The 144,179-nt window shown below is 35.9% G+C and overlaps 5 protein-coding genes, 4 long non-coding RNA genes and 1 other non-coding gene across 11 annotated transcripts in view; 3 read left to right on the forward strand and 7 right to left on the reverse strand.

Annotated features, from left to right (window-relative positions):
• LOC127835308 (uncharacterized) overlaps positions 1-343 on the forward strand; it is a 3,419-nt gene extending 3,076 nt beyond the window's left edge. Inside the window, exon 4 of the mRNA XM_052361667.1 lies at positions 1-343. This exon is cut by the window's left edge and continues 629 nt beyond it. The gene's annotated coding sequence lies outside the window, so the exon portion shown is untranslated.
• Positions 344-8,932: 8,589 nt separating this feature from the next.
• LOC127833960 (uncharacterized) lies at positions 8,933-12,844 on the forward strand. Its single transcript, XR_008027698.1, has 5 exons — positions 8,933-9,060; positions 10,465-10,645; positions 11,047-11,171; positions 11,878-12,008; positions 12,707-12,844. It is a non-coding gene; the product is annotated as an uncharacterized LOC127833960 (long non-coding RNA).
• Positions 12,845-13,364: 520 nt separating this feature from the next.
• On the forward strand, positions 13,365-25,381 carry LOC127835541 (serine-rich adhesin for platelets-like). Its single transcript, XM_052361977.1, has 7 exons — positions 13,365-13,397; positions 16,612-16,795; positions 17,116-17,258; positions 17,569-17,740; positions 18,987-19,114; positions 20,661-20,844; positions 25,212-25,381. Exons 1-7 carry the CDS (start codon positions 13,365-13,367, stop codon positions 25,250-25,252), a joined length of 885 nt encoding a protein of 294 aa, XP_052217937.1. The 3' UTR covers positions 25,253-25,381.
• A 23,329-nt stretch (positions 25,382-48,710) lies between these two features.
• On the reverse strand, positions 48,711-54,801 carry LOC127835542 (uncharacterized). The gene is made up of 5 exons (XM_052361978.1): positions 54,749-54,801; positions 54,241-54,362; positions 51,914-52,033; positions 50,916-51,054; positions 48,711-49,249 (listed from the first exon to the last, which is right to left on the reverse strand). Exons 1-5 carry the CDS (start codon positions 54,799-54,801, stop codon positions 48,979-48,981), a joined length of 705 nt encoding a protein of 234 aa, XP_052217938.1. The 3' UTR covers positions 48,711-48,978.
• Positions 54,293-83,719, reverse strand: LOC127834817 (uncharacterized). 2 transcript variants are annotated; one of them, XM_052360876.1, is made up of 8 exons: positions 83,532-83,719; positions 58,324-58,596; positions 57,905-58,016; positions 57,048-57,171; positions 56,500-56,680; positions 55,420-55,521; positions 54,749-54,869; positions 54,293-54,362 (listed from the first exon to the last, which is right to left on the reverse strand). In XM_052360876.1, exons 1-5 carry the CDS (start codon positions 83,578-83,580, stop codon positions 56,543-56,545), a joined length of 696 nt encoding a protein of 231 aa, XP_052216836.1. In that variant the 5' UTR covers positions 83,581-83,719; the 3' UTR covers positions 54,293-54,362; positions 54,749-54,869; positions 55,420-55,521; positions 56,500-56,542. The 2 variants fall into 2 exon arrangements, with proteins under 2 accessions (XP_052216836.1, XP_052216835.1); XM_052360875.1 differs by lacking the exon at positions 83,532-83,719 and adding an exon at positions 70,379-70,574.
• Positions 83,720-88,601: 4,882 nt separating this feature from the next.
• On the reverse strand, positions 88,602-93,125 carry LOC127834818 (uncharacterized). Its single transcript, XR_008028219.1, has 3 exons — positions 93,004-93,125; positions 89,697-89,969; positions 88,602-88,818 (listed from the first exon to the last, which is right to left on the reverse strand). It is a non-coding gene; the product is annotated as an uncharacterized LOC127834818 (long non-coding RNA).
• A 1,071-nt stretch (positions 93,126-94,196) lies between these two features.
• Positions 94,197-95,362, reverse strand: LOC127834692 (uncharacterized). The gene is made up of 2 exons (XR_008028061.1): positions 94,932-95,362; positions 94,197-94,373 (listed from the first exon to the last, which is right to left on the reverse strand). It is a non-coding gene; the product is annotated as an uncharacterized LOC127834692 (long non-coding RNA).
• A 12,670-nt stretch (positions 95,363-108,032) lies between these two features.
• LOC127836225 (17-beta-hydroxysteroid dehydrogenase 14-like) lies at positions 108,033-120,638 on the reverse strand. Its single transcript, XM_052362704.1, has 9 exons — positions 120,484-120,638; positions 116,409-116,447; positions 115,884-115,981; positions 115,185-115,251; positions 114,608-114,699; positions 112,967-113,071; positions 112,348-112,415; positions 111,797-111,893; positions 108,033-108,655 (listed from the first exon to the last, which is right to left on the reverse strand). Exons 1-9 carry the CDS (start codon positions 120,569-120,571, stop codon positions 108,491-108,493), a joined length of 819 nt encoding a protein of 272 aa, XP_052218664.1. The 5' UTR covers positions 120,572-120,638; the 3' UTR covers positions 108,033-108,490.
• Positions 110,193-111,298, reverse strand: LOC127836226 (uncharacterized). The gene is made up of 2 exons (XR_008028670.1): positions 111,166-111,298; positions 110,193-111,009 (listed from the first exon to the last, which is right to left on the reverse strand). It is a non-coding gene; the product is annotated as an uncharacterized LOC127836226 (long non-coding RNA).
• A 20,399-nt stretch (positions 120,639-141,037) lies between the features above and the next one.
• Trnap-agg (transfer RNA proline (anticodon AGG)) lies at positions 141,038-141,109 on the reverse strand. The gene has a single exon. It is a non-coding gene; the product is annotated as a tRNA-Pro (tRNA).
• Positions 141,110-144,179: the final 3,070 nt, after the last annotated feature.

A 144,179-nucleotide genomic window follows, 5' to 3' on the forward strand; every position in this document is an offset into this window, starting at 1 on the left:
GCGTACATTTTGGGGATGAACAAATGCGAATAATACGGTATCGATGCATAAGTTATGCTATTCACACATTTTTGAATGTATGACAAGTATTGATAAACATTTCGTTTGTAATACGTAACGATTTAATATCATACATCGATGACAAGCGACATTTACACGTGTTCGCTTCAACGCTTGTTAATTATGGTAGATCTAATAAGTCACAGGCTTATCAGGGACGACATGTTCCGCCCAAACTGGATTCTCGCTAAGAAGAGACTTTCTTTAAACACAAATACCATAAAAGCGGAGACTGTCGTCCCTGATTTGCATGTTAACATGCATTAAACCCAGTTTTCCCAAAACGCTGCTCTTATTAATCTTTTTATCGCATAATGTTCAAAGTTGTGCCTTTGTTATTATTATTAATGGTTGCTAAATATGTTAATATTTGAATATATAATTTAATATGTTGTATATGTAAATATATTTGTATATATGTAACATAAAATAACATGTAAATATGTTTGAATATGTTATATGTAATACAAAAAGTTGTTGCGATGAATTCATATTTTATTTACGTTTAAAATTAAAATAACACAATCTAATATTAATATAAAATAAACAAAACTGAATTGGTACAAAAGCGTGTTCTTGTTTTTATTCCAAATCGTACGTAACAGCGTCTACGTTGCATGTTATGATCACCTGAAGTCTATCTTTAGTTGTGTAAACTATTTCAAAATATTCAAAGCTGCAGCCTAATAATGGATACTTATACATTTAATTAAAACCATCGATTTAGTCAAGACAAAGTATAAGGGTATGCTGGATTCGCAATATTCGTGTGTGTTTAGGTCTGTTTTACTTCCTGTCCTTGCCCGTCCGTCTTCCTGTCTGTCTGTCTGACCGTCTGTGTGTCCGTAGACAAACAATTTTTCGATTGCCGATTATAACTCCTACACTATTTAAGGTACACCAATAATACATGCATTCACTTAACCTTATATGAAAAAGATGCGCATGTGCAATTCTGCATCAGGCTTCGTTAAAACTTGTTCGAAAATTATGCCCCCTGCCCTTCGAACATTGAATCATTGTAACATGATTATTGTACCCTACTTGCTACATATCGTACGGACGGACGAACACAGACAGGAAGAAAAACATACGCGACTAATTTCCCTTGGTAAGCTGGTTTACCAGTTCTAACTGCACTGATGTCCTACTTGATTTGGATGTATGGGAAGAATTTCCCGAGAACCAACCCCCGGGAGAAAGTTTCGTCCCTACTAAGACGGATTAGCGCAGTTTGTAGAGTGCTTGGCACCAAATATGAGAGTCGCGAGTCGGTTCCTCGGTCCGGTCTTAGGTCACATTACTATTGCGCGGGCTGGTTATTCAAACCTTTCTACGGCCATCCTCCCCATACCTCTTATTGAAATAAGGCATCTATTAGTTTAAAACCATGTTTTTAGCTCGATCGCATAGAAAGTCTTAGGCTTATATGAAACGCTCTTGAGTCCGTTGCCTGGGCCTAGCCAGTACTTGCTGTCTATGGGTGAGAACTTAACAACGCTCAAACAGTGGGGATCAAACCCGTGACCTCCCGATCGCTAGGCGGACACAATAACCTTTGCGACACAGCGATCTTTAAACGCCAAGGCCGTTGCTTCTGGCCAATGTATGTTCAGTTAGAACTGCTAAACCAACAAACCAAGGTAAGTGAGAGTTGGTAAAGTGAGCGCCTTGACGAGAATGCATATCGTGGAAAACAGAGAAATCAGTGAAAAATCTAACAACAAACAAAAAAACAAAACTGTGACACGTTCGGTTTGATGAGCCGTGCTCTGTGAACACGGGGATCAATGCATGTGCGTAAAGTGTTGTCCCAGAACAGCCTGTGCAGTCCGCATAGGCTAATCAGGGACGACATTTCGCTTTCATGATATTTTCGTTTCAAGAAAGTCTCTTCTTAGCAAAAGTCAAAATTTTGCGGAAAGTGTCGTCAATGATAAGCCTATGCGAACAGCACAGGCTAATCTGGGACGGCACTTTACGCACATGCATTAAACCGCTTTTTCACGGAGCACAGTCCATATGTATAATTGTATAAGTGTATAAAGCATATTAACATATTTAATTTAATTCAATTTTATTTTATTTCATTGATCACATAAGTAATTAAAATAGGTAAACACAATTTATGACTGTCTACGTATTTAAACCATCCGTTCACAGCATTGATGAATGGTTGTTTATGTTTAATGTTTACGATGATTTTAATGTCTTGTCGTGTCAATAATAAACATGCATTGATGCTACTTCTTTTGAATGGATCAGAGATTATCATAATAAGTTTAACCATTAATACACTTTCTATTGCAGTTATTGATTTTCACTTTGAGTGTAAGAAGGCTCCACATTGCTTGTATAGAGCATCTATTTGAAAATGAATCAGGTTTTATTCTATGAAATATGAGCGATTTTTAAATGAAAGGTTTAAAGACGTGCGCTAAAAAGTAAACAAGGAGAAATTAACAAGTTTATGGATGATAGAGTGATGTGGGCTTTTCTGATTGATTGATTGATTTTAATTAAATTCTAATATGATTAAAATGCACCGCTGTATAAGTTGTAATAATTTGAACGTTCAACATTAAATAACGTATTAGTAAACAGTTACATTTTATTTCGCAAATACGCATCTACGTTTATTTTTTTAAAATCATCTACGTCTAATGTTTTAAGTCATCGACGTCTAATGTTATAAACTGATTTGCTACATGCGTTGCAATATAGTAGAGAAGTAAACGAGCTTTATACCAAGAAAGATACAGGACTTTTAATTACATAACTTTTATCAATTGATAAACAACGTTTCCATCAAATGGAATTATTTCACGAGCAAAGGAACATTCGATAGAGTAATAAGACTTTAAGGGAACAAATATTATAAGTGGGGAGGGACTTAAAGGATTTGTAAACAAGTTCAAAGAACCTAAACATGCAGGTTTTGGAAAGAAGAAGGTTTTTCGGTAGTGTTTTCATTCTGACGACAATTTTATGTGCATGTAATAAGTATAAATTGTTATTGTGACGTCAAATTTCATCATTATCATCATAAAACACCACCTTAAATCCTTAATAATGACATTAATATAGTAACTGTATCGGTACCACTTCCATCATCTTGACAAACACCGACGACATCATCAGCAAACAAATTTTCTTTAAGAACAACAACAACAGCAACAAAAAGAACTACTTTTACATGAAATATCAAAAACAACAACTACTACTACTACTACTACTGCTTCTTTAATTAGGAATAGCTTGTATTTAATGTAAATTGTTTTTATTTGAATTTAAAAACAAATAACTGTGATGATGATGATGATGATGATGATGATGATGATGATGATGATGATGATGATGATGATGATGATGATGATGATGATGATGATGATGATGATGATGATGATGATGATAATGATGATGATGATGATGATGATGATGATGATGATGATGATGATGATGATGATGATGATGATGATGATGATGATGATGATGATGATGATTATGATGATGATGGTCATCATCATTTTTACTTAAGCTTTCATTAGTATTAATTTATTATATAAATTAAGTTGCTGTTGTTCCTGTAACTAAGTGACTACTTCTGTACTACAACAACTATTGATACAACTTTCATTATTTGTTTATCAAAGCGCTGCGAGGTTTAAAAGTACTAAGTTTTCTCATTCACAGAAGGATGTGGCGACATCGGTACATATAACCCCGGAGCGCACATTGCCAATACCGGAACTGGTATCGGTAGGTCGTTTTAGACATAGTTTCCTCCGTTTTATCGTTATTGTTATATATGCAAAGTGAACTCAATGTAATTGATAACATACACGTAAACGGTCATTGATGCCAAACACGTAAACGGTCATTGATGACAAACACGTAAACGGTCATTGATAACAAACACGTAAACGGTCATTGATAACAAACACGTAAACAGTCAATGATAACCAAAACGTAAACAGTCATTGATAACAAACAAGTAAACGGTCATTGAAAACAAACTCGTAAACGGTCATTGATAGCAAACACGTAAACGGTCGTTGATAACAAACACGTAAACAGTTATTGATAACAAACACATAAACAGTCATTGAAAACAAACACGTAAACGGTCGTTGATAGCAAACACGTAAACGGTCATTGATAGCAAACACGTAAACGGTCATTGATAACAAACACGTAAAGAGTCATTGATAACAAACACGTAAACGGTCATTGATAGCAAACACGTAAACGGTCATTGATAACAAATACGTAAACAGTCATTGATAACAAACACGTGAACAGTCATTTATAGCAAACACGTAAACGGTCGTTGATAACAAACACGTAAACGGTTATTGATAACAAACACGTAAATTAACACATAATTTTTAATCTGAACTCTTTACACGTTTAGGGCTGACATTTTTATTGGGTCTTCCGAGTCGCCTTGCTGCGGAACGCTCAACAACTGGAAATTCTTTGTGACGTCAATTTGGGACGTCACGATGCATCTATGGCGGCCGACATCGACATCAAGTTACGAACTTATTGCGCAACAAACATTTACAGGTAACGGAGATCAGACAAACTTAACTTGATTTTATTTAACAAGTTCCACACTAAAGTACAAGCTAATTCTCGGAAGGTTATTAAAAAAAATCTGCATATCTTTACACTGAAATTAAAGAGGGAATAATGACATTCGGCGTTTCGATTATTTTGTTTTACTTTGATTTTTTGCACGAATAGAACAAGAACACTGTTTTACACCTACGCCTAACAAATGTTTGTTATAAATTAAAACAATCAGTTGCCACAATTTTAGCCACCGATATTCTGATTACATAAACGGCACAGCAAAATATTGAACATAAGACATGTATGTTGAGTGTTTGTCAGAAGAGAACGAAGAACGTTCACATGATTTTATTAATAATTTTCCGTTCCTAATAATGCATTTAAAATGAACAAATTCTCAGCAATAACATAAAAATAAATAAAGAACTTCCACATGATTTACTTTATAGTTTGTCGTTCTTTATTTTGTATTTTAAATGTACCGCCGTCGGACTAAACACTCCTTTGTCGACGGGTACAGTAGAGGTTGAAATCGATGACGTCATAGGGTGGTGTGTGTGACATCACTCCATGTTCATGGCCGTTTTTGATTTAAGATTGTTATATTTATATACAATATATAAAACAGTTCATATGTGTGTGAATTAATGAACACTATTCACTTCATACACTTCCGGTTCATAGAAAACATTGTATCCGATGGTCTGCCCTTCCGCGAATGTTAGTGCTGCAATCGCGGTAAAAAGTGAATAGTGTTACCAGTTGACTGTCTTTTGGCCCTATTCCACCACGAAAACAAGCCCAAGATTCGCTACGATTTATCACATTTATTGAATCGGGAAGACTCGTGACAGTCTACGATTCAGTTACGACACTGGTACGATTGAGTTACGACGAATCGTGGGGTTCGGTTGAAGTCTTGCAAATAGGGTCGCGACTTCACTACGATGTGTAAGAATCTTCTGCGACTGTACTACGAACGATGCAGATCGGTCACGACTAAGCTAGGACCTCACCGAACGCACCCATTTATTCGGCGTCAATATCTACTGATATTGATTCTAACACCGCACGCGACTTGTTTTCTATAGACAAAGAAGGAAATCAAGTGTGGGTTATTCTGCAATAAATTGTGGGCGGAGCTGTATGTTTCGAAAATAGTTCCGAATAAATAAAGAAAACACTGCAGTAAAATGAACGTGCTAAATCCCGCTATAAAATAAATGCAATAAATGTAGCATGTATATAAATGTAATGAAACAACAAATTGTATATTTAGTGATAAGTGGCTTGACCACGCCTGCAAAGAATGGTTTTTTTTAAGAAACGTAATTCAGAAAACATTTATAGCATGTCAGCTTTTCAAAAGAATTAATACACGTGTGTTCATTTAGTTTCTATTAGTGTTGTTCTCAATGAAAGTGATGTAATTTGCAAAATATTTATGAATGAAAACGACGTCATATGTTTGTACAATTCAATGACGTCACTAAATAGTGAACTTTGTACTAAGAAGGGCAGAGTATTGAAAAATATACTTCACGTCCAAAAGCTTGAACCAAATCAATCCAAATCGTGTTAGAATATAAATAATATTTTTATATGATGGCTTGTTGTCGAATAACCGACAGAAAGGAGTATAGATTCGTGTTATCAAAGCACTCGTGCTCCGCATTCGTGATTTAATTCCTACGCATCTACTGTATACTCCTTACTGTGGGTTATTCGACAACAAAACATGATAGAAAAATAATAATTCTTAATCATTCTTTACAAAATCGTAACTGTTTCGTAACTAAATCGCGAGAATCTTAGCGGGCTCGCAAATCACTCGGGGTGAACTCTTGAGAGTCTTGACAAAGTCGTAACTGATTCGTAGACAGATCACGTGATCACCGATTTCCCGATTGAGTCACGAATTACCTACGATTCTATCACGACGCCCAAGAACGCACTACGACGCTGTTACAAGTCAACTGCGATTAAATTCTGTCTTGGTCAAATTTTAAACACGTTTAAAATCTGGCCACGATTTTTCCTCACGAGTTGAAGGAATCACTTACGATCAGCCCGCGACTAACTACGAATGAGTTAGGACCTTCGCCGATTGAGCTAAGAATGTCCCCGACCTCAAAATATTGGAAATCGGGACAAATCGTGGGGAATCGGGTCGAAGTGGAATTCCCCTATTTGTTATTGTTACGCAGGTACACATCCCGTGCAGAGCTCATTCCTTCCAGCGTCGCAGCGGGTTCGAGCACCCAGAACCAGGTGCTGGCGGCCCCGGTCGTTGGGACGGAAGTTCCCTGGGCGATGATGCCGGATACTGCCAATACCTACGCCGCCGGAGCGGTTGTGACTGCCAGTAAGTAGCGGTTGTCTATGTATATCGCCAGCGACGGGATTCTCACATATTTACATCGTTTGAAAAAAGGGTACGTCTATCAACATTTGGTTTGATCGTCGCTCACTTTGTCCTTTTTTTAAAGTTCTTTTGGCCATTGATGTGATTTATGTGGTTGTTATGTTTGGTGTGATTGAGTGATTCATATGCTTTTATGTGATTGACGTTATCGATATAATCAATACGATTGCTGCGAGTCTGAGTATGTCTTAAAGAAGAAAAAACATACAAAGAAGAAACCAATGAAACAAAAACAAAACCGAAAATAATTTGTATTATCAGTTAATTGTTATGTTATGAGCTCGCATTTATTTCATTATGCGTATTCAGATGAGGATCCAGTAATCGTGGACGATAGCGTCACAATCAGCGACACTAAGACGTCACAGCCGATATTCACCATTGACGTCACGGATGCGGACTCAACCGATCTCGTGGCGGTTACTTCCGGTTCTACTGTTTTGATGAAAGTGAAAACTTTCGCTCATGTTCACTTTTTAGTCTTATTTTGAGGTCATTACGTGATTATTTCAGAAAAATCCCATTTAATTAATATGTTCATGAATGAGTGAATATATTTATTTTCTATGTCATCACAAGCTGATGTACAAAATTATTGTCTTGTTATTTAATTCTTTTTAACAGTTTATTAACATTTTAAGAGGTTTAAACTTAAGACCTTCGCGGGAATAATACATCCGTCTTTTGATCGTAAAAAATAATGAAAGAATTCACTTGTTGTCTCATTAATAGTTTTTTTTTCTGTTCGAAATAAGTAATAATATTGCATATTTTTCTCTATAAACTACAGGAAAACATATATCACATATTTTTGATTAAATTGAAAGCCAAACATTCAAAATCTAATACAATTTGAAGATTTCATATTATATGTACAAGTATACCTAATTATAGTAGTTTGGCAAATGTGAACGATTATTTACTTAAACAACTTGACAATACTCATATAAATGTATTTATTTAATAAATTGCTCTTAAGTTGTTTAAGTATCAGATATCTTCTACTTAGCATTTTGTTAGCGGTTTAAGAAGTCTATAAATAAAGTGATTCGAAAATTATATAAAACGTTTATCGTTTCTGGTTGAGTTTATGTAATGCAACTACTTAATGAGTGATATTTTCTGAATTAATTGACCTCTACTCTCTAGGCCCCGGTGTTTGTTCCGGTTTCTCTTCTGACCGTTCACCCGACCCCGATCAGTGACGTCACGACAACGGCTAGGTCTCTCTATGCATATGACGTCACGGACACGAACCCAATTACGTGCACAGTCGATAACACCAAGTTTGAAATCAAAACGGTTGGATCAGGTTCGTATTATTTACAAATATAAGAAAAAACTTTTAAAAAGCCTGCACTGGAGTTTCGTTTCGGAAATGCCTATAAACGAAACTTTCCATTAAGGCGGAAAGTGTCGTCCCTAATAAGCCTGTGCGGACTGCACAGGCTGCTATGTGATTATTTTTAATGAACAATAATTACGCTCTATTTTCTCTAAACGAGTCATCTGACCAACAATAAACAAACTCTTTGGATAGTTCATACTGATACATATAGTGAGTTTTATTTTTATTTTCTTTAAACATTTCGGCTGACTATGTTTTCACTGTTTTCATTTTTTGAACTTATTTTTAAAAAATGTACTTTTGCACTTATTTGAATATGTTAAATGAATTATTTATATTTTCTTCATTTTTTTGTTAAATATGTGTTATTTCTTATTATATATATATATATATAATTTTCATATAATTTTCGTTTTTATTACATTACTCTGATTTTATTCAATGATTTATATTTTTAGTTCTTGCAGTATTATTGTCAACTAGTTAAAGTTTGCAATTTATTTTATCTGCAGCCTACGACCTTTGGCTGAAGGCGGAGTCAGCGAGTACGCTGAATCATGACGTCACCGCTGTAGAATCCATGACGATCACGTGCAGTGACGGGACGGACCAAATCACCAGCAGTTACAAGGTGGACATTTCGGACGCGGTACGTGTACATTTAAGCGGCGCTCTGGGAAAACGGGGCTTAATGCAAGTGCGTACAGTGTCGTCTGAGATTAGCCTCTGCAGTCCGCTTGTACGGCATTTTACTTTTTAAGCCCCATTACTACTCAAAATCAACGAAAATTTCGTACAATATTTCGTTAAATAAAGTTGAACAATTAAAAATCAGTGTTCCTAATGGCAATTGCCGAAATTTCAACGCCAGATGTGGTCTGGTAAAATAGATGTTTGTAGACACAAAATGCTCGTTTTTATTATTGTTTTGCATATTTAATTCCATTTTAGTTTCCCGCAACGATATGTATTCATACGACACATTAACACTAACATGGTACCATTTTAGTGTTCGTGTTTCGTATGAATAGATATATTTGCGGGAAATTAAAATTGAATTAATTGTGTCACAAATAAATAAAAACGAGCATTTTTTTATCTACAAAAATATATGTTATCATATGACATCTAGCGTTGAAATTGTGGCTATCGCTAAAAGGAACACTGATTGCTAAGGTGTTAACTTTATTTTACGAAATACTTTATGAAATTGTCTTTGATTTTGAACGTTATAGAGGCTTTAAAGAAATTCTCTTTTTTATCAACAAATCCTGTTAAAGCGGAAAGTGTCGTCCCTGATCAGCCTCTGCAGACTAGACAGATAAATCTGGTGCGACACTTAACGCACATGCATTAAGCCCCGTTTTACCCCAGCGCGGCTCATTTCTTTATCGAATTCACCGGTATTCTCTCCTACATGAGCACCGCAATCGGAAGACCGCATGAACGCAGTGTTTCGGAGTAGCTCGGTCTGTCGGTCCGTTGATGTGTCCGGAAAGCAGCGTCCAATACATCCCCAAGCTATGGACGGTTGCATTTGGTCAATGCAATGACAGATATATGAAATAATTCACATTTGTGGATCGCCAAAGCGTGGCGGGCGAAAGGGGAGGGCGAGGCGGGGCGGGGGGGGGGGGAGGCGTGAGGATTGCGGAACAGGAGACGTTCGATTCCAGACATAGAAGTTGTGTATTTTAGTTCCCGATGTGAAGCAAACGGTATAATGAAGAAAAGCGTTTATTTTAAGAAAATATGGCCTGATATTGCTTGGACAACATTGAAAAAACAAACTTTTTATATATTTGACGATTTTCTAAAGTTGTGACAGTGATTCCAAAAATAAAATAATAATGGATATAACTGAGCGAAAACACTATGGACATAGATATATGCTATATATTTTGTTTGTAAGGGCGTAGACTTAGATATTATAGCCTACATCATGGGATACATTACACAAGTTGTTTTTTACCGCTCTATATAAAAAATAATTCTTAAGATATGGCATATGCTTTACTTTCAAATTGAAAAAAAGAGTAAATCTTCATTAAAGGCCCCCGTTCTAACCAATTTTGCCGGTACTTCCGGTCCGCTGGGTGACCTATCGCCAGTGGGCACTTCCGTACATCAGTTCACCGTTACCGACCAGGATGACGCTTTTTCCTGTTCCATCAACGCGCCGGAGAGTGCAAAGTTTGGCATCACCAAGGTGAATACCGCTACCGGATCTCAACGTAAGTTTGGTGGCGTCATTACGTTAATGTGCAGACGTCGTTACGTTAGTTTGGTGACGGTAATACGTAAGTTTAGTGACGTTATTTTAATGATGATGATGATTGTGATAGTGGTGAATCCATTAATATGGTCATGATGATTGTTATAGTGGTTTTGTTGATGAGGAGTAGGAATATAATTATCAGTATACAGCTGCAGCTGCTGCTTATGATGATGATGTTATAGTGATGATGATGATGATGATGAGTAGGAGGAGGAGGAGGAGGTGGATGTTGATGATGAGGAGGAGAAGGTGGATGAATTTTTGTAAATGCGAGTGTCAAAGAGATGCTAAAATGGTTTAAATATCGGTGACACCTTTTGCTAAGCCATCATGGTTAATTAGGTGCTTTTTTTAAAGGGTTCGACGTCAAGACGATTGCCCTGCTTGATTAAGACTCTGCTACGAGTTAAACGATCACCGTCACGTGCACTGATGCTATCAACACTGTGACGTCATCAAGGACCATCAATATAGCCGATGACGTAAGCATAATAAAAATGAATAACTGAAAAACGATTTAATCATTTGTTAAAACATGTTTTCGAATAAGTTAATCGTTTATCGTTTATTATTTAGTAAATACTGTTTACTGAAGTCGATGTGAACGTTTAGCGTTTAAACTATTGACAAAAAACATGTGTTTTGCACTGTCATAATTTTTCTCAATATACATTCTAGCACTCATTCCGTTGTAATTGGTATTCCACTGTTCGAAAAGTACGTCGGTCGGTCGCAATAGTGATACTTCGATTTTGTCCGGATTCCTCGGTTAGATAGATCTCAACAATCGTGATACATGGACTATTTCCGGAATCGTCCGTAAGATAAATTTATGCAATAAATCGCCTGATGATTCAAAGTTGGTCGGTCGGTCCCTAATCAATTTCTTTTCCCTTCGATATCAAGAGAACGCTTGGACTTACGATCATCAAAATGGGTATGCTGGTTACATATGACGCCCTTAATTTTTAAGGCAAAAACGTCAAATGTAAATGTCACAGAAGCTTGGAAGATGAAATTCGTTCTCTATTAAAAACCTGTAAAGAAATGATTCTATGGTCTGACGTCGCGGTCCTGCATATTTTTAGAACGTCATGTGTTACTCTTCTGTTTTCGCTATTGCTTCAAACAGGTAATGAAGTTTCCAGATTTATAAGAAGATCACAATAAACCTACATATTGCTTTAGAAACCGGTTTTTACCGGACTTCCCGCTACGCTGTCGCCGGCGCGTGCCGACGGATTGCTGACGGGGCGTCACTTCGCACGTTCAGCGTCACGGACGCCAACGACCAGAGTTTCATAACTTGCTCAATTTAGGTAAGTAATTTCTGGGATTACTATATAAAAATCGTTATATTGAATATAATCGTAAAATTCTGGAAATATCAACTATAGATTTTGTATGTAAATTGTATAATTACTATTACTTTTTATACACCCATCAAGTACACAAACAATGAAAAAAAGCCCACGAGCTGTTTGTTTTTTAAGTGTTTTTTTACATGTAAACTTCAACAAAAAGCTTTTGGTATTGAGACTAAACATATAAATACCAGTACAAAAAAGCAAATGGGAAAAGAACTTGACAGTAAGAAAACTTTGAAAAAGCAGTAACTTTAAAGTAAACTTGTTGATATAGTGTTCTTTTGTTGAACTCATGACTGCATAAAAATAAATACCGGTATTTTCACAATTGGCGCAGTAATGTGTGCAAATAAGAAGCTTTCTTATTTATTGTGCATTAAAATCGATTACCAACCGAAACCAATAAACATCCAATTATCCTCTATGTGAGAATGCCGTGGTGTTATAGATATGGTGTCCGCCTAGCGACAGGGCGTTCATATGTGCGATCCCCAATGTGGGAGTTCTCATTATATCCTCCCAAAGACACCAAGTACTGGATCTAACCAGGAATCGGACTCGATAGAGTTTGAATAACCTTTAGATTCTCGATGCATTCGAGCAACAATAAATAGGTGTAAAGGTACAGGTATCGCCTCCTTACGCCACAGGCGCCACAGGACAGCTTCTTCAACGTGGTTCCTGGCACGGCGCCGACATTTGCCATCTGGGTGAAAGCCGGCGTGAAGTTGGACGCGGCGACGTCACCTCTCCTCGTTAACGTTCAGTGCGTTGATGACAGATCGCCGGCGAATATCATTACCGAAACGTTCACGGTTCCCTTACTTGATAAGGTACCATACAAACCATTTTATTTGTCGGAATTAATTTCGTGATTTTTTGTTTTAAAAATGTCTTTTCCTTGGACACGTTAATCTGTTAAGTACTGCGAAGTCCATATTATACGGTCTACTCTTATTTTCGTGGACTTCGTGGGTTCTCAATCACGCAGTTAACTGTTCAAAGAACGTTTACTGCTCCCTTACTTGAGAAGGTACTTCGAAATCATTTTTATCCTATAACCAGATGAAAGAAGATACTATAACAACGATCTTATAAACTTAAGCTTTATACTATCGCTATTTTTAGATCAGATTTGGAATTTTCCAAAAAATGGAGAATACGTTTTTGTCAATTACGGAAAGATAAAATCGTCATAAAATGCGATGTTTTATAATTATTAATGGAAAAGGGGATGAAATAATAGAAATAATAGAATATTATGTGAGTTTTTAATAAAGATCAAGTTTATCATGCTCGGCTCGAACCATGGTAGCGCTCGGCACGCCTCGCGCTAACATGGTTCTAAGCCTCGCGTGATAAACTTGATCTTTATCCAAAACTCACATAATATTCTCTTTATATTTGTGGCCATGATATTTTGTTGCCTAAAAATACATTTTCGTACGCAGGTCAATTTGTGGATTTTCAATTTAGGAAGAAATGTTGAAATTAAGTCGGTCATTTTCCGAAGTTTTTGTGTTAAATTCGTGGATCGGTAAACCCACAAAATCAACGAACATTAACCCATTTATGCCTAACGTCTAGAAAAAAATGCCTTGGCAAACAGCGTTGACCCAGATGAAACGCCGCATGATGCGGCGTCTCATTAGGGTCTGCGCTGTTTGCTTAAATGATTTTTTGTAAGACCTATTCTAAATATAGAAATAAATATACTAGACATCCCTAATTTTGGAAATAAATTGATCCAATTTGGAAGGATGGGAGAGTCCACTACGCATAAATGGGTTAATGTATCACAAATAATAATCATTATTCTTCATTTGTCTCGCAATATTATTGTGCTCACAAAAATATTGTCCATCCGAATCTGTGACATCTTCATCTTCGTTATATTTTGATATTGTTTTTTTAAAAGCCTGATATTTTAGACAAAAAATTAATACATACGTGATTTTAATCATCTGTATTTTCAAGAACATTTTTTTCTCAAAAATTGAAAATTAACATATCCTTTTTTCGGCGTAAGCTGTATTAAGCCAGCTTTTCACCTTAGCCTGACCTTTGTAAGTGTCCAATAAAATTCCAATAAAATTTCCCGCGGCTAGGTACGAATGAATACACTTCATTTATTTCATTGGCTGATTTGAGTATACCACCAGAACATTGGAAACATATCCGCGTCTTTGTAACACGGTTTTACTGTATGAAACAATTTTATCTCGAATGAAAAGGCTTAATAGATAGAACAGTTTTACACTCAATTCTCGACATCAATACAGTTTGTGCGTACACCTTTTATTTTCAGAGTATTACCAGCGCAAGAGCGTTTATACTTAAAAGGCTATGTTCTCATATTTAGTACTTACTTCCTTATTCCTGTCAACATGTAAACATGTAAAAGTATAAAGAGCAATGGAAGCGAGGCCTCACTTTAAAGCATTGCATTTCAACCCGCGAGGTATATCGGGTCAATTCGCGGACATTCAGAGTTTATATACAGGTCATCACCGGAGTTGGCGGCCAGTAAAATAATCGTTATATAATAAAGACGCTATCCGTGAACTAGGTGACCTGGAATTTTCTTTAGACCAGAAATATGTTAAATGAAGATATTCAGCAATATAATTATGGTATGTAAATAATAGATTCTTAATGTGTTTTCAACAATACAATGATAAATATTATTGTTGATAAATTTAACAATAATTATTCGTCCATATTGCTTAATGTACTAAAGTGATATTATGAGCATGTAACAGTTTATAGGTGTCTATCGCAACCGTTGATTATTTTTGATGTTTCTACTTCATATACACTTATATTAATTAATGCATCATCATCATACTAAAACAATATACCAGAAAGAGAAAAATAATGCATTTAAATATCAACCGTACTTTCGTTTGACAACTGATCATGCGTTTACGAGTTGAACCTAAATTTAGTTTCAGTGCAGATTTGTTCATACGACACAAAGACACGAAATTGTTTTACGGATCATTTCAGCTTACAGGACTGGGTGGGTCACGTAAGAATTTCGAATATAAAATATATTTTTATAAACAACTGGTAGCAAGGTGAGTTGCAGATAATTAATCAGTAACCACATTTTAACTAACTATTTTGACCTGTTAATTCTTTTCAACTCAATTCAACAGTGCAAAATGCCCATAATATCACTTTAAGCATTAGCACGATGATAATTGATACTGTTAATAATCGAATCAAATAGCAATGCCCGACAAACCACTAAAACAGGTTTGTTCGAAGAACGCGCCTATAAATACGGATACTTCTCGTGTGGCCGGTTGACTCATATGTTTAAATTTCACTTCCATTCTTCTTTTGGTTTTCTGTTTTGTATCTATAGGTTTATGACCAGCAATATGTTATAATGTAAAATAAACCGCGAAAACTCCCCGTAACATCCCGTACTGCGTGTGATGCAGCTAAGAACTGCACAGAAAAAGACATTCGCTATCCTTGATCTCATTCATTAAACTATTTACGCCGTATATCTTTTTTAAAGACATTTCTTGTTTATAGTAACATAAATACTCAAACTCAACAAATATTTCGCAAAATATTTCGTAAAATAAAGTAAACCCATACGAAATCAGTGTTCCTTATAGCAATAGCGAAATTTTCAACGCTATATATGGTATGGTAACATAGATTTAATGAGATACAAAATGCTCGTTATTACTTTTTTTGCGACAAAAGATTCCACGTTAATTTCACGCCACAATATCCGAATATTTACCAGCGTACTCGATACTGGCTCCGGGCAGCGTCGTAATCATGAGAACTACCACATATTTCGCAATTTAGGATATTGCTCTATGTAACATTAATTTTTTTGTGTTAACTTTATTTTTTCGAAATATTGTAAGAAATATTCGTTGATTTTGAGTGTTGATGGGTTTTGAACATATCCTTGTTTTTTTAAGCAAACGATGTTGCACATTCAAGCTGATTTTGTTCACAGCGGTACTATTGTACACACACATCTTTTCACCTGTTCTGTTAGGTGACACGGTATTTCGTGTATACACATTCAATCTTTTGGAATTTAACATAGAGTTTCTTTCTGACAGAAAAATGTATAGTGAAAATTGCCGGTCGCTTTTCATTTGTCAAATTGACTTCCACAACTGGTCAAGAACTTGAACGTCAAAGACATCGAACACTATAATTGATCAATTGTATACAAGAACAAAAACAATAACAACAACGACAACACCGACAACAACAACAACTACTACAAATACTACTTCTACTATTGATCATCTATTTATTTATATGTCATTCAGTTAACAGTTCAGATTTTGAAAACGAATGCTATACATGTTTTATATTAACCATTGACTTTAGCAATTCATTTTTTAAAGTTGAGCAATTCATTTTAAAATACTCCTCATATTTCATTAACTGTGTTTTTATGTAGAACGCTCAACATCCATCTATATAATCACATATTGCACGGATTTTTCTAATAAAATACAGGTCTTTACTGTAACAAAAAAATCATGGTATTTTATATTTTTTATAGCCTCCGACGTTCGTTACGGGAATTCCCGGTACATCTCCGTCTATTTCCGACTCGACCGTCACCGCGACGTCACTCGGTGTCTTCACCGTTACCGATCCCGACACGACATGCAGAATTACGTCATCGCTGACGTCAGTGTATGAGATCAGACCCGTGACGTCACCGGCTGATCTTCAAAAGCCGGGTATGGCGTCTTTTAATAACGGATTAAGTCTTCTCAATAATAATTCATTTTGTGGAGCACGCTTGATAAAAGCTCGATACAGAAGTCTCAATGGTGTATGCGATTAAGCGCATGCATTCGATCTTACTCCGACTGTAAGTTCGTCGGTCACCAAGTGAAGCGTGTCGAGTGTACATCCGCCGCCCTAACTCCAAAAGTCTAGGTTACGCTTTGTTGTAAAAGTGTGACATCGTGAACAAGATCCTTAAAGACCACACCATTTTAAATAAATTTTAAACAACCAATATATTTTTTTTACCTTTAAACATGTCTTATTCTAGAGTTCCAAGTGTGGGTCAGTGCCGCCGTTACACAAGCGTCTATAGACTTCAATGACCAAGCGGTTCCGTTGCCGTTGACGATCACGTGTACGGATGGAAACACCGCCATCACGGGAACGTTCAACGTCAATATTGTCGACGAGGTTTGTATGGAACTGTTTTAAAAAGCAATGTTGGATGTTTTTATGGGTTCAGTGCATCTGCGTAAAGTGTCATCCCATAAGGATATTCGCCAGTGCAATCCGCATATACTACTCAGGGACGACTCTTTCCGCTTTTGTGGATTTCATTTCGTTGAACGGAAGTCTCTTCTTCGCGAAAATCTTCATTATGTGGAAAAGTGTCGTCCCTGATTAGCCTGTGCAGACTGCATTTTACGCACATGCAGTAACAGGTTGCAGAGTCAACGGGGTTTGCCGGGTTTTACACATTTTTTTCTCTTGGCGACTTTAGCCTCCGGTGATATCAGTACTTCCGGCGATCGGAACGGCTATCAACGACGGTTTGCAGACGGTCGCCACAATCCTCCACACGTTCAGCGTGACAGACAGCGATGACGCCGTAAACTGCTCCGTGAGAGCGCCGCAAAACGCCCGTTTTGAAGTGGTACTCGCCACTAGCCCAGGTTGTCTGTCGTCGAATTTCAATGTTGCAAAAGTGGCTAAACAGAATTGAATTTTACTTTATATGTAAAACACATTTGAAATGAATTATAAGTCAATACCGCATAGTCTCGTGTTACGATTGCAAGTTAAAATCTGGTTTTCTAGAGTAATTTTCTAGTAAGATCTAGATAGGATCCAATTGTCTTAAACTATTCAAGAGCCGTGCTCTGGGAAAACGGAGCTTAATGCATGTGCGTTAATTGTCTTCTCTGATTAGCCTCTGCAGTTCGCATAGATTAATTAGCCACGATACTTTCAGCTTAAATATTTATTTATTTTTAATTCCATAAAAGCCCCGTTTTTGATAGAGGGCTGGTCATATTTCACCAAGCAAGAGTCTAAAGTATACCATTTCACGAGTTTCCTTCTCCCTCCGCTACAGTAAGAATCTCCTTTCCTCCAGTAGTCAGTAAACAAACAAATGCTCATAATTACTTATTTCGGCGAGTTATTTTTTTAACCGACCGACGAATTATGCTTGTTTTCAGCGTTCAATATCCGCGTTAAAGCGGGGGCGACGTTTGCGGCCGCCGATGGACCTCACGTCATCAACGTGGATTGTTCAGACAGCGTCAACACCGTCAATCACACGTTCACAAAGCCAGCCTGTATTAATACGGTAGGCAATTTACTGTTACCTCCAACCCCCACCCCCCACCCCCCCGCAAACAAAGGGTTTATTTACAAGTGAACTGTTACCTATTTCACTGTAGCCGCCGACTTTTGAAATCAACGATAATTCATGAGTTTTCTTGGCATGTAAAAATAACGTCTCTATAAAAAAGGTGGCAAAATACCCGAGCGGTTTACGAAAAACAAGATTTTCGTTTTTTTAGTAGCATAATAATTTTTGCCATTGCTCTTGATGATTCCAATCGGTTTAGAATATCGATACTTATTAAAGGTTTTGTTATAAAATCGGAATATGACCTTTAATACTGATTTTACAGTAATTGCTAATTAACAGAAACGTCGATCAGAGCCACCGTTTTGTTTTCTATAGTCATTTGTTTAGTGATATAAAGTTGCTTGGATTGCCTTGTCAGTATGCAATAATATGCTCTCTTTTCCTACTGAAATATAAGCCAAACGTTTTCAACACAGATTCAAACAGTTCGTTAAATTCGTGATAACTATATATGATGCGTATAATATTCACAAACAATGTCTGTAATGAAAATGAAATAAAACCTCTTTTCTTTTCAGCGTTCAGTATCCGCGTGAAAGCAGGAGTGACGTTGGCTGCAGCTGTCAGTCCGTACGTCATGAACGTTGATTGCACAGATGCCGTAACCGCCGTCAGTTCAACGTTTACCCAGCCAGTCCTTGATAAGGTACGTAATGCTGTTGTGGTATCGAAAACAAAATTGAGTATCCATTGATGTTTGTATAAAATTTAAGAGAATTACATAAGAATTACAAAACTGAAACATATTTGAAAATTGGTTAAACTTTAGTGAAGTTATGCCAATTTTAACATTTAAAATAAATATTGTTTTTTCTCCGCGAAATCTTCAAAAAATACAATACAAATATCTTATATTGCTGAGCATGTTTTTCCAGCTGAAAATATGATAGTCCTTAAACATGTTATGAAGATTTCATGCGCAACACCGTCATGAGGCAATCGCACATTCTCGGCCCTTTCCGTCAAACAACGGATAAGTACCTCGAAGGAGATAGTATGAATACACATTTCGGAAGCGGTATTGCGGTCTACCTACGCGGGCCTACGCGAATCAAAATTACATAGTAAAAACAAACATGGCCGGTTTTGCGAGTTGTTTACATTTCGCAAAGATGAAAATGGGGATTTTCTATGCTCTGAAGCCAGAGCAAGTACAAACTCTACAGGAATTATGGACGCCATCGTTGTTATTGTTTTTGTTGTTGTAACATTGTTAGAATGGTATCACGTGGGCGGACTACTTTCAACCCGTATTTCTACCGAGTCCGATTATGATAATCTGCAAGGGGTACCGAATGCGTCATGAGGGTAGCTATATTTTAAATTAACAGGACCAAGTTGTTCTCAGGCCTCAATAAAATGAAAGTATGATTTATGTTTAGCCACCATATACAGAGCAGGTAATCACGTGATAGTCAAGATGACTACGTCCATGCCAAGACAGTTATTTTTTTGCGTCTTATACCCTTTATTACATTAATTATTTTTTAAATGACGCTCACTATTCAGCCATATCAGTAAAATGTTTTGCGTTTCATATTAAAATTCGCTTTATATCTTGACTTTACTACCCGCCGATTTCCTTAGTGGAGCTGTAATTAGGTCATCCCGCTAAGTTTTATGTTTGAGCCGAGATCTAGGAAAATGTAATTTAATGCATGTGCGTAAAGTTTCGTCACATATAAGCCTTTGCCGTCCGCACATGCTAATCGGGCACTACATTTTCGGCCCAAACTGGAATTTTGCTCAGAAGAGACGGCATTTTTAAAGAAGATTACAATAAAGGCGGAAAGTGTCATCCTTGATTAATCTTGTACGACACTCTACGCACATGCGTTAAGTGGATTTTCCCAGAGCGTGATTCATGTGTTGAATTTAGGGTTTTATGCTTTCCAGTGGTTTATAGAGAAATATCAGTCAATTAAAAATGACAATGCACTGTTTAAAACAGTGAAAGTAACAGTGAAATAACATTATTGTTTATATGTCGTGATGCCATTATTTTAGAGTAATTCTCCAGGTTAAATACCAAAAAAGTCATTTGTAAGCATAAAATAAAATTCAATTGCTTTGCTGGAAAAGCGATTTAAATTCACTCGTGATCATAGATTTGTTTATGTGATCAAGCCTGAATTAAAATCCATATTCTACCAGATCCACCAAATATCCTCTATTTCTTTTATTCCGAGTAGCCGCCGACATTTGTATCTGGCATTCCTGGGAATTCCCCTGACGTCTCAGACGACAACGTGATTGCGACGTCACTGGGAAAGTTCACAACTACGGACCCTGATACCACGTGTTCTGTGACGTTACCTGTGACAACCGTTTATGAGATCAGAAAAGTGGCGTCACCGACCGATCCCCAGAAACCGGGTAACAATTTAGAAAAAAATAAATGGGCCGCGCTCTGTGAGAAAGGGGTTTAATGCATGTGCGGAAAGTTTCATCCCATATTAGCCTGTGCAGTATGTATCAGAAACGACACTTATCGCTTTTATGATATTTTTCGTTTAAAAAAAGTCTCTTCTTAGCAAAAAATCCAGTTTAGGCGGAAAGTGTTTGCCGGATTAGCCTATGCAGACTGCACAGGCTTATCTGGGAAGAAACTTTGCGCACATTAAACCCCATTTTCACAGAGCGGTTCGCTTAATGTTTTTTTAAGGGAGGCGCCGTAACAAACATACCACATAAGTAAACATACCACATAAGTACACATACCACATAAGTAAACATAACACATATGTAAACATAAAGCATAAGTTAACATAACACATAACTAAACATAACACATAAGTAAACATGACACATAGGTAAACATAGCACATACGAGCTTCGTTCTTGGAAAACGGGGCTTAATGCATCTGCGTAAAAGGTCGTCTCAGATAAGCCTGTGCATTCCGCGTACGCTCAGACGACATTTTCCGCTTTGAAATATTATTGCGTAAAGGCTGAAATTTAGAACCATAGTTTTACAGACTTTGAAGTGTGGATCAGTAACGCCGTTACCCAGGCGTCTATCGACTTCAATGACCCGCCTGTTTCCCTTACGTTAACAATCAAGTGGAACAACAGGAACGTTCTTAATGACATCACGGGGACGTTTAACGTCAACATTGTCGACTCAGTAAGTTGCATTCACGTTATTATAGGGTATGGGAATCCTGATGAATTGCTTGGAAAGCACTAAACTATTTGTATAAATTTAAAAACTCTTTGAAAAACGACCAGCCCTGATGGTTTAAAATGCACTTTCAAAAACTGCTGTACATCGTTATATATGTTTACTTAAACAGTGACACTTCGACTCGATTGTTTTTCACTTGAACCCATGCACGCAATTGCGCGTAAGCCTGCCGGCACACCTTTTATGTTGTTTGCTTTGGAGTTTAACAACGTTGTGTTTGAAAAAATGAGCCTCGCTCTGAGAAGACCGGGTTAAATGCATGGGATTTTCAAAGTGTCATTCCATATTAGCATAGGCGGAAAGTGTCGTTCCTGATTGCTTGGGAAGCTCCGGCTTTCCCAATGTTTGTTTCATATATTGGGCATGTGGTCTTTGAATATTAATAACAATTATTGACTTGACGTGTAATTTTGTCTCGCTTAAAATTCAGCGAAAACCCGTGTCGAATGGCAACTAGTAACAGAAAATATTCCAACGTGATGACGTAATATCCTGTGAAATGATTATATTATTTGACTTCAGCCGCCGGTTTTCACCGCACTGCCTGCGACCGGAACTAACATTTTCGACGGTCTTAAGCACGCCACCGAGACCCTTCACACGTTCAGCGTCACCGATAGCGACGACGCCGTTAACTGCTCTGCAAGAGTGCCGGAAAACGCCCTTTTTGAAGTGATTGCCGGTGTCGCATCAAGTAATAAACTGGAGAAAATAATAAAAAATTAAGCCTCGTTCTTGGGAAACTGGTTTTAATGCATATGCGCTGAATGTCGTTCCTGAAAACTGTGTTTAATGCATATGTGCTGAATGTCGTCCCTGAAAACTGTGTTTAATGCATATGCGCTGAATGTCGTCCCTGAGCGGACCCAGACCAACAAAGGAACGACACTTTTCGCTTTTATAGGTTGTTTTTGTTTTTATGAAGTCGATTCTACACGAAAATCCAGCTTAAGCGGAAAATGTCGTCCCTGATTAGCCTGTGTCGACTGCACATGATAATCTGGACGACACTACGCAGGTGCATTAAGCCTAGTTTTCAACGAACGAGGCTCATGAAGTTTAAGTTTAATATGATACAAATGTTTCATTGGCTAAGTCAGTTCACGTCGAGGCGCCATTTTCTACTGTATGATATCACAGTAGCGTTTTTAATCATATCGTTATGTTGATATTAAAGTTGCCTGATATGATTTTTATATCCGGTTAGTTACTAGTAGGCGTTGTTTTATAATCAATAATATAATACTAGGGATCAACTTTTTAGTCATCTGTTTCAATAAAAAGGTAAAAACGATTCAAATTTAACAAAAAACAACAACAATTTGATACTAAGATGTAATATATTTTAAGCACAAATGCCATGAAAAAAAACGTACCACACAAATGTAAAGCGAAAGTGCTAATGACGTTATGAATACATATATATTCTACCTAAAAAATCAACGTTGTAGCGATTATATTTTATTATCTGTTTAAAATGTGTTCACGGATGTATGATACACAGAAAAATAGGTTATTGTCCTATTGTTTTATAAAATATTATACTTGGCTCGAATATCCAAAGATTATATTATTATTTAAGCCTGATCTGATATATATTGCAATGCAAAAGGGCAGTAAAAAATAATTATCTATACTTCTAGTAAAGATTAGTTCTTGTAGGTAAACGTTAAATGACGTCATAAATGTTAACAAGATGACGTCATCAAATGCATTATACAGTACAGCTAATTGTCCGCTTAGTGCTTTAGGGGTCTTTACTTGGATTTCTGCATCAGCCCTAATAACTAACATTTATTGAGATAATTGCCAAAACAAAAGACTGCCAAATAATCAGAACATTGATGGATTAAGTGAGTTTAAATCAAGATCATCGGTTAAAAAACCCACAAATATGTTTGCTGTTAAATACGTGCAAACGTCGATAAGTCTTCTAAAAACCGAAGAACAAAATAAAATAAAAGCAATCATATGCTTTCTTATAATAAATCTGTTATTCAATGTTTAATTTAAATAGAAGATATTTGTTGGATTCGGTGGATTATCGATTTTAATTCACGAGTGATCATAGAAAATAATATTTTCACGAGTGGCGCAGCCACGAGTGTGCGCCACTCGTGAAAAAAATATTATTTCTATGGTCACAAGTGAAGTAAAATCGATATTCCTCCGAATCCAACAAATTTTCTTTTTATTTTATGCTTTTTTTAAAAGTTTATATACATTGTTAAAGAGTTTAACTAATGAATTTCGCTGGGATAATGACGTCATTTTGTAAAAAAATGACGTCATTTCGCAGTAAACAGTGAAAATTATCGATAGTTTTCACTGTTAATTTTCACTGTTTGAAACAGTGAAATTATAGGTTTAACGCACTGATATTTCTCTATAAACCATCGGAAAGCATAAAATGAATGTTGTTTCTTGTCGATGCAGTAGGATTATTTTACGCAATTTTCTTAGATTAAAACATTTTTAACACTGCGTGTGGACGCGCGCTTGGAAAACGGGGTTAAATGCATATTGTAAAAGTGTCTTCCCAGATTAGCCCGCCATTTTGCCTAAACTTTTGTAACTAAGGTGTCGACCCTGATTAGCTTGTTTGGACTGCACATGCTAATATAGGACGACACTTTACGCACATGCATTAAGCCCCGTTATCCCAGAGCGAGGCTCGTGTCAATATAACACATCGCTTGCACGTTTTCAGGGTTTACAATTAACGTAAAAGCGGGGGTAACGCTAAGAGCAGCGAACGGACCTTACGTCATCAACGTCGACTGCTCAGATGGCGACAATGACGTCACTGCAACGTCACACAACCAGTGATTGATACGGTATGTTGTCTAACATGCGCACATTATCTGGATTAGCCGTAAACCGATCAAACATTCCGGCATATACGCCTTCAATAATAGATGTTCAAGTAAATGTGGTTACACCGAAACCAAACGATACCAAACAGTCATCCCAGCTAATGTAACTTCAATAATAGATATTCAAATGAATGTAGTTATACTAGACCCAAATGATAACAAAACAAAAAATCATATATATAAACTATACATTTGTCACTGAAAACAAATTTAAGGATGAGTAAATCGAAATGGTTTTGTTTCTTTGTCCAGGTTTTTTTCTGCGTGCAACTTTTCTTCTTTTTTTTCTTGCATTTCTCTGCATTTTTTTCAAGAAATGTATATGAGGATTACACGAATATATAACTACAAATGGTACTTTTGTTCATTACATGCTATATTCTAATGTAGTATGTATTGGTACTGTTATGATATATTAATAAATAGTATGAATCCGTGTATGTTTATATGAATTTCTGAATAAAAGGTTTTAAAAAATCATCCCGGCAAATGTTGCCTCAACAATAAATATTCCCGCCTTTGTGGTTATTCCGGAACAAAATGTGAACCGGGAGTCATCGCGGTACAAGAGTCCTCAATAATAGATATTCACATAAATGCGCTTATATTAACCAAACGAAAACCCCAAAAGGACGCCTGGCCGTTAAATTGATTTTTTTATTGTCCTTCTGTTTTGGCAGCCGCCGAGTTTTGTATCCGGGATCCCCGGAAGTTCCCCTAACGTCTCTGACTCCACTGTCACACAGATGTTACTCGGGAAGTTTACAACTACCGACCCGGATACGGCGTGTTCTGTGACGTCACCATCCACCGCCGTGTATGAGATCAGAAATGTGACGTCACCGGTGAATGTTTCTCAACCAGGTGAATAATCATTAGAAACATTAGTGCTCCGTGTTTTGCATGTGAGCTTTTTTCTCTTTTTTTGCACAACTAAAATGATAAGAATAAAGTTTCCTCGTAGCGGAGTATGAAGAATGTCGGTCTGCTCACGAACAATCTCAAATCCCAGATAAACAGATAATCACTTGATAGTAAAAGTTACGACGTTCATAATCCCAGCTATAACAGAGGGGGTAATCACTTGAAAGTAAAAGTGGCGACGTTCATAATCCCAGCTATAACAGAGGGGGTAATCACTTGATAGTAAAAGTGGCGACGTTCATAATCCCAGCTATAACAGAGGGGGTAATCACTTGATAGTAAAAGTGACGACGTTCTTGTCGAGACACTTATTTTTTGCCGCTATGGACTTCGCCATCTTGACTATCACGCGATTTCCCCCCTTTGATAAGAATACGCACATATTTCTATGCAAACTCAGGATTGAGTCGTACTAGCAACTCAAAAAAGCTTTTATGGACACTAATAATTAATAAATAAATAACTAAATAAAATAAAATGAATGAATAAATAATACATTAATTAAGAAAAACACTCTAAGTTGAGTCAGATCATTGGCTTAAGTATGCTCAAGTATATTAAGCTATTATAAATTTACAAAACTCTTGCTTATTGGGAGCCATTTACTATTTACGAAAGTATCGCTGTTGAAAGTTGATAAAGTCTAGTAGTGTTGTTAAGCGGTCACTTCATTGTGCTTTTTTGGGACGTGAGTACGTTACCAAATAGAAGCGCCAAAAAGGTTTCGATAGGGAGAATAAGTGAATTTTTGTCTGACGAAACAACTAGGCATGTGCTTAAAGTATTGTCCTATTTTTTAGATGCATTAATCGCTCCTGTTTAGCCTGTCTAGTCTAAAAGGGCTAATCCGGAACGACGTTTTCCTCTTTAATGGAAGTCAGAATAGTTATATCACTTTAAGGTTGCTAACACTCTGTGCATGAATTGAACATAATACCAGTATTATTTGTTTTTAATATGATACTGTAATTGAAACAATTAAACGCTTCGATCTTTGAAAATCTTCGTTTTTCATAAGCTATTGAAAGTATGTGTGACAAGTGTGATTATTTGTAATTTTTTTTAATGTCTCTTTTTTCGATGAAATACTCTCGTTATGCGCACAAGCAAATGATTTTTTGTGCTGTTTAATTCCTAGAATTTGAAGTCAGGATCTCTAGCACCGTGACTGAAGCTGCCATCGTCTTCAACGACCAGGCCGTGCCGTTGACGTTAACGATACGGTGTACTGACGGCAACCCCGTCAACGTCATCACCTGGACTTTCAACGTCAATATCGTTGATGAGGTACGTCTGTAGGATACCGGAATCGTGGTTGACCTTTAAATGACTTTTTCATTGAAAGTTTGGTTAAATGACGGTTTTCAAAATAATTGTTATAGATTCTAAGAAGAATTTTACTATATGTTTAAAGGAGATATTGTTTCATTTATGGCTATTCATCACGCGTAATTGGAAAAATAATGACAGATTTTGTAACGCTTTTTTTTCTCGAGAATGCGCAAAAACTTATCAAAAAAGCGTTTTTCTTCTCATATTTTCTTCAGCAAGCCTAACAAAGTGGTAACGCATCATCTTTTGCTTCCAGAGGTCTCTTTATTTTATCTCGGGAAAACAAAACACGGTTATAAACCATTTTGCAATTGTAAATGACATTTATTTTAAAATCCATTTCCTCGTAGGACCCAGTTCTAACGTCGTTTTCTTTGACGTCATATTAGTTCCTAGAAGACACTTCCGTCTCCGCTCTGGAGCTAAACTCATTCAGCCTTAAAGATTCTGATGACGTCATATCTGCTTGATGTCATCTGTCAAATCTGAAAATCAACGTCAAAGGTCAAACGTTATAAAAATATAAATATAAATATATAGTAAATAAATAAATAAATAAATAAATAAAAAAATAAGTAATTAAAAGTAAATAAATATAAAGATATAAAGATTCGCAAACAATCGATGAATGTTTTTTATTTGTTTGTTTTTTTCCAGCAATCTTCGTTTGAACACTGCAAAAGAAATTAAACAAGATGGTGTCACTACCCTGCGGGTGTTTTGTTTTTTCAACATTCAGTGTCGGTCTTATTTCGTTAAAGCAGGCATGAAAACGTGATACAATTTATATGAACAATCGCTTGTTTTTTTCCCTTCTTTTAGCGTTTCAGATTTGGTACAAGGGACGCCCGCGAGCGTCCTTGAACTATGACGTCACGCCCGTACATAACATCGGGATTATTTGCGACGACGGTAAAGTCTTTAGCGCGAGATATTATTACGCAGTGGATCTGGAAAACAACGTAAGTAATCCAAGACGAAGAACAGTCCAACTGTATGTCTGTCATGGATTATACTTGGTATACTAACAAAGAGGAAATTACGCCCCTTCCATTTTCCACCATTGGTCAAAGGTAATTTCACTGTAACTTAAAATAAAACAAAGCCTAATAGTGTTTTTATAAATTAAAAAAAGTACGACAGGAATTATCGAGTAAAGAAAACGTCGCGCTATATGCATGTCGGTCAATCTGTATCCAACCATATTCATCTGCCATATTCAACCGTCATGTTAAATGTTCAGTATTACTGTCTCCTCACAAATATCATAATAACACAACAATATTCGAATCTGAAACAATTTATTTTAATCTTGTCAATTTCCCAAAACGTAAAAAGGTCCCTTTAAACCCCGTTTTCTAATCGAACCAGCTCATTTCATTAAAAGTGTCTTGTTCTGAGAAAATCGGGCTTAATCAAGTTAATGCATGTGCGTAAAGTGTCGTCACAGATTGGCCTGTGCAGTCCGCACCGGCTAATCAGGGACGACACTTTCCGCCTTAACTGGATTTTTGAGTAGAAACTGCAGAAAGTAGCCTTTGCGGACTGCACAGGCTAATCTTGGACGACACTTTACGCACATGATTTAAGCCCAGTTTTCGCAGAACAAGACTCAAATAATTAGTGTCAGTTTCTCTTTCAGCCTCCGGTGTTTGTTAACCTTCCTGCGGTTACTTTACGTCAGTAGCGGAGTCAGTGACATCTAAAACATTGCTATATTCTCTCACAGTATCGGACCTAGACGGTATGTGTAACATTGTGATTTTTAATTTCACAAACCATTTGCCTGATGTGAAAATATAGATCTATTAATTGTCGAAATATGCAATATGCTATAAACTCGGGTTTATTTAAGAATTTTAATAATTGCTTGGATAAAACTATTAATATATGTATGATGAAGTCATTGTTTACACGACGCCACAGCTTGTGGTTTAGGGTTTCTCAACCTCCGCTCAGAGATTTGACTGGAACCATCATAGCTGGTTCAAACCCTTGCCTTCATAACCGACCACGTGATGAAAGCCTAGCCACGTGGTACAATAGTTTTACCGTTGTTATATTTACTTTTTTTAATTAAGGCAATTTTTTTTTATTTAACCTAAATTTAAACACTATTTTCAAAATATAAATAAAAATAATATAATTTTTCATAGTATAATATTTAAAAAAAATCCTACCAAATCTTGTAGGATTTTCTTGTTATGTCAGAGATGGCATGTTAGAGCAAGGAACCACAACTCTGCGTGGAGATTAAGTGTTTCTATTCCTCTTTGAGTATACGTATCTTTATTCAATCTTAAAGGGAACTTTTCGCAGTTTTGTAAATTAACAAAATTAAAAAAAATTGTTTCAGATTCGCAAATTTTCGGTTTATTTATGATATTTGTGAGGAAACAGTATTACTGAACATTTGCCATGGTCTAATACAGCCATTAAATGCATCTTTTGACGATTTAAAAACCTAAAAATTATAAAGCGCGAAACGATTGAATAATTTGTTGTTGTCGTTGAAATTTGTGAAACTACGAATATTGCTTATATAACGTATAAAATACGCATGTAATGTATGCTTGGAAGGATAGGTAAGTTTGCTAATACGTTTTTACTTCAGGAATTCGGGGGCCACTGGTTTGAGCCCTGCTGCGTGCTACTTTTTTGTTTAATCCTTTTTTAATTTTTATTTTTGATTTTTTACTGGAGCTTTTAAAATTTCATGTTTACATTTATCAATATAAAGTATTTGATTACAAACTTCAAATGAAAAGGCCCCTTTAACACTACACACATTTGATCAAAATGAGTATCGTATTTTTACATATAATTATTAGTCGCCCGCATGGTCCATTTTGCCCCGCATTAATTTTTAAAGCAGAGTTTTTATTTCTATTCGTTTCATTTTGGTAAACCCTACATACTTTACGACACATACTGTTTATTGTTAATTAAACTGTTATTAATGCAAAATGACACCATCTAATAAGCTGTATGCGCTTGGTAGATGATCAGCAAATACTTACACAATGACTTTTGTTATTTTGCACCTTACGCTCACCTCTAATATCGCAAATTAAATACCACTGTACTTGTATTGCGCTCGATCGCTCACAAGTTTCGGAAGACTATTCCGTCGATCAATTGCTCAATGTATTGTTACTAAACCCAATGCGTTCTATGTTTCTAGCAAAAGTGTGATATTTTTATTTTTTTAATTACACTTTCTTCGGATTGTTTTCGTCAAATTAAGTTGTATCAAAATGTTGTTTATGTGTAAAAAGATAATTGCGTCAATAGAAAATCACACTTTGTCAACAAAACGTAACGCTACGAAGGTGGATTTCTTCTTTTTTTGTACTCAAAGGGTAAAACTATGTCGTTTTAATATAAAAATTACGTCTAAGATCTTCTTTATGTTTATTTCAAGTTCCACCATGTTACTTGAGCGATACTGCGTTTGCCGCGGGCATTCTACCCTTGGAGCAAAGTACTGTGACACCGCAAAATACTCGTACGTGACGTCACCATTTACGTCATTGATTAAATGATTAAATATATATATATATATATATATATATATATATATATATATATATATATATATATATATATATATATATATATATATATATATATATATATATATATATATATATACATAACAAGGTACTCAACTAAAAATGACCCGAAAACATGGTACATGCTTTGAACAGAAATAACTTCATCATTTGTGCAGCGATTTCCAGGAACTTGGTCTTATTCAACGCAGAAATAAATTTCCTTTCTGGAAATGTAAATATCTTGTTATATTTTTACAAATGCTGGGTCGAATTTTAAAAAATAACACGTTACACAACTCGCGAAAAGTTGATTTATCGTTATAATTTGATTATTTTTCATTCAAAATGATGTTTTACTAGCTAATATCATGGCCACACGCTTACCGCCTGTGCTTGTATATTTCTTTTTTGGTAGTAGCTCTATAAACTGACCGATTGACAGCTCGGCCAGTTGCCCAGTTCCAGTGACAATCCCTGTCGTTTTTCTCGGTTGCCGTCAGCGACAGCGACAGCTAGCACTGAAATTAATTATAACGAAAGTCAGGACACGGAAAGCCTTAACGGTACAACATCTTTGGTTTTCATTTTCAATGTACACTGCTGTTTGTATAGTTCTATGCATTCCACTAAGCATACTGTACAGAGAGATGGACCTTACTTTATTTCGGTAACAACATAACTTTTTTTATACTAACGATAAAGTTGGTGATACAGCTGATGTCGATGATGATTATGATGATTGCGATGATAATTGCGATGCTTATGATGATGATAATGGCGACGCCGACTCCGCCGCCGACGCCGAAGCCGCCGACGCAGACCATGATGATGAGGAGGAGGAGGAGCATTTATATTTATATTATTTTTATTATAATATATTATTATATTTTTTATAATTAATAAATTAAAAGACTACTACTACTTCTACTACTACTACTACTGCTACTACTACTACTACTACTTCTACTACTACTACTACTACTACTACTACTACTACTACTACTACTACTACTACTACTACTACTACTACTACTACTACTACTACTACTACTACTACTACTACTACTACTACTACTACTACTACTACTACTACTACTACTACTACTACAGCTACTCCTACTACTACTACTACTACTACTACTACTACTACAACTACTTCTACTACTTCTACTACTACCACTACTACTTCTACTAGGTAAGCACGTTATTCATCTAAGCGCAGAAAAAGCCCTATAATATAACAAGCCCACTTTTTTTGAGCATCAAAAACACTCCACTTAAAATTCTACCTCTACCATTTCGAGCCTAGTACCTATTTCGACTGATAAGTAAATATACGATGAATTATTAAATACATCTTAATAAGAATAATAAATAACATCGATCTAAAATTTACGTTTTTGTATTAAGAAGAATTGCAATAGAAGCGGGAGTTTTTAGGTTTGAAAAAAAGGAGATAGAGCGGCAATCTTATAACCATAAAAACCTTAATTTGCATAAGTGAATAACAACGTAAAATTAGCGATGCAAATTAGCGATGCGATGGTAGGGGTAATATGTTTCAGTTACAAACCAATTAGCTTATTATCCCAATTTCCATATGATTACCTCCACGCCGTAGTATAAGTTTATACAATTTTCATAAACAGTTTTTTTAATGGCAACATGCTTCTGGTGTGTAAGGCACACACAAGTGCGAATCACAATTAATAAATACACATTTGGCATAACTTCCTTCAAGTCATAGTAAGATCACAGTACTTCAACAATAGTATTTATTATGTCTTGTGACTATATGTCTTGACTAGATTAGACAACTTACCATACGTGTGGTTTAATATCGCATTTAAAGAGGTTAAATATAGCGTCTTCACATGGTTTAATATCGCATTTAACTTGATTTAATATTGCGAATTTCAAATACTTCCCTCCATTCTAAAGAAGCTTTTTGTGAAAAGAAGACATGTACGAATGTACGTTATGAGGTGAAAAAGGAACCGCTGCCAGCTTGCTCATGTTTAACAATTAATTTGCGATCAAAAAATAGACTTCAAAGAACAAAGAAATAGCATATCAGGCGAAAAGTGGCCTTTAGATTAGACAATGCAAAACAAACGAAAACTAATTGATTATTTTCACAAATTGGGAGTATAAAGGGAATGGTATTGTTTTCTCTCTACTTGTAAAAGTGTTTTCGTTTTGCATAATGACATGCTATAGTTTAGCATGTTAAACCTAAATATGTTCGTTATTGTTTTACAGAAGCATTGGCCAAGTTTCAATGACTCCATATTGAGGTCAAGGCATGCTTCAAGTGTTTGCATACCATGTATAGTGTGCCGTATATTAAAATCAGTTTGAATTCAACGAACGCTAGGTAAACCATTGAACGCCATTTATTCGAAATCCAAGAAGCACACCGAAGCCAGTATCTATTTGTCTTTGATAAATCACTTTTCCTGAAGTTCTGATGAAATCGTTGACGATGCTAGCTATTATTGTAAATAAGGAATTAATACTGAAAGTTGATATTTGCAATATGATATTAGTATTAAGGCATTTGAATAATGATACTTACATTATTATATTTCTTCATGATATTTGTCTTTTGATATTTGTCATATGATATTTGCAGTATGATATATAAATAATCGTGTTTTCATTGTGCATTTTGCATAAGGATATTTACATTTCAAATAGAAGTTGTTTTGCATAGGATGAGGAACCTTCTATTTATATGAAAAATACAACAGTTCGTATAATTCTGAGCCATGTGAAATCACTTCGTACATCATCATGTACTATACCTTCCTCAGATTATATCGGCAAGTTTTTTCAAAAAAAAGTTCCATCTTTTTTTTTTACAACATTCTTCAATTGACACTTGTCTTGCAGTATTTGTACAATACATAGTTCTGACACTGACATAGAGCGCAGGTTCTAATACTTAATATATATCCATATTTTGCATTCCGAATTTAACAATTTAATTTATTTAAAAAACACTTGTTTTTTTTATTATAAATATGATAGATTTGCGATATTTTCTAAGGTATAAGTGCATTGATCGTTAACACTTTAAAACGCTACACTGTGATCAGACTATATCAACCTGAGTGGTACAGAAAAATATGCATTTGTTTTTGATGTACTTAGAATGAAAATTAGTGTGGGTTATTCTGGGATAAACCATGTGCGGGCCCTGATGTTGTGAAAGTAGTCACACTAAGATCGAACCCTGATAATATATATGTCATTCAGAATATAAAATACATTAAATTATACTGCGACCCAACTCTGTCAAATTATACTTCTCAATAGAAATATGTACGGGAACATCACTTTTAAGAAATACTTTAACTACAAATGATCAACTGAATGTGCTTACCAAGGACATGTTACTAACAACACTATATTTCAAAACATGGGTGAGACGGTAACGACTGAACCACCCCGCAGCTTGAGGACTACACAACTACAGGCTCAAGGTCACCACGGTGATCGCATAATAATCTCCGAGCCAACTGTTTATCATTTGATGACAAGGTGACTTGTGCACGTTATACTACTACAAAGCAACCGGAACAAAGCAACCACTACAAGAAAGTATGTGCATGTTTTACAAGTGACATCAAACGTTAATAATGAATAAATACAGAACAATAATTGCGTTTACTTAAAATAAATATTGGAGATGAAGTGGTCTGTATATCGTCTTAAATAACCAAACAGAACCAAATATGGATCACGCCTGGCAAATGCTTTTGAATATCAAAGAAACGTTGTTTTTTTCTAAATGGATCGATCTTCTAAAAAGTAAATACATAATTTCAATTTTTAACTCATGGTCCCCGTCACACACACTGAGTTTACACGTTCTAGCCCCTTGATTATGTGTATTGAAGAAACTTATTCCAGCATAACAGTTTATTCAGAAATCGAATTTGACGATATGTCTTTACAACTTAAAGTAAAATTCGAGATCTGTTTGATTTTTTTTCCTTTTATCATGCCTCAGTAAGTAGAGATTGTGTTAATTTTATTAAAATGTATTCTCTCTTTTTGCTGTTTAATTGTAATTGGATACTACCGGTTTAATGTTCCATTTGGAACAATTGGTGTTTGTGTCTGTGTTTATGCCTGTTTTGGGACTGTTTGGCGAATTGTCAATTGCAATAAATATTGTTCTATTAGCCAGTACGGACTGCATATGAAATTAACCGAGTTTTTCAAGAACGAAGCTCATATTAACATTGACCTTATAAGATGGGATTAGTCTTCTTCTTTACGACATTGATTATAATAAAATTGGTTTCGCTCTGGGAAAACGGGATTTAATGCACGTGAATAAAGTGTTGTCCCAATAAGGGACTGAGCTTGCCGTCTAACTTGATTTTCGAAAAGAAACTGCTTTCTGTAAACGAAAATTACTATAAAAGTGACAAGTGCCAACACTGATTATCTTGTGCGGTCTAAGCGCCGCTCAAATATATTCAATGTGTTATTCTGCAATTCAACATACATAGCTTAAACAGAGATATGTCAAATGCATCACTCTGTAAATAACTACGCTTAATAACTGGATTAAATAACGGATACTATTCGCCTCGCGTTGACAACATTTAGTAAAATAAATGATAAACCGGTATACTATAGATTTGTATTGTGCGATATAAAGAGTTTTTTCACATTTTTGCAAAATGGCACTTGAAAATTCCCATACTAAAAAAGGATGTATGTATTGAATTCAAATGATCCAATGTTATCGTAATATATATTGCTACGAGATGTTCAAAGTTGCGAATCAGGGGGGGGGGGAATTCATATCAAATTTGATATATTTTCTATTTTATGAATGTATAGACTTGCTTTCAAAATAAGAAATTCTTAAAATGTGTAAACAATTCCCTTTAACGTATATAACCTTTAAATTGTTCATTTAACGAATTCGTTAAATTTGTTAGCGCTCTACACCGTAATGCACTGTTTACATTAAGGTCACGATACACTTATGTTGCGAAATCTTGCATGAAATAAACAATTTTTATTTTTAAATGACCCTGATCCTTTGACAATAACATACAATGTTTCTTGAAATGTTTTATTTCGAAAACGGATGTACTGTGTAGCATGTATGTCAACAACTCTTGTTTAAGGTTGGATGATCAATATAAAAAATAAATAATAGCAAACATTGTAACACAATACACTAAAATTAGTAGTTTGTTAGTGAATATGACAGTGGTTAAGTGAATGAATTATTTATTTATTTATGAATGTTTAGTGGATTTAATATTAAGTGAGTTCAAGGATGGACGGACTGAAAAATGGGTGGATGGATGGATGGATGGATGGATGGATGGATGGATGGATGGATGGATAGATGGGTGACTGAATGAATGAACGAAAGAACGAAAGAAGGAACGAACCTATGAACGAAGCATTGCATGGACTTTAACCACATAATATGTGAACGTATTCTTGTTACATAGTATTGTTACTTACCTGAAGCAATTCAAACATTTTAAGTTCCCATATCTGATTAACACCTGAGGAATACAGTTCACTGTGTACTGAGCTTCATAGCTTATATACCGGAGTCGTGGTCCACAGTAGACTGGCAGATGGATGAAGACTTTAAGACTCAAAACTCTTACGGTGTCGCAAATCGATGGATAGATGGATAGATGTATGATTGACTGAATAAATGAATGAAAGAAATAACGTTTACCAAGCAATAGGTGAACGTAATTTCGTAACCTAGCATTGTTACTTACCTGAGGCAATCCAAACAATGTAAGTTCCCATATCTGATTAACACCTGAGGAATACAGTTCACTGTGTACTGAGCTTCATAGCTTATATACCGGAGTCGTGGTCCACAGTAGACTGGCAGCAGAAAACAACTCGCTGTGAGCTGTGTATTTTTTCCTGTTTAGACTGTCAAATGGGCCACGAATTTAAAATGTGTTTAACCTGTTACACCATATCTCATTACGGAAGCAAAATAAGCGTATGTAAAATAAATAATGTTAATTGTTTTTATACATTTAAATTTTTATAGAAGCATATACTCAATTCCTAAGTTCATGTTTGCTATCTGAACACATTGCTTTATGCAAAGAGGGCCTAAAATAAGTATGTTTTGTTTTATGGAATAAATAGCGCATCTATGTTTTACTACGTATTGAGTGCACCTATGTTTCAGTATGAAGCGCACGTATTTTAATGTAGTAAGCTTTTTAATCCAATGTATCACCCGCCGCCTAAAGGTTTAGTCTTCAATGATTTAATGTGTTTCCATAAACGCATAGAACTGATGTGTACCTAAGCTCGTTGTTTAATCAGATAAGATTATTATCGATGAGTGAATGTGTTCAGATGGGTATCCCACACCTAAAATAAGGCAGGATACTTAATAAACATGTCAACCTTGTTCATGCATAGTTCTTTGCCAGAAGTTCAAGACCCAGGAAGACGGAAAATCTATTTTCCGTCTTCCTGGGTCTTGAACTTCTGGCAAAGAACTATGCATGAACAAGGTTGTTTATTTATGATTGTTTTAGTTATGTCCTGGAAACATTATCAACCCATTTCTTTTGATTTTGCTGTAGACTCACAAGTATTTACAATGTATGTGCACATGGCCACATTGAAATACTCGTCTTACCTTATGCGTGCAAATGTCACCGATGCTTTAGATTTGATATAGGTAAGTGATGCTTCAGTGGTTCGATAGTTTCGTTTTTTAAGTAAAGAACTGCAAAGATCATTTTTGAACTCAAATTTCAAATAGTGTTATTATGCTTGCTGGTCAAGATGATTTAAGGTATTTAAAAATGCGCGTTTTTTTACTGTTTACATATATTCTCTGTATAAAGCGTGTTTTTAGCTCAAGAAACATTTTTGAAATCCGATAACAATGAAACGTTTAGAAAAAATACTGTATAAAAAGCAAGAATAAATCTGTGTCGCGTTGAAAAAAAAAGTATATTTGGACTACAAAAAGCCGTGGTATGATGGAAACCATTGAATAATATTATTGAAACTTTACTATAACATATTTTATATCCACAAGCAGATAATGGCATTGTATAAATAATATACATTTGGGTCATACATACGTAATGTAAAAAGGGTTAGACCTAAAGTTCTATAACATTATCGGGGGATTTCCCTTGGCACAGCATTAACATTTTATGATGGTAACGGATATACATAAATGAAAATGATGTCTTCCACAATAAACAGTTGATAACATAAAAATAAAAATAATTATATTGATTCATTCGGGATATCATGATAATAGTACTATTACTACCGGTAATAAAAGTAGTTACCAATAATAAATAAAAAAATCGTCATAATCATAATAATCATAATGATGTTTATATACGGTAAATGATATTAATAACGATAGTATAAATCCTGTCGACCTAAATGATACATTGTTAACTAAGTCATGAATCACTTGTCGTAATAATATATTTTCGAACTTAGTAAAGAATGAAGGCGTTGTTTTCATTATTAAATTAGGGCTTACCATAAAAGAGCAGCTCACAATTCAATCTAGGGGATGGAATGATCGTATCGCAGTAAAACGATAGGTAGGACTATTAAAAAAGTGATGCTCACCATTTTTTTAACATTATTTCTATCAGTGTGGAATATATTAGGGATTGTCTTCGCATATATTTAATACACAATTATGATACTTGTGAGGAAACAGTAATAATGAACATGTACCGTGCTCTAAAAAAATCAATTATACATGAACGCATCTTTTGGCGATTTAAAAACCTGAAAATTATAGAGCGTTGTAACGCGAGACGATTGAGTAATTTGGAGAGTTATGTTGTTGTCGTTATCTTTTGTGACACTACGAGGATTGTTTATTAAAGTATAAAATACAGCAATCACAGTATGAGCACGGATAGCCGAGAGGTCTAAGCGATAAACTTTTACTACAGTGGACAGTGGTTCGAGCCCACTTTTATTTAAACTCGCACGTGAGTTTATAAACTACTTTCGTTACAACACATGGACCTATCTTCATAGAGTAATGCAATCGGCTATCTTTTAGTTTTCAATAAGCGAGATTTTGTCAGCATTGGTTTGTAAACGTTTCATGAAACGCTTATATGTATTACATTCTCACCAACGGATTTCTTACTAAAAAGTACACTTTAAAGCATGAAATGACAATAAATCCAAATCCTAAACAAGTCTATCTTGACATCTGTGACATCGAAACTTGAATACGGTCCACTTTTTAACTGTACTATGTTTATAAAAAAAATAAAAAGAACAAATAGCTTAGCAAATGTTTACTGCTAGATTTTTAAGGTTCGTTAACTTGTTCCCTTTAATATACTGGTCGCTTCGATCTTATGATGAACTTATGATGTTTGTGACAATAGGAGAACTTAATACCTGAGGACGTCGGCGTAAACGTTTTTTCAAAGAAGCAACCGAATCGTTTTCACAAAATGGTAAGGCGAGCTTGTCGAAGTGAGAATTCTAAATATTTGCCCTGGATTCACCTCAATAAAATCATTTAGGTACAATATCTAAGCTTTGCTTCGAGGCATAATGTTCGAGGCCAACGAGACCTTTGTTTCCTGTGTGATTAAGATGTCAAAGTTTCAGAGATTGAGGTTTCAGTGTTACGTCACAAGCTTCAATCGAAAAAGTGATCGGGTCTGGTGTTCGGTTTCCAATAGGTTGTTTTTAACATCGCCTCGCGCTTATCCGCATTGATAAGTGTCATTGTAGAAATTTACACATTACTCTCTTTCGATTGCTTAAGCAAGTCAAACAAAAATAGTTTTTTTTTTACCTTTTAAGAATATGATTATCAATTTATTAAAGCTGCAGATCAGCAATTCATCGTTGCAGTTAATATTGATTTCTATGTGAGAAACATCGGTATAGAGTTGCGAAGGCATTTCTATGATTGACTTTGAAAGAAAGTGTTAATTTTATCACTTAATGTAAAAAGGTTTTACGCAATTAACGCCTTTTGTATAAAAACATATATATAATCATATATATATATATATATATATATATATATATATATATATATATATATATATATATATATATATATATATATAAACATATTGCATTGAATCAAACAATAATGAAAGTGAACATAATCATGCTTTACTAGTGCGGAACATTATGCAACTATCTTTGTTCGACATGGTTTCAAACTTGGTCAGGCTAAGCTGTAGACCGAGCCTTTATTCTAATATTCATTTTATTCACTCAAGTCGATGAAAACATAGAAAAATGATTCGTTAAAGAAAAACAACGCAAGATAAGTATTTTTAAACTACAGAAAAACCTTGGGTACATAACCACGACGATAAGTAGGAATTGCAAAAATAGTTTTCATCGATATTAATCCAAATGAATGTCTGTATGTGCTTTACACCGTTGGATTTCTGCGAAGATGACTTCTGAACATTATGAGAAGTCATAGAATGCAATATCAATACGTAATGTAGGAGTTTGACGCGTGGTATCCAGTATCAAGGAAAGTTGGAAAAAAAAACGAGACAGCATAAAACCGTTAACATGATAAGAGTATTTAATAAGTCTTGACAAAAAAAGCAAAATCGTACGACTTAGCCCTAACAGAATCAAAACAAATCTTGCGCTCGAAGACATATTGAGAAATGTTAATTAATTTTATTGTTTGTTGAAACGAATAAATGAATTACAAATTATTAAAAAAAATTGCTGTGTATTTTAATAATATAATACTTAAACAAACAAAAAATCCTTCCTGATCTGGAAGGATTTTCTTGTGATGGCAGTTGTTATATCACGTAACCATGGGGAGATAACCGCTGCGTGAAGTTTTGCCACTAATGCGAAATATGCGGTATAGCCGTAAAATAAATGGCTCATGAAAACCGCAATTATGTAAGGGTCATTTCACAGGTGGTTAGCGTGTGGCTATGATATTAATTAGTGGAATTATCATTTTGAATAATAAAAATATATTATAACGACAAATCAACTTTTATGAAAAGAAAATCACTTTCAAATATATATATAACAAGGTATCCAACTCAAAATCACCCGAAAACGGTATGCATCGCTTTGAACAGCAATAACTTCATCAATTGTGCAGCGATTTTTACGATCTCGGTCTTATTCAACGTAGAAATGAATTTCCTTTCTGAAAATGTACATGTCTTGCAGAATTTTACGAATACTGGGTCAGATTTTAAGAAATATCACAATACACAACTCACTTGACATACTTAACATCGATCAGACATAATAAATGAATGAAATATTCACGGAGTAAAGGGCATTTTCCCTGTAATGTTCACAGACCTCGATACCATAATTCAATAAACTTATGAAAAAAATTCTTACCGTGCTTGCCGTTGCAATATACATCAAAACTAACTGTCCAGCGCAGTTTGAAACCTTTGATTACATACATTTCAACTAACCGACATTTTGAACACACGAGTGATTTCATTGGTCCAATGCGAAGGTGTGTCTTTACAACTGACGATTTAATTTATTAATTCGGTCTGATCGGTGTCAATTAGGTTACGCGAGTTGTGTATCGTGTTATTTCTTAAAATTTGACCCAGCTTTTGTAGAAATATTACAAGATATATACATTTCTAGTAAGAAAATTCATTTCTGCGTTGAAGAAGACCACGATCGATAAAATCGCTGCACAATTGATGAAGTTATGAGTGTTCAAAGCGATGCACCCCGTTCTCGGGTGATTTTGAGTTGGATACCTTGTTATATATATATATATTTGATAGTGAAATTTGTTGTGTTTATTTCAGAAAAGTTGATTTTTCTTTATAATATGATTATTTATCATTCAAAATGATGTTTTCATTAATTAATATCATAGCCACACGATAACCACCTGTGGGTCAGCTGGTCAGTTTTGAAGTGTGAGAGTGAAGTTTGATTCCCTTGTTTTTGCGTCATAGTGCTTTGAGAATTTTTTTCTTTTGACAATGTGAATCATAATTGTAAGCAGAATCAAACAAATAAGATGGATTTAGAATAGAGCTTTATAATTTATCACTGAAGCAATATTATTAATAACACGTCTTCGCACCAACCTTTTATATAAAATGTTTCAGTGTATATAAGTGTGTCAATGATTATGTCGGAATGAGTCACTTCGTGTTTCAGTGTGACTTAAGTACCTTGAATCTTTCACGCAGTCATTAAATAAAAAAATGCAACTTGTGCACTTTATGTTTATCTGTTTTAAAACATAGTGTTTAACCGGTAATTATTAACCAACGACTATCATGCTTGATTTGTGAGAAATTGCTTCATAGATTTATAAAGTGTACCGAACAACTTAGAACAACTTAGACGTTTATATTAGTAATAGAACACGCTGAGACGTAAAATGTTTGGTTTCGGTCGCAAGACCTACACTAACAATACCCCGACCATTGTACACTTGATTGAGTTTACCTGATATGGCTTTACTCAAATAACTGTAGTTGTAATTGTGTTTGTACAAGTGGTTTTATTAAGGTTCAAAAACATTGTTCGAACATTACCGATTCGGACTGGGCTTTCATCTAATATTCATTAAATATGTTTTGGCTATTCAACCTTCATATATTTTTATGTTTTTATCATATATATGTTTATGCCATGCTCATACGTGTTTTTCATTGTTAATAGTATACTAGTATATTGTAGATATATGTCCAATATGGTTTAGGTATTCTGAATGTTTGAATTACTCTGTTGTATAATTTGAGTATTCACTCTGTGTGGCCAGGATATTCATCTTTTTTGTTTCATGAACTTTTCCAATACGTTTGTGTGTATGATTCTATATGTTTATACATTATTCTATATGGCTTTATGTGCTTTTAATATTCATCGTTCAGCTCAATACCAGCATTTGCGTTTTTTCCTTACAATTTTTTTTATAATCCTCTAATAAGAGAGACATTCGCAAATTTGTTTTATTCGAAGAATTTGGAGAGCCTTCAACAAAGCTTAATACGAGATTTTACATTCAACCACATATTTTTTAATGATTGTCAACACTTTACCACCTATATCATCATTACATTATTGATACCAAAGTGCATTTTGATATATATATATTATTTGGTTTTTACAAAGAATTATTACAAAACTAATTGTTTAAGGTCAATAATTAATGTAGCCGTTTATAGTAATTCAGACAATGTTGGACAACAACAGACACCCAAAACTAATATTGCATTAACTATTTTACAGAAAATGGCGAGAGAATACCACTTAATTAGATTAAATACTATTTTAATCAAAAGCCTATACCGTATGCCATTTTACGTTTTAATCTGTTACTTGCTTTCTCGAATCATTAATCGGTTATGGAAAATAAATTTATTTTATAGTATAATCGGCAAAAAGTTTCCAGAGTTTCGTTGGACGACTGAACAATAACCTGTTCATAGTTTTTAATCATCTTTAAAAAAAATCGATATATAATATAAATAAAAATACAATTGTCGAATTGATCGTGTTTTATTTTTGTGTATATTTCCCAAAATCCAAAACTTACTGTTGTTCAAGTGTTCGATATCCTTTGAATTTTTACTCAAACATTTCTTTATTTCTGTGATATTAATATTGAATCACCAATTTTGCTATCTCGGCATACGCTCATTGACAATGCGCACAGATTCTTCATATTCTTAATGTTTCTTGTAATCAGGGTATAGTGAGATTCACGTGCAAGTATGTTAACGATATCGAATGTACAGCTACGCAAATGTAAGGGGCCTATATTAAAAACTTAAAATGTTTGGCCGTAAACAAATAACATTTCTAATGATTTACATGGGTCAGCTAGTGTTGAGAACAGACTTAGTCGACTTAAGACCTGGCAAGAACTAATACTTTTGTTTTAACAACGACAAACTATAATGAGCACCCACGTGAGTGTTTGATTCTGCAGTGCTACTTCGTGGTAACCTGGTAGCAAAATTATCTAATGCTTAGTAGAATTGCGTAAGTCAGCGTTTTTGGACAACCATCCACGTTATGCAAATTGTATGTATAAAGTGGACTAAACAGGTTCAGGGGACTTTTCTAGAACAGTCCTGATTTTACAACTATACTTATCTCGCTGCTATACTGCCTACTTTGTACAAGGGACAAAATAGCCTTCGTAGCAGCTCTTATTTCACCTACCGTTAAGTACTTAACCTCTAAGAACACACTCTTTCTGTAGTTAATATTTCTGAATGATATATGCCTTTAATCTGTGCAATCAGGCTTCTGAATGCTGTTGGCGATACCAGTCAGAATGGCTTATCAACTGGTTATCAACCCGCCTATCGGGGTTCCCTTTCGTCGAAGTAACATCATGGATCACTGATAATATGTTTGCTACGAATGTCTTAAAACGTCGAGATTCATTTCTTTTGTATCAGCGAGTCTGTTCAGAAATACCTGCAGTGGACCTTTTAGTTCAATTCATGTTAAACCAACTGATACAAGTCATTGCCAAAACTTCTACAGATAGCTATCATCTTGGTTTCCACATCGATGTAATGGGTGCTAATCTAGACCCATTTCAAAACTGCATTTTAGCTACTGATGGCATCGTATATCTTAACATACAACGCAAGTAAACATTCTAGCCTCCGATTTCCCTGTTAATTATCCGTGGACGACATCTATTTCATCCCCTTGTAGCTTTTGTTGCCATTCATTATGTAAAGCCAGCTTTAAAAAAAGAGTTACAGGGGCCAAAGGTCCAAGTGTGTCATACAATAAACTAGCTACTGATCGTATGCCACAACGAGTGTGGATTTGTCCGGAAGTTCAACATCAAATAAACATATATCTTTGTCAACATATCAGCGCAGCACAAGAGCACAATTAATATTGTTTGTAATTCTAAAGCTCCACCTTAGCGCACTTTTTGCTCTTGCAGATTCCGGCATGTGTCAGAGAATTTTTGATTATTAAGAATCCACTTTGTTAACTGTAACATAACTTTAAAAAGTGTGTCTCGGGGTTCTTAAAGACAACCCGTCTTTTTATTCCGAACGGAGTAAGCGGAAATTTCGTTCTACTGTCCTTACAGTTTCTGACTTAATTGTGATGCGTTCTCTTTAGAATTAATTTTCAAACCATGCCATGGACGGCACAACTCGGCGATCACGTCGCTCCAAACAGATGTAGTATCATATAGTATTCTGTCGGTGGTTTGTCCATGTTACCGCCTGACCATCAAAGAAACTCTAATGCATATTTGCCCTTGTCACTGACCTTTTACTGATGGAATATGACCTCAATGTCGGCAACTAGGGCCACAAAATGCTAAAGGAACTAAGTTAGTACGCTTAACAAACTGTTCACTACATCAGGTCCCTGCAGCAGGCACATTGAGTAATGTTACCCGGTATTTTGCGGCACAGTCAAAACAATCCTTACCTGTCCAGGCTTATTCCGGGCTTATTCAGCCTACATCACGGATGAGAGGAAGATTCCAAACTTTCATGGATGTTCACTTACGATTGAACTAAACAGGCTTTGCATACCCGTTCTCAATATAATTTCCCATGGACTCGCTGTACAGAGCATACATATTAGGGGCATAAAAAAGTTTACGTCTCAATAAATCTAAAAGTTTTACGGTTAATTGTCTATTATAAGACAAATTTACCAGTTCCAAACGAGCTGAGACTAACCTGCCCATTGTACACAGTCAGGAACATCGGTGTTCAAAAGTTTGTCAGCCTTACTTTGTACATTTGACATCTGTTGAAAGTTCACATTGCGTGTAGAGGACGAAGTTTACCCTCTAGGGCCAATAATACTCCAACCAAAAATTAACCGTGTTGCATTCGGCATGCCAATGTTATCTTTCCTCTCTTGCTCTATCCAGAAAGCCTTTGGAGTATCACCCCGAATATGCAACTCTACTAGTGCGGCAACAACCTTTGGACGTTGTATTCCTGCAAATATTCTTACTTACATATCTCCGCTCCAGTTGGAAGAGACCGCATGGATATTGACAAGTGTTTAACAATATATATATAAGCCTCAATACTTTCATGACCATCTAGAAGACTCAGCTTTCAGTTAAGCTGCATGCCAGATATGCGCTGTGTTGACTGATTTACAGCTGAACGAGTGAAATCCGCATAGTGCTCTTAGTGTTTAGTTTTCTTACTTAAATATCGCTACACAACGTCATATCGCTGCCTTCATGTAACAAGGCATATGTTTCCGTCTAACGTGAACAATATTTGACAACTACAGGGACAATGCATAAACTAATTTTAACGACAACTGATTTTGAACAACAATTGCTTACCCTACGCTATCTTCTGAGTATCTTGCAGCAACGACTCTTTCTGTGGAACTTAGCAAAATGCTTTACATTGAGACATTCGTTTCTTCCTCTCAACAACCTCATGTTGCATCTAAATTCATAGACTAGAATTTGTGTTAGGTAACCAGTATACGGTTGCCCCACAATAAACTCAAGATAAGCCCCTTATTAACCATAAGCGCCCTTCGCACACATCGACTCTGTGTGCCCTGCTTTTACTAGCTATTGTTGATAGACCCAAACAATTCCCACGGTTTGACTCGCAAACTCTATACTAATAATGAATGTGTTTTAGTAATTAACAAGATCTTGACCGTACATTTTGCCACTATAGCTCTCTACTGAATAAATGAATGAAGACGCTGGATCGGAACCCTGTTCGATTAGCTTTCTAGCTTTATCAGCCCATTTTACCCGAATGAGCATTGGAAGTATTCTTTCAATGTTCTTAAGATTTTCTTAAGTATGTATTTCCGACGTATAGCCGTCCGATTGAGATTTTGTTATTTGACATTTCTTTTAATCCAGCGACAGGTTCATCAACCCCTGAACAACATTTGTTTTTATTGGGTTGTCATTTAAAAGGCGATCACCATGAGACGTATGTACTAAATGTGGCTTACCATAGCGAGTAGGGAAAAATTATTTAGCCCTTACATACCCTGTTTATTGAGGTGAAAACCACGCAACACACTGTACTGCGTCCAGCGTCGCCCGTACAGAACTGAATGAAATGACCGTTAGCAATGATAAACATAAAGCAACTGATACTACAGGTAAACAGGGTCAACTTTAAGTTTTTTAGTAATAGTATTTACTACTAAAATTGTCACATAAAATGACAAATCAGATACAGCACTTGGTAAATTGATAAAATTTATAAAAGATGTTTCAGATTCGCAAATTTTCGATTTAGTTATGATATTTGTGAGGAAACAGTAATACTGAACATTTACCATGGTCTAATATAGCCATTATATGCATCTTTTGACGATTTTAAAACCTGAAAATTATAAAGTGTTGCAACGCGAAACGATTGAATAATTTGGAGAGTTCTGTTGTTGTCGCTATATTTTGTGAAACTACGATGATTACTTATATATAGTACAAAATACGTCAGAAATTTTATGCGGAAGAATGGTCGAGGGATCTAACTCAGAGACTTTTTACGCCAGGACTTCAGGGGTCAGTGGTTCGAGCCCTGTTGGTTCGAGCCATGTTGAGGGTTACTTTTTTCTGTTTTTAATTTTATTCTTGATTTTTAACTGGAGCTATTTAGAGCAAATGTTTACATGTATCAATAGAAAGCATTTAATGACAAACTTCAAAACATGCCAAAATCTGTGAAAAGGTCATTAATAACCCACGTACTTCTCGAAAAAAGAACCGGACATTCGTGTGTAATATAAAGTGCGTAAAAGGACAAATTGCCCTTGAAATGCAAATATATGGGAACCCAAGACGAAATGAGGAAATAATTGTATACTTGGCATTGAATTTTGACGTTTAAATATACCTGTGATTATAAGCATTTGACATATGCAAAACAAATCGTTTATATAATTATCTGATGTGAATTATTAAAATAGATATTGGCATCAGAATTATAAGATCATCAATGAAAAGCTAAACGAAATGTAGTCATCGGATTATTGTGCTCAATACCTGACCTGATTAAGTTAAGCACCTCTTTCTAATGTTTTCGAAATTTTCACTTCATGTAGTATTTTAGCAATCGATCTCAAAGTATTACCTTTCTCGTGAAGGCAACCATCTGATTATTGTTTACAACCACGTAGAATAGCTTTATATTGGCTCCAAGTTGTTAAAATATCCATTATAAAATCGAGAGGTACGATATTTACCGACACACACTATTTGTACAAGATAATCATATTTTGCTTCCTTTGACATCAATGTATGGCGGTAATCATTAATGTAGCTATATTGTTATTGAGTGAAACCCAATCCCATACAAAGCATACTTTATTTCTTAATCCTTCATGAGACGTCCTCTTAATATATAAATATAACCTAGATCTTAAAAACAGCTATCAAGTCTTTGTGTAAAATACAGTGTCTAATGTATGTTTAAAATTGTGAACCGATAGTGTGATAGCTCGAATAAGCTCTATTTGAACATTAAAACGTGTTTTCATCCTTGGAAATAGTATTATTTAGGTCAATATTTTAGTTATTGACATGAATCTCGAATCTCAATGCAAGATTTATGCGAGTAGGCCTCGTAAAAATAATATTAAGTTGGGCTTTATTTTCTTGAGTAAATTAACGTTTTCTGAGTTGAAAGGGTTAAATATCATGTCATTTCACACTCGAAGTTGATATTTGTGCAGCTGCCTGTGCTTAGGTTTGTAATAGAGGTACTGTGTGCATCTTATATAAATCATAAATCGCATATGTCCTCAAAAGGTCAAATATTAATTATTGATGGTTTCATAATCTGAATGGTTCATAGAAAATGAAAACTTTTCTAGCTATAATGAAGTTACGGAACAACGCTCTATGCATGCGGAATTATACACATTTTCACATTACGCGGACCAATAATTTGGCATTAAAATAACATTCTCAAACATTTGTTAACAAGTGAACTCTTCGTTGTTGATTCAGGGACATAGTTGTTTTCAGTATGACGCTGTCATGTTTCGACAAATAGACAAAAACGCGTGTATCGTTGTTTAACCCCATTGCTTACGCCAAATGCTATGGGCTTGTGTCTTTATTCCTACACAACATGAGCCTTGTTTTATTCTACGACATGTGTTAAGTCGTGACTTAATTTGGTTGTTTTTGTTTGATTACTTACGGGGTTTTTAATACATACTTTTGATACCAGTAAATGAAGACAAAATGAACGATATACAATGCATTCGTAAAAATATGCATAATTATACTTAACATATAACAATTATAAACTAAAATATTATGTGTAGAGCGTTATTAATGATAACCAGAAAAAATACAGTTTTCTAGGCTCATACGTTTTTTGTTTGTATTTATTGTTTTATTATTAAGACTTACATACAAAGATATATACTTTCTACTGAAACTGATTTTGGAGTTCATTTATATTTGCATATATCATTTACATATCATATTTACATATATCATATTAAGAAAAGTGAACATATATAATAGTAAGATGTACTTTACTATAGTATAATACATGAATGGTTTGTATTGATGTAGAAAATTATTCAACTCATAAGAATTGTGACGTTATTAGTGTCCATCTTTAGCACGTGTTCAGTGCAACGCAGAAAACGCCATAAACATAATATTACACAATCCAACAACGAGCATTGGAACGTTGTTTATCACGAAAGCCTTGGTACTGCCAGAAGTAGGGCACGGTTTGCTATATCCAGGGTATTTCGCGCACAATGAAGCTTCATTTCCAGGTTCCCTAGCAACGAGGCGGTACGTGACGTAATCGTCCGTTGTCGCGCGCAGCCAAGTGGCACCCACAAGCGTCATGTTGTGATCGGAAACCAGGCGGTTGATGTCAAACAGATACCTAGAATTGGTTGATAACGATATGTTTACTTGTATGATGATCTCGGCACGTTGCATAATATGAGTATTATTATATTTTATGTATACTCTTTGTTTGGTCAATTACGTTCATACTTGATTTAACATATTATTGAACATGAATATGAACAAAAATATTATAGTCATTTAAAAGTGTTTATTGTGTGTGTTTTTCTGCTAGTGACACTATGCGATGGCTCAGATCTTAAATAAATCAAATAACATATTAGTTCGTATGAAAGGCGTTATACATTTTTCGGAAGAAGTAATATTTTTTCATTGAAATGTCATTTGTTTGGATAAAGGGACCGTCAACCAGATTCATGAAAAAAGAAAAGTTTTAAAATACCGTGTGTGTTTTTTTTCCAATTATTAGTTTGTATTGATTAAAATATCACGACTGGTATATTTAACTACTTAAAAAAAGTTCATATTTACAGTATATTCGGTAAAAAAAAATACGGGAAGAGAAATCAAAAGCACTTTGCGAAAATATGTGACATAACGATATATACATCAATAAATAACGCAAGTGAATATTATATATATATATATATATATATATATATATATATATATATATATATATATATATATATATATATATATATATATATATATATATATATATATATATATATATATATATATATATATATATATATATACAATTCACTACGCATGTACAATTTGCATTCCTGGGTTTACCACGATGATGATCAATCTATACTTGCTTAATTTATAGTAAACTGGTAGTTACCTTGGTACACATACCCAGAAAATTTAAGTACCGAACATATGAAAATATGAAAACTTAACAACTTTTTCAAGTAATGTAAAAACCAGTCGTGATATTTTAATGAATATAAACTAATAATTGTACAAAAATACGGTATTTTAAAACTTTTCTTTTTTTTTCGTCAATCTGATTGATAGTCCCTTTAAAACTTAACGACTATGTTACCCGAATATCAAATCTTTCAAATGTAAACACTACTGAAGCGAATGTAATTATGCTTTCATATTTATTTGAAAAGCCGTGCATTAGTCAATGTCAATATTACTTTTCATGTATTTCAAGCTTTTTAATATTTACTTTTATGGTATATATGTTCAGCATGGCTTGTGCATTCTTACTTATGCTATTTAAATTCTGATAACTTATAGAATGCATTACATAAATTTAAGCATATACTTTTTTGTCAAAACTCCACCATTTTCCACAGTTGATATCCTGAACAAGAATGAACAAGACTATTGCCAAGCAATTAAAGTCCCTTACCGGTGAAACTCCACCATTTTCAGCAATATTTCTAGTTTATTTGTTGCCATAGCAACCAGAATTCTTGACGTAAGGACAAAATGAAATGAAGTATATAATCACCATATTGCCATCTGTCCATGTTTCAAGTTTCATATAAGATTTGAAGATCTTTTAAACTAATCGCAGGATCCAGAAAAGTGTGACAGACTGACCGACACACAGAGCGCAAACCATAAATCCCCTCCGGTTTCACCGGTAAGGGACTAAAAAGTTACACACCAAATGCTCTCAAAATTCTTCAGACGCTTGGAAGTTATGTGTTCCATAATGTTCATTTGAGTGCAACCATTGTTGTTAGAAAAGAAACATCATTAATCGAGCGTACCTTCCGTTACGTGGGTCAGATGAGTACGATGGCATTGCCGTCGCGTTCAATGGGACGACATGTCTGTACAGCATGAAGTAGTAGTAGTGGGGCTTGTTGTCGGATGGCGCAGGCCCCGAATAGTTGAGAACCAACTCCCCTGTGAAAAATGAACAAGGTATTTTTTGTAGCTTTTCGCAACAACTTTTAAAAAGTTTACAACCATACCGTTAACATTAAGTTCCATGACAATTAAATAATTAGTGTGCGATGTTAATTCGTCAAAAACAATTAGGGATGTACAAGTGATTTTAAACTTTTAAATTCCAGCGAAATGTGACCGTCCCCACCAACAGAACAATATAAAAGTAATTCCTTTTTGAAGGAATGTTTCTTATTTATGATATCTATAATAAATAATATATGTGCAGCAAGCATGTTAAGCGTGTAAAAAAGGTTCAAAATGCTTTTGTATATATGCTTTACCTAGAAATAACGTACAGTTGCGATAACCTGTGTGGTTTCCAAAGCATTCATCAGAACGACAATGATCATTTCAATTTTAATTGCAATGCACAGTGATTCCTCAATAACAACCGGGGTTTTTCAAATATCACATGATCTGGTGAATATATTTCCAACTTAAAATAAAATATTCTAGTTTCATTATCCAAAACTTAAAATTGGACCTGCCTTTAACCTTGTTCAGTATGCATTTTACAATAATACTTATGTTGTTGTCTAAAGAAATACCTTCGAGTTCCATTTCAGATTAATGGTGTGTCCCATGTTCGCATAAATTATCTATAAACCGCTGGATTTCAACCGGTTTGAACAACATATGCTTTGCATTTTCTATCCTAAGACGATAACAGAATATTTAACTATGTTTATCTTTTAAACTTCTTTTGTTTTGTATGTCTTGTAATGTAATGAAATGGTAAGCGGTCACTTGCCTTACATAAAAACAAAACGGATTGCAGTACGAGTTTCTCTCTAGACAATGTTTTTAGATTTACCAGTGCTGAAGTTGCCATCCCTGATGTTGATGAAGAGGCCGTGTAACAGGGGCCGTTCCTGGGTACCAACGGCTGGCGATGGAACATCAGGGTCCATGGTCACGATGCTGTGCATCTCACCTTAAACCGTAGACGGGAAGCCCCTTTGGTCGCTAGTATTACATCAGAGAGTAGTCTACAGATGCGTATCAGTTTCACCAGTTTCAACAAATTGTTGCATGTCTGCTACATAAATGTCAAGATTCACGATTCATGCTTTGTACATGTGCGATGTTAAATTCCCCTACAACAAACCCAATCTGTGTTTATTCTCGATGTGAACTGGGTTATCAAAATAATAGGGATATGAGATGCAAACTTATCATGAACTCTGGTATTTTATAACAAAGGGCATGCCCAGTTTGATAAAACGACAGATCCGTGAATTGTTTACTTTACACAAATGTTCCCAGACATTTTAAGCAAATCAACTCAGTGCCGTCGTAAGTTTCGAGCAGTGTAGACGCTCTGACAGAGCCAAAGGGGCAGACACTTGGATATCTTATTTATTAGGAACTGGGGTAAATATAATTTTTATACGTTTTATTACATTATTTGTAAATTTTTGCATTGAAACCCAACTAGCTTCTGAGATATACAACACAATAACATTTATTAAATATCGGGTGAATTAATGTAAATGTTTATTTGTATTTTTGTGTTAATATTGCAGTTATGCATGTGTACTTTTCATGTGTTCATGTGGTGATAGATCATTATTGATTAAGTTATTAAATGCTGGCTGTCTAAATATAGTATCAACAAAACCACGCAATATCACGGTTAGGGATTAGTTTGAATAAATAGATCCCAGTTTCCGGTCGGGTGCGGCAGACGGGCATCACCCAACGGGAAGTTTCCGGGTGGGTGCGGCAGAGGCCATCACCCAATGACGGTTCGACAGATAGCTGCCATTTCTGAGAGAGAGAGAGGCGGTTTCGGCGACAAGGGCCGACCGGGACACGCCAGCAACGAAGGACGTATTGGACACCGCCAGGGTCATCTGTACCAGGGTGGACCGGACATATTGGACGCCGCCATAGGGCCGAGGGTCAGGCGAGTGTCATCTGTGCCAGGGTGGGCAAGACGTATTGGACGCCATCAAAGGGCCAAGGGCTTGGCGTGAGAATTTGATGATTTTTTGTCGGGGCCAGTGTTTATGATTGTTGTTTTATTGGTAAAATTTTATCTCGTAGTCATTAGAATAAACTAATATGCATGCGTTTTTTACGAACATTAGTGGTGTAGTAAATGTAGCACATTTCAAGATATCCAATTCATAAAAATATTTACGAATTCCATCTGTCTCCATCATCATTTCCATTATCAAGGCTCCAACCGATTGTCACTCATAAATCACTTCGTGACAATTTACAAAATCCCAGTGAAGTAGGCTTCAAAATCCCAGTGAAGTAGGCTTCAAAATCCCAGTGAAGAAGGCTTCAAAATCCCAGTGAAGTAGGCTTCAAAATCCCAATGAAGTAGGCTTCAAAATCCCAGTGAAGTAGGCTTCGATGATAAAATCAGTTCAAGTCATGGAACGTTTCCATTCGCATAATTGTTTTATTTATTTTTTTATTTAGACTGTGAACATATTTACACGCAAATACTATGAAAAACATTATATCAATTTGAAGCCCATGTAATACATAATGGATATTTGTAGGATTCGATGGAATATCAATTTTATTTCAGGAGTGATCATAACAAAATAATATTTTCACGAGTGGCGAACTGTTATTTTTCACTGTTTAAAACAGTGAAATATCAATTTTTAATTCACTGATATTTCTCTATACACCACCGGAAAGCATAAACAAATATTTTTGACAATTCTTTTAAATCCTTACACCGCTCAAACTTCATATATTTACTGTATTTGGATGTCAGTCAGTAGACAGTCATCAGTAAGTCACACACGTTCAAACTAAATGTAGTTTTGATATAACTCATAAAGGTTAATCCACTTTGTGTGTTACAGGTAATGACCTAATCTATGGTAGAAACTATGTATACAAACACTATGATTATGAAGGATATAAATTTGGAGAGAATTCAATAGCAACAACTGATGAGTGAAAGTTCGAATAATTGAAGTCAACGTTTTAAATGAAGATGAATTTAAGTACACTGTACCATGATAATTGTTTTAAAGTGTGCGGCTTTAATATTCTATGAGTGTAACAGCTTTTACATAAGAACACAGCCCTATACTACAAAACCACAACCCTTATTACAAAAACACAACCATAAGTAACAAAATCACAACCCTATAATACAAAACCTACCTGTAAAGTTCGATGGAAGGAAACCGGCCTTCTTTATGGAATAAGTGACTATGGCCTCGCTCCTCACATCCGCAGTGTGGTAGATCCGGTTCCCTATAGGGTCCAACTTACGGGCCCCAGCTCTGAAAATGCGGATTGTGTTTGAGACGGTACAATGTACATATCTACGCACACTGTGACGCATGTTGCGCTTTATGCCTACTTAATTTCAAATTAATGACTTTCTAGACGATTTGGTCGACTTGCGTCTAGATTAAATTGTGTTGTAATTTGTGTTATATAATTTTAAAATTATGAATAGTAGTAGAAGTAGGAGTAGTAGTAGTATTTGTTGTTATTATTTTTATTGTTATTTAAACATTAATAATAATAATAATAATTATTATTATTATTATTATTATTATTATTATTATTATTATTATTATTATTATTATTATTATTATAATATGGGTACCAATAAATACCTTGTATGACCATGGGTCTTTGGTGGAACTTATAAAGAACATACCCAAATGTGAATTTGTTACAGCAGACTGAGTAGTTGAGACTGGTAGTCGTCATGGTAACGTCCAACCAGACAGACAACTGAGTCGAGTTGCTGAAGAATGGGCGGGGTACTCGATGCAAAGCTACCGAAATGCGAAACTAAATCCATGAGTAATACAACGATAAAAAGAACATAATTTTGTTTTTAAGGTTTTCTTAGAAAGATGTATGTGCGTTTCAACGACAGACTTACATTTGCATTTATATAAATTGATATGAACAAAATATATCGCACTTGTCATAAATAGTATATGCCATGTAAATAGGTCTGCTCGTAATATATAGAAAAGAACTAAAATGGTAGCTGACTTTTTGAGGGGACCTCTGACTTGTCTGTTAACTCTACAATGTTGGTCTAATTCGGATCAGCGTTACTTATTGTCTTACATTTTTGAAGATTATGCTTTAAATTGTATCTTATGTACAGAGTGCATGACGTGAAACAAAGGATGAAAGAAGAATGCAATGCATTGCATTCTAAAATAGGGCATCAACACACACAGAAAAACAATCAAACGAAGCAAATGAAACTGCGTTAAGCAGGGCGTCTAAATTTCCTCACTGCGGGGAATAATAAATTATATACTTTAACTATGCGAACATGCCTCTAATAAAGTATGGTTACTCGCTGACCTTTTGTTGAGAAATCCGGGCAAAAGAATAATCCAAAACTCTCTGACATGGCGGCTCCATATTCGTCACCCGTGACAACCACCCAGTTCACAGCGACAGGATCTGCGCAAGAATGGAGGCGGATTAACCTTTTGTTTCTGAAGAGTTCGCGCGATCAGTAGATTAATCAAAATATTATGCCGTTCTACTCAATGCCCTACTTTCTGAATTGTTTCTACCTGGTGGAGGATCTATATGTTGTCGTCTCTCATTCTCACCCAAACGCATACACAGTGCAAGGGGAAAATATTGCTGATGATGATAAACTGTTTACATTAACCCCGGTCAGCACTGTTGGACTGATATAAATTTGATGTAAACAGTTAGAAAAGATTATTGTATCTAATGAGCATTCGCTCCAGACAATGCTAAGGGTATAACTGCTAAGGTTCTAAGTCTATGGTGAGGGGAGCTGATAATTCAATAAGTAAAGTGATCATTGAAGACTCGCTTATTTGGATATAGTAAACCAATTATAAAACACCGCGAATAAGATTTTTGCAATGAAGTGTACATTACTGCTGTAAAGAGAAAAATGCTGATTAATCAAAACTGTTTGACAAAAAGTGACTATTATTGATAAATTATTGGAAAAATCATTTTTTCAAGTATAACGACGAGAGTTGAACCTGTTAGAAAATAATAGTCGATACATAGTTGCCTGATTTCTGAGAAAACGCGCATTTTCTTTTCATAGATTATCACCGAATCTACTGTGTAAGCATTTTAGTGAGATTAAGACAATACCAACTGTTTTCCGTAAGCAGTCTTTGCAGTCGTTTCTTGGGACCAATTTACATAAAACAATTGTAAGTAAAACCTTTGCATTTTCAAACATAAATCACAAAGTCGCAATTACCAAACAAAGCAATCGTCAACAAAATATCTGAATGTGAACTTGTGTATCATTTGTTTCAGAAAAAGTTTAAGATCTGAATTCGTCTTCAACATATTTGTTTTGTTTTTAATCAAAGGCTTGATTTGACAGATCCATATTTGACAATTAATGTCCTGATGAAAAAGAAGCACCAAACCGTTTACCTCCCATATTGAGATTTTGCGCGAAGTCGTAAATTGGCCATTTTTAGCTCCAGTTGGGGTTTAAAATTACGTTCTTAAGTTCTGCCGTCACATTCACCGGTTGGGAATGCTTGAAAAGCAGGAATATGTAGGGGTTCTGTAGAATGAAGCTTCTTTTCGGACCGTGGTACTCTTTAACAACCTGAAATATTTAAACGTTTTCGTTGTGTCTGTAATTTAAACGTTTCCCGTGTATTAAAGCAATTTGTGTTGAACTTGTTGCAAAAACGTATATGTATATCTAACACCTAATTGCAGGGATAGATGTCATTCTGATTTTTACTTTAATATTAAAAAGTGAGTTTCGTACAAGCAAAAAATTTCACGTGATAGCAAAATTTTCTCATGAACAATAGCGGAGTTAAAACACACATCGAAAACGTGTAGTTGACCGTTCCTATACACACCAAGGAGTAAAGTGTCACTCCAAAAAATGCGGCTTACTTAACTATCGACACAAATAAACAAAGTATTTGGTTTCATTTCAATGGGTTAAAAGTCCTCCTTACCTGTCCGCTGCTGAGATCATTACCCCTGACGTTAACGTAAAGGCCATGACAGATCATGTATCCGGCGTCATAAACAATCAGCGTGTAGTAATCTGTAGCGTTACTACTCCAGGTTATGTTGGGTCTGCATTAACAAGAGCACGGCGATTAACAACAGGGTCATCATCCGCGAACGGATCGCAAATCGACAAGTAGCCAATGGTTTTCTTCTTGCCGTATGAAGTTGTCGTTCATTTATTGTATTGTACCAAGTTTTGCTATTATTTAGTAAACTAATTTCATTTCATCATTTGCAAACCAAATCATACTCTAACAGGAAAAATTACAAAGGTCTGAGATACAATTACAATTGTCAGTGGCAAGTTCTTTTCCTTCTTTTTTGTTTATTTGTATTCATATAGAATGAAGACAAATATCAAGGTTCATATATTACTTTTTAATGTGTGCGTGTGTTCAAAAAATGTACGTATACAATGCTAATACATAATTGTTCTAAAAAAGTCAGTCGTTTTGACGCTTTTCCTCTCAGAAGCAAAGTGAAAATGGCAAACAGCATAAAACCATTGCTGCTCATCAGTATCTTAAGGTTGGAAATGAAACTTAAAACTTGAATCTAGTACGAAAGGTTTTGAATCAAATTAAACTTTCAAATGGACTACAAATGCGTACCAATATGTAAGTAGCTGGTTAAAAGTTAAGAACGATTTCGATTATTTTACATCTGAGGAGGCGTTTTTAAGGTGCATGTATATATTGCTTGACTTTTATGACTTAATATCGTAAAATGCAGTGAAATTAAAAAAAATCGGTCAACAACGAAATTAATGCTACAGCTAACCAAAATAAAAGGTATTTACGTGTTTCTAACAAACCACGGCGTCTCAACGTCATCTGAAAGTGGGTCGACGTCTATATTAACCCTCTCCTTTCCGTCCCAGGTGAACGTCGTACCGCATCCGGTGTAGTTTCCTGTGGAAAAATTTTTTACTTTCTTTTGCCATTAATGCGGCTTTAAATTCGTAGAGGGCGTATCCTTCATTCTAGGCAATCGATATAAAACTATTAAACTTTGGTAGAACCCTTTATAATTTTATAACTTAACTAATAGCAAAGTGTCACGATATACATGTTAAGGAAACGATGTTCAATTGATGAATGATTGCATGATTGAAAAAAAATTACTGTTGACAGCGTCCTTAAAAGGTTTTATTCTCCTTATTTCAAGCATAATTTTATTTGGTTGTTTTCTTTTACCAAACGGACCCGGCAAACTCACTTCCGATAGATTCGAACCGCACAGAGAGGTACCTGTCCAGGGAATCAATCGCGCTGCTTTGGAAAAACCGGGTTCCAAAACTGTCAGCAGTGTCCGGCCGTAAATTGGTGCACTTTGGGTCATAGCTGGCTCCCTTTAGCGGACACCTTGTAGCGTATTGGCTCCCGAACCAAAATGCGTCGTTGTCCATGAATCGCGTCTTGATCCCAGTAATGCAGTTGAGCAGATTGCTCGTGCGGTTCTGCATGGAGCATGGTGATGCCAGCACCGTTGCTGAAACAGGAAATTCTCATTCGAACGTAAAACGAATATGTCTAAACCTAAAAGCTTGTCTTATATTAACAATCTTTACCTAAGAAACAACACCATTTTACTGAATTCAACGTTCAGATTATGAGTTTATGATACGATTCTCATCAAATTAATAAAAGCATCATTAAGCAGTAGTCACTAAGGACTATACAATTAATTCGGAAATAAAGACATTTTGAAGAAATCCATTTTAAAAATAGACTAGGACTGCTCTGCACATGTGATAAGGTAATTGTAATTTAGACCGGTAATAAAATGCCAGATGGCTTTCGACAGCTTTTCAAAAGTGAGAGTATTAAATAGTTTAATGTATTTCTAAAGTATATCTAAATATCTGTACCAACTGAACAATTTTAGAAACTACTTGTATCGTGTAATGATAACTGCACTGGTGCTTACATAAGGTTATGTAATAATTGGTATACTTATATTTATATGTGTCTTCATACTTGGTATAAACCCGTACGCGTAAAATCAAAACGAGAAATCATAAAATTAAACATCTTAAGAGTTGTTTAAAAATAGCTGTAACCGTTATAGCATCTGAGCTTTGGCGCCTGTTGCGCAAATTTAGTTTATCACTAACTCCAGTCGTTTGAAAGATAATAAGAAGTGAGCTTTCTTACAATACGACACTTTATCTTGTGGGTATGTTGATAGTATTCCAAGACAACCTCCAGAGAGGATAATCACATGACAAACATGATGGCGACGTCCGAACCGAGACAGATAATTTTCGCAGTTTTATGCCCGTTATTACTTTTATTAATTGTTTAAATCTCGCTCACTTTCCAGCCGTACGAACAAGAAAGTGATACGCGTTTATTTCGTATTACTATTCGCTCGTTATCACGACTTAATGCTCACTACGAAATATCTTAGCCACATACCTATAAAATACGGTATTCTCTAGGTCTTTGTCTTAGCGGGAGCTGTAATTTGTGATCCCGCTAGGAAATTTCGCAGCGAAAAAACTTGCCTCTGCGTAGACGTCACAATCTTGTTTGTCACGTGATAACCCATCTGGCCCCCATTCAAGTTTACAAATTGTGTCACAAGCGGTATTGATGTTAGACCAAACGCGTCATTTTACCCATACATTTGAACCATCTGCATTAGTTTAAATTGTTAAATGTCGATGTAAAAAATAAGGACATTTAAAGTAGGTGTTAATATTTTTCAACGAAAATATCAATGCAGGTATAAAAAATTTGGAGAAAACTTTATGGATGTTATAGTAACTTATCGTTTTTAGTTAATCTCGTGCGGACGGAAATACGATCAAAGTGACGAAAAGACAAATCTCGTTAATTCCCGCATCTGTAGATGTATGAGCCATGCAAAATTATATTCGGATCACCTAAGTGAGACCAGTGAACCAACCACTGCGCTATCCGGACGGCTAAATCAACGTCTCAAGACGCTTTTCAGCTATTTATACCACGTGGGTGAAACTAACCAATAAAATTCATTGTGACATTAGCCAAGAAGTTAGAGCATCTGCCTTGGAAAAGCGTCGCATTTGTTTGAGTTTATTCCGCATATAATTTTAAATGGTATTTGAAAAAAACACTTTGATTTCCTAAAATATTTTAAGATACAGAAAAATAGATCTGTGAAAATATCTAAGTAAATAAATTAAAATGCCTTTCCCTTTAAAAAGCTGTCTTTCTTTGTCCTAATGTATATACACCTCGATATATGTGAGGTAGCAGCTTTAAGTGGCCAGCAAATTGAAGTCCTGTAAGTACGTGTTGAAATGTAGTTCGGATAGCTATTATATCTGCTATTTATTTTGAAATTCCCACCTTATTAACTCAGGTATTTGAAGTTTAAATACCCATGGCTATTTAAACACTTCCATAGATCGCTGACCTAGGTCAACATACTGGTTAAATAGCTAGACAAGTTTATCCAAACACGCTGCTGTGAACAAAGGCATGGCGATTGTCATCTACAGTTTGCAATGATAGGATATTTAAATAAAAGCGCTGAAGGCACAGAAGTTGTTCTCTATTGGTTAAACAATATATTTATTTATTTATGTAGTGAACCGAGATGCATTTTGGTTGTGTCTCGTATATCATCATCATCATGTTCGTCGTCGTCTTTGTAGCCCTCCTCATCATCTTCATCATGATCATGATCATCATCATGATGATCATCACCATCATCATCGTAACCATCATCATCGTCGTCGTCGTCGTCGTCATCATCATCACCATCAATATCATCCTCATCACCACCATTATCATCATCATCATCATCATCACCGCCATCATCATCATCATCATCATCATCATCATCAACAACAACAACGACAACAACATCATCATCATAACAATTTACAACATCATAATTAAGTCATTATAAAATCCATCATACTCATATATCCATGGTCACCGGCGAAACTAACATCAGCCCACTCAGAGGCATTTGTGTGACCACCAGATTATCAATACTACAATCACCGGTCAATATACTTTCGATTGCATATGAAAATATCAGGAATAATCATACATGGTTACTAAACTATTATTGCTTTGAAACTTTTGACTTATACTCTCATAAAGATGAATATGTTAATATCGTGTATAATATTCTGCTATTATTGATAATATGATGATAATAATAAATTATGATTTGGATTTTTAGGACGATAACATTGTGATGGTAAAGGCAATCGCGATAATGGCGGTGATAGTAGCATAGTGTTGTTTCTGGTGTTAATGATACAGTAACATGATGGTGATGGTGGTGTTTTTGTTGCTGATTCTCTTGGTCGTGAAAATTGTGATGGATTAAAAGATAAGGACAAGGATTAACAAGGGAGATGATGACTAGAATTATTGTCCACTATTTGGTATTATCAATAACAACAAACATAGAACACGATGCACAATGTTAAATGCCAAAGTCTGGTTGTCAGCTCAGTGCGTTCCAACGGTAACTTATTTTGGAATTAAACAAGTTAATGGCTGGACACCAACGTTATTTTATTCGTGCCGAGCCTTATATGTTACAAAACGATGGGACAGTAACCTGTTTTTCTGTTTATCATAACACATATTTCTAAAAATCTGCAAAACAATCCATTTTTGTATATTTTAAATGTACGGATCCCCGCTGATTTTGCTGATATGGCTTTTACACGGTGACATAAATGTAGCTACGGCGTTCGAACAGACGACACGAAAAATCGCTTATTTTAAACATCGTATAGAGAAAAAAAGATGCTTGCACTACGAATGAGAAGGGTACATCCGCTTTAATTACATACGTCTTGAATTGGAGATCAGGAATGGACTGCAGCGACAAATTTAATCGAAGAACACACTTCACCGAATAGTTTGGAGACGCCATTTTGGAGATGTGTATTGAAATTGACATTTTGATGATGGTGTCAATATTAACATAAGCGTGTTAAATCGTTTGTTAAAACGTTGAGGATTAGCATACAGTTATCGTTTGCCTTGACTTTCTGTGCAACACTTGAGAGTGCAATGACTATATAGATATTTAAGACATATTGTCCAATTGATGACGTCATTTAACTTTGTAGTGCGGGCTGTGGTAATTTAAAAAAAAATAAACGCTTTTGTGATTTATGACTTTAAACTAGAATAAAATATATGCGTTCTTGGTATCAAATTGTTTGTTTTGTTGAACCTGATTAATGTTGATAGAAATTGTTAACTTTATTGCAAATCCCACGTAACTCCAAACATTGACTGATATAAGAACTTCCTGTTGACCATGATATAAAAAAAATATATATCAGGCAACGTTATATCAGGCAGATATCAATGCGGTGGTGTGATAAATTGGCGTATCTGCCTCAGATTACCTTGACCAGATGTATATAGGTACAGGGGCGTAAGAAGCAAGTTGACATTGGGGCGGCGGAGGGGGTGGGTATGGGAGGGGGTATCCCCATCCCGTTGGTGGGGGCATGCGGGGGGCCTCCCCCTGATATTTTTCAAATTTAAGCATCAAATGGCGCATTATGGTGCGTTGTTATGCCTGATACCTGACCTTACACACGTCTATTGCAGACATATTCTGAATGACACAAGTTGTGACAGACAGACGATGGAGATGTGATCTCTAAATGTCGCAGTTTGTACTTTGTGGCAGGCGACAGAACAATAGGGATCATTTTGGTTGAAAGGACATTCTTCGGATTTTTTGTTCAAAATTTCGTTTTTGAAATTAGAAATTTGTTGGTTGGTTTTGGAGTAGACATATTGAAATGACACAAAAAAGTTGTAAAAAAAAAACATAAAATGAGTTTTTTAGAATTATCGATTTACTTGAGTTATTAAATTATTTCAGGTATCTTGGTGTATCTTTAATTTTGTGATAATTAAGGACTATTGGATATCGGAACATTTGTTTCACGTCATACTTTCCTATATATTAATAAAAAGAAGCAAAGGCCTAGATCATACCGACAATTTAAGATTCCCAGGTTTAATTACTCAAGAATAAAGGGGTTATCGTTATAAATGTGACGGATCAATTAACAACATAATTGACATGTACATTAACGCGGGCGGATGATGACAATCAACAATACACGTGTCATAACCGCGAAAGCGTGATTACCTTGCTTCGTGGCAAAGATATTTTCAAATATACGGGTACAGAAATTTAAAACATGAAAAAAGGTCTTTGCCGAAATTTTATTTTTGCCTACCCAGCTCCGACGCCTTTGGGGTAACGATGCGGTGGGATTATTCAATGCCCAACTGCATTTCCCAGATCTATATAGGCAATGATGCAATGTGATAGTCCCTTGTCCTATTGCATTACCAAGATTTAAATAGGTAATGACGCAGTGGGATTGTTCAATGCCCAATTGCAATTCCCATATTTATATAGGTAATGAGGCGGTGGAATAATTCAATGCCCGATTGCATTTCCCAGATTTATATGGGTAATTGCGCAGTGGGATTATTCAATTCCCAATTGCATTGCCAAGATTTATAAAGGTAATGATGCGGTGGGATCGTTCAATGCCAAATTGCATTTCCCAGATTTGAATAGGTAATGCGGCAATGTGATAATTATTTGCCCTATTGCATTGCACAGATTTATATAGGTAATGACGCAGTGGGATTATTCAATTCCCTACTGCATTGCCCAAACTTATATAGGTAAGGTATGCAGTGGGAATATTCAATGCTCAATTGCATTACTCCGATTTATTTTTATAGGTTATGATGCAGTGGGAAAATTCTATGCCCAATTGCATTACCCAGATTTATATAGATAATGATGCAGCGGGATGTTTCAATGCTCGATTGCATCATCCAGATTTTCTACTTTTAGGAAAATGCAAACTTACAAGGATTGTTTGTTGTCCACCAATTCCGGTTACATATATTTGGGTTTTTAAATTTACAACAAAAATATAGGCGCGATGTTTTTTATTTCCTGACTTATTCCGTTAAAGTTTAATTGAATTACTTTTGTTCAGATTTCTGCAGGTGAATACATATTTGCGACACATATATTTATTTCTGAGAGTATGTCCAATACATTTTGGTTCAGAAAAGGTATTTAAGACGTCCTAGGATATTCGAAAGTCTATAGTCCGAGTTGTTTTTTAAATGGCAACCGAGCAATCTGGGGTCCGACAGCCGCGCGTTTACTCCTTCATCATGCATTGTTTTAGTGCAACCAATATGTTAGTATGTATTTCAACGCTGTTAGTGTTTCAAGAGACATTTTTAGTTTGGCCAGATCGATATTCGCCTGACCCTCTGTGACGTAGCGGCTTTAAGCGACAAGAAAATATATACATGTAAGAACGAGTATAACTGTAGATGGGACAATTTCATAAATTAGATTTGCGATATTAAAAAAAATACGCCTCACAATCTATGAAGTTGCAGCTTTAATAAGCTATCAATACATACCGATATGAAGGCGTATACATGTAGTAAGGACAGCTATTGTATTCGCGATTTATTAAGAATTCTCCCACATCAACTCAGGTATTTAAAATGTAAACACCTCAGGCTAGGTACTGTTATATTACATGTATACACCCTCATTGACGGCTGACCTGAATCCAAAGTATTGTCAAATAGATAGTCCATCGTATCAGAACACGCTACTGTATAATTATACGCAGGGATTGGCATATAAAGTATGAAGTAATATGATATTTAAAGCTAAAAATCAAGGAGAAAATGCCACTTAACGCTATCTATAACTTGTTACACACAATATAATTTATTTAGGCCGTGCTCTGTGAAAAAGGGGGGTTAATTGCATGTGCGTTAAGCGTAATCCCAAATAACCCTGTGCAGTCCGCATGCTTTAGACCCATTTTCACAGAGCACGAACCATTAATAAAAATCAAAGCACTGAAGGCACTGAAGTTGTTCGCTGTTGTATAATCTTAGACGCAACTCAATTTTTAAAATTATGTTATAGCTTTTAATATCGCAAGTTTGAAACGAACACATCCCATTCAAATTTATAAAGAGTGTGTCTAAAAGCACAGGTTGAGATGTGTGTTTTTTTCAAATCATTAATAATAAAGACAATTTAAGCTTTATTTTTAGGAAATCGGGGCTTAATGCATATGCAATCATTGTCATCCCAGTACCAGAGCCTGCCTTTAAACGAAAAACACCATAAAATCAGAATGTGTCGTCCTTGATTAGCTTGTGCGCATTGCACAGGCTAATCAGTGTGCACAGGCTGATCTTATTTGACATGATTAAGCCTCGTTTTCCCTGAAAGCAGCCAATATGTACAGATTTAAATGATAAACACTAGACTAGTCAATGTCGTCTTAAAAGCTGGTAAACACTATTGATTAAATACACACACTGCAGTAGTAGAGCAGACGCTATTAGCATTTGTCGTCTGCATAATTTTACTGCAGGTATTGAAGACAGGCAGTGATAGGCGTTCCTAGCGTAGTAGACTTGCAGTTATCGTTCCTAGCGTAGCTCAAGCAGACTGACTTGCAAAACTGCCTCTCTACCTAAGTCGTGAGCTAACGCTCACAACTAAAAATTAAATTTTTACTTTGTAAAGTTTCAAACACACGTTTAACGAAGAGTAATTTTAATATACATGTTGTTTTTTTACATTTTGGTGTCGGTCACGATTACGATAGAAAATTAGTGTACATAATCGCATGTCCTGTATGACAAAACGCGTTTACCACAACAATAAACACAGCACACCACGGCGCAAGTGCATATGAAAAACCATTCCATTTCATGAGTTCATGAAATGCGTTCGCGCTAACAAAAAAAAAACATCCATTTCACGACCTCATAAAATGTAGTAATATATGTTGATGTTTGTGTTCTTCTCTTATACATGTTGTATTACCATAATTATATCAAGCTGCGCGGGATTTTAGTGGGGGTGTTATAAGCAGAAATAGAACTGCTGTTACTCAGTGAAAGAAGTATTGGTTATAGTAGAAGAACACGTGTCAGTGGTTTTGATGGTGGCAAGTGGTTAACTTTGTTATATTATTGTTCATTAGGCACAATTGAAAGTACATTTCTATTCCTCGACATAAGAAATGCATGCAGTGTGCAGCGACATTTCTACCCCCCTACAGGTGCTGTGAACGATTACCGAATCATTCAATAATTATTTGGTTGTTGTTGTTTTTTATTTGAAGAGTTGATGCGGCAACCAATATTTTGCATTAAAAACAGCGGCAGTACATTCTACAAATATGCAACACGATACATTCTCGACAGACACGCATGTACATAATATTCAAACTTATCTCGTTTGCAGCTGTGATTAAATCTGTATCGGATCATCAGTTAATAGGATATAAAAGTTAAATGTGCCCATAGGTTGATTTGAAAATATACATTTTTACAGTATGAAAAAGTGTCGCCACGCCTCAACAGCAATATAGTCATCGATTCATAATTTTGAACAAAAATACCTTCTAAAAAATATGTAAGTATATTTACCGACAGAAGTGGCGACAATGAAAGAAAATATCCACATCTTGAGGCTAATTTTTCCTGCTTTAAAAACGACGTTTTTGGATACTTCCAAATTAACGTCTTTCAAGTCGGACGTTACGCAAATTTCAAATGTTTCACAGTCAATATTTAGAACACCGCCTGACATCACTTTTATTGACCATACTCAGTGACCGATGGACATGAATTTGATATAATATAAATGAATTCCCCACTACCGTTTTTCAATAACCACCTTTTTCGATCAGTCACGGAATTACACTATTTTATACGGTGTTAAACACGACACTAATATGCACGCGTACACTTTGTTTACATATGCAACAACACATTTATAGAATGTAAAATCAACAATAAGAACAGTATAAAATATCATTATTTATTGGAATCTTGATAAAATTGGTGTATTTTACCATCCAAAAATTCTAATATTTTTAAATCAAGCAAATTAAAAGGAAATATTTGACTATTTTTTCAAAACAATTGTTTGTCTGCTACTATGGATTGTACCAGAGACCTAGCATTGCACTAAACGTGATTATAGTTCATTGTACAACAAACACTGATTAACAAAACTGGGTCTTCTCTAATCTGCATCAATACTGAACGAAAATCAAAATGCTATAACTGGTTACTTCAACAAAAAACACTATTTTTAACCAATTAGTAATCTATTTCTAAACCAATTTCAGAAACATATAACAAATAAGGCTTCATAAAGACCCTATAACCACAAGCTGCTAGCTCTATGGCCTCAAAGTCCTTAATAAAAAGATGGACTTATTTGCCCATTATGCTCAAGATCCGTCACAGTTAATGAACATTAATCGTTAACGTCAACCTGATCATATATTATAACGCTTAAAATTCATTTTAACAACTGTAAGAGAAGGACGTATGTTCAAGTGTCAAATTTGACATAATTAAAACGTTGTAGAAAGTTCTGTATGTTGAGCTATCTTGGAAATGACTTCATCGAGAAATTAATTATATAGTGACCTGTCGGTAGCCTATTGAAATCAACATTATTGTAACGTTTAAATACGAAGACTCACTGCATTCCGGGGAAAAGAGAAATAACCGTTTGTGCGTCGAATAAAGTTGGCTGCAACTTATAATACATTTTTTTTAATCGTAAAAAAATTTTGGGTGCAAACGCACCCAACGCTTTTTATGTTTAACGAATTATGTTTAATCGATAACAAAGTAGTTTTTATCTTAAACCAGTGTCAAGATTAAATTTTTGACACGATGGTATACAGTTATTATAGTTACTCGGTGTGATCGTAAATTTCTACCTCAATGGCGGCGCAATTTTGGCTGGCAGAAAATTTAGCGCATTTATTGCAGTACATTTTGAGGTCGGTCACGATGACGAATGGAAATTATTGTACATAACGTATAAACCATATGTCCTGTATGACAAAACACCTTCCATTGCGTGACTTCATAAAAAGCGCACGTGCTAACAAATAAAATACCAATTCACGAGTTCATAAAATGTAGAAGTAATATATGCTGTTGTTTTTGTTGTTCTCATTACATGTTGTATCGCAATATGTAAAGGTGCAGGGGATTTTAGTGGTGATGAAGTAATAGCTGTTAGTGAAAGAAGTATTGGTGGAAGTAGAAGTACACATGTCAGTGATTGCGATGGTGGCAGTGGTAAAGGTGGTTATCTTTGCTGTTTTATTGTTTCTTAAGGGCCCCATACACCAAGTACGTTCGTAGACAGTTCGACCACGTTTTGAAGAAAATGCAGAACGGGATGTGAATTTGCTTGAACGTGTAGTTTTGGTCCGAAACAAATCTGCAATATGACTAAATGACGTTCATACATAGTTCGCACTACGTGCAGCTCGTTTCTATCCCGTCCTATCCCGTTGCCAGTCCGTCTTTATCCAGTTCAAATCGGGTCAATTTCCCCATTGTCCCCGTTGGTATACCGTTTCCAGTCAGACCGAGCCCGTCCTCATCCAGTTCGATTACGTTCGTACGCAGTTCTTCATTATTCGTTGTGCAGTGGTACCTCGTTCAAAGGCAGTTCTCGATTATAAAACCGACTACGTTCCTGCCAATACTCATTTATGTTTCACGCTTTGAGCCGACCAGACGTACATTTGTAATGCCTCCAAGAAATAATTCTGCCAAATTTCTCACCCAACAAGTTCTGTGTCGTTTCCGCCTTCTTTCTCGGCCCAACAAAACGTATATTGCTGCTCTGCTTCTAGCATAAATTGCACGAAGCCAACATTTACAAAATTAAGAGCTCTAAGATTGTAAATGTTTCATCTTAATATCACAAATGATGGATTTTGTGACAACGACCTCTATTTATATGCACATTGTCTGAACGTATTGTATTTATGGTTTGAACGTTGTAACAACTGCATTAAACTTGTACAACGTACTTGGAACCTATTGCGAACTCCTTAAAACGAGTACAACGTACTAAGAACGTACTGAGAACCCGTAGAACGTGTTGCAAACGTTGTAAGAACTTATCTTTTAGTTTCTATTTATTTTCACGAAACAAGATCGTACTTGAGACGTAGTGCGAACGGGGCCGACCTGTCTGAGAACGGATTGGACGGACCAGAAACGGACTCGATCTGTGTGGCATCGTACAGGTAATTTCGGTCCGATCGCACTACGTTCTGGCACGTTCCTTACTCGACCTTAATACGACCTTTCCGTTCTTAGTACGCCCATTCCGTTTCCAGTAGGTTGTTACTACTTTTAATTGTAGAACGGGGTGGTCGGAAGAAATTTTGAGTAGGCTCAAAGTTTTGAAACACCTCTCCCGTTCAACCCCTTTCCAGGGCGTCCACAAAGTTCGAAGGCAGTTCGTAACACGTTGCTTCTAAGATCACTCCGTTCTCACACAGTTTGAGCCCGTTTAGTCACATTTTTCAGAACGTACTTCGAACGGAGTCGGTGTATTGGGGGTATTACGTGCAATTGAGAGTACGTTTCAATCCCTCGACATACGAAAATGCGTGCAGTGTGCAGTGACATTACCGATTACCGAATAATTCAATGATGTATTTGGTTGTTTTTGTATTTGGTTGGTGTTGTTTTTTATCTCACGAGTTAATGCGTCAACCAATATTCTGCATTAAAACAGCGGCAGTACATTCTACAAATATGCAAAGCAACTCGTTCTCGAAAGATACGCATGTACATAACAATCAACATTATCTCGCTTGCAGCTCTGATTACATCTGTATCGCATCAAAATAGAGACAAAAGGCCCACGTGCATATATATATATATATGTGTATATAAGTATGTATATATGATATACACTTTATAGGATATTTAAGTTTAATGTGCCTATAGGTTTATTTATACATATTTATATACAGTTTTTCGCAGTATTAACAAGAAATGTGTTTGTCGGAAACACTATGTCCCCTTCTGCGCCGCTTTGATTTTTTTATTTAATTTTTTTACCTTTGACCTTGAAGGATGATCTTGACCTTGACCTTTCACCACTCAAAATGTGCAGCTCCATGAGATACACATGCATGCCAAATATGAAGTTGCTATCTTCAATATTGCAAAAGTTGTGGCAAAATGTTAAAGTTGAAGCAAACAAACCAACAGTCAGACCAACTGACTGGGCAAAAATAATATGTCCCCTACTATAGTGATGGGGGACATAAAAAGTGCAGCCACACCCTTTAGCGAAAAATTCATCGATTCATAATTTTGATTTAAAATGCCTTCTAAAAAATACATCTAAGTATACTTACCGACAGAAGTAGCGACAATGACAGGAAATATCCAAATCTTGAGGGTCATGTTTTTTCCTGCTTTAAAAACGACGACCTGTTTAAGTATCCAAATTAACGTGTTCCAAGTTCGACGTTACGCGAATTTAAAATGTTTCACAGTCACAATTTAGAACACCGCCGAACGGGTCATTGTGCAATCTCACATGTAATTGTGGGTTTACTCTGTGTTTAACGATCCGTTTTGAACACACTCTGGCCTAGCTACCTATTCAGATGTAACTGTTCAATTCTATTGCCTCAGGCGATACGTATCATGTAGCATATATATATAGGCTAATAGAGACTTTGTTATATATATAACATATATATATATATAACAAAGTCTATATTAGCCTATATATATATGCTACATGATACGTATATATATATATATATAATCAAATATGTAAGTGACTTCTTCACATATGTTTGTTTATTTCGCTTTTTTAAAAACATTTAATTTAACGTATACAGCTTTTTTCCTTAAGAACCCACAAATTACAGGTAGAAATGCGTCTGAAAATTGAAACAAATATGCGTCAACCGGTGTTGAAACCTCATACACTACGAATGAAGCATCATACGCCTCAATAAGCAGCCCGTTCCGGCTTATGTGGTTGACTGGGTAATTTAAAATCGTATGAGTCATCCGCGTGTGTTAGCAGTTATTACAAAACAATAGACCACTCCAATTCCCCTCGCCAATTAGGAGCGCTCCAGTGTAAACTGAACATTACTCAGTCACGAAACGGTATTTACCGGTAAAAACTATTATTATACGACGATATAATTAACCTGGTCCTCATTAATTTTCGCCCATCCTTAGACATTGTTTGAAAGAAAATAAAGGAAACGTTTACATCAATAAAAAGGTACAGCGGATCTTTTTGCAGGGCTCGTCAACTGGATGTCATGATTTTGATCTTTGCTTTGTCGTGTCTTTGTTTCAGTGTTACTGCTGTTTACTGTTACGGCTTTATATTGTTTATTATATTGGTCACTGTATTATATACTCAAAATCTAAGTGTTACACGAAGTATCGATTAACAAGCAGTTATCGTTATTCTGCAAAATTTCTCAATGAGGCTCTTTACATATAATTTTCACACAAAATCGTTTGCTTAATGTTTAACTTAAACAACAAATTAAGTACATGTACACCGAACCAAACACTGAGCAGAATTCGCGTCAAGAACTAGGCAGCGCGCCTCAAAGACAATATGCAGTTATGTTTAAGTTTTCGATTGTCGAAATCTAAAATCTACGGCGGCATAAAGGGGACATAGGAAATATTTTATTTAACTATTTCTATGACGTGCGCACGTCATAGCTACGACGTGCGCACGTCATAGAGACTCTAAAATAAAATATTGCCTATGCCCCCCTTTATGCAACTCTATGACGTGCGCACGTCATAGCTATGACGTGCGCACGTCATAGAGACTGTTAAATAAAATATTGCCTATGTCACCTTTATGCCACCGTAAAAATCGGCTACGGATTTCAACGTAATATTTATTACGGGCAGGTTAAATAAATCGTATAATAAGCACACACATTTGGCTAGATTGTGGCAAGAGCGAAACTTGACAATTTCAACACGAAACACGACATTATAGTCACGCTTCTATATGCCAAGAAAAGTAGAATCGAAAATTTAGGGTCGTAGGTACCGTTGTAAAATATCGCACTTAAAACCATAAGCAACATTATATCGCGCAAATGTCGTGAAATTGACGACGTCCGACTTAAAATAATGGGCCACAACATACTGCATTCAAAGCGATATTCTATGGAGCAAATATCGCGTATAATACCGTATGTAGAATGTCGACCCTTCCTAATCCACCTTGAAAAGGATCCCAAGTTAAAACGATCTAAACAAAAAACATAACCCCTAAACTGGTGAAAACAGTCTCGTGTTGACTAAACGACCACCCACATGGTAATGATTCGTTTGAAATTTGTATTACGTATTTAAAAAGATATTTTTACAATCTGATAAATAATATGCACGACAATTCAAATTGTATCATGCTTAATGGACTGCATGTGTTTGCATAGTATTTCTACGCGTGACGTTCATTTATAAAGAATTGATTTTCACATAAAGTGAAATTGTGTCCACTCAACTGTTTGTTCTTAGCGCGTGCTTTGGATACCCGAAGGGCTTGGTAAAGGTCCTGGTTTCAACAAGACCAACGGTTGCTCTAGCCGGGATGACTGGAACAAGCAAAACATCCTCAATCTGCGCAGAAAGCGTTAACAATGTTAATACATATATGTACAATTTTCTATTCTTTCATTTTAATATATAATTATTGCAGAATAACATACAGTTGATTTACTTGAATATGTAAGGATCCATGCTTCATGATAGAATATACATACACTATACAGTTTGTATATAATATTACATATTTTTAAACTAAATTTTGCAAATTATGTGAATGATCATAGTAATTATTTACGACGCTAGCTTCTGCAGCTGAAATCTCTATTTGTGTTTGTTAAAATACATCTTTATAAATGATGTCGAGAACGTTTACTATGATAGCAAACGGCTGTGTATTTCGTGTTAAATGTGCCTGTAAAGCGATAGTGATTCTTATTAATCTGTAAATAGTATGTTCCTAATAGACCTCTAAGACCCGACCACAGCATTGACAGATAAAAGTACCATTACAAGTTAAGGAAGGTAATCGCTTACAGAAGATCCACTGAGCCTGAACTCTCATAGTATCGATCATACATGTGCTGCCCGAATGTAGCATGTGGTAATAATGACGCATAGTGCAATATTTTAAGTATTCATAAATGTATTCTTTAGCAAACGTATAAATAATAATCATAATTGGTTAATTGACTATTTTGCTATTCAGAATCGGTTAAAAAACATTCATAGCGTCAATTTGTGAATTAAAACAGTTGAAGAACTGAAATCTCTGACAACAACGATTCAAAGATATGATTTTGTTCGGTAAATTCGTAGTGATTTCTCAATACGGCCTTACTTTGGGGCGAATTTAGCAAGCGAACAAATACAGATCAAAGGATTTGACTATCGTTTATGAGCCACGTCATGCCAAAATGGGTCTTTGTCACAGGAGGCCATCGTAGCTCCCGACAAACATGCACATCCGCGTATCTAGGTTTGAAGGTACTATTACTGCCATGAATTCACGCAAAAGTTCGTCGTCTCGTTAACGAAGTTGGTAGCATCGGACAAGACTGCTTGAATGCTATTGTCTGGATCTTCGCAGTGCGCTTTTGGCGAAAAACCGATTTTCGCATGACGCTGATAAAACCAAAAAACCGTCGGAGACGGGTGATACTCCCCAAAAGTTTTTTTGTCACAATATTGCACTATATATTCAGATAAAAGGAAACGTCTTAAGGGCACAGTAGTTGGGGGGACAAGAATTTTTATATAGAAAATTTCAAAGGGCCATAACTCTGTAAAAAATCCGACCAGAACCCGCTGATAATATGCACATCTCCTCTTTGTAGTGAAGCTTCCCATAAAGTTTCTTTGAATTCCGGTCATTAGTTGCTGAGAAATAGCCCGGACAAAAATTGTGCACGGACGGATAGACAGACGCACACACACACACACGCACGGACTAACGAAGCGGCGGCTTTATGCTCCCCCCAAATTAATTTAAGGGGAGAATAAAAAACTAATAAATTGTTATCGAGTTTCGTTAAGGAGCGACCTCATCTTTTTTTATTTAAATGAATTGTTGTATTTAGTATTATACTGTCATATTAAAATTATAGACAAATATCAAGTTTGTCGGTATTAAACATCTAAGTGATAACGTAAATAAATCACTGCTCGTGTCTAATAAGGTGTTAAAAAAATTATTTCATTTTGCAACAAGTTAAGAAGCACTTATTACTTATTATAAAATATGTATACACAGCCTTTAACATAGGTCTGTACAGATAACTGAAACTTATTTTATAAGTCATATATATTCTTATTTACATAAAATATTAACATATATAATATGAGCCGCGTTCTGATAAAACTGGGCTTAATGCATGTGCGTAAAGTTTCATCCCAGATTAGCCTGTGCAGTCCCACAGGCTAATCAGGGACGACACTTTCCGCTTTAACTAGATTTTCGTTAAAAAGGGACTTCCTTTAAACGAAAAATACCATTAAAGCGGAAAGTGTTGTCCCTGATAAGCCTGTGCGGACTGCATAGGCTAATCTGGAACGACACTTTACGCACATGCATTTTGCCCAATTTTCTCAGAACAAGGCTCATATTATGATTAGCATATGTATGGTGTAACACATTGATGATGTGTATTGCGGTAAACAATAAAACGTCATATACACACTGTAACATCATCTAAAGCACGTGTTTACCGCAACGCAGGAAACGCCATACACACACTATTCAAGGTCAATCCAACAATCATCAATGGGAGAGCCCTGGTGCTCTCGGAAGTGGGGCCCATGGTACTCCCTGAATTGGGGCAAGGATTTCCATAGCCGGGGTAGGCTGCACACAATGCACTTTCAGATGTCGGTTCGATTGCAACGCGGCGGTAAGTGACGTAATCGTCCGTCGTCGCGCGCAGCCAAGTGGCACCCACTAGCTTCATGTTGTGGTCGGACACAAGGCGGTTGATGTCAAACAGATATCTGATTTTTTTAATTACGTAAATTTTACTTTTATAATGATGCACACACGTTTTATAATATAGGTAATATTATGTCTTATGTATGCACTTCGTTCGGTCAATTATGTTATTACTTTACTAGGCGTGTCAATGAAAAATCAGTATGCCGAACAAACTGAAAGCAATAAAAAGGTAGGGACTTTCGAGAAATTACACTGTATATAACAATATGCAATAAACAAGACTTCAAATAAATCTTATAAAAGCTGAATATTTGTTCGCAGAGAAGGCTGTATATTAGACTGATACATTTTGGTGTAAAATGTTTGATGTACAATAAAATCCATTATACCAAGATGTCAGCAAAATGTTTATAAGCCGAAAATATATATTGTGCTGAAGAATTTGTTTGTATCACCGAATAAGTATGTTTTATCAGGACTTCCAAATGTGCCTACGTTGATGTCCTCTCCAAGAAGGAAAACGTTTAAAAAATGCTCTTTTTCAACATGTACGTGTTGCTAGTAAACCACGGCGTCTCGACGTCTTCTGAAAGTGGGTCGATATCTTTATTAAACATGTCTTTGCCGTCCCTGGTTTACTTCGTACCGCAACCGGTTAAGTTTCCTGTGGCAATAAACATTGTTTTATCTTCCATTGGCATGGTTTGTTTAACTGCGAAGAGGTCGAATGCTTCATTCTAGGCAATTTTTTTTTGTTTTCAAACGGGTTACAACTCGTCGGATTTCTGTTACGTAACTTAAAGCAAATAACCACACAGTTACATTGTCTGAATGGTAAATTTAAACATGCTGAGGAAGCAATGTTCAATTAATGCAGGATGAAATAAATACATATAAACTATTGGAAGACCGGACTCAATGCATGTGCGTCAAGTGTCGTCCCAGCTAAGCCTGTATTGAAATTTTCTTTTAACGGAAGTATTTTCTAAAAGAAGATCCTGTCTTTTTGAAAGGGTAAGCACATGCATTAAGTCCGCTTTTCCCATAGTATCATAAGTCAATAACATGTCCGGGCAGAGTACACTTATTTTTATCTGATGTACTTAAATAACGCCGTGTATTTAAACAAATTGCGTGGATGGCTTTAAATGTTATTTCCGTACAACGAAAAATATGTCCGTTTGCAAGTGTTTTATGTTTTATTCGACATGCAGTGGCGAAAAGGACTCTATTTGGCTCTATCTAGAGAATTAAAAGAAACTTTTTATTGTTTTTGTTTGTTGTTTAGTATGTTTTCATATGTTCGTTACATGCGAAAAGAAGTTATTTATATTGACAAAAAATGATATTTTGCAATTTTTATCAATTTATCTTATGAAGACACTCCCATGCCCACATCATACTACAATTACAAAATATACGAAGCTTCTGAAATATGACAATTGATCTCACTAGTTAAAAAAAATCGTTTCAGACAGTTTCCTTCTTATGTTTTATTTTGTAGATTTTCCAAAAGGAGAAAAAGGACTGCGGATTACTTACTATCAGTAGATTCGTACCTCACAGACAGGAACCTGTCCAGGGAATTAATCACGTTGCTTTGAAAAAGCCAGGTACCAAGACTGTCATTATTGTTAAGCCGGAAATTGTTGCACTTTGGGTCGATGCTAGCTACCGTTTCCGGGCAAATGGTAGGATACTGTCTACCGAACCCAAATACTTCGCTGTCCATAAATTGCGTCATGATCCCGGTAATACATTCAAGCAGATTGCTCGCGCGGTTCTGCACGGAACATGGTGATCCCAGTGCCGTTGCTGAAACAGGAAATTCACATTTAAATGAAGAACGAGAATATTGACTCAACCATTCGCCTAATCACGGTATTGAGATCGCTTAGTATCATTATAATCTCCAGATGCAAATGATTGTTTATCAAAATTCCAAACATGTGTATTACGTGTTTGCAGTTCTAACTTTAAAACGCAGACATAATGCACCCTCCCTCTCCTCTCCCTTCCCATATAAATTCTATGCCCAATTGCATTACCCAGATTTATATAGATAATGATGCAGCGGGATGTTTCAATGCTCGATTGCATCATCCAGATTTTCTACTTTTAGGAAAATGCAAACTTACAAGGATTGTTTGTTGTCCACCAATTCCGGTTACATATATTTGGGTTTTTAAATTTACAACAAAAATATAGGCGCGATGTTTTTTATTTCCTGACTTATTCCGTTAAAGTTTAATTGAATTACTTTTGTTCAGATTTCTGCAGGTGAATACATATTTGCGACACATATATTTATTTCTGAGAGTATGTCCAATACATTTTGGTTCAGAAAAGGTATTTAAGACGTCCTAGGATATTCGAAAGTCTATAGTCCGAGTTGTTTTTTAAATGGCAACCGAGCAATCTGGGGTCCGACAGCCGCGCGTTTACTCCTTCATCATGCATTGTTTTAGTGCAACCAATATGTTAGTATGTATTTCAACGCTGTTAGTGTTTCAAGAGACATTTTTAGTTTGGCCAGATCGATATTCGCCTGACCCTCTGTGACGTAGCGGCTTTAAGCGACAAGAAAATATATACATGTAAGAACGAGTATAACTGTAGATGGGACAATTTCATAAATTAGATTTGCGATATTAAAAAAAATACGCCTCACAATCTATGAAGTTGCAGCTTTAATAAGCTATCAATACATACCGATATGAAGGCGTATACATGTAGTAAGGACAGCTATTGTATTCGCGATTTATTAAGAATTCTCCCACATCAACTCAGGTATTTAAAATGTAAACACCTCAGGCTAGGTACTGTTATATTACATGTATACACCCTCATTGACGGCTGACCTGAATCCAAAGTATTGTCAAATAGATAGTCCATCGTATCAGAACACGCTACTGTATAATTATACGCAGGGATTGGCATATAAAGTATGAAGTAATATGATATTTAAAGCTAAAAATCAAGGAGAAAATGCCACTTAACGCTATCTATAACTTGTTACACACAATATAATTTATTTAGGCCGTGCTCTGTGAAAAAGGGGGGTTAATTGCATGTGCGTTAAGCGTAATCCCAAATAACCCTGTGCAGTCCGCATGCTTTAGACCCATTTTCACAGAGCACGAACCATTAATAAAAATCAAAGCACTGAAGGCACTGAAGTTGTTCGCTGTTGTATAATCTTAGACGCAACTCAATTTTTAAAATTATGTTATAGCTTTTAATATCGCAAGTTTGAAACGAACACATCCCATTCAAATTTATAAAGAGTGTGTCTAAAAGCACAGGTTGAGATGTGTGTTTTTTTCAAATCATTAATAATAAAGACAATTTAAGCTTTATTTTTAGGAAATCGGGGCTTAATGCATATGCAATCATTGTCATCCCAGTACCAGAGCCTGCCTTTAAACGAAAAACACCATAAAATCAGAATGTGTCGTCCTTGATTAGCTTGTGCGCATTGCACAGGCTAATCAGTGTGCACAGGCTGATCTTATTTGACATGATTAAGCCTCGTTTTCCCTGAAAGCAGCCAATATGTACAGATTTAAATGATAAACACTAGACTAGTCAATGTCGTCTTAAAAGCTGGTAAACACTATTGATTAAATACACACACTGCAGTAGTAGAGCAGACGCTATTAGCATTTGTCGTCTGCATAATTTTACTGCAGGTATTGAAGACAGGCAGTGATAGGCGTTCCTAGCGTAGTAGACTTGCAGTTATCGTTCCTAGCGTAGCTCAAGCAGACTGACTTGCAAAACTGCCTCTCTACCTAAGTCGTGAGCTAACGCTCACAACTAAAAATTAAATTTTTACTTTGTAAAGTTTCAAACACACGTTTAACGAAGAGTAATTTTAATATACATGTTGTTTTTTTACATTTTGGTGTCGGTCACGATTACGATAGAAAATTAGTGTACATAATCGCATGTCCTGTATGACAAAACGCGTTTACCACAACAATAAACACAGCACACCACGGCGCAAGTGCATATGAAAAACCATTCCATTTCATGAGTTCATGAAATGCGTTCGCGCTAACAAAAAAAAAACATCCATTTCACGACCTCATAAAATGTAGTAATATATGTTGATGTTTGTGTTCTTCTCTTATACATGTTGTATTACCATAATTATATCAAGCTGCGCGGGATTTTAGTGGGGGTGTTATAAGCAGAAATAGAACTGCTGTTACTCAGTGAAAGAAGTATTGGTTATAGTAGAAGAACACGTGTCAGTGGTTTTGATGGTGGCAAGTGGTTAACTTTGTTATATTATTGTTCATTAGGCACAATTGAAAGTACATTTCTATTCCTCGACATAAGAAATGCATGCAGTGTGCAGCGACATTTCTACCCCCCTACAGGTGCTGTGAACGATTACCGAATCATTCAATAATTATTTGGTTGTTGTTGTTTTTTATTTGAAGAGTTGATGCGGCAACCAATATTTTGCATTAAAAACAGCGGCAGTACATTCTACAAATATGCAACACGATACATTCTCGACAGACACGCATGTACATAATATTCAAACTTATCTCGTTTGCAGCTGTGATTAAATCTGTATCGGATCATCAGTTAATAGGATATAAAAGTTAAATGTGCCCATAGGTTGATTTGAAAATATACATTTTTACAGTATGAAAAAGTGTCGCCACGCCTCAACAGCAATATAGTCATCGATTCATAATTTTGAACAAAAATACCTTCTAAAAAATATGTAAGTATATTTACCGACAGAAGTGGCGACAATGAAAGAAAATATCCACATCTTGAGGCTAATTTTTCCTGCTTTAAAAACGACGTTTTTGGATACTTCCAAATTAACGTCTTTCAAGTCGGACGTTACGCAAATTTCAAATGTTTCACAGTCAATATTTAGAACACCGCCTGACATCACTTTTATTGACCATACTCAGTGACCGATGGACATGAATTTGATATAATATAAATGAATTCCCCACTACCGTTTTTCAATAACCACCTTTTTCGATCAGTCACGGAATTACACTATTTTATACGGTGTTAAACACGACACTAATATGCACGCGTACACTTTGTTTACATATGCAACAACACATTTATAGAATGTAAAATCAACAATAAGAACAGTATAAAATATCATTATTTATTGGAATCTTGATAAAATTGGTGTATTTTACCATCCAAAAATTCTAATATTTTTAAATCAAGCAAATTAAAAGGAAATATTTGACTATTTTTTCAAAACAATTGTTTGTCTGCTACTATGGATTGTACCAGAGACCTAGCATTGCACTAAACGTGATTATAGTTCATTGTACAACAAACACTGATTAACAAAACTGGGTCTTCTCTAATCTGCATCAATACTGAACGAAAATCAAAATGCTATAACTGGTTACTTCAACAAAAAACACTATTTTTAACCAATTAGTAATCTATTTCTAAACCAATTTCAGAAACATATAACAAATAAGGCTTCATAAAGACCCTATAACCACAAGCTGCTAGCTCTATGGCCTCAAAGTCCTTAATAAAAAGATGGACTTATTTGCCCATTATGCTCAAGATCCGTCACAGTTAATGAACATTAATCGTTAACGTCAACCTGATCATATATTATAACGCTTAAAATTCATTTTAACAACTGTAAGAGAAGGACGTATGTTCAAGTGTCAAATTTGACATAATTAAAACGTTGTAGAAAGTTCTGTATGTTGAGCTATCTTGGAAATGACTTCATCGAGAAATTAATTATATAGTGACCTGTCGGTAGCCTATTGAAATCAACATTATTGTAACGTTTAAATACGAAGACTCACTGCATTCCGGGGAAAAGAGAAATAACCGTTTGTGCGTCGAATAAAGTTGGCTGCAACTTATAATACATTTTTTTTAATCGTAAAAAAATTTTGGGTGCAAACGCACCCAACGCTTTTTATGTTTAACGAATTATGTTTAATCGATAACAAAGTAGTTTTTATCTTAAACCAGTGTCAAGATTAAATTTTTGACACGATGGTATACAGTTATTATAGTTACTCGGTGTGATCGTAAATTTCTACCTCAATGGCGGCGCAATTTTGGCTGGCAGAAAATTTAGCGCATTTATTGCAGTACATTTTGAGGTCGGTCACGATGACGAATGGAAATTATTGTACATAACGTATAAACCATATGTCCTGTATGACAAAACACCTTCCATTGCGTGACTTCATAAAAAGCGCACGTGCTAACAAATAAAATACCAATTCACGAGTTCATAAAATGTAGAAGTAATATATGCTGTTGTTTTTGTTGTTCTCATTACATGTTGTATCGCAATATGTAAAGGTGCAGGGGATTTTAGTGGTGATGAAGTAATAGCTGTTAGTGAAAGAAGTATTGGTGGAAGTAGAAGTACACATGTCAGTGATTGCGATGGTGGCAGTGGTAAAGGTGGTTATCTTTGCTGTTTTATTGTTTCTTAAGGGCCCCATACACCAAGTACGTTCGTAGACAGTTCGACCACGTTTTGAAGAAAATGCAGAACGGGATGTGAATTTGCTTGAACGTGTAGTTTTGGTCCGAAACAAATCTGCAATATGACTAAATGACGTTCATACATAGTTCGCACTACGTGCAGCTCGTTTCTATCCCGTCCTATCCCGTTGCCAGTCCGTCTTTATCCAGTTCAAATCGGGTCAATTTCCCCATTGTCCCCGTTGGTATACCGTTTCCAGTCAGACCGAGCCCGTCCTCATCCAGTTCGATTACGTTCGTACGCAGTTCTTCATTATTCGTTGTGCAGTGGTACCTCGTTCAAAGGCAGTTCTCGATTATAAAACCGACTACGTTCCTGCCAATACTCATTTATGTTTCACGCTTTGAGCCGACCAGACGTACATTTGTAATGCCTCCAAGAAATAATTCTGCCAAATTTCTCACCCAACAAGTTCTGTGTCGTTTCCGCCTTCTTTCTCGGCCCAACAAAACGTATATTGCTGCTCTGCTTCTAGCATAAATTGCACGAAGCCAACATTTACAAAATTAAGAGCTCTAAGATTGTAAATGTTTCATCTTAATATCACAAATGATGGATTTTGTGACAACGACCTCTATTTATATGCACATTGTCTGAACGTATTGTATTTATGGTTTGAACGTTGTAACAACTGCATTAAACTTGTACAACGTACTTGGAACCTATTGCGAACTCCTTAAAACGAGTACAACGTACTAAGAACGTACTGAGAACCCGTAGAACGTGTTGCAAACGTTGTAAGAACTTATCTTTTAGTTTCTATTTATTTTCACGAAACAAGATCGTACTTGAGACGTAGTGCGAACGGGGCCGACCTGTCTGAGAACGGATTGGACGGACCAGAAACGGACTCGATCTGTGTGGCATCGTACAGGTAATTTCGGTCCGATCGCACTACGTTCTGGCACGTTCCTTACTCGACCTTAATACGACCTTTCCGTTCTTAGTACGCCCATTCCGTTTCCAGTAGGTTGTTACTACTTTTAATTGTAGAACGGGGTGGTCGGAAGAAATTTTGAGTAGGCTCAAAGTTTTGAAACACCTCTCCCGTTCAACCCCTTTCCAGGGCGTCCACAAAGTTCGAAGGCAGTTCGTAACACGTTGCTTCTAAGATCACTCCGTTCTCACACAGTTTGAGCCCGTTTAGTCACATTTTTCAGAACGTACTTCGAACGGAGTCGGTGTATTGGGGGTATTACGTGCAATTGAGAGTACGTTTCAATCCCTCGACATACGAAAATGCGTGCAGTGTGCAGTGACATTACCGATTACCGAATAATTCAATGATGTATTTGGTTGTTTTTGTATTTGGTTGGTGTTGTTTTTTATCTCACGAGTTAATGCGTCAACCAATATTCTGCATTAAAACAGCGGCAGTACATTCTACAAATATGCAAAGCAACTCGTTCTCGAAAGATACGCATGTACATAACAATCAACATTATCTCGCTTGCAGCTCTGATTACATCTGTATCGCATCAAAATAGAGACAAAAGGCCCACGTGCATATATATATATATATGTGTATATAAGTATGTATATATGATATACACTTTATAGGATATTTAAGTTTAATGTGCCTATAGGTTTATTTATACATATTTATATACAGTTTTTCGCAGTATTAACAAGAAATGTGTTTGTCGGAAACACTATGTCCCCTTCTGCGCCGCTTTGATTTTTTTATTTAATTTTTTTACCTTTGACCTTGAAGGATGATCTTGACCTTGACCTTTCACCACTCAAAATGTGCAGCTCCATGAGATACACATGCATGCCAAATATGAAGTTGCTATCTTCAATATTGCAAAAGTTGTGGCAAAATGTTAAAGTTGAAGCAAACAAACCAACAGTCAGACCAACTGACTGGGCAAAAATAATATGTCCCCTACTATAGTGATGGGGGACATAAAAAGTGCAGCCACACCCTTTAGCGAAAAATTCATCGATTCATAATTTTGATTTAAAATGCCTTCTAAAAAATACATCTAAGTATACTTACCGACAGAAGTAGCGACAATGACAGGAAATATCCAAATCTTGAGGGTCATGTTTTTTCCTGCTTTAAAAACGACGACCTGTTTAAGTATCCAAATTAACGTGTTCCAAGTTCGACGTTACGCGAATTTAAAATGTTTCACAGTCACAATTTAGAACACCGCCGAACGGGTCATTGTGCAATCTCACATGTAATTGTGGGTTTACTCTGTGTTTAACGATCCGTTTTGAACACACTCTGGCCTAGCTACCTATTCAGATGTAACTGTTCAATTCTATTGCCTCAGGCGATACGTATCATGTAGCATATATATATAGGCTAATAGAGACTTTGTTATATATATAACATATATATATATATAACAAAGTCTATATTAGCCTATATATATATGCTACATGATACGTATATATATATATATATAATCAAATATGTAAGTGACTTCTTCACATATGTTTGTTTATTTCGCTTTTTTAAAAACATTTAATTTAACGTATACAGCTTTTTTCCTTAAGAACCCACAAATTACAGGTAGAAATGCGTCTGAAAATTGAAACAAATATGCGTCAACCGGTGTTGAAACCTCATACACTACGAATGAAGCATCATACGCCTCAATAAGCAGCCCGTTCCGGCTTATGTGGTTGACTGGGTAATTTAAAATCGTATGAGTCATCCGCGTGTGTTAGCAGTTATTACAAAACAATAGACCACTCCAATTCCCCTCGCCAATTAGGAGCGCTCCAGTGTAAACTGAACATTACTCAGTCACGAAACGGTATTTACCGGTAAAAACTATTATTATACGACGATATAATTAACCTGGTCCTCATTAATTTTCGCCCATCCTTAGACATTGTTTGAAAGAAAATAAAGGAAACGTTTACATCAATAAAAAGGTACAGCGGATCTTTTTGCAGGGCTCGTCAACTGGATGTCATGATTTTGATCTTTGCTTTGTCGTGTCTTTGTTTCAGTGTTACTGCTGTTTACTGTTACGGCTTTATATTGTTTATTATATTGGTCACTGTATTATATACTCAAAATCTAAGTGTTACACGAAGTATCGATTAACAAGCAGTTATCGTTATTCTGCAAAATTTCTCAATGAGGCTCTTTACATATAATTTTCACACAAAATCGTTTGCTTAATGTTTAACTTAAACAACAAATTAAGTACATGTACACCGAACCAAACACTGAGCAGAATTCGCGTCAAGAACTAGGCAGCGCGCCTCAAAGACAATATGCAGTTATGTTTAAGTTTTCGATTGTCGAAATCTAAAATCTACGGCGGCATAAAGGGGACATAGGAAATATTTTATTTAACTATTTCTATGACGTGCGCACGTCATAGCTACGACGTGCGCACGTCATAGAGACTCTAAAATAAAATATTGCCTATGCCCCCCTTTATGCAACTCTATGACGTGCGCACGTCATAGCTATGACGTGCGCACGTCATAGAGACTGTTAAATAAAATATTGCCTATGTCACCTTTATGCCACCGTAAAAATCGGCTACGGATTTCAACGTAATATTTATTACGGGCAGGTTAAATAAATCGTATAATAAGCACACACATTTGGCTAGATTGTGGCAAGAGCGAAACTTGACAATTTCAACACGAAACACGACATTATAGTCACGCTTCTATATGCCAAGAAAAGTAGAATCGAAAATTTAGGGTCGTAGGTACCGTTGTAAAATATCGCACTTAAAACCATAAGCAACATTATATCGCGCAAATGTCGTGAAATTGACGACGTCCGACTTAAAATAATGGGCCACAACATACTGCATTCAAAGCGATATTCTATGGAGCAAATATCGCGTATAATACCGTATGTAGAATGTCGACCCTTCCTAATCCACCTTGAAAAGGATCCCAAGTTAAAACGATCTAAACAAAAAACATAACCCCTAAACTGGTGAAAACAGTCTCGTGTTGACTAAACGACCACCCACATGGTAATGATTCGTTTGAAATTTGTATTACGTATTTAAAAAGATATTTTTACAATCTGATAAATAATATGCACGACAATTCAAATTGTATCATGCTTAATGGACTGCATGTGTTTGCATAGTATTTCTACGCGTGACGTTCATTTATAAAGAATTGATTTTCACATAAAGTGAAATTGTGTCCACTCAACTGTTTGTTCTTAGCGCGTGCTTTGGATACCCGAAGGGCTTGGTAAAGGTCCTGGTTTCAACAAGACCAACGGTTGCTCTAGCCGGGATGACTGGAACAAGCAAAACATCCTCAATCTGCGCAGAAAGCGTTAACAATGTTAATACATATATGTACAATTTTCTATTCTTTCATTTTAATATATAATTATTGCAGAATAACATACAGTTGATTTACTTGAATATGTAAGGATCCATGCTTCATGATAGAATATACATACACTATACAGTTTGTATATAATATTACATATTTTTAAACTAAATTTTGCAAATTATGTGAATGATCATAGTAATTATTTACGACGCTAGCTTCTGCAGCTGAAATCTCTATTTGTGTTTGTTAAAATACATCTTTATAAATGATGTCGAGAACGTTTACTATGATAGCAAACGGCTGTGTATTTCGTGTTAAATGTGCCTGTAAAGCGATAGTGATTCTTATTAATCTGTAAATAGTATGTTCCTAATAGACCTCTAAGACCCGACCACAGCATTGACAGATAAAAAGTACCATTACAAGTTAAGGAAGGTAATCGCTTACAGAAGATCCACTGAGCCTGAACTCTCATAGTATCGATCATACATGTGCTGCCCGAATGTAGCATGTGGTAATAATGACGCATAGTGCAATATTTTAAGTATTCATAAATGTATTCTTTAGCAAACGTATAAATAATAATCATAATTGGTTAATTGACTATTTTGCTATTCAGAATCGGTTAAAAAACATTCATAGCGTCAATTTGTGAATTAAAACAGTTGAAGAACTGAAATCTCTGACAACAACGATTCAAAGATATGATTTTGTTCGGTAAATTCGTAGTGATTTCTCAATACGGCCTTACTTTGGGGCGAATTTAGCAAGCGAACAAATACAGATCAAAGGATTTGACTATCGTTTATGAGCCACGTCATGCCAAAATGGGTCTTTGTCACAGGAGGCCATCGTAGCTCCCGACAAACATGCACATCCGCGTATCTAGGTTTGAAGGTACTATTACTGCCATGAATTCACGCAAAAGTTCGTCGTCTCGTTAACGAAGTTGGTAGCATCGGACAAGACTGCTTGAATGCTATTGTCTGGATCTTCGCAGTGCGCTTTTGGCGAAAAACCGATTTTCGCATGACGCTGATAAAACCAAAAAACCGTCGGAGACGGGTGATACTCCCCAAAAGTTTTTTTGTCACAATATTGCACTATATATTCAGATAAAAGGAAACGTCTTAAGGGCACAGTAGTTGGGGGGACAAGAATTTTTATATAGAAAATTTCAAAGGGCCATAACTCTGTAAAAAATCCGACCAGAACCCGCTGATAATATGCACATCTCCTCTTTGTAGTGAAGCTTCCCATAAAGTTTCTTTGAATTCCGGTCATTAGTTGCTGAGAAATAGCCCGGACAAAAATTGTGCACGGACGGATAGACAGACGCACACACACACACACGCACGGACTAACGAAGCGGCGGCTTTATGCTCCCCCCAAATTAATTTAAGGGGAGAATAAAAAACTAATAAATTGTTATCGAGTTTCGTTAAGGAGCGACCTCATCTTTTTTTATTTAAATGAATTGTTGTATTTAGTATTATACTGTCATATTAAAATTATAGACAAATATCAAGTTTGTCGGTATTAAACATCTAAGTGATAACGTAAATAAATCACTGCTCGTGTCTAATAAGGTGTTAAAAAAATTATTTCATTTTGCAACAAGTTAAGAAGCACTTATTACTTATTATAAAATATGTATACACAGCCTTTAACATAGGTCTGTACAGATAACTGAAACTTATTTTATAAGTCATATATATTCTTATTTACATAAAATATTAACATATATAATATGAGCCGCGTTCTGATAAAACTGGGCTTAATGCATGTGCGTAAAGTTTCATCCCAGATTAGCCTGTGCAGTCCCACAGGCTAATCAGGGACGACACTTTCCGCTTTAACTAGATTTTCGTTAAAAAGGGACTTCCTTTAAACGAAAAATACCATTAAAGCGGAAAGTGTTGTCCCTGATAAGCCTGTGCGGACTGCATAGGCTAATCTGGAACGACACTTTACGCACATGCATTTTGCCCAATTTTCTCAGAACAAGGCTCATATTATGATTAGCATATGTATGGTGTAACACATTGATGATGTGTATTGCGGTAAACAATAAAACGTCATATACACACTGTAACATCATCTAAAGCACGTGTTTACCGCAACGCAGGAAACGCCATACACACACTATTCAAGGTCAATCCAACAATCATCAATGGGAGAGCCCTGGTGCTCTCGGAAGTGGGGCCCATGGTACTCCCTGAATTGGGGCAAGGATTTCCATAGCCGGGGTAGGCTGCACACAATGCACTTTCAGATGTCGGTTCGATTGCAACGCGGCGGTAAGTGACGTAATCGTCCGTCGTCGCGCGCAGCCAAGTGGCACCCACTAGCTTCATGTTGTGGTCGGACACAAGGCGGTTGATGTCAAACAGATATCTGATTTTTTTAATTACGTAAATTTTACTTTTATAATGATGCACACACGTTTTATAATATAGGTAATATTATGTCTTATGTATGCACTTCGTTCGGTCAATTATGTTATTACTTTACTAGGCGTGTCAATGAAAAATCAGTATGCCGAACAAACTGAAAGCAATAAAAAGGTAGGGACTTTCGAGAAATTACACTGTATATAACAATATGCAATAAACAAGACTTCAAATAAATCTTATAAAAGCTGAATATTTGTTCGCAGAGAAGGCTGTATATTAGACTGATACATTTTGGTGTAAAATGTTTGATGTACAATAAAATCCATTATACCAAGATGTCAGCAAAATGTTTATAAGCCGAAAATATATATTGTGCTGAAGAATTTGTTTGTATCACCGAATAAGTATGTTTTATCAGGACTTCCAAATGTGCCTACGTTGATGTCCTCTCCAAGAAGGAAAACGTTTAAAAAATGCTCTTTTTCAACATGTACGTGTTGCTAGTAAACCACGGCGTCTCGACGTCTTCTGAAAGTGGGTCGATATCTTTATTAAACATGTCTTTGCCGTCCCTGGTTTACTTCGTACCGCAACCGGTTAAGTTTCCTGTGGCAATAAACATTGTTTTATCTTCCATTGGCATGGTTTGTTTAACTGCGAAGAGGTCGAATGCTTCATTCTAGGCAATTTTTTTTTGTTTTCAAACGGGTTACAACTCGTCGGATTTCTGTTACGTAACTTAAAGCAAATAACCACACAGTTACATTGTCTGAATGGTAAATTTAAACATGCTGAGGAAGCAATGTTCAATTAATGCAGGATGAAATAAATACATATAAACTATTGGAAGACCGGACTCAATGCATGTGCGTCAAGTGTCGTCCCAGCTAAGCCTGTATTGAAATTTTCTTTTAACGGAAGTATTTTCTAAAAGAAGATCCTGTCTTTTTGAAAGGGTAAGCACATGCATTAAGTCCGCTTTTCCCATAGTATCATAAGTCAATAACATGTCCGGGCAGAGTACACTTATTTTTATCTGATGTACTTAAATAACGCCGTGTATTTAAACAAATTGCGTGGATGGCTTTAAATGTTATTTCCGTACAACGAAAAATATGTCCGTTTGCAAGTGTTTTATGTTTTATTCGACATGCAGTGGCGAAAAGGACTCTATTTGGCTCTATCTAGAGAATTAAAAGAAACTTTTTATTGTTTTTGTTTGTTGTTTAGTATGTTTTCATATGTTCGTTACATGCGAAAAGAAGTTATTTATATTGACAAAAAATGATATTTTGCAATTTTTATCAATTTATCTTATGAAGACACTCCCATGCCCACATCATACTACAATTACAAAATATACGAAGCTTCTGAAATATGACAATTGATCTCACTAGTTAAAAAAAATCGTTTCAGACAGTTTCCTTCTTATGTTTTATTTTGTAGATTTTCCAAAAGGAGAAAAAGGACTGCGGATTACTTACTATCAGTAGATTCGTACCTCACAGACAGGAACCTGTCCAGGGAATTAATCACGTTGCTTTGAAAAAGCCAGGTACCAAGACTGTCATTATTGTTAAGCCGGAAATTGTTGCACTTTGGGTCGATGCTAGCTACCGTTTCCGGGCAAATGGTAGGATACTGTCTACCGAACCCAAATACTTCGCTGTCCATAAATTGCGTCATGATCCCGGTAATACATTCAAGCAGATTGCTCGCGCGGTTCTGCACGGAACATGGTGATCCCAGTGCCGTTGCTGAAACAGGAAATTCACATTTAAATGAAGAACGAGAATATTGACTCAACCATTCGCCTAATCACGGTATTGAGATCGCTTAGTATCATTATAATCTCCAGATGCAAATGATTGTTTATCAAAATTCCAAACATGTGTATTACGTGTTTGCAGTTCTAACTTTAAAACGCAGACATAATGCACCCTCCCTCTCCTCTCCCTTCCCATAAAGGTTCACCAATATTTCAACTGAGAAACAAAACCATTTCACTGAATTTAACATTACAGATGGCGAGAACACATACGATACCGATCAAATACAATCAATCAAAACATCCTTTAACAGTAGCAAATAAGGACTATACAATCATTTAAACGACTCTTTGAGTCGTTATGGTTAAAACCATTTTAAAATGGAATAGGACTCTTCTGTACATATACGTGGGTAATTGTAACAGAGTATTAAATAGATTGGTGATTTTAAAAACTGCAAAACGTCTGTTTCAACTGACCGATTATAAAATCTACTTAAAAGTAAATCTTTCAAATATAATTACTGCAGTGGTGATTAAATGTGGTTATGCAAGTTCATAATTGGTATAAACAAGTGCACATAACCAAGAGTCACGCGTTAAATTGGAATTGCTTTAGGACAACAATCATGCTTATATTTAATTCAACGCTGTTTATCTTTTTTAAAGGCATTTCCTGGCTCGCCAGATGTGTGTGCCTCAACATGTATAACGTTGAGTTTGTAAGCACCCCGGCAAGTACGGATAAACATGTACCGGGTAGTTGAGATTTATTTAGAATTTCCCCAAATCAACTCCGGTATTTAAAATGTACACACCTCAAGCTACCGGTAGGTACTTTTTATTCATGTAAACCACCCCATAAGTCGCTGACCTGAATCCATATCATTGTCAAATAGATAGTCAAGTTAAATTCACCATAACACGCCACTTTATACATATACACATGTATGTGGCGAATGTCATCTATGGTATGCAGTAATTTGATATTTAAAGACTATGCAACCGTATACATGACAAAAACCCAGACTACAACGCCCAAAACTTATAAGTTGTACCTACGCACCGCTTATTTAGGCGCATTGGGTCATTGTCGACCTGAAATGGCTTGAAGTCACCCGGGGTGACTAGAAGCCGATTCATGTCACCCTGGGGTGACTTCAAGCCAATTCTAGTCACCCGGTCAGCTTGAAGTCACCCCAGGGTGACATTAATCTGCTTGAAGTCGCCCTAGGTTGACAAGAATCGGCTTCTAGTCACCCCGGGTGACTTCAAGCCATTTCAGGTCGACAATGACCCAATGAGCCTTATTTAGTATAAACAAAATCTGGGTTGGTGAAACACGATGCCCCTACTGCGATTTGAACTGCACAGCAGATGTAAGAGAACACTGTTAAAGGGACCGTCAACCACGATTGACGAAAAAAATAAGGTTCTAAAATACCGTATTTTATATTGATTACAATAGTACGACTGGTATATTACATTACTTGAACAAAAGATCATATTTTCAGTATATCCGGTAATAAAATTTCGCGATGTGAAATCGAAAGTACATCGCGAAAATAGTTGGCATAACGATATACACGCTATAAATAACGCAAGTAGATTGATCATTTTATATATAAAATATATACAATTCACTACGCATGCACATTTTTTCCCTGGGTTTACCACGTGAAGATGATTATCAATCTGCTTGCGTTATGTATAGTGAATTGGTAGCAACCTGGTACCTGTACCCGGTAAAATTTATTACCGAATATACTGAAAATATGAAAACTTAACAACTTTTTTCAAGTAATGTAATACATCAGTCGTGATATTTTAATCAATATAAACTAATAATTGTAAAAAATACGGTATTTTAGCATTTTTTTGTCAATCGCGGTTGACGGTCCCTTTAAGATAAAGTTTTTATTAAACAATTCACCCGAAAGGCCAAAAGCCCAAATGAACTAGTCTGTGATCTGTGTTGGGAGAATAAAGCGCGACCCAGTTAACATGTTAAATGATGTCTTTTAAAATATTTTATCACTTTTAATGGGAAAACGTGGAGAGCCCGCTCATTCGTAAGAGTTTTCTATAGGTATCATGATCTTTTTAAACAAATAAGTATTTTTTCAGTAAAGTGCAACCGCGCGTTTGTAATACGAAGTCCCCACACTGATCCGACATTTTTCTAACCGTTCAAACGCGCGGTAGAACTCAAACCATATTTCAGACACAAATGTGACCTCTATTTAGTCACTAGTCATATGCGCTCTTGCAGCTCAAACCACAGTTCGCACACAATCTTAATTCATATCACACATCTTACGGAAATGATACCGAGATTTAGCCACTTTTCAGATGCGCTTTGGCAACTCAAATGTGAACACACTTTGGCCACAATAGGTGACACGTAAGACAATCCCAGATTCGATAAATTGGCCGCCGCCATATTGGCTATCAAGTGACCCGCTGCCATTTCGGTACTGAAGAATCTGGTATACTACAGGGTGCAGAAACAACGGGGTTTCCCGGGTTTTACACACGGGCTGGACAGAATGTAAACACACCGAAAATGTGTAGGATGTCAGAACATGTGTGTGTTTTTTTTATTGAAAATTGCATATCAGCTTTTGTTTATAACTTTATTTTAATCTTATTATTTAAATAACATTTTAGTGTTAAAATCAATGTCTTTAGCCTGAAAACTGTCTTCGTCTGGTTATCAATATTGACTTAATTGATTTCTTGCTTTATTTTATTTTTTATTTTCTCAGACAGACAGACAGACAGATGTTCCTTCATTCTGAGATTCACGCAACATACTGTCATTAATTAATCATCGACAATTACGCTGAGATTAATAAGCACGTGTGGCAATTATTATGTTGCCCAAACTGCTTAATAATATTGTGCATCAAACGGTATAACACGTTTTTATAGAACACACAACTGGTGTGGTTAAACTATTTATTGTGTTTGTTTTCTCATTACTCGTTCATATGTTCAATAAATAAAGATACAATAATAACCTTTTATAAAGTATGTATAGCACCAACAATTTTGAATAATGATCGAACAGTAATGATCATGCATTTGATATAAAATCTGTATAAACTCTTAAAAATTACGTCCATTCCAAATGACACGCTTTGTTTGTCGGACAAAATGGCGGCCAGATAAGCGTTGCTAAGGGGTGTGTGAAAAATCGATATCTGATTGGCTGATCGAAAAATTTGGGCGGAGCGATCGATACTTTGGCGACTGGTCAATTGACATGACGCCGCCTGTCAATCAAGTTCTTATCTAAGAACTGATCTACCAATCAGCGATCGATAAATCGGTCGCGTTAGTTAGCAACGAACTGTCCGCCATTTTCTAGACAAGCTATGTATAGGTTCACTTTTACTTTAGCGAGTTTCTTTTGTTTTCCTCTTTAAAAAAAGTAGATTAAAAATGGTTAAACGGTGTCGATGGGGACTTTGTAACTCGGACATTCGATATCCTGAAAGATTAGTTGGTGACATTTAATTTATATCGTTTCCAAAGCCGAAAAGAGATCTTGAGAAGTGTAAGAGATGTATAAATGCATGCGGTCGTCACCACGAACAACTGAACGTCAACACTGTCAAAGACAATTATAATATATTTTTATCGGATATACTAGCAGATTTAAATAGTTTATGTTATCGATCTGATTATCACATAATATTTCACGTTTTTTTTAATAGTTTTATCAGTTACTAGGTCATTAATATACAGAAGCGAGGTTCATCTGCATTACTTAAAGAGAAATAAAACCCAGCATGAAGCCTAATTCATTCGTTCTGTGTTTTATTACTCTGATAGTAATGCACTTTATTGCCATTATACATGTTATTAGAAGGTGACACGTGATATATTATATTAATAACGGTATCTACACATGTGCAGACATGTGATGTCACCAATAAACGCTTTTAATCCACCTTTGAGATCGAATGCCTAGTTCTCATTTTTTTCAACGAGTTTCGTTTGATTTGTTCGAAAAAAAAGCGGAAATGAAATAAGGCAAAAACGGTGTGAATAGGTTTTATGTACTCTGACATTCGGTATCCAGGGTTCCCTCTGGGCTTTCAAAAGTTGTCGCCACTTACTTTCGCCAAATTTAAAAAGTTGTCGCCACACTGGGGCTACATTTGGGCAATGAAGATCATGTTATTATAATACAAACAAAAACTGAGCATTTACAGTATGTTAAAGGAATTGATTTAATAACAGTAGTATTAATAATAACAACACATTTAACATTGTTAATTAAATAAAGGCACATTCAATCAGTTGTAACTCTTGTTGATTGACACCTTCTTAGCAGCCTGAATATGTTGCCACAGTTTTGGTGCTTCAGAAGCTTTATGGTATTCTGAAAATACAAAAAGGGAAATATAATATTAATATAATATTAATAATAATCAATGAATGTGAAGTATATAAATAATATAAATGTGTGCTAGCATATGATCTACTACATAGAGCCCTTAACACAACAGTCAAATAAAATAAGCATTTGTGTATATCAAATGTCAAATTGATTTCCATGTGATAAACTATGTTTACCTTTTTTTTAAGGTACATCCGGTAGTGAATGAATTGGTAAGTGTTGAGGATATAAAGAGTTCACACAGCATAGATTGTGTGTTGGAAATCATATTGAAGGAAATGAAATTCTGATAAACAACTGTCTTTGTTTGGTTTTTGTTTGTTAGCTGGTGAATAATAGCGGTGGGAACGTTTGCATTTTGAATGAGTCTCAAAATAAGCAGCATCTAATGTTCACTTTCTAAGTCGTTTTACACTCTGAACTTGCCATTTTAACGAGTGAAACAGCAATATGTCACCGTTTAAATAGAACCAATAGATGTAAAATGTTTTACTATTTTCTATAATTACACCGATTTTTCTAAAAACAATCGATACTTACCTTTTTGATTGTCATTGTTGTCAATTTAACGGTCTTGAATCTGCTTCGAACACTGTGACAAACACTTCACATTTAAGCGCAAAGTCGGTATATTTCAATATTGCCTTATCTCTGAAGCAATAAAACTGCCGACCAATTAAGATAACTTGCAACAACACCCCAGATAATCGCAATTATCACCATAACATTCCACTTTGCGGTAGTCGGCAGTCAGCACCACGCTCCATTGATTACAGCTGTATCGCTTACACCATGGAAATCTATAGTATTACGACTGCCGTAAAGCGGCTGGTAAACACAGCGTCTTTTGTCATTTTAAGAAAATATGAACGCAGAAAAATGCCGATTTTTTTAAAATCGCCATTTACGATATTTTGTCGCCAGATTTTTTATTTTGTCGCAATTGGCGCCAATGGCGATCGACAGCGGGAACCCTGGGTATCTATAAGTTAGATTAATTAAATACATACCATTTCAAACGCGTGAATGCGGTCTTGACAAGAGCAAGTGGAAGCTTCAATGTGTAGAATTACCGAGATCACCCTTATGGGGCATTTATTTATTTAAAAAACTGGAAATGTTATGTTAGAAATAACTACGCATTATTAAGTATGAATTATACCACGTGTGCTTGTAGAATAATATAGAAGATTGGTACCAACTTTGCTTAACTTAACGAAATCCCCGTTATAAATCGAGTTTTGTCTGTCAGAAACAAGTGAAAACGATTATATGTTTCTATTTTAATAGAATCGAATCGATAAATGCCACATAATAAGATTTATTATTATATATTACTGATATAACCAATAAATGCCGAACTTGGGAGAAGTCGGTACCTGCGCAAGCGTCTGATACAGGTAGCTTTACTGAATTCCCCTTCATACAGCGCTACTTTATATATGACAATGACCAAACTTATTGTGCTGTCTTGCACTTTCAATTATAGTGATTGATAAATGTCCCATAAGCAATGTTTAATATTATTAATATCACTTTTATACGTAATAACATGTGGGATTTTGGTACACTCGGTGTCAGAAAGCGTGTAAAACTCCACCGAAATCCCAGTTTAAAGCGCTATTTCGTGTCAAATACACGAGTGGAAATGTTTCGTAAATAACATGGGTAAATGCCGTTGAAGAAGTGTTAATTTATTGCTAATACCAACATCACACGTAATAACAGGTTCGATTTCGGTCAGCGCGCAAGCGTTTGAGAGCGTTATTCATGTACCGAAAAACACGTTATAATTAGCCGATGTTCTCTATAAACGGATATTTTTTGCATTCGCAGAATAACTAAATGACACAAACCCCTTATACAAGTGTCATATGGTGTCAAAAAGTCCATAAAAATAATCCGGAATATCGCGTTAATTTACATGCAATATATAGGCAATGAAGCCATTTTGGTTTTAGCTTGTCTAGGTTTGCTACCCGCTGAGCCACGTGATTAAGTGGGCGGAGCGATCATAGATCAGGCGTCATGTGAATTGGGTTCCGTTTAGCGAACTACGTGTTTATAGGCTAATTAAATAACTTATTAACGAGACAAACAACGCATATATAAACGAATATATAGATTATTTGTTTATTAAATCCCAAAGTGGAATATTAAGACAAAAAACATAAACCAGTACAATCGCTTGCAGTCAATACAACTTAGACGAATAGTTTAATCGATCGAGATTATCAAACCTCGTGCACATGCTTATTTTGCTCTTTGAAACGGGATAACGCGAGCTTGTTCATTCCTTTGTTAGTATAGGTCTCTGGACAATCAACAACTTGCTTCGAATCGGTTGGCTCTGAAGGGCCATTCTTGTGAAACAACGAGCAATAACAACCCGATGGCATTATTCTGCGTCATCAGTAGAATAATCTGAGTCCGAGCCGTAATCATTGAATAGATCTTTTCTTAACTCGGCTATACGGTCGGCTTTGATAGATCTCTTCTTAACTCGGCTAAACGGTCGGCTTTGTGGTGGAATCATTGAATAGATCTCTTCTTAACTCGGCTATACGGTCGGCTTTGTGGTAAGCGTAGGTGTAGTACATGTAACACACACCTTCGATGACAGACATCTTGAGGCGGAGATTGTACCGGAAGACTCGGTTGCCAGATCTCTGCGTCATCTTGTAGCGTTTCTTAATTTCGCGAAGTCTCTGTAGTAGATGAAAAATTTGATTGCAGGCTGTCTTGAAGCGACCCTTCGCTTCAATCAACGAGAATCGCTTTTCAAGTGTTTTCTTTCGTGTACGCATTTTGAAGAGTTGTTTTGAAAGCTTTTGCATAAGTGATTTCACTAACGCCGAACCAGTCATATATACGCCGGTGTCGTGAGTACACAAGTCCGCGATGCCATAACTTGACACGCTCGTATGTTATTTCTAAGACGACACTCGCTTATCAACACTTGTCGTTGAAACAGCAATGACACGTTATCGATAATACATCACCATGACTCGATAATCGAATAAACATACCACACGTTATACACATTTAGGTTTGAGTGATAGCCGTCTTGTTGTGGATATACTATTTATTTCTTAGTTTATTATTACTGTCTCATCCAATATTAACAATTTTCACAATTTTACATATATAAAGCATTAAGATAAAACATTGGCCATTGATAAAATGAATTATAAGAGACTTATTTTGTGTATCAATGTACTTTACATGACAATCAATATACATTTTAAAAGCTATATTGCCACCACCAATCTTACCCATTGTCATACAAATGTGTTGCCGTATATTATCCAACATTGTGAGTTGTGACATTATTGCACAAACAGTTAACCAACTAGAAAGAACATGATAATATATACTTGGTGATAATATATACTTCTAACATATTTTAAACTTGCAATAAGTTACATGTATCAGAACGTTGACAATTGCTCTGTATAAGATTGAAGGGAACTAACTCTTCAAACCCTATCGTTAAAATATCTACTTTTTAAACCCTGAAGAGTCACCTTTCCTTCATTAACATTCAAATGCACTAACAAGCAAGTTTGTGCATTATTGTAGTCCTAGGATATACAATGTACTGTAAAAATGACTTTTAAGATTCATTAAATTGAAACATTGCATATGACCACTATACAAAAGCCTTATAAAGGGACTTCGATATTCATAGCACCACCACCACCACCTCCGCCACCGCCGCCGCCGCCGCCGCCGCCGCCGCCGCAACCGCCACCGCCACCGCCACCACCATCACCGCAACCACCACCACCACCACCACCACCACCACCACCACCACCACCACCACCACCACCACCACCACCACCACCAACAACAACAACAACAACAACAACAACAACAACGATACAACCACCACCAATACTATTACTACTAAACGTGTAGCTTTTTCTCATAGAGCCACGCAACGCCGCATCTGATTCAAACGAATCCCTTACAATCGCCCCACGAACAATCGCTCCTACGCTAAGTTTTACAAGGCAGACGTTTGCTCCTATGTTTTTTTGACAAACCGGACAGTCGCTCCTTCATTATTTTGACAACCCGGGCAGTCGGTCCTACATTATTTTAACAACCCGGACAGTCACTCCTACATTGTAAGGACACCCCGGCAATCGTTCCTAAATTATTCATATATGACATTCGGTCATATGTGCCAATTTTGCGAGTGGAATTAAACATAAAAATCACATTAGAAGTGGATATGTTGATCTTTATTTAACTTGTCTTTATTATATGATTCGCACCTTTTACTTGTGTTACCTGAAAGTACACGCTATGACATTATCCCCCGGGTGTTTTAAAACGTTCATAAATTTTTGTAAAGTAAGTATTTGTATTCCTTTTGAAAAAATATACAATTATTAATATGTTGAAGTCTAATATGTTGTTTTGTTTTCAATGTATAGCTTTTTCGGGTGTGAATTCATAATGCTGTTAAATACATAACCATTTTTCAAAAAACAACCAATAATTCATTAATTAAATGGAAAACTGTGATACCAATTAACCTATCAGAATCAACTTCAATTACTTGAAGTCAAGCATATAGTACAGATTATGCAATACACTTGTTGTTTAATGTTTATTCAGTTGTTAAAAAACTTTAAAAACTTTTTCTTAAGTTTTAATTACTCTAAAAATAAACACAATTTTAAATTAAAACATGGTTATATATGCTTAAAACATGGTTATATATACTTATACTAAGTGCTCTGTTTGTAATTATAAATCTTATAATGTCATCTTGATATTTGTATCATTTTCTACCTTTTAACTGCATCTAATTTTAAAAAAAAGATGAAATGAAATACCTAAAAAAAATTGGAGGGGGCTAACGTCCTAAGGGGCAAATGTCCTAAAGGCAAATGTCCTAGGGGGCTAACGTCCTAAGGGGCTTATGTCCTAGGGGCTAATGTCCAAGGGGCTAATGTCCCAGAGGGCTAATGTCCTACACTCATTACGACTACGCCTACCACAAAGCCGACCGTGTAGCTGAGCTTAGAAGATATTTATTCAACGAATCCGTTGATCGTGTCCGGATCGGACAAAAAGTATTCTTCTGATTATGCAGAATAATGTCATCGAATTTTAATCGCGTGTAGTTTCTTGAAAATGGCCCTTTGAGAGCCAAATACACATTATTTAAGGCATTTTCTTTGATTGTCACACAATGAGTTTATTCCATAACATGCACTAAGCATACACGTTTATAATTAAATACAATACAACTTTAAAATTCAATACATGAATTATGTGGTTTTTGGTTTCTTACTAAGTATTTAAAGGGAGATTATACGATTTTGTCAAATATTTATGAATTTATATAAAATGTGTAAAAAAATATTATACATATATTTCAATATAAATTGAAATAAAAGTTAAGAAGAACATGTGTGGGAAAATGCGAAATAAGCCAGATATTTAATTCTGAGATCGAAAATGTCTGTACAGTCGAATTCGCCATCATGTATATCATGCTATACTACTACTACTACTGATACTACTACTACTACTACTACAACTACAACTACAACTACAACTACTACTACTACTACTACTACTACTACTACTACTACTACTACTACTACTACTACTACTTCTACTACTACTACTACAACTACTATTATTATTATTATTATTATTATTATTATTATTATTATTATTATTATTATTATTATTATTATTATTATTATTATTATTATTATTATTATTATTATTATTATTATTATTATTATAGTATAATGTGTGGCATGTTTATTGGATTATCGAGTCATGGAGATGTATTATCGATAACGTGTCATTGCTGTTTCAACGACAAGTGTTGATAAGTGAGTGTCATCTTAGAAATAACAAGCGAGCGTGTCAAGTTATAGCATCTGTGTATGCACGACACCGGTGTATAAATGACTGGTGCGGCGTAAAAGGAATCATTATCTCGTTGCAGTTTCCAGAGCGCAGAACACGCCTGCCCCGCACGAGCGCACCCACGGCTCGGGCTCGCTCGGCGTGGGTGCGCTCGTGCGGGGGCGGCGTGTTATGCGCTCTGGGAACGGCAACGAGATACAGCCCTCCACGACTGACCGACGGACGTAAATAACTGACAAACTCCTCCTCTTCAGCTCCAGACAAATGCACAACAACACACCACAGACTATACACAACCATCTACAGATCACCATCGCGGTGAACACGCGGGTGTGGAACTCGCATACTCATCACTCGTTATGAGTAGTGTGTGGGTGGGTGTTCTGGGCCTTACTCTCCGGGTGATGATGGGATGTGGGTCGTGTTGAGTGTCTTGTATATGAGTAGTGCGCGGGACGCTCCGCGTGATCCGCACCCCATCACCACCATACGGTAGAAGGCACATTAAGGTCTCATTGGCCAGCGTGCACTGAACTCTCTCTTAAAAATAACAAGAAATATCTTTAAAAAAGATATACGGCGTTGATAGTTCAATGAATGTGATCAAGGATAGAGAATGTCTTTTTTCTGTGCAGTTCTTAGCTGCATCACACCCAGTACGGGATGTTACGCGGAGTTTTCGCGGCTTATTTTACATTATTATATTGCTGGTCATAAACCTATAGATACAAAACAGAAAACCAAAAGAAGCATGGAAGTGAAATTAAAACATACGAGTCAACCGGCCACACGAGAAGTATCCGTATTTATAGGCGCGTTCTTCGAACAAACCTGTTTAAGTGGTTTGTCGGGCATTGCTATTTGATTCGATTATTAACAGTATCGATAATCATCGCGCTCATGCTTAATACATTTGTCAATATGGTGGAATAATTATTGTTAAATTAATCAAAAATAATATTTATCATTGTATTGTTGAAAACACATTAAGAATCTACATATCTCTGGTCTAAAGAAAATTCCAGGTCACCTAGTTCACAGATAGCGTATTTATTATATAACTATTATTTTACTGGCCGCGAACTCCGGTGATGACCTGCATATAAACTCTGACATTCATACACTGGCCGCGAATTGACCCGATACCTCGCGGGTTGAAATGCAATGTATTAAAGTGAGGCCTCGCTTCCACTTCTCTTTATACTTTTACATGTTAACATGTTGACAAGAATATGGAAGTAAGTACTAAATATGAGAACATATCCTTTAAATATAAACGCGTTGCGCTGGTAATTCTCTGAAAATAAAAGGTGCACGCACAAACTGTATTGATGTCGAGAATTGAGTGTAAAACTGTTCTATCTATTAAGCCTTTTCATTAGAAATAAAATTGTTTCATGCAGTAAAACAGTGTTACAAAGACGCGGATATGTTTCCAATGTTCTGGTGGAATACTCAAATCAGCAAATGGAATAAATGAAGTCTATTCATTCGTACCTAGCCGCGGGAAATCTTATTTGAATTTTATTGGAAACTTACAAAGGTCAGGAGAGGTGCAAAGCTGGCTTAATACAGCTTACGCCGAAAAATAATTTGGCGAATACCCGGGCAGACGGGGTAAATTTGACCTACTCTCTACTCTAGCTCAAAATTAACCTTTATCCCCTGAAAGGTCACAGGGGCAGGTCGGGCTACAAAGACCTCGTAAAGAGGCCAGTAGGACCTGTAAATAAACTCTGTTACACACACAAAAGAAATCATTAATGAAAAAGCTCTCAAAACAACTCTTCAAAATGCCTTCTCGACGGAAAACACTGGGCAAGCGATACTCGCTGATTGAAGCGAAGCGTCGCTTCAAGACAGCCTGCGATCAAGTTGTTCATCTACTCCTTCGGCTTTGCGAAATTAATAAACGCTACAAGATGGCGAAATGATCCAGCAACCGAGTCTTCCGGTACAAACTCCGTTTAAAGGAGGCTGCCATCGAAGGTGTTCGTAACATGTATTACGACTACGCCTACCTAATAAGCGATCGTATAGCCAAGTTAAGAAGAGATCTAGTCAATGATTCATTTGAGATTGTGTCCGGTTCGGACTCAGATTATTCTTCTGAAGACGCAGAATAATGCCAACCACATATTTTCGAAGGAATTTTCGTTGAACATCCAGGGACCTATACAAACAACGGAAAGTTAGTAACCTTGCGTTATCCCGTTACAGAGCTCAAAATAAACAGTTCTAATCTCGATCGATTAAACGATTTATGTATCGACCATGCGTCTTAGTGATATCGACTGCGAGCGATTTCTCTTATTTATGGTGTTTCTTGTTTATTAATATTCCAATTTTGTTTGTTTAATAAACAAATTCATATTCGTTCATTTATGCGTTGTTTGTCTTGTAAATAAATAATTAGTCTTATTAACACGCAATATGCTAAACGGACTCCCAATTACCGGATCCGTTGACAGTAACAGTACCATTTGTTTCTCAGGGTTTCAATTGCCATTGTTTGATCGCACGTATGTGCATACATGTATACAAAAGACCGGCCTTTCATTTATTAATCGCTATATTGCATAATCTTAGACGCAAGTCATTTTCAAAATTATGTTATAGCTTTTTAAATCGAAAGTTTGAAATTAAAACAACCCATACACATGTATAAAGAGTGTGTCTTAACGCACAGGTCGAGATGTGTGTGCACTGTTTATCCTCATATTTATGTTATAGAGATAACAAAATAAGAATAACATGTCTCTTTTTTGACGTCCTGAAAGCATTAAAAATATGATGAAAATGGTATAATGAGAACCAGTAAATATAAAATAAAATTTGCAATCACCATCATATTAAATGATTATTGTTGGAAAATCAAATATACATATTACACTAAGAATATAATTTCATATTGGAAATTCCCCTGACAAAACTTTGTTTGGCACCATATACAATTCAAAATATAAAATGAGATAATTGATTAAAATAAATAAATATGTTTACCCTTACTTTCTTGTTGATGCATTACTTGTTACCCTAGTAGTTCGCACGGTGTCAACCATTCTCTTACCTTAACATTGGTATGGAACACTCGTGCGCTTTTTTTGGCGTAGCTGTTTTCCCAGCTTTTCACCTTAAATGATCCCTTCATAACACCAGCAGGCACGAATTGATACATTCGAATATTTTATTTTATAGGCTGATTCGAAAGAAATCCCCTGAAATTTGCCTGCTTCACTGTGTCTGTTTACAGCGGAAAAGATGTAACACTGTTCAATGTACGAAATCCAGGACTTCTCTCAGCATGTTCAAACGACACATAGACACAAAGTGTGGCCCAGTTACGATTACGCGTTCCAATCCATCTATCAGAATTTCATGGCCTGTACTCGGTCACTATATCGTCAGGGGAAGACATAATTGACTATCGTTAAACACAGTTTAAAAGGAGAAAAAACACTACCGAAATTGTATAGTGTCACGGTAAAAGGAAAATCGTTAAATTATCTAACCACAGATGTTTGCCGTACTCGGTCAGAACGTCTGGTAATAGTTCCTGAACGCCTTCATAGGTTACCCTAATTTGCCAGTTAGCTGTATTAGCGTTTTTAATTCAATTTTATATTGAAATGCATTGTGCTAAAATTACCATTTACAACTCGAAATAAACAGACCCGCGTCAAGCGAAAACGGGTCTTATGCCATATGCGATCATAGCTATAGCCCATCCAGCCTGCGCACGTCTCAGTCTGGTCAAGAGATGCATAATGATACCATAAAACCTTGAGTGATTTTATAACGACCAGCATCGCATCTGACCAGACTACGCAAATGCACAGGCTGACCTTTAGCTGGCCGACACGCCATAAGATCTATTTTTGAATGACGCGGTTATGAAAGTGTGTTTTGAATGTTTCTAACGAAAACTGCCTGTAACATATAAACACACGATATATTTCGATGGTGGAGAAATAAACTCATAATAAGCCATGCGAGGACGCATATGATGTGAACTCCCGTAGTATCTACTAACACTAATGTGTGCTTTGACAGATTTCATGCGGTGAATACGCGACTTACAAGTGAAAAAATACACACAATTGTTTAACTTTTGTTTTTCAATTTAATTATTTAGAAACATTCATTTATGAACTTTATTTAAAAGCCAGCATGTTTGCCGAATATCTTTTTTAAAGGTATTTCTTATTATATTTAGTTGTTTTTATATTAGGTTTTAGCGATTATAAAGTTTTATTGTCGTTGTCTATATTGTACCTATAGTTACTGGTGAACTCATGTCCACCGTTAAGAGATCGCCGCTATCTGTTGAGAACAAAAGAACCTTTTCCCGGACATATCAAATTTAACCCCGCTGAAGTAGCTAGCACTATCAACAAGGTTACGCAACAGACGCGTGATATTGTATTGGACTCTCATTATACCTTGTTGATCACCAATAGTTTTATTTTCCCGCATCTATTAAAAGCCTCAGATTATGAATAATGTGCTGAGCAAAAATACCACGTCATTAAGTCTGTGTTCCCGTCTTTTTGTTTTTGGAGCAAAAAACACAATTTATGTTTTCCTTTCTTATTTGGGGTGCGGAAAACACAATTACTGTTTTCCTGTCTTTTTTTGGAGCGGTGATGTCACCTTAGTGCCACCGAACACGTGACGTCGTGTTGACTAAACTTGTGAACATAGGTATTAGTTATAAAACAAGATAAGTATTGATGCAAAGCATCAAAGGGCGTCGGGAATTTCAGTGTAAAAGGCACTAAATGAAGTTACATGGAACGATTTTTTTCTACTGTAAATATTGATATTGGCCGATTATTTTAAACTAAATAGAAAAAATATACTGGTATAACCATTATCTATGATTGTGTGTTATAACCCCCAAATAACCATTATCTATGATGTTGTGCTATAACCCCCAAATAACCATTATCTATGATTTTGTGTTGTAACCCCCAAATATTTCATAGTTCATTTTATTGACATTGGCTTCCTTTTTTTACTGGCATCCGTGTGCAGTTTTCATTAATGGAACAGAACTGTGAAGGTTTTAAAAAATCTGCTTCATCTTGTAAGCGTAATTTCATATTTGTCTCAACTTCAAGGGGAGATGATTCTGAACTTATTCTTTCGTTGCTCATTTACGATAGGGGTTGAGTACTCATTGATATGAAAACACTGTAAAAATGTTTATGTGTTTACAATCCCCCCACCCCCCCACCCTCTCACACATATATTTCATGGGCATAATAAAAACAAAAAATGGTTACAATAAAACAGCATATTTATTTAAACTAAAATGTCTACATCAAAACAAAAAGTTAACATAGAACACAAATAAAATAATTTGATTCTACTGGGGCTCGAACCTTGGGCCTCTGACATGTGAAGCGAGCGTGTAACCACTACACTACGGAACCGCTTGAAAAATCACCTTCTAACTAAGATATTAATAAGCTATTAATAGTCGGTTTAAATGTAAACCCGGAAGTTTAAACGCTGGATAGTGAGCGGGGTTAAAGGTCCATACCAAAGGGTCCATACCACTGGCAAGATACAGGTCAGGCCTGCGGACTTCTATATGAGGTTCTAAAAAAAAACCTGTAGGAGGACTTGATAGTAATGAGACTGGAGTGCTGTGATGGTGCTTCTCAGTGATAAGCGCCTGCTTCCTTTATCAAGACTCATTATTACAATTAATAATACGTGTCGCGCTTGGCGCTCTATAGCGCCTTTATTAGTAACTAGGTGGTTGCTAGGATAGTGGAACAAAGAAGTTTTGATTTTAAACAAAAACAGAAAGTTTGACTGGTTCGCGATTTTGCCCAGTCCCTGTGATCTTTTATTATTGCCCAGTCCCTGTGATCAATTATTAATTAAAAGAATTAGCTTTGTATTATTGGCAATAAATGTTGTAGTAAACGTAATAGGCACGAAATTTAATGCAGTACTTATTTACACTAATATACACAAAAAATCACCACTATGCAAGATATTCTGACAACAAAAATATACATTGATCCGTAAAATAACTTCTCCTCCCATAAGCGAAAAAAAACGTATTACATACTAGTCGCCGCACTTCAGTGCAACGCCAATGATGAATATTTTGAAATCCACATATGCATAATGTAAAGTCTTGTACATAGTGTACACGTACCATGTCTTAGCCAGAGTTCTTTTATGTATCATCAGGGATCAAGCAAGGTGAACACTGTCACCAGTTTTGTTTTATTCGGTTTTTAAACGATATTGGTTAACTGGAAGTGTACCCGGTTACAATGATATCGATAGGCGATCGTTTGATTTTCGATCTTTTTGCTGTAATCGTTTGCCGATGACAATGCACTCATTTGTACTCAAGAATACTAAATAAATGGAGTATGAGTATGAATGTATATTATCAGAACGTAAGGTTTATTGCTGTTGTGTTGTTGTTTTTCAACATAATAAATATATACACATTCACACTGGTGTTAATATTTAGATTTGTTTACGTATTTAACTACTTATTTAAGGAATCCTTCAATTGCGATTCACTTAAAACGTGCACCATATGCGCTGTATAAGCGGGCTCTCACGTTTTACAATTAAATTATGTCATTATTTAACGGATGGAATTTAGATATTTATACTAAATTGTAAGATATTTATATTAAAATGTTACTTTTCAACGCAATGGTAACACAAATAATACAAAAAGGCTGCGCAGTTTGCAGGTTCTGTGGAATTTAATATATACCCGAGGTTGTTGAATTCCACTACATACTCTTGAAAAAAATACTTGGGATTCGTAAACAATCCTCAAATGCTGCTGTACTTGGTGAACATGGCTGCTTCCAATTTATCTGACATTTATAACGAACTAGTCAAACTATTGGTTTAAAAGCATGAGATCACAGAATGCTTTGATTTATCGAGTAAGTATTTAATTCTTAAACTTCTGACGACGGTCATCTAAGGCTATTAAACGTACACGTAAAATATCGAAATTCATCTATTTTGCAATCTCAAAAAGAAAAGATATCATTGATTAACCTGTTGCTTCATACCAATCGTAGTCTCAAATTTGATCTATTTTGAAATTCACATTAGCTTCACTTATATGTTATATTTATGTCATCTCTATACGTCTCTATACCTTATTTGCATGCTATGAATTAGTTTCCTATACATGGAGAATAATAATCAGACTAACATAAACTAATTCTTTGTTTAGCCGAACTTTAACTCACTACGCATATGTATTTATAAATTGATTGCATTTTGGCAAAAGCGTGTATTGTTGATTATGGGAATTAATAAACCATAAGAATTTCTCGGATCAACAACACAATGCATTTTCTTACGGCATCTTTGTATCACTTGCGAAAAGGGGCATTTTCAATAACATTAGTTGAATATTTTCGTTTTTTAAATATTTTGATAAAGTGGACTGATCTATTAAATCATAATCAGATAGAATAAGTCTTTCGCGGTTAGCCTGACTGTGCGGACTACCCATTTTACAAGACATGGGGTGAGATGACATAAAGTTGAAGTGAAATATTTACTTTTTGGACAAATACACGGAAATTTTCTAGATGATCAAGAAAACGGCGCCTCTAAAAGGGACTTTTGTTAAGTTATCATGTCTTCCTTCAACTGGGCATTATACTTTCGAAAACTAGTGTCGTTCACATTCTAAAATAGTTTCAATGACTTACACAAAACAGTCTATCAGCAGTAACGTTTTAATTAACGTGTACATTTATGCAGCAAAATAGAAATGCTGTAAGGGGCAGTTCATTTATCAATCCAGAGAATGAATACCTGTATTCTAAAAGAATTCAATTGAATGCCAGTACAACAAGAATTCAGTTAGGTTTTAACCGGAAATCTTTGAAATTTTCGCTCAAGATCTTATTAGAATCTTTACAGAAACTAATTTATCGTTTGCTGGAAATCCGACGGATTAAATAAACATGAATTGAGATTAAAATTAATTAAAGTAAATACAAATTAAAGACCAAAACAAATTCTAACAGATACTAATTTGTATTTTTACAAGAGTTTAATGGAGTTTCATGCTGGAAATCTATGAAATTAAAAAAAGTATTTTTACAGGATCTGGAACTCATTGGGATCTAAACAGGAACTAATTGTGTTGTTTTTTTACAGAAACTCATTTGGGCTATTTACAGGAACTCAGTTGGATCTTTTTGTAGTGGATTTTTCATGCCATAGTTGAGCTCCGCGCCTCCGGACAGCAGGATGTTGATGCCGGTACAGAACGTGGCGTCGGCGGCGAGGTAGAGGCAGGTCAGGCCACACTCACGGATCGTGCCGAAGCGTCCCAGCAACTGCATGAGTTTGTGACACAGATATAGAGACTAAAATTGTATGTACTGATCGTTGTGTAATATATTACGCGAGACTTATGATAAAATAACGTAGAGTCTTTATAGTTGATTCCAGGTAATACGAATAATTTATGTATTCAATTGTAATAGACATTGACTGATCTAAAAAACTAACTTCCTGTTCACGCGATATAAAAATGTATATTAGAATGCGTTATATCAGACATATATCAATGTAATTGTATGATAAACAAGAGTGCCAAACTGTCACAAGATACGCCCGTTCGAAGGTTTTGGGCACCATGCTCAATGTTTGAAATGTACTAAGTGACCTCGAGACCTAGTAATTGACCAGGCATGATCCATATTTGAACTTTACCTAGATATCATTTAGACGTAACATCTGACTAAATTCAGTAAAGATCAGATGAAAACTACTTCAATTAGAGAGCGGACACCATGCTAAATACTTGAAATGCACTAAGTGACATCGTGACCTTGTTTTTGACCCGGCATGACCCATATTTGAACTTGACCTAGATATCATCTAGACACAACTTCTGAAAAAAATTAGGTGAAGATCAGATGAAAACTACTTCAATTAGAAAGCGGACACCATGCTAAATGCTTGCAATGCAATAAGTGACCTCGTGACCTAGTTTTTGACCCGGCATGACCCATATTTGAACTTGACCTACGTATCATCTAGACATTACTTCTGACCAAATTCGGTGAAGATCGGATGAAAACTACTTTAATTAGATAGCGGACACCATGCTTAAAGGGATCTTTTCACGCTTTGGTAAATTGACAAAATTGAAAAAAGTTGTTTCAGATTCGCAAATTTTCGTTTTAGTTACTATATTTGTGAGGAAACAGTAATACTGAACATTTACCATGGTCTAATATAGCCATTATATGCATCTTTTGACGATTTTAAAACCTAACTAGCAATGTGGATGTGCTACAGTGTTAACCGGGTACACCACGCACTCTCTAACTACTACTATGGCTATCAGGAAGAAAAAATATGACATTATTCAAAGTGAAATTTTGTGTTTCATCTTTTTCTTTGAAATTGAGCAGAATGTGTTAGGTACAGTTAGAGAATGCTCTAGGAGGTATGTCATGGAACAATGCAGAGTTCAGGTAAGTTACAGTGGTACTGAAATTAGAAGCAATTACACACAAACGCATACTAATAAAAGCTAGAAAATATATTCCATTCAGCATGCAATAGTATACACTGAGATATACAAGAATACATTCTGAACTGACATCATCTGAAGCTGCATTGTTTAGAAAGACGACTGTTTAAAAATATACTTTAAGACATAGTAACGATAAAGTTGACGAAATGCTGCATTTCTTTCGATGATATGAGAAAGAATTGAAAATTTCCTTGTGTATAAGCATAAAATCAATTTAAAAAATTGATTTTAGGTTGATAACAATGATAAACAGTTGCCTTTCTATAGTACCCATGCACAGTGAAAAACTCATGTACCTGTGGAAATCATGATTAGATTGAAGGAAAAATGAAACTTACCAATAAACATGTTGTTAAAAATAACTCGTTTCAAAAATCGCGAAAAAAATAAACCCGATGAAAATATCGCAAAATAAAACTGGATAAAAATATTGCATAAAAATATTGCATGTGTTAATCGGTTGCATGTCTCCAATCAGACCTGACTGATATATAATCTATATACTACCTCTGACCAAGTTTGGTGAATTCAACTTGAACTAGAGCTTTGTCACTGAATGTGACTTATACCCCCATACCACTTTGACGCAGGATAAAAAGTTGTTTAAAAGTTTCGGATGAATACAATTTGAATTAGAGTCCGGACAAAGTGGCGCCGTTGAAAATGCACTAATTGACCCTATGACCTAGTTCTTGACCCGACATGACCCATATTCGAACTTGACCTAGATATCAACTAGATGCAACTACTGACCAAGTTTGGTAAAGATCGGATGAATACAATTTGAATAAGAGTCCGGACAAAGTGGCGCTGTTGAAAATGGACTAATTGACCCTATGACCTAGTTTTTTACCTGGCATGACCCATATTCGAACTTGGCCTAGATATCAACTAGATGCAACTACTGACCAAGTTTGGTGAAGATAAGATTTATACAATTTGAATTAGAGTCCGGACAAAGTAAAATGCACTAATTGACCCTTTGACCTAGTTTTTGACCCAGCATGACCCATATTCGGACTTGACCTAGATATCAACTAGATGCAACTACTGACCAAGTTTGGTGAAGATCGGATGAATACAATTTGAATTAGAGTCCGGACAAAGTGGCGCCGTTGAAAATGCACTAATTGACCCTATGACCTAGTTTTTGACCCGGCATGACATATATTCGAACTTGGCCTATATATCAACTAGATGCAACTGCTGACCAAGTTTGGTGAAGATCGGATGAATACAATTTGAAATAGAGTCCGGACAAAGTGGCCCCTTTGAAAATGCACTTATTGACCCTATGACCTAGTTTTTGACCCGGCATGACCCATATTCGAACTTGGCCTAGATATCAACTAGATGCAACTGCTGACCAAGTTTGGTGAAGATCGGATGAATACAATTTGAATTAGAGTCCGGACAAAGTGATGCCTTCCGCCCGCCGCCCGCCGCCCGCCCGCCGCTCGCCCGCCCGCCAAGGGGTTTCACATAATACGTCCCGTATTTTATACGGGCGTATAAAAACTAGGGCAAGAGCAACAAGAAAGGATGGCCATCATAAACCTGATACAGCGAACTTTATAATCGGCTTATCGTTTACCTTTGATTTCCGTACCGGATTGTTATATTATGCGAAATAGTATTTTTTGTTTATGCATAAATTGAGGACATTATCCGGGAAATGTTAGCGAGCAAAAGTAGAGTTTTAATTACCATCTATGCTTTCACATTGTGCATTCTAACTGATAATAACAGAACATTTTTGTTGCAATTTATTTCCTTAAAAGAATGTCTCTTGGTCCGTCTGAAAATATTTATCACATGTAGAAATATGAAATATGTTTTGGTAATTGACATTACAGCTTTCAATGTGTGCGATTTGTTTAAGTTAACTATTATTACTAGTACGTGAAAACGGTATATGGAAACGGTTTACTTGTGCATTTTCGCCGTTGCGTTTGCACTGTTCTGGATCCCGAGTCTGGTTTGCACCATCTTCCCACATCGGGGTCCAAATGTTACCCGGCGCAAAACTGTAATACACGGTATAATCACAACAAAAATGGGCGCGCACAAACAGATATTTCTGAAATACATAATAATTTTGATACCTTGGCACAACGGTTGCAATACTTTTTTAAACCCTACTTTGTTAAACAAGACAAAATACATCCACTCATTTGACTTAGAGGCTGGCTATTTAGATATCAATGTATTTTAAAATTTGAAAACCAGTGCTATCGCATTTTTGTAAAAAGGTTCCAGGGAAAAGTCAGAATATTGTTTGAAAAATACTTGGCCTCAAAAGACAAGCGATACATATGCTCGTCTGCTTCTTGTTGCTGGTTATTTGGTGTTGTCCACGTGTATGATACAAGTTATATGTGTTGTTTTTTAGTTCTTTTAGTTGTCGTAATATATGATGTAATGGGTGTTTAGTAATGACATTTGTTTATTTATTTTTAATGACGTAAATTAGGTACGTACGTGTTTACCCGAACGCCGTTTGCGGCCTCGTCAATGGCAAGAGCTTTAGTAAGAGAGGTTACACCGCCCTGAAATAGACGAGAGCTTTAGTAGGGGAGATAACAGCGCCCTGAAATAGACAAGAGCTTAAGTAAGAGAGAAAAGACCGCCCTGAAATAGACGAGAGCTTTAGTAAGGGAGATAACACCGCCCTGAATTAGACGAGAGCTTTAGTGAGATAACACCGCCATTAAATAGACGAGAGCTTTAGTAAGGGAGATAACACCGCCCTGAAATAGACGAGGGCTTTAGTAAGGGAGATAACACCGCCCTGAAATAGACGAGAGCTTTAGTAAGGGAGATAACACCGCCCTGAAATAGACGAGTGCTTAGTAAGGGAGATAACACCGCCCTGAAATAGACGAGAGCTTTAGTATGGGAGATAACACCGCCCTGAAATAGACCAGAGCTTCTGGTATTTTTATATTGGGCTTAAAATAGAGTTGCTTCTCAAAGTTATAGCGAAACAAATCAAATAAACGATTAGAAGTAAAATCTTAGAACTATAGATAAATACATAAACACTAATTTCAGAATATGCACTCGATTTCTCTTGTGTTCGTTTTACTTAGCGACTCACCTTTGAAGCAACGTACGTACAAGAGCCGGGTTGTCCGATCTCTGCCACGAGGCTTGAGTCCTGAAGGATACAACCTTTGGTCTTCCGTAGATAAGGCATCGCATACTGAAAACAGATTTCAAAAGTGAATCGCACACAATAGACTGATTACAGTGTTGCATTATAATTTTATCATTTTTATAGAGATAACTCTCTCCTACTCCTTGTACTGTAATTATACTATACAGAGTGACGTTTCCTTATCTGCTTAAAATAATTCAGCCAGAATAGCAAATGAGCTTTGATATTGTATTGCAGTACATCTGAAGAAGTAATAGTGAAATTAGAAAAGAAAAACAAATTATCAGTCTGTTGACAGACTACGTACACACTTGCCATAATTGGTATCCCTTAGATATGGCAACAGAGGCATATGAGCCTCGCTTTGGGAAAACATGACTCAATGCATGTGCGTAAAAGTTCGTCCCGGATAAGCCTAGCAGTGGCTAATCAGGGACGACACTTTATGAGATGTTTCGTTCTATGGAAGTATCTTAGAAACAATCCAATTTATGTGGAAAGTTACGTCCCTCAGTAGCATGTGCGGGCTGCACAGGCTAATCTGAGACAAAACTGTACGCACGCATAAGGCCCGGTTTTTCCATATCGTGGCTCATATACATTTAAGGATTATTATTTGGTGCAACATAGAAAATGTCTTTATACTATATGAATAATATACACTCCTTAGTCTTGTTTATAAAGGCAACGGGTGCACAAAACGAACAGAATGTACGTTTATGATTTGCCATATGAAATCTCCGTACATGTGGCAACGCATATTGAAATCACAAGAGTATGCTTTAAAAATGCACCTATTGATCGTAGTCTGTAGATGCGATAGGCGCATGTTCAACCCGTAAGGGTATAATATATCAATCTTTTGATCGTAAACTAGTATGATGACCTTCCTCAGATGATGGGTGGTAGCTTCAACAATTATTCAACTGTCTGTATAGATGACTTTATTGTTTACATTGCCTATGACTGAATTTGATTTCACGGACACAGTTGGTCAGATTGACACGAATAATAATAATATAACATCGTTATCGTGAAAATATGTTGAACGCTGGACAATATGTTGGAACTCGTTTGATAGGCAGGAACTGCAAACTGAACAGCTTGTTTGACATGATTGGGTTACCTGAAAATTCATCAAGTAAAATAGTATGAGGCGATGGAAAATCAGACGCCGTATCCATTCGCAGCAGCAGCGGTAGCAGCAGTATTAATGGAAGTATGTGTTAAAGTTGTTGTTGTTGTTGTTGTTGTAGCAGTAGCAGAAACAGCGGTAGTAGTAAAGTAGTAGAAGTAGAAGCAGCTGCAGGTACTGGTAGTAATAGCAGCAGTAGCAGCAGTATTTATGAAAGTATGTTTTGAAGTTGTTGTTATTGTTGTAGCAGTATCAGAAACAGCAGTAGTAGTAAATGTAGAAGAAGTTGAAGCAGCTGCTGCTGCTACAGGTAGTGGTAGTAGTAGCAGCAGTAGCAGCAGTAGATACGTAGAAGCAACAGAAGTAGAAGTAGTAGTAGAAGAAAAGTCATTGGAAGCATTAAAAATAATCATATTTGCATAAAAAATGATCCATCGGGTACTCACTTTAGCGACCAGGAAGTAGCTGACGAGGTTGATGTCTAATAGTCGCCGGAAGTCATCTGCGCTGATGTCGTCGATCTTGCGCACCGGTGGGTCTGGAACAAAAACGAACGGATAAAACACGCTTGGTTTATTACTGTACACAGGAATTTATTTACAGTAGCATATAGTTTTAATTAACAATTATACAAGCTGCTTATATTGCGGTGTGCATTAAAACACATAAAATCGCTGTCAAGTAATACTTTGCAGAAATCGGAGAGTTCAGCGTTTAAAGTGATAACCGTAAAAGAAACCAAATACAAAAGAGTCGCGTTCTGAGAAAACTGGGCATAATGCTTGTGCGTAAAGTGTCGTCCTAGATTAGCCTGTGCAGTCCACACAGGCTAATCAGTGACGACTCTTTCCGCCTTAACAAGATTTTCGTTAAGAAGAGACTTCCTTTAAACGAAAAATACCATAAAAGCGAAAAGTGTCGTCCCTGATTAGCCTGTGCGGACTGCACAGGCTAATCTGGGACGACACTTTATGCACATGCATTATGCCCAGTATTATCAGAACACGACTCAAAAGATCTTACGCGTTCCTGCATTATTAATGACGCAGTCAATCTGTCCATATTTCTCAACAGTTGTGTTGATTAAATTCTGAAATAAAATTAAAGAACCAAAATAATCCAAGTGCCAATAAATGCAAATGTAAGCGAACTTGTTACGCTTTCCCGCTGAATTAATAGTTTAATTTTATGTGACACCAATCGTACGTAATTGGCTTTCGTTTGCATTTGCTTCAAAGTATTATTTACAGAAACACGAGTAAGACATTTAAATATATAACGTTTATGGAGTAAATTTACAATTGCGTAAAGGAACGTTTAGCAACTGCATAATAAAGGCGATGGGAGGGGGTAGGCAGAAAATTACGAACATATGACAAAATGAAGAGCGATATTTTTTATTTATTCAAAATTGGTTTAAATATTAAGTTAACTGGTTAAAAACGTCATTCCCGAGCCCGGATTATCTGTTAGACCATACAATAAAACGTGTCATAAATATACTTAATTTTCACAGGCGCCACACGTGCTCGATTTCACACATTTTATATGATAACAATAGATAATTATGCGTGTAATAAACTAATATAAACCTCTCGCAGCTCCCTTTTTTATTAATCGTCTTCGGTGCCACTTAAAATTTAGTCAAACGAGATTCTTTATAGCTTTGTAAAAGTATATTTGATAAAACAACATGATTTGTAACAAAAATCTCCTTCATACCTTGATGTCATCCTCGCTGCTCATGTCACAGCGAACGAAGAGCGCCGAGCCCGGTCCCTGCGCGTTCATTCGGGCCTCCAGGTCCCGACCTTCCTTCTCTAGAACGCAATCAGTATTGGGTGATAGTTTACATGGAACATAATCACGATGGGTATGGTCACCGTATCCGTTCTATGACTGCACAAATGTGACGTTATTTTCTAACCGAGTGGAAAGACGTCGTACAGCTGATTGTACTGTATACGTCCGTGAATACAACGTCTTTTCGAGTGCGTGTTTTTGCTTTGTATTCGACAAAACGATACACGAAAATCAACAGTTCGTATTCCGATTTGCAGAATACAAGAAACTCAAGGAAGATAAAGCTAGCTAAATTCGTTTCATTATAGCGTTGTTCGTTATTCTACTGATTATAAAAGAATATACGGAAACTATGTCCCTATTCATATTTCGTTTCAATCGGAAAATTACGAAATTCAACGTTTGAAACGTGAACTGAAGTTATGAGGGTAGAAATGTACTCACCTCCCCGTGAGCAGAACACGACTTTGGACCCGGCTTCGACTGAAAATGTAAAGCTCGCCTATAAGCATGGATTTATAAGTGTCGAAAACAGGACGATTTGACGATGCAGCGTATACTTAGCTTCTGACAGGATTCCAAGTTGAGTAATTCATTGGAGTACAACTTAAACACGCAAAAAAATGTCAAATGTCGCTCATCCGAGACTTAACAGGTTTCAATTTTTCAACGCAGCGTTGATTATCCTTCAAGAACTCTGCCATGATATCCTTATAGCAAACTGTTGAGCAATTCTTCATGACGATTTGGTCAAATGATGAAATCTAGAGTGTTCACATGGTTTCACTCAAGCAATATACTCACTGGAGACGATGTTTTTGAACGGACAGAAACCAATTTTGGAACACTGTTTAGATATTATTATAACAATTGATCTGAACATAGTTTCACGAAGATTGGACAATAAAAATGAAACTTCTCGAGTGTTCAAAATATTAAAAACATTTTCGAACTCAAACGAGATATTATAAAAAAAACACCGGGTATACTGAGCAAGTTTCGTGATGATTGACCTGACATTTAGGGTGATCTTAGGGTTAGCCTGTCTCCTACCCTCTGGGGGCCATCTTTTTTTCAACGGCCGAAACCCGTTTGGAATTCGGATATTAGTAGAACAAATTGAATGCGTACGGTTATGAAGATTGCAGAAAAAATTGACCTCTTAAGTGTTCAGATGCATCCAATTTAACAACAAATGGAAAATTGCCACAATCTCCTGGCGGCAATGTCAACGGACAGGAATAATTTTAAAACGCAACTGAAATATCATTAGGTCAAATGTTCTGAGCAAATGTCATAAAGATGGACTTTATTGTAATTTGCCAAAATATGTGACCTCAGTGTTCGCAAGCTAATTCACCAATCTGCAAAATAGAGACATATTTTTTGAAAACGTGTGACCGAGTTCCCGAGCTCAGCACACGGCCTTGGACTTGACATTCTCAAGATAAATCTTCTGGCAACGTTTTATCAAGACTGAGTCATACATGTGGCTTCTAGATTCGTTACAATGTTTTTTCTAAGATTGTACCTCGTGATATAGTTTTGACATGCACTTGACCCAGATTCAAGCTCGAACTTGACATTGTCAAGAAAAACATTCTGATGTGTGTCTGATAAAGTGTTGACATAACTAGAAAAAGTGGCTTTATATTGTACGAGCTTAAATTTGACTCAGCACGAAACACGACATACGACGCACCACGACTGACGCAGGACATAGACTGACTACAATATATCATCATAAGCAGTGAACTGAAATTAGGTGTGGTGTTTTACTCAACGTGTGTTTATTATTTTTAATGGGACATGTCGGAGAAGAAAAATGTGATGTATCCCAAATCAGAGGTTCCATTTATGCATATTTGCTTTTTAATACATATAACATGAAATTTATGAAAAATCAACATACATAAATCCCCAAGATCGCAAATAGGAACATAGAAAATAAAAACGAACGTAAGCTCACCACGGGTTTAGTTAACACAATAAATACAAACTAAAAGATGAATGCCCCGACAAGGTCGTCCCTGTGACCTTTGATCTATGCATGTGAAATACTTTGTAGTCATCCTTCGTCAATACTAAACAGCAAACTAATTTATAAAATCCTCAGATTTCTCTAAAAACATTGTTTGGAAACAATTTTATGTCACAAGCCCATGTGGCCTATCATTTTGACCTTATGGCCTCAATATATATAGCCATCCTCATTTGCTCCCTCTTAACATGACTTGCAAAATAAAAGGTTATATGTCAATCCGTTCTGTAGATGGTATGCGGAAACCGAATACCTGATACAACACGTGTGGGCTGTGGTCTTGAACTGTGACCTGATGATCTCAAACTGAATAATTTAATATGCATCTTCCTTTATACCACAGTAACCATAATACCAATACCTGCATGATCGCAGGTAAAAGCCTTTCCCATATAGCGGTATTGCGGATAAACTGATCTCTAGCCACATTCGTCTGTGACCTTGTCCTTTGACATGTTGATCTAAACATTAAGATGCGTCATTATTTTCGCCCAAGTAACGAGCTTACCAATTTACTCGATCGTAGGTAAAGGCGTTTTCTAGTTATCATGTTGAAACCAATTTCTTGATACGAGCTCATATGACGTTGATCTGTGACCTGGTGATCTCAAAATGCTTCTTCTTTTCTGCCCGAGAATTTAACGACTGTACCACTTAGCATGATGGTAGATCAAAGCGTTCTCAAACAGTAGTGCAAAAATAGTCCTGATACAATCCCTGTAATTTTGACCTTTGAACTGGTGACTTTGTACAGCTCGATCGGTCATTGTCGGCTCGGGTACTACTTGCATGTATCCCGGGTACTCTTAAGTATACTTACATATACCCCGGTGCGGTAAATAAACTAAAACTTACCCGGGCATTGTAACGCTAAATAGGTCGTTATCGGCTATTTTTTTTAAATTAATTATGTTCACACTTATGTTAAATGGCCTCTATATTATCGGAACTCATACTCAAAAAACATGTTGATGCAGTTTTTAAAGAGAATTTTGTTTAAGATAAACAATATCGTTTTACGGTAATCGGTAGCGTGTTTTACGACATCGGATTTTGGACGGGAATACAACTCGGGTACCATCTAATATCGACCGCGTACGTTTAAGTATAGTTACCGTACTCGGGGTACATGTAATTATACTTAAGAGTACCCGGGGTACATGTAAGAAGTACCCGAACCGAAAATGACCAATCGAGTCCTAGTACACGTACACCAATTTCAATGATTATATGTCAAAGCGTTCCCAATATATCGTGCGCAAACGAATTAATTTAGTCCGACAAACCTATGTGACATTGACCATGACCTGTTGACCTAAAAGTCGATGGGCGTCGCATTTTACCAAAATTCATCTATGAAGCCTCTACGTCAAGGCGTGTTCTAGATAATATATGGAAAATAATGGTCAACGGACCAACCGACCTATACCCACGGACAGGTCCATATCAATATATCCCCGCTTCTTTGAAGCTGACCTTCCTATCATACAGCATGTTTTGGCGACTAATGAATTTTTCACACTCACCGAGAAAGGGGAAGAGGACAATTACAACGAGCGAGGCATGGTATAGGGGAGATAACTTGGGTTATGGTTAGGTTAGTGTTAGTGTAAGGGTCGGATTAGGGTTAAGGTATGGGTTAAAGGGATCTTTTCACGGTTCGGTAAATTGACAAAATTGATAAAAGTTGTTTCAGATTCGCAATTTTTCGGTTTAGTTATGATATTTGTGAGGAAACAGTATTGCTGAACATTTGCCATGGTCTAATATAGCCATTATATGTATCTTTTGACGATTTAAAAACCTAAAAATTATAAAGCGTTGCAACGCGAAACGATTTAATAATTTGGAGAGTTCTGTTGTTGTCGTTTAAATGTGTGAAACTACGAAGATTGCTTATATAACGTATAAAATATGCATCTTAGGTATGCTTAGCAGGATAGCTCAGTTGGCTAATGCGTTTTTACTTTAGGATTCCGTGGGTCACTGGTTCGAGCCCTGCTGCGGGCTACTTTTTTTCCTTTTTTAAATTTTATTTTTGATTTTTTACTGGAGCTTTTAAAATTTAATGTTTACATTTATCAATATAAATCATTTAATGACAAACTTCAAAACATGCCAAAATCTGTGAAAAGGCCCCTTTAAGGCTAACCCTAACCCAAACCCGACCCCTAAACCTAACCATAACCCTCTAACCCCCCCCCCCCCCCATGCGCATTACAATACCATGCCTCGCTCGTTGACGTTGTCCGCTTCCCGAAAAGTTAATGTAGAATCTAAGTAACCATGAATACTTCCGGTTTCGATATACATACTCGTGCATTTTCATATCAATCTTACCCCTTAGGTTAGACTTGATACTGCTATGACACTAGTATTTGTATTATCTTAAACGTCAGGATGCAATTTATGATGCAAAAAAATAATTTAAAGCGTTGCATTTCTTATTATGTATATCCGAATATCATATTTACTCACCAAATACTTCTACGCATCCCTGACCAATTCCCTTGCTTCCGCCAGTTACTATAGTAACTTTATCCTTGTATCTTAAAGCGGATGCCATTTTATGTCCTAGTGTACCTAGCTCTGTGTATACAACATATGACACGTGTATCGCAATGTGTAATAGATCTACATGTACAACGACCAAAGTATAAAGTGCATATCTGTTAGCCACGACCTAGTTATCCCGTGATTGCATATTGTATCATTAAAGTTGTATTCGCAGTTTCACTTCTAAATGTAGAAAACAGTTGGTTTTGTAGTCGTGATTATCGATGACTAATAGTTCGTGTTATTTGTATAAGTAGATATTCTAGTTGAATGCATCGTATGCCTATTAAAGGGGCATTTTCACAGATTTTCGCATGTTATGAAGTTTGTGATTAAATGCTTTATATTGATAAATGTAAACATTAATTCTTCAAAACTCCAGTAAAAAATCATAAACAAAATTTAAAAAAGGAAAAATAAGAAGCCCGCAGCAGAGCTTGAACCAGTGACCCCCGGAATCCTGATGTAAAAACGCATTAGCCAACTGAGCTATCCTGCCAAGCCTATTTCACAAATTTAAACGACAACAACAGAACTCTCCAAATTATTCAATCGTTTCGCGTTTCAACGCTTTAAAAAATTTAGGTTTTTAAATCGTCAAAATATGCATATAATGGCTATATTAGACCATGGAAAATGTTCAGTAATAGTGTTTCCTCACAAATATCATAACTAAACCGAAAATTTGCGAATTTGAAAAAACTTTTTTCGATTTTGTCAATTTACCAAACCGTGAAAAGATCCCTTTAAAGTAACTTAACAAAATATGAATAGAAATGAACATGTCTACTCAGAGACGGCTCCATACGCGAGAGTGGTACACGTCGGTCGCGTGTATCGGGGTTGGAGTTGGGTGGGGGACGTTAAAGTGCTCTCAAACTCTTTTCAGTCCCCCCCCCCTAAAAAAAAAGAAAAAAAACACCCTCGAACGTTTGTTTTTTATTTGCTTGGCTCACTTGCCTCCATTTAATTATCATATTTTACCAAGATCGCATCAGCCAACTGTATCGTTGTTATGAAGATTTTTATTGTTAATCGTATCAAATTATACCATGTAAACGCATGGTATTGCTTAAAAACACACACACAAAACAGAGTGTCACCTGTGATGAATACTGAAACAATGCCTGCATTGCCGGGATCTTAAACAGACACAACACAAGCAAAGCCTTAATGCGCTGAGGTGGCGAAGGAATACCGACATATGTTTATCAAGTATATGTAAGTGAATGACGTTCCGTATGTTTGTTTTAAAAAAATTCGCATTAAATACAAGTAAATTAGCTCGTCTTACGATCGCTACGCGCCGATCATTGTAAATAGATACACAAAGTGATTAAGGACTCCTTTGGGGATAGTTTCAAAGATTAAAAAAAGCCTTGTGTCCTGGAAAAATATTTTCTTTTCTAAATATTATTAAATTGTTATTTAATGCTTTTACCATCAAAATTATTACACTTGAAATAGTAAATAATTATCATAATAGAAAGTTTACCTTACCGATAACTAACTAAGCAAAATCTAATTCGCTACCGAAGTGGAAGTTTGCTAACAAGCAAACTTCAATTTGATAAGGCAAAGCGTCCAGTCAATCTAGCCCAAAAATAAGCTTAACCTTAAACAAATTGCAACGGAAAGTATGATGACTGATTTTGATACATCAACCCCCAATCTTAAACATATCAAAAGTCTAGCAGAATCTAAAGAGGGGAAAGCTAAAATAAAAAAAGTTGTAGTTAGTGTCTGTACTGGAGAAAATTACAAAAAATATACTCAATCACATAGTTGATAATTGTGCTTGATCTGTTTGTTTTTTTCAAATCTGCAATTGTAGGTGTCTTTTGTTTTTAATTAATAAACTACACAATAATTATGCATTTTAAATTTTATTAAGCAAACTTATAAATGTCAAATCATTAGTTATTGACCAAACAATAGTTAAAAAGTGGTTGGGGTATTTCAGTTTCTACAAATTAGACATTTCCTATTGAACGTAAACAGAGATGTCTTTTTTATTAAATAAGTTGTATTTTACCAAATGAATCTCTATGGTGTAGACAATTACCATATTTTGCTTAATATGCCCCCCTTCGAAGAAAAGGAGTTATATTGTTTGGCATATGTCGGTCCGTCCATCAAATGGTTTCCAGATGATAAATCAAGAACGCTAAGACCTAGGATCATGAAACTTCATAGGTTCATTGATCATGATTGGCAGATGACCCCTATTGATTTTCAAGTCACTAGGTTAAATGCCAAGGAACCGGTCAATGCCACGTTTGGGGGCATATGTCTCCGACCGCGGACCACTTGTATAAATATATATATAATCATGGCTTTAACTCATTATTACCTGCTGCAAATTTTGACAGACGATTTTTTTTATTTAAAACAGCAAATATCTGCCTTTTGTGGGAATGGACTTAAGTCTATTGTCCATATAGCACCCGAAAACATTGTTACAAAAAGGATCATTGACTCATTATAAGTAATTGCTCATTTTATAACAATACTTTGATTGATTGTCTGCTTTAAGACATTATTGTTTTCAGGGACGTATAAGATAAATCCAGTGACAAAAAAATATTTGTCAAAAATGTAATAAAAACAAGACTTTGTAATTAAGATACTAGTAATTCGTTTTCAAGCTTACCTTATTTGGGGTGGATAGAAATGAGATACCCAATTAACCAAAAGAAAACCTCATTCTGTTTACAGTAATTGACAAGTCAGTGCAGTTCATGCCGTCTTACTTGGAATATTGTTACATTCCTGGATGCATTATCCGTTTGAAAGCTATCATACTATTGTATATTGTACAACTCTAAATATTTAATGACCAAAAATAATATATTAGTAAATGACCAAAAATAATATATCTACACGAACGCATTGCAACGTGCAAATAATACATTATTTACAAGAACACAGCACAACAGTGTAAACAAAAATATCTGATCAACCATATAAATAAGACTTTGAACACCATAGATCCAAGCTAATAGTCGTCGGAAAAATTGTATATGCCTTTCGGGTCATTTTTGAAAATGACCCAATTCTTTGGCATGTTTTCTTCAAAACTGATGAATTATTTTGTCAAACAATTAACTAGTCCCAGAAAGGCGATATAGACTACCGGTACTATGTATCAAATTAATGAATTTCGTTCTTACACAATGATATATTAAAGGGGCTTTTTCACAGATTTTCGCATGTTATATGAAGTTTGTGATTAAATGCTTTTTATTGATAAATGTCAACATTAATTCTAAAAGCTCCAGTAAAAAATCAAAAACAAAATTTAAAAATGAAAAAAAAAGTAGGACTGGAACCAATGACCCCCGGAATCCTGATGTAAAAACGAATTAGCCAACTGAGCTATCCTGCCAAGCATACATAAGTTGCGTATTTTATACGTTATATAAGCAATCGTCGTAGTTTTACAAATTCAAACGACAACAACAGAACTCTCCAAATTATTCAATCGTTTCGCGTTGCAACGCTTTATAATTTTTATGTTTTTAAATCGTCAAAAGATGTATATAATGGCTATATTAGACCATGGAAAATGTTTAGTAATACTGTTTCCTCACAAATATCGTAACTAAACCGAAAATTTGCGAATTTGAAACGACTTTTTTTTCAATTTTGTCAATTTACCAAACCGTGAAAAGATCCCTTTAAGACAATATAAAGAGCGTCTTTAAATGGTTTAAGGATAATAAATATTTGCGAATAAGTTTGTTAACGATTAAAAAGTCTACTAGTACGATAAACAGAATTGGCAGTTTTACGAATGTGCAATATTAATGATATGCTTGGTGTTAACAGAGAACCTGTAATCTTATAGTGTCCCATATGCTTTGCCGTTTGTAATACCTTAAACCTGCAATGATTGCTTATTCTTAGTTTTAATGATCTCAAATGGTACTTAAAATGTCCGCGCAGCGATGGTGGTCTTGTGATGCATGATCAATTCTGATCTGAGTCGAGTCTGGCACAAATAGTGAATAAGTGTTGTGTTCAGCGCTGGTGGGTGGGGGGCTTTTGACATCTACCGCTAAATCCGCCCCTCCCTGGTACTTACACAATTAATTTCACTTAAGTAGCGACACATTCGTTCTATTGCTTAATAGTTTAGTGTTACCCACAACAACTTCTGTTTACAAAACAAATAATTCTCGCGCGTTGTGAATGTGGCGGTTAGTGTTATGTGCAGACGCGCATAACAGTTTGAATTCAGAAAACAGATTTTTTTGTGCAGATTGTGTATCACGTGATGAGCAATGGGAGGTGTATATTTTACGGCACTATTAGAATTTGTAATGCAGATTGTTAGTGCAGATTATGATGAAACCATATTCGTCTGCGTCAATAATTTGTGGTTTATAATAGCGGTAGAAAAAAAAGATTGAGTTCTGAATACAGATTAATAGTGCAGATTGTGTAAATTCTATTTGCATGTAAGCGTTAGATGTAGACGTGCACAACAGATCGAGTTCTGAATACAGATTTATAGTGCATTGTGTAACTTCTATTTACATGCTTCTATACGATCTTCGCAAGTTTTATACGCGTGGTATAGCGTTGGGGAACAAATGAGCACCTATAAATCTGTATCCAGATAACTTTCACATCGTGCTTATACGATTTAATTCTGGATTATACGAGATTGTTGCCTATTGATCTGTGTACATTGAAATGCGTGTATACGGTCTTAAGGCCCACTCTCACTATGATGCCGGTGGAGCCCCGGTGCGTGATCCGGGATCTACCGGGATGAACCGGGGCTCTACCGGGATGAACCGGGGACGACAGGGATGAACCGGGGACGACCGGGGACAACTGGGGCTCCTCGCTCCACCGGGTAAGTATAAAAAATGTTTAATACCTGCGGGATGAACCGGTAGTTACCGTGAAGGACCGGCATCGACCGGCGCGGCACCGGGAACAACCGGGACGGCACCGGGAACAACCCGGACGGCACCGTTGCTCCACCGGGGCCCAAACAGACCCCGGCACAGCAGAGCTACAGCAACGCCCCGGTTGTCGCCGGTGGTGCCCAGGTGGAGCCCTGGTGAATGCCGGCAGAGTCCCGGTATAGCCAGGTTCATTGGTAAACCGGCGCTCTGCCGGGACGCCACCGGCATTCACCGGGGCTCCGCCTGGTCATTACCGGCGACGACCGCGATTAAACTGGGGCGTTGCCGTAGTTATGCCGGGGTCTGTTGCCAGGAAAGCCGCGGTTTACGGTAGACCGGGGCTTTGCCGGAACGCTGATGGCTTTCACCGGGGCTCCACCTGGGCATAACCGGCGACAACCTGGGTTCTGCCGGGGCTTCACCGGGATAAACCGTAGCTTGTTCGGGGTTGACCGGGACTCTGCCACATTCAGGTTTTATAATGATGAGTATTTGTTGATCTGCACCCAGTTAACATTCACATGCGCATATATTCGGTCTTACTTGCATTACAGAGCTAAAGGAACCCTATCAATGTGCATCGAGTCGATATATTAAGGTGGCTTATTCGCTAGTAATTGTATTAAATAACTAATGATATTATATTTATCTGCGTCCATACAATTTTCGCATGGCTTGAGGCGTATTAAAAAGCGCTGTGGAACTTATAAACGTCTATTAACCTGCGTATAGACAACGATTACATCGTGCGTATACCATCAAACTAAGGTTGTTCACGGACCGTTTTACGTCGCAACTAAATACATTTTACACTTACTCTTGCATGTTTAATTTCCATTACATGGATCGCGATTTTAATTAAAATAAAATTTCTTCAGTCCCAAGTAAAGCAGTATAAGAACGCACATGGATAATGATTGCATTACTTATTTAATGCCATAAATTAAGATGTTCGTGCCGACTGAGCGCAAATGTATATGGAAAAATCCCATACAATCCCCGATTGTAACCGTATACGCGCCCTGTGAGTGCTGTCGTAACGCATGCAGATTAATAGGACTTATTAGTTTTCCGTCGAATTTAAAATCCATATAAAAACCCGTGAAATACACTGTGAAGGTTGTATACATGCATAAGGATTAATAGGGTATCACAAGTTCCCCGTTGAAATTAGATCCATATAAGAATCTGATAGGATGCGTTGAAACGCATGCAGATTTATAGGGTTTCATTGGTTGTCCGTCGCAAGTAAACTTTATAAGAATCTTAGAAATGCCATGTGAATGTTGTCAAAACGCCAGCTGATTGAAAGGGCTTTATTATTTTTCTTTCGCAAATTAATCACATATAAAAACCTGAGATATGCCTTGTAAAGTTTATCGGACGCATGCAGATTGTTCGGGCTTCAGTAGTTATCCGTCGAATGAAACCAAAATCGGAACCTGCTCAGACTTTGGACCTGGACGCAGATGATTAAGGACTCACTACGTTTTAAATGCAATTAAGAGATTATAGCACACTGGATAAAACACTTATAAATCTTCAATGCTGTCGGAACACATGCAGATTGATAGGGCTGCGATAGTTTTCCGTCGAAATTAACCACATATAATTCAAAGAATCTTCTTAGATTGTTTAGACGTAAATAAGGTGTTCATATCGCATTTAATGAATAAAGCCCGTATAAGCATTAGTTTAATAATATCTTTTAATAAAGCATAGAGACCGTATAAGAATACGGGAATGTCAATTGGGTGCAGATGATAGGGCTTCATTTGTTCTCAATTGCAATTTAAAAACAAATTGAAACATCTGAAGATTGTACGGATGTATATAAATTAGGGATGCAAGAGGTTACACACATGATTAACCGGTTAACCTTTTTCCGTAACCGGTTATTAACCGGTCAATCGAAACGCCTAAAGTAGTTAAAATCATTTAGAGTCCGTAAAATATGTCGTACCGCTCTGTAGAAACAAAAGTAATTTCAAATTTGAAATCGCTTGCGTTGATAACAATCCAGTTTCGTAATAAAATGAATTATAAAAAATATTTTCATAATTTTGTAAACATATGCTATATATTGTATTTAGTTTTCCTGCGTAAATGCATAAGAGTAAAAATTAAAGAAGTGCACAATGTTATTTTCATGTGTTATTAACTTATTTTTGGTTTGGCCGCTTATATTACCTTCGCGCCGTATCGCTCACAAAAAATGGTATGTTTCTTTGTTCATTCTGTTATAATTTTTGAAACTCAAATTGGCTTAATATAGAAATGGTTTTCCCTTTCAATTCGATGTAAAGTGGGTCATGTATGTTCAACGAATCCGCATCTATTCGTATTCGCTAATTGCATATTTTGTTGCTTGCATTTTAGCGTTTGTAGCCGAAGTAGTATCGTTTGATTTTCATTATACAATAAAAACTGTGCGTAAAATAAAGAACACACATACAATTAATTTTGAACGAAATGTAAGTTGAATATTTAATATAATCAGTACATTTATGTAATAGCGAAGTAACTAAGTATTATGATCTCAAAACTGATAGTTACGTATGTTTGTCGACGTACCATAGCGCGCACATTTTACGCAATTACACAAATACTAAATTTAACGGGTTTATTAATTTTGTTATATTTTTAATTGATGCTAAATTATTTAAATAGTTAATGATTTGCTTTCTTAAATAGAACTTGCATCGGACGGTAATGGTGGAATCATTGGACGTAAATTATCATAATGATATTAATTTTTGATAATTACGACATTAACTCGTCAAGATTTTAACTACGAATTCAATTCATGATAAAATTGTTACTTATAAACACGGTATTTTCGCGAGCAATCAGTGTTGGATATTGGTTAACAAAACATCAAAATAGGCCGTCCAATGTCTCAACTGTTTTTTATCGCGAGTTCAGTAAACGTATCAATTACGTCTTCGCTATAAGCTCCCACTCACCGCAGTACGCTAGTTAAATTTTAGCGAGTCAAAAGACCAGTAGTGTCAGTTATCAAAACGTACCCCTTATTTGTTATCACAAAGGTATTAATTAATTGCTTGATTACTTTGACTGTTGACACGTTATTTATTACAGTCGATGGTGCGTCATGTTGTTTAACTGGTCGCCCGCGCAAGTTGGCAGTATGTCACGCGAAAAATGTAAAATCGTACGAAATATTCACTGAAAAAAACATAATCATATATTTTTTCCAGGTTAACCTTTTCTTTAAAATGTAACCGGTTACCTGGACGTTTCGGTAGGTTAACCGGTTAACCTCTTGCATCCCTAATATAAATATAGTTTATTAAATAAACATCATACCATAAGCAAGCATATAATGTTTATTAAATGTTAATTAAATAAAATTCAAACAATTAATAGTTGAAGTCGGCATCTATATAAATCTGTTCCGGAGAATACACCTGCATACACACTGAAAATACTCAATTTGTGATGACGCATACACACAGGGATATACACTCAATGACAGTCTGCTCTATACGATCTGTTATGCACGTCTGCACATAACATCAACCATAAAGGTTAGTTTACTTCCGACGTAAAAAGATCTGGAAAATTTCGTCTGCTAAACTGAACACGGACGGGCTAGGAAACGTCCTATTACGTCTTGCGCGCCCAATATTATACAATGCGTTATGCGACCCGCACAGCAGGGCAACTTCTTAAGTCCACGTCCGTCAGGGATGTCTGTTCTCTCCCGTCCTGTTACCTTTTCACTTAATAGAAAAGTTTTAAGGGAATGCAGGAGACCCTCCATGACCACAAGATCTCTAACAGTCTATGAAAGAGCATACAGGATTGGAGGTCAGCACAGAGAAGTCAAAGATCATGGTGAACAGCAAGACCAACACCAGTGCAGACATCACCATCAACAGCAAGAAGCTAGAAGAAGGGACAGCTTCAAGTTCCTGGGCGCAACTGTGTCCAAGGATGGTACCAGTGCGACTGAGGTCCGAATAAGAATTGCCATGGCAGCCGCAGAGATGGCCAAATTGACACAATAGTCCAGCAGAATAATACTTAATAGTACCATTTGTCAATTGACAATTGATACAAACAACCATTGTCTTTGTGAATGAATAATGACTTTCTTAATTGGAATAAGAATTGACGATCATGGCCCACATAAGGAGTCTCATCTCATCCAGAAATATAGGTAAGTTTAGATCAAATTGTCAAAAACTAATTGCCAGATAGTTTTGTCAGAAAAAAAATATCTGTTACAAACGGCTTGCGAAACTAAATGACATAAAATCTTACTGTTGCCCTGAGTGAGTGATAAGTCCCTGTTGACAAGTATAACTTTACGTAGTTAGAGAACCCTAAGGGTGGTCCTTAATTTTCAAAGAATGATTTTTGTATGGGACACCCCTGAATTTTGTTTATATGCATGCATAAAAAATTCACTAAAAAAACTCAGCTAAATCTGAAAACATTTAGAGGTCCCTACCACCTATATTGGTTAAGTATCATGTGGTGTTCCGTGGCTGCATTTCATTTGTTGTTATGCTGGAAAACTCTTTCACTGCACACCATACTGCCAGTGCCTGCATAATTTATCAATATGACGTTACTTATTTATTGTTAAATTATCCAGAATGCATTTCACCAGCTGTCAGCCATTTGTATTCAGACAGACATTGACCGACAATCACTCAATATAACAATACTATTTGATGAATCTGGATTAGTGACTACTTACTCTCTCAGGGAAACTTCCGTAACAACTGACCTAGTGGATAATGGATCAAAAGTGAGTGTTTTCTTTTTTTATTTTTGCTTAAATATTAATTTGCCGAATTATATTGATTTAATAATAAATTATTATAAAACAGACAGATGACAGAATGACAGATCCGCTGTTCGAAATCCATTTTAAATTGTTAATTAATATCAATTGCCTGAGTGCCATAGTATTGAACTCGACTTTTCATTTATGCATTTATGGACATATTTGTGTATGTTATTTATTGGTATTAGACCTTGTCAGAGTTTTTATATGTCATTGTTGTTTTCCCATCAAACAAATAATTATTTGACTTGAAAAGATGCCAGTTCAGGACGTTAAATTGACTTCACTGGTATATGCCACAAATAATGTGGTGCATATATTGCATAACTTAAACCTTGTCAGTTAGTTTTCCGAGTTCTATAAGTTTTTGTTAGAAATTACAATTAATTTGAATAATTAAATTGGATGGTAACAAATACAATTTATTATTTTAAGGGAGATGGCCAATGCTTGCTGTGGGACTTCAAAACCAACTACAAGACGAGAAACTGAGTTGTGGCTGATGTCTGAAATTCTCAGTTCTACAAAGTTACCGTCAAAGAAGGAAGTCATGGCACTTTTCTAATATTACAAAAAGGCCACCAAACAGACCGTTCGTGAAGCATCACATTCAAAAACTAATGACGTTCTTGAAGTGTGGGCTAAAGCCCGCATCCCCACACGGTTGAAGAAACACTTTGTTGAAAAGTTGAATGTCTGTTCCATGACAAACTGAAGAAAAATAAGGAAAATAAAGCAAAGCGCTCTAAAAGTATGCCAAAGAAGGAAGAAGAATGGAAGGATGGCTTAGAGAGTCTTTTTGACATTGCTCATGCGGACGCCATGAAGATGATTAGCATTCAGGAGTTAGCTCAGCGTGAAGCGGGACGACGTAGAAAGATGGGAAGTGTTGACAAAGCCGTGGCCAAAAGAGAAAGGGATGTTCACAGCAAAGAAAACTTCAAGTGAAGAAAAGAGAGAGAAGAACTGGACAGAGTGGCTAGAGAGGAGAAAGCTATTCTTCAGACATCCGAAAGCGAACAGGAGTCTGGTAATGATAATGAAGCATTTGGTGAGCCATCATCAAACACAACTTCAAAGAAAACTAAACGTAAACGTGGCACACACAAAATGCTGAATGACAAGTTAGCAGTATGTCTGGATATGGCAAAGGTCAGTGATAGAAATGCTGCACTAGTCCTGACTCCAGCACTGCAGCACCTTGGTCATGACCCAGCAGAGTTTAATATCAATCGATCGTCCATTCGAAGAGAAAGGATGAAATGTAGGCAGAGCATTGCAGAGAACTTCAAAACGGAATTCAAGCCAACAGTTCCACTAACAATACACTGGGATGGAAAATTACTGGAAGATATCAATAGCAAAGAAATTGTGGACCGGCTCCCAATCATTGTGTCTGGACTAGGAGTTGACCAACTTCTTTGTGTACCGAAGCTGCCATCTGGAACTGTAGAAGCTGCAGCAGCAGCTGTTTATGATGCAACTGTAGCGTGGGGCATAGCTGATAAAGTCAAGTGCGTGTGCTTCGACACTACTTCCGTCAATAGTGGTCCAAGAAATGGTGCTTGCATCCTACTGGAGCAGAAGCTTGACAAAGATTTGCTCTGCTTTGCTTGCCATCATCACATTTTAGAAATAGTCTTAGAGGCAACGGTTACTCTTTCTCTTGGCCCTTCAAAGGGTCCAGACATTATGATTTTTAAAAGGTTTCAAAGCAGTTGGGAATTCATTGACCGGTCAAACTTTCAGGCATCGAGTTCGAATGACATCGTGCACAGTGCCGTTTCCAGTGCTGTAAATGAAATTATTGCATTTGCTGAAAACCAACTGCAACAGTTTCAGCCTCGTGATGATTATCGCGAACTGCTACAGCTGGCAATAATGATTCTGGGAGGCGTTCCATCTCAAGGATGCTCATTCAAAGCTTCGACAGGACTGCATTGAGTCAGATGGATGGCCAAGGCTATTTATTCATTGTAAATATGGATGCTGAGAACCCAGTTCAAGATGACAAAGAAAGAAGAGAAGGTAATAGCAAATGTGTGTCTTTTCACAGAGACTCTGTATGTCAAGGCCTGGTTTAGAGCGCCATCAGCGCCATCTTCGCCTCGTGTTGATCTCGAGCTTATCAAGGAGATCGACAAATACAAGGCACATAATCAAGAAGTCTCTGAGATCGCAATGAAGAAAATTTTAGGACATTTGTGGTACTTGTCAGAAGAACTGATTGCATTAGCTTTCTTTCACGACGAAGTCTCAGATGAAACAAATCGTCTGACGGTCAGTGCCCTGCAAGCACCGGGTGCAGAACATCCTTTGAAGAGGATAACTGTTGATCCTACGCTGGTGAGCGCCAAGAACTTGGAAGATTTTGTCACCGAGAGCAGTCGTAGATTCTTCACCATCACTGGTCTACCGTCAACTTTCCTCAACAAAGATGTGAAGCTCTGGTCTGCAGATGCTGACTATCAGTGAGCGAAGAACACTGTCAGTAGTATGACAGTTGTGAATGACGTAGCACAACGTGGAGTTGCCTTAATGGACGAATACAACAAGCTGCACACAAACGATGAGGAACAGAAACAGTTCCTTCTCTTAATTGTAAAGAAGTACCGCCAGCGATTTCCTGATCGAGCGAAGAATACCCTAGCAATGGATTAACTAGACAGTTTGTTTTTTAATGAGTTTTTAACCGGATGGAAATATCAGTCCTCTTCTAAAAATATGCCGAAAAAGACGCAATTTTGTAAGTCAGTAACGACTTATCTCAGTTAAACACAGTTAGCACCCTTAAACGAAAGCGACCCCCTACGTTTTCCCACCTTCGGTTATTAAAACTTTCCACGTTCTTTCTTCATTCATACCGCGAGAAATGATTGAATTATTTTATAAATTGTAAATTCTGTTCAATACTATTTGTATCAATATATTAGTTTAAAGAGATCTGAACGATTGTGTTGCTATCTTTAATTAATATAAATTCGAATGTTATTTTTAATATGGGAGTTAAACGTTTTTATGCTGCACAAAGGACAGATACTTCTTTTTGCGTTGCATATTGCATAATTTAACAATATCATTTCTATTCTTTAACAATAGAATAACCACTATTTAAAATTTATAATGTTGTTTAGTTCAAACGTCACAATACAGACGCAGTGGTGTCATACTTATTGTTTTTGCCTTACGTCCGAGAGATAACGGGCTCGTTTTCTGGTCGTGAAGTGATTTCAGAATCTTTCCAAAAACACGAACTACTATGTCTACTCGGGAAACAGATTAGAGGGTTTCTATATAAACAATTGGCGTCCGGAACAATCGAGCTAAAACAAACAGATTTAAAAAATAATAAACGACATCAACCTACTTGCAGGACCCGGGACTTCAAACCGTACATTCAGGTGGACCTGCTCGCACCCTGTGACGTCACGGGCGTTACAATTCTGTGACGAGCGGACGTTAGCGTACACATTCCTGATTAGCACGAACGGCGTCCACTTCAGTCCGTTACTGGACACTACAGATTGCGATGAATCGAAGTCGTTCGACGGGAACACTGACCGATACACACCGGTCACCAGGAATTTCATCGCCGTGACTGCACGATTGCATTGATGGCTATGTTTTTCTCAGAAGCGTTTTGTAGTTGCGTCAATCGACACAAATCTGCACAAACACATACACTTGGATACTTATACGAAATTCTCACAAATGTTTTTCTGAATTCACAATGCAAGTTTAAACATATCTACTCACCTTTTTATTCGTTACTTTCTGTCAGTCACCCGTTTAGACTAAAACCTCGATTTGGAAAATCAAACTCCTTTGACAAAATTAAGACTTCGTAAAACGTAGAATTGACTGATCGAGGCTAGATGATCATTCATAAATATTAAGCCAATCAGTATCGAGCTAATTTAATGTAACATAATTTTGTTTTCTTGAAAATTGTTTTTTAAAAAATGAAAAAAATTATGCAATGTTTACTGAATCTAAAGCCACGAACACTTATATATATATATATATTTTTTTGTACAAATTTCGTAAACAAAACATGGATCTTGATTAGAGGAATAAAATGCTTAGATAAATTAGGGACATCATGACTCTTATCTTTTCAGACAAAACATCAGCAAATAGTAGAAACAATTAATATACTTACAATAGTGCCTAAATGAATTTGGAAACGTCAAAAGCATCACTTTAATCCATTTTACGTACAACGATCTTCATCTGAACAGGTTTCTTTAAATGTTCATGTTTAAATGAATATTTTGAAAGTCTTAGTTTTTCATCAATTTATCAGGAATCTTTCGCTAAATGTTTGCATGCTTCTTTATTTTACTTGTTATGTTCATAGAAAAGTAATAAATAGAAAACATGGTTACTGTCTTAAGATAACAGATTTATATCAGATTCGGAGGAATATCGCCAGGAAATCAACGGCTTCCCTGTGCCTATGCCGATATCATCTTCGTACCACGTCAAACTTTTTAAATAAGATAATTAAAGATACAGATAGATAAAGAAGCTGTATTTAACGTCGCATATAATCAACAAGTACCATTAGCTATACAGCTATTGTGCGACAAACATGGTATCCACTAACGAATACTTACCTGGCTGCTTCGATTTCATCTTCCTAGTGCTACCCATTTAATGCTGAGCGTCAAGCATGGGAGCCACTAGTACCATTTTTCACGACTCTGGTATGTCGCGGCCAGGGATCAAACCCATGACCTCCCGCACTCGAAGCGGACACTCTAACACTAGGCTATCGAGGCGGTATAACTCTGTATATTCTATATTTGTAAAGAAGATATGGTATTTCAATATAGTCATTTGACAAATTGGGCGAGGATACAATGATCGGTCCCAGTTTTTTCGTCTCATTTAAAGTCTGCAGAAAATAAAATGAATATTTATTTATTCGTGCGTTTGTGTACAGAATTTTCCAGAATGCAACGATGGGGTACATCGCTCTGGGTTTCGACGTGTTAGGTTGCCATGGAAACACGGTTATAAGGTCAACACAAGGTAGGTCATCTATAATGTCCAACCCATCAACAGTTTCTACCAAGACCACAAATTAATATCAGCCAACAAACTTAAAAATATAAAAAATTATATAGTCAACACATACCAAAATATACGCACCTAAGGCTCAGTCAACAACATCTAACATATATCCAACTATAGGTCAGTCGACAACTTCCAATATATACACAGCTAAAGACCCGTAAAATACAGCCAACATACATACATACGGGATATTACGCTAGTCCAAGAGTTTGTATCAGTCGAGTGGCTTGTGTGATGACGTATCACACGAGAGGCGGAGCCTCGAGTGTGATGCGAAATAGCACAAGCCACGAGACTGATACAAACTCTTGGAACAATTGACTAGCGTAATATTTCTTTGATTATATACAACAACTAACGAAAACAGTTAGCATTTGTATTTTTTGCTTTAATAAAACTGACAAAACAATGACTTAAATGGTACGCCATAGTTTATTTAAGACGCGTATGAAAACAGTTTATGTAAATTAACATGTAATCATTTGCAGGCTGTCAAGCGGTCATACCTTTTCCTACTTTTTCCTACTATTTCCTACTTTTTCATCAGGATCCTACTTTTTCCTATTTGTTTACCAAATCTTCCTACTATTCCTACTTTTTCATTTTCAATAGAGAATTTTTTTTTAAAGAATTAATTTAGTAAACTTGCAGGATGAATGAATCTATGGCATGACTCTTTCCCTGTTAATGTGCATTCATCTAGATGAGACCTGACAACCCATGCTGACTGTCTGCTAGCACCTCTTCAGGGGCATTAATATTTATTTCTTATGTAACTTTTACAAATTATTGACAAGTTTTTTTTTGAAGTAACAATAGTGCTTTGTTTACTTCCTTAGCATTTGTACACTGCAGACGTCACTACCTTACACAGTTCCCAGTGATGCAAGAGCTGAGGGAACCCATTGTTTATTCCAGTTTTATTTTGTTTTCATTGACAACAATTTGACCAAACCTTATGCATGTTTACATGATATTGCTGTTTGGAATGTAGAGATATAGAGATACATGTATTGTATGAGTGGTTATGTAATATGGAATTTATTACACAAGTTATTGGAAAAAAGATAAAACTGATGCTTTGCCGAGTTTTCATCATTTACAAATATAATGTAATAAATTCTGTATTACATGACAACGGATATGATGTTCTATTGATATCATAGGTACATCATGTTTAGTAATTAAAGATGAATGCACAGAGCCTAAATGCCCTGATACATTTTTATGCTCCCGGTAGGGTGGCATATTGCAGTTGTACTGTCAGTCCGTTTGTCTGTCTGTCTGTGTGTGTGTGTCCGTCCGAAAACTTTAATATGGGCCATACCTTTTGCAATATTGAAGATAGCAACTTGATATTTGGCATGCTTCATGCTTTGGTCATCCTTCAAGGTCAAAAGTTAAAAAAATACAATCCAAGGGAAATAATAAGCTTTAAAAGGGAGATAATTTCTAAACCTGCCAAATGATATATTAAAATTTTATTTAAAAGCTGCGCAATAGTGGGCATTGTGTTTCGGACAAACACAATTCTTGTCTAATGATGCCATTGCTAGTGAGGTAACTTCAAGGTGTTAAAGCGAAGTATTAAAATTATTAAACGGCATTATTACACTCCCGCAAAGTCATCAATAATGTAAAAGCCATTATTTGAAACTGGAATAAACATTGCAGTGCAACTGTTTCATTGCCCAATCAATGCTGTCATAAAAGATGCCAGGTGATAAGGTCCTATCTCCAGTTGCATAATCTGCTCTGCAATGACCAGTCATTTTGAATGTAACTTAAGTCATTATAACTGCACCCTATTGTCAATTTAAAGGTTTCACAATGTAGCTGTAGCAGAGCATTTACACTGCTTTATATACTAGTATTAATCTTGTACAACAAGTTGGTGTATCACTAAATAAATTTGGTCTTCTGCTTAAGGATATAACATGCACAATATAATTACCATTTTTATATCGATACACAGAAGACCTCTAACCACTTATTTGATGATACACCAAAATGAACAGCATCTAATTACATGTATACTTCTTTATCAGGGTAGCTTTGCTTGAAACTTAATTATCATAGATACACCATAAGTGCTAAAATTCCTAGTGGGCAAACAAAGTTTAACCCTTCATGGATGGAAAAGTTGGACAACAGTGGAAAAACACTTGGATCATGGTGCAAGAGAGATACCGGCAATGAGTTTGCAAGAGATTGTACTGTCTAAAAGAAGTCCATCTTGTTGTAATTCTGGTGCTAATCAACTTATAAGTCATGCAGATGGATAAAAACACAAGGAAAACATGAAATACATGCATGATAATTCACAAAAGCGTTTGTTTGGAAGTGCCCAAAAGCCAAGCAGCTCTCAGGGTTGTGGGGATAAATCTATCTGTATGCAAGTACATCCATCACACAAGAAACAGGTACAAAAGGCTGAAATCTTCTGGGCCCTTAAGGTAGCTTCAAGTGGGTATCCATACAGAACATGTGATGGTACTCCTGCTCTGTTTCAAGCTATGTTTCCTGGACCTGTGTCTAAAAAATAAGTATTATGTATTCCTACTTTTGAGGGAAAAGTTCCTACTTTTTCCTACTTTTTTTCTACTTTTCTTGCAAAAGTAGTTCCTATTTTTTCCTACTTTTTGAAAAAAGGTCACTTGACAGCCTGCATTTGAACCGGTAAAACACAGGTTTTCGACAAGCTTACCTTAATAAATCGTTATTCCAATGTTTATAAAAATTAAGTTGACAACTTTAATCAAATGTTTATAACAAAAACGTTGAAACGATATGCAGTTCCACTTCTATTCTTCCATGTCTTTGTCGAAACTTAGTTTAAACCACACTATTTTATTGTATTCATATCGAAATTTACATTTATGCATGATAAACATACACTCCGAAATACATTGAGCATTCGTTCGATGTTTTAAACAAAATGTTTACTGTTAAAAACACCTCGCCCGACATGTCCTTAAATTCCAGAGAGTTTAAATAAATATGTCGTACTATAAAATAGGGGTTTACTATTTTCGATGCGCGTAATGTGACGTAATTAAATGTGTCGGAGAAAGTAGTCCAGCTAGTGTGGTAATACGGAATCGGAAAACAGCGAGTAGCATAATACGGGATTTATTTTAACGATTGATACAACCTATATTTAATTAAACGCATTAAACAGGTATATCATAAAACTCTAGATCAGTCAACAACCGATCGGTCATTCAATGCTAATATGTGTAAATTTAAAGGTGAGTCAAAAACCGCTTACATATGTACAGCAAACGTTGAGTCAACAACCGCTTGAAGTCCTAACAATTTCATAAGATAACTGCTTTTAATGGAAATAGAAAATTACGTATGTTTTTTGTTCATTGAGCAAAAAGGTGTGCAAATTTGCACTCATTTAACAATCGAGGAATGAAGTTCATGCTGGTAAATATTACAAGATATTTATTGAAAAATTGTTGTTCACCTAAATTTTAAATTCACATTAAGGACTTAGTTATGTGTTATTTAAAAAAATACACATTCAAACAGAAACCCGGCATTTGCAGTCACAGACCGGTACATGGGCCCTCAGCAACCTTCAGTGCGGGCTCGCAACTTCCGGAGTCGCAGTTCTGGCGCTCATTGCACTGATAGTGTTGATCGCTCTCTTCAAGATGTATCGTAAGAAGTACAAAATCACAACAGTTCCGGAAAAATGCTTACATAATTAATATCATTATTAGAATTGAAATCATGCACTATTAAAAACAAATACTTTACTATCCGACCATCAAATAACAAATAATATTTCACTATGGTACATATACGAATAATGTTTTCATACTTTTATATCGAGGGGTTCTTACATACTTCTCAAATATCAGAAAGAGTGCCTTTTTATATTTATGTTGAAATGCATGTTTTGTAAATACGTGTTCTATGAAAATGATGTTCTTATGTTAACAGTTTTTTTTCTTCAGCAAAGTCGTTGCACAGAACGGAACTGATGAGCTTCTTTGAACGCCGTATTTTCATATCAATGTCATATCATTAAGAAATATAAGCAAGGTCAGCGTGGCACTCAAAATCAGAAACGAAGGATTCACTAGACATTTTATCAACGTAAAAGACGCTTACCCACCCGTACTTTGGAAAACTGTTAAGACCAAAACATTAAAATTGATAACGTATGATAAAAAATATGTTCTATAATTATTGTAACATCTGCGAAGGAATAGACAAATTGTGTATTTAACAATACCTTCTCCTATATCGATATATTAATCTAAACAACATAACAAAATGAATATTATCTATGTTAACATTTTGTTATATTACCATTATTGTGACCTTTGTTATCATCGCCCAGTGTTTAAATAAAGAGTAGTTCTTTTCAGCGCCGCTCACTTAAAACGAAATAAATTTTGAATCATGGTTTGCAAAGGAAATAATTAGTTTGTTTTACTTTCCCGCCAGAAGCATTGCTTTCCTCTTTCCAAAAGAAACTTCTTATTTTTCGCAACATTACTTAGATGCACGTAGCCAATAGATATGTGCTCAAATAATTACTTTGCAGATGTATAACATTAGCAGTTCCTGGCGAAGTGCTGCTATATTATATTAAATAATTTGTTTATTTTTTATATTTCTATGATGAAGACATAAAAAACAAGGTAAAATATGCCCACAATGCCCTATGCATTCGATATATATATCCAAGCTGCCTCCTGTTCTTTCCGCAATTTTCTTGGCATTATCTCCATCTTGTTTGGACAATTGTAAAATTGTCTATTAGATCTGCAAGAAACCAATGTGTTTGCGCATGTAAAAAATTGTGCATGTTCAAGGAACGTCGTTTATGTAGTTGTACTTAAACACTTTGACGTTCGGAAAATAATAGACTCTCTCAAAATATCCAAAGCTGCCGGTATAGACAATATTGGCGCTAAAATTCTCATATATTGTGGGGATACCATTGTAGGTTCGATTACTTCTATTAATAATAATTGTATAGATGCTGGATTTTTCCTGACCAGCAAAAATAAGCATATGTTTTGTCAACACATAAAGGTGCAGATAACAATTATAGACCAATTTCTATTCTCCCAACAATTTCAAAGATATTTGAGAGACACATTACAAAGCAACTTAAATCATATATTGAAAAGCATGAACTACTCCACAGTTACCAATCTGGTTTCCGCCCAAATCATTCCTGTCAATTATCCTTGATTCGCCTTGTAGATTCTTGGTTGCAGTATATTGATTCTGGTCGCATGGTTGGATCAATTTTCCTGGATCTCCGGAAAGCATTCGATTTAGTAGATCATGACATGTTACTTGAATTTTTTATTTTATTTCCCATTTACATTAATGACATCCCATCTTTCGTTAGAAACTCAACAATTGATCTTTACGCAGACGATTCAACATTACACATACCTGATTATAACATTCAAAATATACAATTAAATTTGCAAAACGATTTGGACAGTATAGCAACATGGTGTTCCTTTAATAGCATGTCAATTCATCCAAACATTACAAGTCTATTAAGAACATCCATTTGAAATGATCTGTGCGCCCATCAAGATTTCATAAAGCATTGAACGGTATTGACTAAATATTATTTTCAGTCGACTCTATGCAAAATTTTTTTGGGCTCGTCCAGGATTTGAACCCGGGACATCTCGCACCCTAAGCGAGAATCATACCCCTAGACCAACAAGCCATATGAATCTGTTCGATTCTTTTACAGAAAACTTACGCAGATAAAACAAATGCACAGCCTTAATAATTTAAAACGATTGCACAATTATTGCCAATCCAACTATTTGACGTTTCTTATCATATTGCGATGAATTTACGAATGAAAGAGCGGCTCGTCGGTCTCGGTGTATGATTCACGTTTTGGGTGCGAGAGGTCCCGGGTTCAAATCCCGGACGCCGTCGGAAGGAAATTGACATTGGGGCGGCGGAAGGGGTGGGTATGAAGGGGGTATTACCCTCCCGTTGGTGTCTAAATGTCTTTAGAAATGCAAGGCGCATTCAGAACTATGTAACATCTATGTGCGACTAAATGAAAACTGGAAATATATTATCCCCAAAAGTGCTAAATAAATAACATGGTTGCTATTAATATTACACACATTTACGCATCAGCAAAGAAATCTAGACATGGCCGATATTGAAGCATGTCATCTGAGTAGGCTGTACCTTAATAAATGGTTTAAACACCAGCACCTGTATTGAACTGCATACACCACGCTCTTTTGCGTGATGACTCGAGAAGTTTTGCAACTCTTTACATACCATTGTGAACGTAACACCGAAATCTATGTGTTTAATAGTGCATTATACATTATATTGAACAATCCCAATATTGTTTAAATATCGATCGATTCAAAGAGTCCACTATAATTAAACTAAATATTTGCAATATGTAAAGTATTTCATAAGATACTAAAACTTATCACCTCAGTCTATACGGTTATTCGATTCATTTTCATATACATTTATTTTCATTACAGTCACATAAACAAACAAGCTATGTTATATGAATCTTTTACACCCAATATTGCTGCATCTTCCTGTATTTGCACGATGAAGATCTGAAATATTAACTTTATCATGCTTATTCTTCAATCTTTTTGTAAAAAGAAAGAATGTAGTTTGAACGTATTCGTAATTTCATTTTATCATTCCTTAAAAAGTTGTAACTCTGTTTCTCCGGTCGTCTTCCTACCATCGAGTAATTAAATGGTTTCTAAATTGAATGCGTTCTAATTCCCGTTTATTATTGTTTAATATGAGTTGCAATGCTATGAGGTTAAATTTTATTTACACTTGTATGTATCATGAATATTGCTGGACCAAGTGTGAGGTTGAGCGCTCTAAAACCGGTTTAAAACCCCAGTGCTTCGCATTAACCGTTCCAAGGCGGCGACCCTAGCTTTATTCTACTATGTGTGTATGTTGTTTCGTATTGTGCCCTAGTATTTTGGCTTGGTCACTTGCCATAAATAAAGGACCACGAACTTGTGTATAATAAGAATGCAATATTACTGGGGCAGCTGGGGTTTCACTTCTTTATATTGATTAATTAAATTCGGTTTATTGATTGATGACCCTCTGAGGAATTTCGTTGATATAAGTTTGTTTGCCCGACAAAAAGTGTTCTTACTATGGTTATAAGTTACATAAAAACACTGGAAGTAGGACCTCGTAAAAACTCAAATAGTACTTGAGCTATCATGATAAAACTCGGTCTCAAGCTATGTTGATTAAACTTATGGGGATCATGTACTTACTTAGACAAAGTTATCGCTTTATGTGGCAGACGTTTTGCTCTAACAAAGCTCTTGTTTTTATGGCGATAAACGACTGGATCTGTTAAGGACTACTGGCTTACGCCGATAGAATTTAGTAGTGGAATTAAGAAATTGGAAATAAAGTGACTTTTTAATTACTGTACCCGATACTAGTCAGTAAATTGAAATGTAACTGCGCTTCGCTGATGAAACATGTATGCGTTCTTTTAACGATGATAAGTATAGTAATTTTGATTTATTTAATCAGGCAAAAAACCAACCAGACTCGGTCGAAATTATACCATATAATGTAGTTTATGTACAAATATTTTGATTCAAATCAGTGTTCAAACATTATACTTAAATTTAAATTTTTTGCTTGTTTTACCAACAGTCTTTCATCTGTTTGATTGTTTCACGGAAAAGTTAACTTTAAAGATATTTGTTTTGCCTCTCCATTTTATTGTTAGAACTGCGTTCGTTCGTTATACTGAAATAAAATAACTGAGGATTCTCCAGAAATTCATATCAAGGCATTTCTTAACGACGTACGCATTTCTAAAATGCTTTTAATTGGCGGCGAAGAATTTGTGTATTTGTTTGGTTTTTATTGCACGTCTGCTTTGCATAAAACACCGAATGTTCTCTTAATTACCACTTACTAATTAGTGATGGCGAAATAAATAAAGTTATAGTGTTAATCTGCACAGTTACTCAAGTCATATAATATATATCTTACTAAAATAATGCATCTACAAGTACCCCTCTTATGAAGATGTTAACAATTCCACATATAGCTTGTATCTACACGAATCCACGCGAACATGGATGTTTATGTATATCATGCAACGCTTATTCACAGAAGCAAACGAGTTTATGTAGGAGTTGACTAAGTACATAAGAACATATTAATTAAACAACCCAGTTGATTATCTTTCCTTAGTTTTGTCACTATATCTTAGTTAGAGTTTTATTAGTGCAACTTCAACACAAATGTGTATGGACATTTTGAAGAATAGGGTGAAAACATATCGTGTATATGTAAACAAGTCAGACCCTGACCAAAGTGTATTTCGCTCAAGAAAATGTTAAATTTGAACGAGTCTACTTTTTAAATATTTAAAACTATTTTAAAAATACAAAGTTTTAACTGTGGTGGTAATTTTTATCAAAAATTCACTAAAATGAGTATTATTCTTTTACATAGCCTACTGTAACGAACTGTTTTTGGACGAATCGGTCGGAATATTAACTGGTAGTAACTTCCCTTTAATTGTATGATACTTTATTATTTACTTTTTTGGATGTAAACCTTCCATCTCATGGAACACAAAGCAAAGAGATTTGCACTCACAGGTAAGCTTCATTCCAACTTAATTACTCTGAAAGGTGCTCATTGCTTTCTAAATGCAATTAGATTATTTAGATTTTTCTTATTATATTTAGTTGTTTAAAGGCGATTGTTTGTCATCGTTTGTTAAACATTATAAA

Source organism: Dreissena polymorpha, chromosome 6 (genome assembly GCF_020536995.1).
Source record: "Dreissena polymorpha isolate Duluth1 chromosome 6, UMN_Dpol_1.0, whole genome shotgun sequence".
Lineage (NCBI taxonomy): Eukaryota > Metazoa > Mollusca > Bivalvia > Myida > Dreissenidae > Dreissena > Dreissena polymorpha.

What these genes read in the sequence shown, in the direction of transcription:
- LOC127836225 (XM_052362704.1), bottom strand. Translation starts at nt 120,571, where the DNA reads ATGGCATCCGCTTTAAGATACAAGGATAAAGTTACTATAGTAACTGGC. An exon ending in CATTAATAATGCAGGAACGC is followed by an intron (nt 114,700 to 115,184) that starts GTAAGATCTTTT and finishes TTTTTGTTCCAG; the next exon opens with ACCCACCGGTGCGCAAGATC. An exon ending in GCAACGGCGAAAATGCACAA is followed by an intron (nt 108,656 to 111,796) that starts GTAAACCGTTTC and finishes AAACTCATGCAG; the next exon opens with TTGCTGGGACGCTTCGGCAC.
- LOC127834817 (XM_052360876.1), bottom strand. Translation starts at nt 83,580, where the DNA reads ATGACCCTCAAGATTTGGATATTTCCTGTCATTGTCGCTACTTCTGTC. An exon ending in GCGGTTCGAATCTATCGGAA is followed by an intron (nt 58,017 to 58,323) that starts GTGAGTTTGCCG and finishes ATTTTTCCACAG; the next exon opens with GAAACTACACCGGATGCGGT. An exon ending in CCGTGGTTTGTTAGAAACAC is followed by an intron (nt 57,172 to 57,904) that starts GTAAATACCTTT and finishes TTGTTAATGCAG; the next exon opens with ACCCAACATAACCTGGAGTA.
- LOC127835542 (XM_052361978.1), bottom strand. Translation starts at nt 54,801, where the DNA reads ATGACGACTACCAGTCTCAACTACTCAGTCTGCTGTAACAAATTCACA. An exon ending in CCTTCCATCGAACTTTACAG is followed by an intron (nt 52,034 to 54,240) that starts GTAGGTTTTGTA and finishes CTACGGTTTAAG; the next exon opens with GTGAGATGCACAGCATCGTG. An exon ending in TCTGACCCACGTAACGGAAG is followed by an intron (nt 49,250 to 50,915) that starts GTACGCTCGATT and finishes AACCAATTCTAG; the next exon opens with GTATCTGTTTGACATCAACC.
- LOC127835541 (XM_052361977.1), top strand. Translation starts at nt 13,365, where the DNA reads ATGGTAGCGCTCGGCACGCCTCGCGCTAACATG. An exon ending in CCCAGCCAGTCCTTGATAAG is followed by an intron (nt 19,115 to 20,660) that starts GTACGTAATGCT and finishes TATTCCGAGTAG; the next exon opens with CCGCCGACATTTGTATCTGG. An exon ending in GACCGATCCCCAGAAACCGG is followed by an intron (nt 20,845 to 25,211) that starts GTAACAATTTAG and finishes CTGTTTTGGCAG; the next exon opens with CCGCCGAGTTTTGTATCCGG.